This window comes from Schistocerca americana, chromosome 1 (genome assembly GCF_021461395.2).
Source record: "Schistocerca americana isolate TAMUIC-IGC-003095 chromosome 1, iqSchAmer2.1, whole genome shotgun sequence".
In the NCBI taxonomy this organism is placed as follows: domain Eukaryota; kingdom Metazoa; phylum Arthropoda; class Insecta; order Orthoptera; family Acrididae; genus Schistocerca; species Schistocerca americana.
In genome coordinates this window covers 453864461-454008639 of record NC_060119.1, presented here as the reverse complement: position 1 = coordinate 454008639, position 144179 = coordinate 453864461, and the positions used below count along the sequence as shown (strand labels likewise).

Sequence of the window (144179 nt, the reverse complement as noted above, 5' to 3'; positions counted from 1 at the left end):
TGCAACTGTCGTCGAGGAAAAGCTAAAAAGGAGCAGAAATGGTTAGTGAATAAGTTAATGAGATAAATAGAAGATAACTCGCGTTTCTCCAAGGGTACGAAGATTGATTACAAATAATGTAGAAAGAGACAGAGTCCAGCTGATACAATTGCAACAAGGGTGAGGCTCTTTGAAGCACAATTGATAGTGTTGGAGGCATGACTACGCAGCGTCTGTGTAGCGTCACGTAGCGAAGAGGCGCCAAGCACGAGTGGCTCTGAAGTTGCCGCTGGCCGCCCTATATCGTGGCAGCAGAAGGCTGCTCCACTAGGTCCGCAGATGTCACACGACCATTGTCGAATATTGACGGAAACTTATAGTTCCGTTGTCAACAATGACGCTGGTGGGCTCGTATCGATACATGATAATACAATCTTGTACTTTTAATGAGATCTGACATTCATCAGACAAGATAGACATTTTCTGCAAGTCTTCGTTATTATAATTTTCTTCTTTTGTAGATGAACCTGTGAAATACATTGGTTTTTTACCTTGCACTCACTTCATCACATATATGTCTACATGTAGAACGGTTGTCAAGCCAAGAAAGTGCTCTGAGAGCCCTATCAATTGTCGGGATTAATTTAAAGAAAACATCTAAAACGGTGATCCAGCTTCATGCGTCATTTATCAGTCCCAAACAAATATCGTTAAAATTTTAAATATTTTTATTGTCTGAGATACAGCAACTGTACTTTATTTAATTACAGAAAGGATGTATAGCCTCCTCGGTTGGACAAAACTATTGTCAGGCTGACCATGGTTTCGACTGCACTAAGGCCGTCTTCATGAAAATGACAGATTAGAGACGTTTTTCACCCGTGCTGTGATTACATGTAATCCTTTGACTATTTTTATTTCTATGAAGACTGCCTTAGTGCAGTCGAAACCATGATCAATTTGACAATAATTTTGTGCAACAGAGGTGGCTGTACATCCATCCTGTACAAATACTTTTATTTAACAACAATTCTATCTTGAGCCTACTGCCAGTTACCAAAATTATTGCGAAATTATGTCTGTTAAGTCTGAAAATGACTAACTGAAAATTTACCAGTTTCAGAACTTACAGAATTAATGGGGCTGAGTCCACTCCAAGACCAGAGAGTTATCTTCTATGCTGAAGAAAGTTTAAAGTCCAAATTTTCACTCGTAAAGTCAATGACTAGCCCGGTCTACAGAATAAAATTGCAGACGAAAAATAAGGTGTCCGCCCAGTCCTTACATATGAGTAGTCCGACTGGCAATCAGAAGTTACAAACGGATGAACTACCACTACAGGAGACAGTTTACACAAGACTCAATAGCTTACACACTTCAAATACCACTTTTAAACATGTAAGGTGATCGAACTGTCAGAGTCTAATAACGCGCAAACTGGTTCCTGTCCAACACGGACACAAACGTAAGGAGGGGAAGATCTTTCCATAGCACGTGTACGCCTACAACCATCAGGCCTTGGGCTTCCCAAAACAGGGCACTCACGCACAAGGTGATGACTCATACCCTTACGAAAACAACTCTTTGCAATCGGACCATTCAGATTCGGACCGTGGTTTGTTACCCTGCGGAACACAAGGCGTCGATGGTACATTTCCATTTGACCCGCGCTGCTCGTCAGAAAAGATTTGTGCCTCTGTCGACTCTAGAAATTCCTCAAATTCCTCAAAATTAGTTGGGCGGTCCGCAAACACCAAGCGAGGCTGATCCTCTGGCCGTTTGTCATCTAAAATACTGGAGATACTGTCAGATTCGATGATTCCCATGTCGAGTGTTGACCCAGCGTTCGAGCTCATGGAGCACACGCACCGACAGCTTTCTGTCTGTAATTCGAGCCCTGAGCTGTCCTGTGAAACCCTTGTGTCTCAATGGTTCAGAGACGAAGATACTCAGTGTCCCTTTTGTCAATAGATACAGCAACAAAACGATCACTTGGAAGGTATGCGCAGGGCATCAGCTTCATACTCAAACCTGTCAGGCAGCTACAGCACTTGTTGTACTTGATGCAAATCATAAATATACAACTCAGATATAACGGTAATGGGACATATAATAGGGATGGGCTCTTTGGCGAAATTATCAGAAGGCAAACTACCAAGACGTGAGGAACCGGACCGCTTATCGTCCAGGAGCCGATTTAGACGTAAAACTTCCTGCTCCAACCCCATTTCGTCGCTCTCTAAACTCAGGGATGCAGCCCTAACCTACATATCCCACACCCGACTAAGTAACTATGTAACCCCTTGCTCTCGGAATCCTTAAGTTCAATATAACTGAAATATATTAAGCAGTTCCCCCAACTTGCTAGGTGCGCCTAGATCATACAAGACTGCTTGTAGGTGGGTTGGATGCCCTCTAAGATAGGCCCAGTACGTTAGACAACATCTTATATGTCTCAAATGATAGGAAAAGAGGCACCCACCTCCCCACTGGAGTCCGAAGAAAGGCAAACATGACTATCAGCCCCCGCGCGCAACCTGGCTGTCAGTTCTGGGACACTAACTTCCATAGGCAGACCATGAATCCTTAATTGGTACTGCAGGTGCTCCCTCTTAATATGCGAAATCCCAGGCTCCCCTTGGAATCCATAATAGGTATTGTCCTCCTGAAAACAATCTAATGAATGACAAATGCATTAGCACAGTAACTGAAAGGAGCGACAAGTGACTTCAAAGATTAGACAGCTCTAACTCCCCCGACCCCCACCTCCTCTGCCAGACAGAACGTAACCACACTCTGCGGCTGCCAATTGAGACCCAGAACAAGCATCGGGATTAATGAAAGGAAAACACTCTGAAGGGTGGTCCAACTTGATACGTCATTTATCATTCCCAAAAATATATTTGTATCTAATAACAGTTCTATCATGGGTAAACTGACAGCTGCCAAAATTATTGCGAAAGAAAATTTTTAAATTAAATTCGTAATGTATAAGAATATTTGAATTAAACATAAAACTACGAATAATACTCCAAAATGTAACTGTGCAACTCAGTGGTGGCCCAATTACAAAGACTTTATTAATTAAATAAACCTGCGGTGGCACTCTGTTCCCAAAACTAGGCCACAGATGAGAGCTAATTCCACAACAGGCCTTGAATATAAGTTCAGAAAACACAACATAAAAAATATTAATAAGCATACGTATCCACTAGTTAATTAGCTGTCATATAGATAAGATACTGTCAGGCTGCCCAAAGACTACCCACATGTAAGCCCAAAGCAATAGTAGTACTTCACTGATTGGCGGCAAGCCTGTTCAACATAAATCAATTTATGCACTTAAATAAACTACCTGGCTCCTACAACACAATTACACTGATAATGACACATAAACGCTTATTTTTTGAAAGAAAATGGTTGCTAAAAGACCCTCGTCAAGCGCCCAAAAAGGCCTTACAATATCAAAAAAACTGAGTCAAGTAGCTCTAATCCGGCAATATCCCCGCCGTCGCACGATAACAAGACAATAATAACAAAATATTCCCCCTGTCGCAAGAACGGAAGATTCGCAGAATCGTATGTGACCTGCCAACACTTAGGCATCCTGCGATGACGGGAGAGCTGCCGAAGCAGAAGAAACCGCGTCGCTGCCCCAGATCAGCAGAACAGCACCGCGTCAACCGTTGCCGATACAAGGCTGTCAACATATACTAAATACAAACGGCAAAACAAGTTTTGTAAAATTAAGATACACAGCAATACTTGAATGTGCAATTCAAGATTCAACTATTAAATTTTCATTGTGGGAGTGGCCTGATCGTAACATTGTAAGTTAACTTTCCCAGCAATAACAAGAAGCAATGTACAAGATCACTTAAAAGAGTAAATATATAACAGTTCAAACAAGATTTAAAAGGCAAAGGGGCACCTTTACGGGGTCTTATACAGGGCTAATAGTCACTGTAATTGGGATACGCACCAAATGGCACATGACCAGTTAAACTGTGCTCCAGTAATCCGAATAGCTCCTCAACACACAGTAAGAGAGTTCACAAATACAAAATGCACACGCACATTCCAACACACGTGCCTACCTTTAGTTACAGGCCCAATCCAACAACTCAACCCTGGAAGGTCCACGATATCTGCAATAAACAGAAATTACAATCGGAGCTATTAAATACTCAGTAATAACAAACTACTATTTCAAGCACAATATTAACATTGCAAAATACTAGCTTGGTGGATACAGAAACCACCAGATGGAAACTCACAGCTGAAAAGTGATCACCGAAAGGTATAAAGAAACTGGATTTCTGCCCTGTTCACACCAGGCAGAATTAACAGTCTTTGAGTACAGTACTTACTGAACATTCTTCATATATAAATTCCAACAAATTGCAAAGAGTCCAGTAGCTTCAGGACTCCAGGTACGAACGAGATAGTACTGCCCTGCTGCTCATGACAGCCAACAAGCTGTTCAACGCATCTTGCCCACTAAACTCGCCGGTAGCAATGGTCAACGGTGCTAACTCGCTGCAGTCGCAAGGAATCCGAGTAGTGAGGCATACCCTTGAAGCTCCGTGTCCGTCATACCACTCGCTACCATATAGCCTCAGAGGCAAAGATTATATGTGGAGGGCCAGAGTCATTGGAACGCGCTCACAAGTGGCGCCATTAGGATCGCGCACGCCCTCACAGAAGCTCCCAAGGCTCAACAACTCTTACAATGATAAGGCATCTAATTATAATTTATTATTTAAGTTTCACAGATTCATAAAAAGGACCATAAAAAATTCTAGCGTTTCACCTTACAAATTCGTATTTTAACTTTCTATTTTCCTTCCTTTCCTATTTTTTATTGTTATAGTCATCGTTAGACCAATTCTGTCGGCACGTTAACACGCCACATGACACATTTTTAACTAAAAGGAGATTAAAGCCACCAGGTCATTGCTGTAGGAGAGGACGAGGCTATGAGAGACGAATGGGACGAAAATGGGCAAAAACCGGTCGCCGGCGCTTGAAGCGAGTCATAGAAAAAGCAAGGAGAAAGGCCGCAAAGTATTGCAGAAGATGAAACCCCAGTTTGCTGAAAATTACAAGAGCCTAAAATTACTTCGCGTTAAATTCGATTCGCCTTACTATTTCCAAATAATGAACTAAAATAGTCGCATTACTGTATCAGCAAAAGTTTCAAACAAGATAAGTAGAAGTGGGAACAGTAGCTCGGCCGAAAACGGGATCCCTAAAAGCAACAGACTCGTGATGCATCACGTGTTCTGTTGTGCTCCTACAGTTAAAACATGGTACAATTTGACAGAAAAAGGAGATTAGGAAAGGACTGTTAGCAATGAACAACGTGCCGTTTCTGTCTATCGCTCTGAAAATTAATCCAGTGAGCACCGCCATATTCCCGATATTTCATGCAATACGGCAGTGCACACAGCTTCCAAGCGTATGGATAATTAGTATTAATGCATCCGGTGGTCTCTTACCGTGGCACTCCATCTGTTTGTTTCCAGTCCGCTGCTAGAAGATGTAATTACCTTTAGAGCTTGTGTTCGCCCTGTCGAAGTGCCTGGTATTCAGGCAACCCGCGGTGCGCACCACTCTCGTCGGCTAACCACGCTCTGCATCTGAGACATGGAGCATTAAGCCGGCCACCAGCCATTAACGGTGAATCGGACAGTTCCCTAATGAAGCAGGTCAATTTTCTGTGGTACCAGCCCGTGCACCGTTGCTTCCCTAGGGGCTCTTGCACTGTTATAGAGCAAATCGTCGCTAGATGAGGTCAGGCAATAAACTCTTCTGAACACGATTAGCTGAAACGTCATCCTCATCATTTCAGGTTGGCTTACCAATACGGTCTCAAGTTATGAAGTACAAGATAAAATGGCACGAGAACATCAAGATGATTAAAGAAATTTGTTTTAGACTGGGATACTCTTCAAAGGTTTTGCAACGGGTCAGTAAATATTTTGACACTTTGCGATACGCTGCTGAGTCTACGCTATAATGTGTCGGACCGCTCTCAGGGCACCGATTCGTACCTTCCGCCGGTAGTGCTCAGACCGACTGAGATAAACGCTACAATGCCTCTCTCCATCTATCTTTAGTTTTCATAAATGTTGAGAGCTTTGCATATGTGGGAAGTTGGGGAGAATTACTGTGGGCTGGTTAGTGTGTCGTGATTCGATAAACTGGTCGGCTACAGTCACACTAGTTTAAGAAAAAGTTTCTGTCTACGACGAAGTTTCGGTCATAAAGTTAGTGATACAAAATAATACGAGAAGGGAACTTGTTGCCCTCAAATATTCTGGAATAAAATATCACAATAACAGTATGAAAAATGGAGTGCAGGCTCAGGTTGCCAAGTTTGGTTGAACAGATATTTATGAAGTATTAAACGAGATGATGAACGGAATCTCTTAGAGGCAGATAGCATATAGTCGCTGCTGCCATTTATTTCATAGCTCTACGCATGTCTCGTTCGAAGGCACTGCAAACCTCGTTTGCTAATTCCACGTTTGAGTCCCTCATGACTTTCTCGTAATAGACATCAGGAAACAGAAATATTTGTGAGATATTGTCAGGAGCGAAAAAGTATCAAATGCTCGAATCCTTGTTCCACAGCAATTCTTAGACCGAGGGAGCGTCTGTGAATTAACGAGCATATAGCTCTCATATAAGTATATAGGGGAAAGAGTCAGCCTACAGGATTTGTGAAACGCACCCTGTCTTCCAGGACCGCCTGTCACAAAGGGTGCAGATTTACCACGAGGTGGGAAAACTCACAGGTGTCTGTTGTCTCTTGAGGCCTAAGCGCTGTAGTGTGTGACAGACGAGAACCTACGTCATAGGGAAACAAGTAGAAGCCTTTCGTGGCCAAGGAGACGTAGCAGTGTTAAATATGGTGGACCTAATATCGGCCATAGAGAGAAACATTTATGAAAACTATTTAATTCTATAAGATTGCAGGGAATCAAGCCACAGTAATTTTAACCTGCCATCCTCCTTAAATTTTCATGGTGATCCTAATAAAACTTGGCTATAGATCATATCTATAATAGTTCAGGAATTACTGTTAAAGTGAAATTGACTAGTCTTGTAAAATCTGAATGCTTTGGTCGACCTTAACGATCGACATTTCATATAGAAGCGCATCATTAAAATGACAAACGTTGTAAATATCAACTCTGTAACTGTATTTGTTTAAAAGATATGGGAAATTTAAATTACAAGTATTTTCTATTAAGCATCAGATCAGTATTTCCTCGACACAAAACACACTGAACGAAGACAGAATGACACCTTATTGAATCATTGGATAATGGAATATCACAATACAGTTTAGTGCATAATAGTTACTTTTTTTCTTTATTTATTTATCACAAAGCACATTGGTGCAAGGCTACTGGCCGTGACATTCAAAATTAAGAAGGAAACTGTATTGGTTTTATGTAAAAGAACTTAAAATTTATTACGTAATGGATATTATTGTTACTTTATTTAGAAGGTGAAAGTGGTCAGTAAATAAGCTGTAGTGAATCAGATGGACGGCTTCAGGAAAGGAACTGCGCTAGTCAGTTGAGCGATGATGTTTGTCCCGCGGGAAACGTGGTCGGAGACAGGCAGAGGGCAGTTCGGCGGGAGACACAAAAGGGTACAGGTGGTTGGTCGGTATTTAGGTAGCTAGGAAGTGAAACGACTTAGAAAATTTCGTGTTGTGTGGTATCACGGGACACAGTCTCAGAGAGGCGAGCAGCCGCGCGCCTGGTGTAAACTCTAACTTTTCGTGTAGATAATTTGTATTTTGCTATGACATTGTGAATTATGGATCTGTGTCAAATGGATATGCACTCGAGTGCAATAGTAAATCTAAATACGATCACTTTCGCTATTTGTTTTCTTTCTGAATAAACATTATTCTAACCAAGTCGCAAATGTGTGGCGTACTTCATTTATGGTACGTTAATTTAGATCCCGATATCATTATTACTGCTATTATATGTTATGTTAACTTTGTATTTCACAAACTTGCCATCAGCGAGACAATTTAACCAAAAACTCAACCGAGCGAGGTGGCGCAGTGGTTAGACACTGGACTCGCATTCGGAAGGACGACGGTTCAATCCCGCGTCCGGCCATCCTGATTTAGGTTTTCCGTGATTTCCCTAAATCACTCCAGGCAAATGCCGGGATAGTTCCTCTGAAAGGGCACGGCCGACCTCCTTCCCCATCCGTCCCTAATCCGATGAGACCGATGACCACGCTGTCTGGTCTCCTTCCCCAAACCAACCAACCAAAAACTCACAAGTGTCTAATTTAGGGCGTGTAATGTGACACTGTGGGGCGGCGGGTGGAATGAATGTAGTTAAATAATGTATGGTTCGTAATGTAGGAAAGATTGCATGTCCTGACAGATTAACAATATGTGGGGCGGCGGGTGGAATTAATTGTGGTTTAAATATAAATGGAATGTTATGTGGAAAAGAAAAGATGCATTTCCCGTCCGATTAGCCAAGTGTGGGGCGGCGGGTGGAATTAATTGTTATATAAATGTTCCTATTAATTAAGTTGTTTTGCGGTTCTCAACACTGGCTCTCTAACTACAATTTTGGCCACCAGAAAGTGATTAGCAAAACGTGAAACCTGTAATTAGAATTCCTAGTGCCCACTTCATCTGAGAAATACACTTATAGCTACAGCTTATAGCTCTGAGGAATTAGGAGATTGTCTGGGATTCATAATCAAAAATGAAAAACGATCCTGTAAAAACGTTCGCTACATTCTGAAAGTCACAGATAAAAAAAAAAAAAAAGTATCCATACAATCCAACTACCGGAGCAGTTCAGAGTCTAATGTACTGATGAAACTATAACTGTCCAAATGAAATGTTTAAGTGAATGCTCGCCATAATTTGATGATAATGTTCATCAAACGCCACGCTAAATAATGGTAGAATGTTGGTCCCGCGGCGGCACGTGAAAATACGACATACGCAAACTGAAGACAGATCATTAAAGTCATCCCAGAATTAACACTTCACTCGAAAACGATTTCATGGTTACTCATATCCCGAGTAACTTATTACGACATCCGAGGCTGTTTATAGCAATGATACAGACGCGACGCGGCTCCCGACACAGATGGTGCGCTAATTAGCGCCTGGAGAGAGAACTGGGGCTTACTTCCTCGCGCAGCGTTCTTACATATAAAGCCGCGGTGCGGACGGCTAAGGGAACGCCTGATGAAATCGGCTCTCCCAACTAGCCTCTGGGCTAGTAATGCACCACTTTCAGTTATTGAATAAATCATCGCTCCCTTTGCTGATGGCCGATGAAGCTCTCAATTTAAATGTGCAATCAGCACACAGGTAAGTAATCATAATAAAAGTCTAACGTGGCTAAGTCAATTATTTTAGGCGAGAGAATTAATTTAATTACACTACACGCAGTAGACGAGCTCTGAACTTGCCCTTTCGAGATACGCTATCACTATAGTTATATAGTTATTGAGTTGAAACTTCTCACATCTTTATGATTATAGCGGATCTCCATTCTACTTAAATTTAAACATCCTAGCCTTATTTATTCGCATACTTAATCTATCTTGCTTCCTTAATTTTTAAGACAAATATCAGAAAATCATGAATTTCAACTAAAATTCTAATTTGTGAGCTCCAGAATACTGTTTCTACTAAATTATTATGAAAAAGGAATACAAATATAAATTTTTAAGTTTCTTGCACTTTTCTGTTGCGCCAATGATTTTTACAGAAAAACGTCCAAATTTCGAATATGGTTAAGTTATTGAACTGACATTCAACACATATTGATTTAGTATTACTCCTGACATGCTAGACCCGTTTCAGGTTATTTACTTGATTTTTAAAGTATTACACAACATTTATGACGTCGGAGCTAGGCTGGCACACAATGGAAAGACTGATGTGAATTTTATACAGTGTGAGTAGGCTGCTTCCCTACATCACTCTCTACTTAATTTTTTTTAAAATGTTAATGAACGAAAAGAAAAACTATTATTTACAAAAAGGGAAGCAAGAGTACAGCTTAATTCCCCATGAAAATTTAAAATTGAAATGGAAACATATAGAAATATTAAAGTAAAACTGATTACCTACTTCAATTATTTAAATTGCTGCATGTTCACTGCGTCTTAAGCAACATTATCACTCAAAATTTGGGCAAAATCAATGAAACACTTTGGTATACATATTGCCTTAGACAAACAAACACATAAAAATATGTAAAACCATGAAAATCTTAAATTCATTAAATACATTTTTGCATACACAAATTCAAAGAAAATAACACAGTTATTTATGATACACAAACAGATGATTTTATCTTAGCAGTATTTTCGAAACCTGAAAGATAATTTCACAAATCATGACAATTTCATTTTTACACACGTGTTTGTAGCTGCTTTAGCTTGCGTTCTACACTTCCATTCACATGGGTTGAGGAGGGGAAGTTGCTATGGTGTACGTCCTTTACGTTCACTCTAAATTACAAGGGGAAATGGGAGGGGTCACTGTGAGTTGTGTCCAAGTCACTCCACGCTTTCACGCAGCTACCAGGCTGCCATTTTCTGGTTTGTCCTGTAGAACAAACAAAAAGAGTGCCTCAGACTCTGTTCACTTAATATCTAAGGCTGGGTCACAATGAAATGGGGATATATACATTTTATCTTTCAATATGTTGCTGGAACAAAGTTAACACAACTTTTTCAATTTTACCCTCGCGGTTACTTAACTGTCATAAAATCGGCAAACAAATGGCTCAAAACGCCGTTAGTCACGTACTAGAGAACATTTATGCTCAAGGCATACAATCATAAATCCTATTTAATTTCAGTTTATTATTTCTGGGCCGGAACACTGAACCAATGCTCGGTACACTTCTGATACAATTGTATTTTATTTACTTAGCTGACTCATCTTCGATTACCTTATTCTTAGAGGTAGTATGAGTATATTTGATTAGTAGTTGTCTTCTCAGATTCTTTGTACATGTGAATAACTTGTGGTAATAGTACAGTCCTGAGTGTTCAAAACACACTACATATAGTTGACTACTAAATCCACTTATTGGTCCTTTGCTACTGTGTCAGTTCCACATCTGAAATTATGTACTTACTTCATCAAAGTGTATTTATGCTGAGCTATAAATAATGTTTCACGTCTGCCATTATGTTGCTCAATTATGTTGCTAGTGTATGTACTTATTTAACACTCACTCTATTAACATTTAACGCATAGGATAGCACATTTCATATCTATAGTGTATTGCAGCTGGTCAGTTTGCTCACGTGGCAATCCATTTCCACTCGATCGGACGCTGAAACCACAGGTAGTCTCTCTCGACCTACCACTAAAATGCATTAAGTAATTATGACCGAGCGTAATGCTAAATTCCTTAAACCTATACGACACCATGAGCTACTCTGTCTCGTCTAACATAAGGGTACCTATGGTCGCATTCACACCTCCAACTCATAACCTCAATACGTGTAGGTGTGTCCTGTCACACACTACACAAAATAACGGCCAGCTCCAACCTTATAAATATTTCAAGGACGTGTCCTTCACGTCTCAACCACAAACACTGTTCAATTCTATTATACTGCCATTCCTTGCTACACAAGGTGAGTTCATTTTTACAACTTATCTGCATATTTTTCATAACACTAAGCAATCTCATTTACTATTAATTAGTTAGATCTACAGCATACAATAGGTTTTACTGCTACTTCAGATCCTGCTTGTACACGAATTCGTATATCTTTTTAAAATTACTGTTGGTGGACCATTTCCAATAAAACAGCTACTTTGTACTTATAATATTACCAGGGTTCTATACATACTTGTTACTCAAATACCTTTGTATCTTAATTACATCATACTTCTCTGCTGTTTACGTCACTGTTAGGTTTGTCACATTAGGTTTTTTTTTTCTTCACTAATCGGTGGATAGATTGGTTACAGAACTCATGGCGTGATAGCCATGACGGAAAATGTTTGTATTGCAAAGAAGGAGTCGAAAGTTTGGTGGATAGGAAAGATGAAGAATGAGTGAGACCTGAAGAGGAAAGAAGATCTCACACAGCTGGGACTGCACAGCTGCCACACTGTATAGAGGTTACAGAACAACCTCCTCCCTACAGAATTCATTAGTTTATTATTGGCTTGATAACCATAACGGAAAATTTAATGTGTTTGAAAGAAGAGGTCGAAATTTTAGGTGGGTAGGAAAGTTGAAGAATGAGTGAGACCTGAAAAGGAAAGAAGATCTCACACAGCTGGGACTGCACAGCTGCCACACTGTGTAGAGGTTACAGGACAACCTCCTCCCTACAGAAATCATTCACTACCTATGAACTTCTTTAGGTCGATCACATTCCTGAGACCGATTAGCTTTTTACTCTTACGGTACTCTAGCCTATATGCATTGGCATGTGGTTTTCCTATGATCCTGGAAGGTCCTTGGTTTCTGAATTTATTTTCTTTGATTTTTCCTTGGTTTTGACAAGGACTAACTGACCTATTTCAAAACTGGTGGGTACAGCTTTTCCGTCATGACGCTTCTTCCTTTCCAATGCTCTTTTATTATTCAGAACTCGGATAGGCAGCTCCCAAGTTTCATCATTAGTTACTACATGTTTATCACTGAAAGGTACTGTAATTACTCCGGTTATCAGCAAGACCAATTTTAACTGGCTTCTTTCAAAGTCAACAACACTCTGATATTTCGACAAGAAATCTGTGCCAATTAAAACCTCAATACTGAGATTATTTACAATTAAGCATGGATGATGAATTAAATTACCATTAATGTCAAAGGACAGCAAAGCTTCTTGTTTTACCGTTTTTGACACCTTGCCACTAGCACCAATTATTCTTAGTCCTGATACCCTCATTACTGCAAGCTTGTCTTTACCAGGTAACGCATCAAAGAAGGACTGAGATATCGCACTCACCTCACTTCCACTGTCTAAGAGACAACGTACATCGATACCCAACATATTCACTATAATTATAGGGTGGCTTATTCTAGGTTGTACAGGTGGTTCCTCAAATACATCCAATAGTTCCTTTTGGATTTGTCTCCAACTAAAGTGATCGACATCTGTCTTCATTACATTTAGGCCAAAGTGTGTAGGGGTTTCCTGAATTACATTTTCAGCTGCCTTTTCCAGTCGGTCTATTAATTTCAAATCGAAACACCGCACGACTTCATTACATTTAGTTTGCTGAATATGACCCTAATTACTGTAGCCTGAGCGATTCTGCGCCTCCAGACCGGGCATAACACTAGTTACAGCTAAACCACTTTCATTATTATCGTCGGGTTCCTTCTCAAGTGACAACTGGTCACAGCTACTGGGTTCATCGACTCCCAACAGGCTACACTCTCACTTACCTCCTGTCCTAAATCTATTAGTACAGTATCAACATCCTGCACAGGCACTTTAGATAAGAGCACATCATCCTCATCGTAAATATATGCATGAATTTCTTCTGCTTCTTCACCTGACAATTCAGTATTTTGTAGCTCTTCCCTACCGTTACACTGCTGCGCCTTCTCTTTCTCTTCCCACTTAGAAAGCGTCTCCAACACGGGATCTGTCAAATACTGTGAGTGATGTAATATTTCTCCTGTATCCTTAGATGCTACCGACCCCTCATCCACATGTTCAGTCTGAGTATTCTGATCTGTCTTACCAATTACTGTAACTACTGGCTTAGGAAAAATAACCGCCTGGTGAGCGCCAGGTCCTCATAGACGGGACCTAGTTTTCCTGCCTCGGCCTACTACTGTTTCCTTTATTTCCATTATAATTAACTGGCACAGCATTGCTTTCCGCACTGTTGTTTACCTGTATAATTTTGTTATGAACAAAATTACTATCATTTGGATGCCATTGTTAGTTCTGATAATTATTTCTCCAATTACTACCTCTCTTAGGATGGCGAACACCTACTGTTCTGATGTTTACATTGCCCTTCTGCTCGTTCTTAAAATTACTACTAGTGTTATTAGCATTTCTGTTATTACGTGCTTGCTCCTCATTGGCAGCCACACACTCTACACGTTCCAAATATTCAATGAAACGATCCAGATTGTCTCTAGGGGCAGATATAATTCTAGTTTGCCAATACCATGGCAGTTTGGCTTCAAGACCTAGTATTATCATTTCAGGTTTTAGCTTTTCGGCCAAATGTGACAAACGTGAGATCCATGACCGAGAAAAATCTTTGATAGATTCCTTGCCTACATTGAAGCGTTTTCCACTCCAAAATTCTCTTAACACTTCATTTTGCTTATTACTAGACCAATACTCATTAATGAAAGCCGTTTTAAATTCCGCTAATGTTTTACACTTCAACATAACATCAGCTGACCAACCATGGCGTCACCTGCTAAATGGCTTCCAATAAATGAGATTTTCTCTCGTCCAGACCAAGTTGGTGGAATCACATCTTCAAAATCGTTCCAGAATTCTAGCGGGTGGATATTTTTATCTGGATCGAACCGCAAGAACTGCCGACACCCGATAAAAGAGACGTTTGCAGCTACAACTTGTTGTATACTACCATTACCAGAAGTTACTGAAGCTACTTTATTCTCAATGTTAGGAATGTTAGTGCTAATATTTTCTACTCTCGTTTCAACATTATCTACTCTTTGCACAATATGAGTTGTGTCAGTTTTGATTGCATTTACTTCTGCTTGACATATGTTTACTTTTATATTAACATCTTTAAACCTATCTGAGCACAGTTCAAATTCCGCCTCGATCTTTTCTGTTAACTTGTGCTCCAGCTTCGCATCTTCCATTTGGAAGTCTTTGCGAACCTCAGCAACTTCGAATTTTACTGTTTTATACATTTCAGAAAATTGTTGAGCAACCTTTTTCTTAGTATCCTCATGATTGTAATCAATTTTATAATTCAAACTGTCCAGATCCTCTTTCGACTTATTGCAACCAGCCTTGAAGGTATTGTCCATCACCTCCAATCGTTTATTAAAATTAGTTTGGCTGGCCGCAATCTCAACTTTAATTCAGCATTATTGGATTCTAATTTATTGTCCATTGCCTCAAACCGTTTATTAAAATTGGTTTGGCTGGCCACAATCCTGTTATTTACCTCAATTATATCAGATTTTAATTCAGCATTACTGCTTTTGACCTGTTCACTTATTTCAGACTTTAATTCAGCTGTCATTCTAGCATTGCTTGTAATATTACATTTAAATTCATATCCCCAGTATCTTTGGGTTGCTCACTAGCTGGCTTTTTATCGCACTCAGGTGAGGAAAAACTAGCTCCAACAACAGAATCATCAAAACTAAATGAAACATCTGATTGATCAGTCATATGTAACTTCTCCTTCTTAAACTCTAACACCTCTGATGACTATTTCGTTTTTAACCCCATCAGTTAAACTATAATCCAATAAATTAACAATTTCTAATTTTTGCTTTACTACAGGGGTCTCTATTATTGAATCATTGCCCCTTTTCACACTACTGCCAGGAGACAATACTTCATATTTCACCTTAACATTACTATTTTCATGCATATTTACACTTGAACCGTTGTCTGGATTTACAGTTCCCTCAACAGACATAGATTCTGATTTAAGTTTAACCTCGGTTTCTTCTGGCAGCTCCATCGCCGACAGTTTTTTAGTTCAGGTTAGTAAAATTTTTAACAGCTTTTCACTTAACTTAGTTCCTTCTGCACGACGTATGCGTTGCCGGCGCGGCGTACCAGGATTACTGATGCGACGTGGCGCGTTGAACTGCAGACGGCACTCCGACGGCTGCTGTGTGTTTGCGTGGCCCGCAACTGCAGGCTCCGGTTGCTCCGGCGGACGACTGCGGTGAGGCGAAACTGGCTTCTCGCGATGCTGGCAGCGCCGCTAGACTCAGTGCCAGCTCCATCAATCCAGATGCCCTGTTAATGCAATTGCGTCGTCCACATGCACACGTAACATTATCACTGTTCTATTACTCAGTTGCGTGTCGCATCTCACTCTCGAATCCGAATTTTTAAAAATCACTTTCACTTTTACTCAGTTTCTTTCCCGGCCGATGCACCATATGTGGGGTGGTGGGTGGAATGAATGTAGTTATATAATGTTTGGTTTGTAATGTAGAAAAGATTGCATTTCCCGGCCGATTAACCATATGTGAGGCGGCGGGTGGAATTAATAGTTGTTTAAATATAAATAGAATGTTAAGTAGAAAAGAAAAGATGCATTTCCCGGCCGATTAGCCATATTTGGGGCGGCGGGTGGAATTAATTGTTATATAAATGTTCCTATTATTTAAGTTATTGTTTTGCTGTTCTCAACACTGGCTCTCTAACTACAATTTTGGCAACCAGAAAGTGATTAGCAAAACGTGAAGCCTGTAATTAGAATTCCTAGTGCCCACTTCATCTGATAAATACACTTAGAGCTACAGCTTATAGCTCTGAGGAATTAGGAGATTATCTGGGGTTCATAATCAAAAACGATCCTGTAAAAACGTTCGGTACATTCTGAAAGTCACAGATCAAAAAAGAAGAATCCACACAATGAAACTACCAGATCAGCTCAGAGTCTAATGCGCTGATACAACTATAACTGTCCAAATTAAATGTTCAAGTGAATGCTCGCCATAATTTGATGATCAGGTTCATCAAACGCCACGCTAAATTATGGTAGAATGTTGGTCCCGCAGCGGCACGTGAAAATACGACATACGCAAACTGAAGACAGATCATTAAAGTCATCCCAGAATTAACGCTTCACTCGAAACCGATTTCATGGTTACTCATATCCCGAGTAACTTATTATGCCATCCAAGGCTGTTCAAAGCAATGATACAGACGCGACGCGACTCCCGACACAGATGGTGCGCTAATCAGCGCCTGGAGAGAACTGGGGCCTTCCTTCCTCGCGCAGCGTTCGTATATATAAAGCCGTGGTGTGGACGGATAAGGGAACGCCTGATCAAATCGGCTCTCCCAACTAGCTGCTGGGCTAGTAATGCACCACTTTCAGTTATTGAATAAATCATCGCTACCTTTGCTGATGGCCGATGAAGCTCTCCATTTAAATGTGCAATCAGCACACAGGTAAGTAATCATAATAAAAGTCTGATGTGGCTAAGTTAATTATTTTAGGCGAGAGAATTAATTTAATTACACTACACGCAGTAGACGAGCTCTGAACTTGCCCTTTGGAGATACGCTATCGCTATAGTTATATAGTTATTGAGGTGAAACTTCTCACATCTTTATGATTATAGCGGATCTCCATTCTACTTAAATTTAAACATCCTAGCCTTATTTATTCGCCTACTTAATCTATCTTGATTCCTTAATTTTTAAGACAAAAACCAGAAAATCATGAATTTCAACTAAAATTCTAATTTGTGAGCTCCAGAATACTGTTTCTACTAAATTATTATGAAAAAGGAATACAAATATAAATTTTTAAGTTTCTTGCACTTTTCTGTTGCGCCAATGATTTTTACAGAAAAACGTCCAAATTTCGAAAATGGTTAAGTTATTGAACTGACATTCAACACATATTGATTTAGTATTACTCCTGACATGCTAGACCCGTTTCAGGTTATTTACTTGATTTTTAAAGTATTGCGCAATATTTATGACGTCGGAGCTAGGCTGGCACACAATGGAAACACTGGTGTGAATTTTATACAGCGTGAGTAGGCTGTTTCCCTACAACACGTGCGGTTCAGTCCCTAGATGAGTTTCAGCCAAGACATTTCGACTAAGAATAACCGCATGTGAGTCCGAACCTGTCTATTCTTTTGAATGGATTGTACAACAAAGGTCGAGAAGTATTCAGTGGAAAGTAAAGCCTTCCTCGGAAAACGCATCACGTACCCGATGGAACAGTTTAGATTACCTCCTCTGAATGTGGCCTGATGTTGTCGAGTTACAATAGGAAGGCTGATACATACACTATGTGATCAAAAGTATCCGGATACCCCCAAAACGTACCTTTCCCATATTAGGTGCATTGTGCTGCCACTTTCTGCAGGGAATCCCTACCAGCGACTACAGTACTCATTAGACATCGTGAGAGAGCAGAATGGGGCAGTCCGAGGAACTCACGGACTTCGAACGTGGTCAGGTCACTTGTATCATATGTCTGTACGCGAGATTTCCACACTCCTAAACATCCCTAGGTCGACTGTTTCCGATGTGATAGTGAAGTGGAAACCTGAAAGGACACAAAAACATACAAGCAGGCCACGACTGTTGACTTACAGAGAGCGCCAACAGTTGAAGAGAGTCGTAATGTGTGCTAGGCTGACACCTATCCAGACCATCACACAGGAATTCCAAACTGCATCAGGATCCACTGCAAGTACTATGAAAGTTAGGAAGGAGGTGAGAAAACTTGGATTTCATGGTCGAGTGGCTGCTCATAAGCCGCACATCACGTCGGTAATCGCCAACGACTACTCGCTTGGTGTAAGGAGCGTAAACTTTGGACGATTGAGCAATGGTAAAACGTTGTTTGGTGTGACGAATCAACCTGTGCTCTTTTCCAATCATTTGGAACCTTCCGTTCCTCTAGAGACTTGCGGTACACGGCTGTTACGAGGGGTGCAAGTTCTTTTGCGTACTCTGTATAGAATCGAATTGGTATCCCGTCAGCTCCAGTGGAATTTCCTATGTTGAGTGATTTCAGTTGCTTTTCTATTCCTTGGACACTTATTACGATGTCAGCCATTTCCAAGTTGCGAGGATTTAGAGAAGGAACTGCAGTGCGATCTCCCTCTGTGAATCAGCTTTGGAAAAAGGTATTTAGTATTTCAGCTTTATGCGTGTCATCCTAGGTTTCAATGCCATTATCATCCCAGAGTTTCTGGGTATGCTGTTTCCATCCACTTACTGATGTAACGTAAGACCAGAACTTCCTAGGATTTTCTGTCAAGTCGGTACGTAGAATTTTACATTCGAATTCACTGAACGCTTCACGCAGAGCCCTCCTGAAGCTAACTTTGACATCGTTTAGCTTCTGTTTGTCTGAGAGGTTTTGGCTGCGTTTAAATTTGCAGTGAAGCTCTCTTTGCTTTCGCAGTAGTTTCCTAACTTTGTTGTTGGACCACGGTGGGTTTTTCCCGTCCCTCACAGTTTTACTCGGCACGTACCTGTCGAAAACGCATTTTACGATTGCCTTGAACTTTTTCCATAAACACTCAACATTCCGTTGATTTAATGAGATTTATTACAGGTGCTTTCGGCAATGCTCGACGCATGTCACGGACTGCGCGGCCCCTCCCGCTGGAGTTTCAAGTCCTCCCTCCGGCACGGGTGTATGTGTTGTTCTTAGCATAAGCTAGTTTAAGTTAGTTTAAGAAGTGTGTAGGTCTAGAGACCGATGAACTCGGCAGTTTGGTCCCTTAGGAATTCGCACACATTAATGCTGTATGGTCCGTGTCTGGCAGTGCATAAGAAGGTCCTGGTCTTCCTTTAGCTGTGGCTTTTCTTTCGAGTTTCCGCTTCACAATCACATCACAAATAATCGTCTTGGGTAGCGTGAAGGGATTTAATGTCCCTCATGGAGCATTGAGATAACATCCAATACGTAGTGCCCATTCGAAGGCATTTACCACTCATACATCTACATCTACATCTGCGTGAAAACTTTTCAAATCACATATAAGTGCCTAACAGAGGATTCATCGAAACATTTTCACGGTTATTATCTTAATCTCGTACAGCGCGCGAAAAAAACGAACTCCTATCTCTTTGCGTGCGAGCTCTGAGTTCCCCAATTTTATTATGATGATCTTATCTCCCTACGTAGGTCGATGTCAACAAAACATTTTCGCATTCGGAGGAGAATATTGGACATTCTCTCTCCTCTATTTCGAGATAATACAAAACGTGCTGCTCTTCTTTGAACTTTCTCGGTGTACTTCGTCTGTTCTACACCACTGGCCATTAAAATTGCTACACCAAGAAGAAATACAGATGATAAACGGGTATTCATTGGACAAATATATTATACTAGAACTGATATGTGATTACATTTTCACGCAATTTGGGTGCATAGATTCTGAGAAATCAGTACGCAGAATAACCACCTCTGGCCGTAATAATGGCCTTGATACGCCCAGGCATTGAGTCATATAGAGCTTGGATGGCGTGTACAGGTACAGCTGCCCATGCAGCTTTAACGCGGTACTACAGTTCGTCAAGAGTAGTATTGTGACGAGCCAGTTGCTCAGCCACTATTGACCAGACGTTTTCAATTGGTGAGAGAGCTGGAGAATGTGCTGGCCAGGGCAGCAGTCGAACATTTTCTGTATCCAGAAAGGCTCGTACAGGACCTGCAACATGCGGTCGTGCAACAAAAAAAAAAAAAATTTGGGAAATCTTATGGGACTTCAGTGCTTAGGCCTTAGGTCATCTGTCCCTAAGTTTACACACTACTTAACCTCAATTATCTTAAGGACCAACACACACACCCATGCCCAAGAGAGGACTCGAAACTCTGTCGGGACCAGCTGCACAGTCCATGACTGCAGCGCCTTAGACCGCTCGTGCGGTCGTGCATTATCTTGCTGAAATGTAGGGTTTCGCAGGGATCGAAGGAAAGGTGGAGCCACGGGTCGTAACACATCTGAAATCTAACGTCCACTGTTCAAAGTAGCCCTCCTGTCTGTGATGCAGCGTCAAGGGTAAACGCAGCCATGGCCTCCGAGCTGATAGTCCATGCTGCTGCAAATGTCGTCGAACTGTTCGTGCAAATGGTTATTGTCTTGTAAACGTCCCCATCTGTTGACTGAGGGATCGAGACGTGGCTGCACGATCCGTTACAGAAATGCGGATAAGATGCCTGCTAGTGATACGAGGCCGTTGGGATCCAGCAAGGATTTCCGTACTACTCTCCTGAATCCACCGATTCCATATTCTGCTAACAGTCATTGGATCCCGACCAACGCGAGCAGCAATGTCGCAATACGATTAACCGCAATCGCGATAGGCTACAATCCCACCTTTATCAAAGTCAGGAAGGTGATGGGACGCATTTCTGATCCTTACACGAGGCATCAGAACATCGTTTCACCAGGAAACGCCGGTCAACTGCTGTTTGTGTATGAGAAATCGGTTGGAAACTTTCCTCATGTCAGTACGTTGTAGGTGTCGCCACCGGCGCCAACCTTGTGTGAATGCTCTGAAAAGCTAATCATTTGCATATCACAGCATTTTCTTCCTGTCGGTTAAATTTCGCGTCTGTAGCACGACATCTTGGTGGTGTAGCAATTTTAATGGCCATTAATGTATCTTGTAAGGATCTCACACCATGAAGCTGTATTCTAAAACAGGATGGACAAGTGTAGGCTGCCTCTTTGTTAGATCTGTTACATATTCTAAGAGTCCTGCCAACAAAACGTGGTCTTTGGTTACCTTCACCATTTTCTATATGTTCTTTCCAATTATGTTGTTCGTAATTGCAATCCCTAGGTACTTAGTCGAATTCACGGCTTTTAGAATTGACCGATTTTGCATGTAACCGAAGTTCAACGGATTCCTATTAGCAGTCATATGGATGACCCACACTTTTTATTATTTAATGTCAACTGCCAATTTTCGAACCATACAGATATCTTTCGATATCATTTTGCAATTGTTTTGATGTTGTGATGACTTTACTAGTCAATAAACTGAGTAGGACATGATCTAATTGGCATTTCTTTACTAGCTCCCTATCCCCTCTCCTACATTGTCTGTAATGGTAACGGAACGTGATTCTTGGTGGATGGCATTAACCCGCTCTTCCTGGACTGGTTCGGTCGTCCCTATGGAGGGACGAGCTGTGGCTGCTCATAGTACAAGGGTCACTCCGGAGAACTGCACACTATTTTTTTAAAAGAATTACAGTTCTCGTTCTGCATGTGTGAAAGTTTTACAGTGTGTAGATACATTCTCCCTGCTTGTTTTCAAACTTAGGTCAACCTGTTCCCTTGAGTGGCGCCGTCACACCATGTCTTTAAGATGGCTGCTACACTTGACGTTCGTCAGAAGCAACGTGCCGTCACACCATGCCTTCAAGATGGCTGCTACACTTGACGTTCGTCAGAAGCAACGTGCTGTCATAGAATTCGTGTGCTGTGAAAACGAGACAGTGGGAGACATCCACAAGAGGTTGAAAAAGGTGTATGGAGATGCTGCTGTCGATCGCAGTACAGTTAGTCGGTAGGCAAGCAAGTTACGTGATGAAAGCGGGTACGGCAGTATTGAGGATTGTCCTCGCAGCGGCAGGCATCGTACTGTACACACTTCAGACAATGTGCAGTGAGTTAACGAATTGGTGACTGCTGACAGACGCATCACAGTGAACGAATTGTCACGCTACGTTGGGATAGGGGAAGGACGTGTTTGCAGAATACTGAAAGTGTTGGCGTTAAAAAAGATTTGTGCGAGATGGGTTCCCAGGATGTTGACAGTGGCTCACAAAGAAACAAGAAAATCTGTATGCAGCGAACTTTTGGAACAGTACGACAATGGTGGAGATGAATTTCTTGGAAAAATTGTGACAGCTGATGGAACATGGCTGCATCATTTTTCACCAGAGACGACGAAGCAATCAATGGAGTGGATCATGCAAATTCACCTGAGAAAAAAAAAAAAAAATTAAAAACCACACATTCTGTTGGAAAAGTTATGGGTACGGTGTTTTTCGATTCCGAAGGACTCTTGCTTATGGACATTATGCCAAGTGGTACCACCATAGATTCTGATGCATATGTGACGACACTGAAGAAACTTGAAGCTCGACTGAGTCGTCTTCGACCATATCGGCAAAAGCAGGATGTTTTGCTGTTGCACGGCAATGAACGGCCACATGTCAGTCAAAAACCTTGGAAGCTATCACAAAACTCGGATGGACAACACTGAAACACCCACCTTACAGTCCTGACCTGGCTCCATGTGACTGTCATCTCTTTGGGAAACTGAAAGACTCTCTTCGTGGAACAAGTTTTGAAGAGGATGACTTCCTTGTGCACGCGTGCAAACAGTGACACCAGCAGGTTGGTCCAGAATTTTACCGTGATGGTATACAGGCGCTGGTTCCAGGATGGCGTAAGGCAATTGAGAGGGATGGAAATTATTTGGAGAAATGAAAATATTGTTCCTAAAGGATGTGTCTACACACTGTAAATCGTTCAGACATGTAGAATAAAAGATGGATTTAAAAATAAAATAGTGTGTGTTTCTTTTGGAGTGGAGTGTGCTCCCTGCCGTCGTTGGATAAGCAACTGCAGCAGCAAGTCGTATACCCTTAGCTTACTTATTTGTTACATAGTTTAATTCTTAAATTCTTTGCGTGTTTTTGGGTACTTGCATTGTTTAATTCATAAATTTCGGGCGTATTATAGTATTTGCGAGTTGTAGCACCGCGCTTTAGTGTTTACTTCGTAGATTCTTACTTAAATTGCGTGTGAGTTTCGTATAGGAGGTGTAATTTAGAGTTTTAGTTACTGTAATCCGAAATTCAGGCAGATTGTAGCGCAGTCGTTAGGCATTTGTACAGGTTAGTTCATACATTCTTTGCATGTTTCCCTTGCGTTATCTAGGAACGGACTCGTCTTTCAGTAACTGTTGTTCAACATCGATTAGGATGGACAGGGACTGCGATTGCTGTGTTCGGATGAGGGCTGAGTTGGCATCCCTTCGCTCACAGCTGCAAGCGGCGCTGACTTCGGTCGCGCAGCTTGAGGCTGTTGCCAATGGGCACCTCTATGGGGAGCCAGACTTGGGTATCACGGGGATGTCAACCTCGTCCCGTCTGTCCCCAGATCCGTCTGCCGCTGTGGTTGCCCCGTTGCTGCCCGCAGTGGGGCTGAGACCTCGCCTGTGGTTGATTGGGAGGTGGTTGCAAGGCGTGGCAGGCATCGAAAGACGTCCCCGGAGGTTGATCAGAAAACCTCCCCGGTGCGTCTGACAAACAGGTTTCAGGCACTGTCTCTGGCTGAGCCAGATGCAGCTGCCTGCCCTGTTCCAGAGGATGATTCTCAGCCTTCAAGGTCCAGGCAATCGCAGAGGTTGGGCTTATTGGTAGTTGGGAGCTCCAATGTTAGGCGCGTAATGGGGCCCCTTAGGGATATGGCGGCTAAGGAGGGGAAGAAATCCAGTGTGCACTCCGTGTGCATTCCGGGTGGAGTCATTCCTGATGTGGAAAGGGTCCTTCTGGATGCCATGAAGAGCACAGGGTGCAGCCAGCTGCAGGTGGTGGCACATGTCGGCACTAATGACGTGTGTCGCTTTTGATCTGAGGATATTCTCTCTGGATTCCAGCGGCTATCTGATTTGATGAAGGCTGCCGGTCTTGCTTACGAGATGAAGGCAGATCTCACCATCTGCAGCATCGTTGACAGAACCGACTGCGGACCTTTGGTGCAGAGCTGGATGGAGTGTCTGAATCAGAGGCTCAGACGGTTTTGCGACCGTGTTGGCTGTAGATTCCTTGACTTGCGCCATAGGGTGGTGGGGATTCGGGTTCCGCTGAATAGGTCAGGAGTTCACTACACTCAGCTGGTGGCTACACGGGTAGCGGAGGCTGTGTGGCGTGGACTGGGCGGATTTTTAGGTTAGAAGGCCTCGGGAAATTACGGGGTGGGCTGCAATCTCAAAGGGTGCATGGAAAATACAGGACGTGCTTGGATAAAGGAACAGTCGGAATTGTAGTTGTAAATTGTTGTAGTTGTGCTGGGAAAGCCCCTGTGCTACAAACGCTAATAGAAAGCACTCAAGCTGAAATCGTTATAGGTACAGAAAGCTGGCTAAAGCCTGAAACAAGTTCTGCAGAAATTATTACGAAGTCTCAGACGGTGTTAAGGAAAGATAGATTAGGCAGAATTGGTGGTAGAGTATTTGTGTCTGTCAGCAGTGGTTTATCTTGTAGTGAAATGGAAGTAGATACTCCGTGCGAATTGGTATGGGTGGAGGTTATACTTAACAGCCGAACTAAGTTAATAATTGGGTCCTTCTACCGACCCCCAGACTCCGATGATATAGTTGCTGAACAGTTCAGAAAAAATTTGAGTCTCGTAACAAATAAATAACCCACTCATACGGTTATAGTTGGTGGGGACTTCAACCTTCCCTCTATATGTTGGCAAAAATACTTGTTCAAAACCGGTGGTAGGCAGAAAACATCCCCCGAGATTGTCCTAAGTGCTTTCTCCGAAAATTATTTCGAGCAGTTAGTCCACGAACCCACACGAATTGTAAATGGTTGCGAAAACACACTTGACCTCTTAGCCACAAACAATCCAGAGCTAATAGAGAGCATCATGACTGATACAGGGATTAGTGATCACAGGGTCGTTGTACCTAGGCTCAATACCGTTTCTTCCAAATCCACCAAAAACAAACGCAAAATAATTTTATTTAAAAAAGCGGATAAAGTGTCACCAGAAGCCTTCCTAAGAGACAATCTCCATTCCTTCCGAACTGACTATTCAAATGTAGACGAGATGTGGCTCAAATTCGAAGATATAGTAGCAACAGCAATTGAGAGATTCATACCTCATAAATTGGTAAGAGATGGAACTGATCCCCCATGGTACACAAATCAGGTCCGAACGCTGTTGCAGAGGCAACGGAAAAAGCATGTGAGGTTCTGAGGAACGCGAAATCCCGAAGATTGGCTAAAATTTACAGACGCGCGAAATTTTGCACGGAGTTCAATGCGAGATGCCTTTAATAGGTTCCACAACGAAACATTGTCTCGAAATTTGGTAGAAAATCCGAAGAAATTCTGGTCGTATGTAAAGTACACAAGCGGCAAGACGCAGTCAAAACCTTCGCTGCGCAGTGCCGGTGGTACTGTTACCAACGACTGTGCCGCTAAAGCGGAGTTATTGAACGCAGTTTTCCGAAATTCCTTCACCAGGGAAGACGAATGGAATATTCCAGAATTTGAAACACGAACAGCTGCTAGCATGAGTTTCTTAGAAGTAGATAGCTTAGGGGTTGCGAAGCAACTCAAATCGTTTGATACGGGCAAGTCTTCAGGTCCAGATTGTATACCGATTAGGTTCCTTTCAGATTACGCTGATACAATAGCTCCCTACTTAGCAATTATATACAACCGCTCGCTCACCGATAGATCTGTGCCTACAGATTGGAAAATTGGGCGGGTCGCACCAGTGTTTAAGAAGGGCAGTAGGAGTAATCCATCGAACTACAGACCTATATCATTGACGACGGTTTGCGGTAGGGTTTTGGAGCATATACTGTATTCAAACATTATGAATCACCTCGAAGGGAACGATCTATTGATACGTAATCAGCATGGTTTCAGAAAGCATCGTTCTTGTGCAACGCAGCTAGCTCTTTATTCGGACGAAGTAATGGCCGCTAATGACAGGGGATCTCAGGTTGATCCCGTATTTCTGAATTTCCGGAAAGCTTTTGACACCGCTCCTCACAAGCGATTTCTAGTCAAGCTGCGGGCCTATGGGGTATCGTCTCAGTTGTGCGACTGGATTTGTGATTTCCTGTCAGGAAGGTCACAGTTTGTAGTAATAGACGGCAAATCATCGAGCAAAACTGAAGTGATATCAGGTGTTCCCCAGGGAAGCGTCCTAGGACCTCTGCTGTTCCTGATCTATACAAATGACATGGGTGACAATCTGAGCAGTTCTCTTAGGTTGTTCGCAGATGATGCTGTAATTTACCGTCTAGTAAGGTCAACCGAAGACCAGTATCAGTTGCAAAGCGATTTAGAAAAGTTTGGTGTATGGTGTGGCAGGTGGCAGTGGACGCTAAATAACGAAAAGTGTGAGGTGATCCACATGAATTCCAAAAAATATCCATTGGAATTCGATTACTTGATGAATAGTGCAATTCTCAAGGCTGTCAATTCAACCAAGTACCTGGGTGTTAAAATTACGAACAACTTCAGTCGGAAAGACCACATAGATAATATTGTGGGGAAGGCGAGCCAAAGGTAGTGTTTCATTGGCAGGACACTTAGAAGATGCAACAACTCCTTTAAAGAGACAGCTTACACTACACTCGTTTGTCCTCTGCTAGAATATTGCTGCGCGGTGTGGGATCCTTACCAGGTGGGATTGACAGAGGACATCGAAAGGGTGCAAAAAAATGCAGCTCGTTTTGTATTATCGCGTAATAGGGGAGAGAGTGTGGCAGATATGATACGCGAGTTGGGATGGAAGTTATTAAAGCAAAGACGGTTTCCGTCGCGGCGAGATCTATTTACGAAATTACAGTCACCAACTTTCTCTTCCGAATGCGAAAATATTTTGTTGAGCCCAACCTACAGGCCGGCCGAAGTGGCCGTGCGGTTAAAGGCGCTGCAGTCTGGAACCGCAAGACCGCTACGGTCGCAGGTTCGAATCCTGCCTCGGGCATGGATGTTTGTGATGTCCTTAGGTTAGTTAGGTTTAACTAGTTCTAAGTTCTAGGGGACTAATGACCTCAGCAGTTGAGTCCCATAGTGCTCAGAGCCATTTGAACCATTTGAACCCAACCTACATTGGTAGGAATGATAATCATAATAAGATAAGAGAAATCAAAGCTCGAACGGAAAGGTTTAGGTGTTCGTCTTTCCCGCGCACTGTTCGGGAGTGGAATGGTAGAGAGATAGTATGATTGTGGTTCGATGAATCCTCTGCCAAGCACTTAATTGTGAATTGCAGGGTAGTCATGTAGATGTAGATGTAGATGTAGATCCCTTTATGTAGCTGAAACTGCACAAACCGAAGTCAGTGTACAATAAAATGGAACGACACAAAGGAACTGCCAATGTCAGTATTTATTATTTTTATTTCGTTGTGATTGCCTACGAACGCCAAATATCATGTTGTTACAACTCTCAGTTCTATCTTTTATCTCGTTTTTTGTATCACTTTACATAAACAACACCTCTTAAACCTATTCTTTAGTCGTCTCTTCAAGTACTAATTTTATTGTATTAGGACTGTTTCCTTAGTTTGAGTTTTTATACAGGCGCTGCTCCTCGGGTTTGGTGTTAATGTTTATTCCTGGTTTACTCCCTTTATTTGTTGTTCAACTGTCTACCTTTAAATTGAATTTCCACTGCACTGTCCGAGATTTCACTAAATATTATTATATGACAGCCAATCTCTGATCTGTCACTGTGAGAGAATAGCTATGCGCTCTGTGTCGCGCAGCGATTCTCTCTGGACTTTGCAAATATTGGAATTGGTTATTGAAAGTCACTCATTTTGCGAAATTTAGAAATTCTAAAACACAATGAAAGGAGGAAGTCGATATAAGTTAAATACTAATGCTAATTACTGATAATTAATACTGCTTGAGAAGAGTGTGGAAAAATACATCCTTGTTAAATATAAAAACATTACGAAATTTTAAAGTGATTCTATGTGTATGATTCCCCTATGTTGCACACCGCAATAGAAGTTCTGACGGATGGACTTTGGTAGTACTGTGCAGGGAATAATTTTTCTCACCACAAAATTGTTTTCTTACTTTTCGAGGTTTACCTCGCACGGATAACGGATAATACCACCAAATTCCAATTTCGTGTCTTGCGATTGCATAGACAAATTCCGAATTTTCTCTTACAGGAAATGTAATTTGTTTTGGCGACCGCGACGAACTTCACAGCGTTACGTCGGATAGCAGAAGAGTAATTTCGCAGAGTATGAGAGAGGAAGGGCCCCTTAGTAAGCAAACTGAGAACTACACGAACATTACCTGAATTCTAGGAGATTACCCTTGATATTTCCAATAATTTAAAGATAACATCAAAGAATAGGATAAACGAGAAATAGTTTTCTTATACAGGGTGGAGAAAAATTGTGTCACGAAATTTTATCCCAGGATAGCTGATGCCAGTAGGCATCAAAATAATTAATATTATATAGATCGAAAAATCACAATTTTAAACCACGGAAACTTGGCACCACGCGCTCCCGTTGGCCACGGGATTGCCACATTGCCGGCTGTTCTGGACAACGCATAGCCGCAAATGCTTTGCCCGCCGGAGAAAGCGATGTATCTAAGGCGGCCCGCACGCTCGGAGGTAGCGCGCCAGCCATCCAAGCTGGGGTCCTGGGGGCGAATCCGCCACGTTCCCGACGTATCCATTGTAGTTTCACGATAAGACGTACCAGGAACAAACCCATCAACAGCTGTTATTTCACATACAGAAATTCTTTTACAAATTGTATCGGCCCTGAGAAGGGCCTTTTTTGTAGCTAGCACATGGCTTACTTAAAGCAGGTGTTCGAACTGGCTACTCTGTGACGCGACATTAGCCTGGTAACGTCGAACGGTGTTTTGCCGAACTCTTTCAAAGATTCCTGGCGTTGCCCAGATGTGACTGGCGGCTTGTGTGAACCGTCAACCATAGCGGTGGCAGTCAACCGACGAACGGCAAGAGGGCAAGCCCACGGCTAATAGGAGTGACTGACGCCAAGTTTCCGTACATTGAAAATGGTGCGTTGTGGACCAACACAGCATTACTAATTTTGGTTCGTACTGGTATCAGATATGCAGGGTTAAAATTTCGTGCTACAGTTTTTCTTCACCGCGTATATTAGAAAACCTCAGTCTAGACGAGGAAAATTTTGCATTACAAATATTGTAACTTCTTTGACGACAATATTCGGTTACATTGTGATGCCTTGAAAGCATAGAACCTATTAGATAAGTAAACTTATCCTGTAGAACATATGCAATATCCTGCTTTTCATTGTCACGTGTTAATCGTCGCGGATAGCTTCCGCCGTACTGGAGAGAGCTGTAGAGGGCAGAAACTGCAGAGGAAGAACGAGACGGAAACACGTCCGTCAGACAATTGACGACGTTAGGTATGAGTGATTTTCTGAGATGGAAGTAGTTGAAATGGAGAGAATTCTGTGGTGGCTGGCCGCATTAAATTAAAATCACAGAAGGATGATGACTCAAAAATACGTAAATAAATTGTGACTTTGGGAGTTGGGAACGGTAAAAAACACTTGCAGTGGTGGGTATGAGTTCCCCCTCCCTCCTCCATCAACTGGTTTATTTAGTAGCATATTGTGACTCGCTTAGCTGGCTGATGTTGCTGAAGAGCGCTGACGACGTGGTGCGCCATTTGGAAGCGTTGTAGTACAGTTAGGGGCACTTTAGCCAGGGATAACCTGCGCGCTGTTTTGTAGGCAGCATTTGGAAGTACAGTAGTTGTCGCGAGAGCGGAGTGGCAGGTGGCGCGTGGCTCAGCGGCGGGCTACTGCGGAGCAAACAGCCCGCTAATCCCTCTGTTTGCTCAGGGGACTCCCGGCCCCAGAGCACAAACATCCTCCGCACTCGTTTGCAAACGCCCTTCTGTTTACTCTTTCGTTGATCTGGCTTTGTAAAACTTCCCTTTCCCAACAGCCTGTACGTGCCCCTACGTAAGTTAATTGCATGCAATCAAAAAATAAATAACTAATAAATGCCCGAGTAGATGTAGTCATCAGAGGTATGTCAAAGTAATACTTTGATTCCTCATGTTTTTCTTCGAAGCATCAAACAGTATTTGTTAAGTGGTTTGGTATCTCAGTTGCTCCCTGTAAAGTCCTTTTATTTGCTGAAGATTAGCTAATCGCATCGAAGTATCTGCAGAATACCATCTCACTGTAAAGAGTAGCTCCAGCGACAGTTTTGGCAAAATGCAGTACTAATCGCCAGGGTACCCGTCCTAATGTTTCACACTTTTACAGTGTTGAATAATGACAGTATGTGGAAAAAGTGTAGTCGCTTCAGTCGGCATGTATACATCATAAATACTGGGACCAGAATAGGGCTCTGGGACCATCTAGTTTCATTAATTACAGCGTCTATGAATGGCTTTAGGGAGGATCCCTCGTTTCGAACAATGCTGACTTGCTGTTCCGATATACACTACTGGCCATTAAAATTGTTACACCACAAAGATGACGTGGTACAGACGCGAAATTTAATCGACAGGAAGAACATGCTATAATATGCAAATAATTAGCATTTCAGAGCATTCACACAAGGTTGGCGCCGGCCGGAGAGGCCGTGCGGTTCTAGGCGCTACAGTCTGGAACCGAGGGACCGCTATGCTCGCAGGTTCGAATCCTGGAATCCTGCCTCGGGCATGGATGTGTGTGATGTCCTTAGGTTAGTTAGGTTTAATTAGTTCTAAGATCTAGGCGACTGATGACCTCAGAAGTTAAGTCGCATAGTGCTCAGAGCCATTTGTGAACAAGATTGGCGCCGGTGGTGACATCTACAACGTGCTGACATCAGGACGACGACGTTTGCAGCAGCACGGACTACCAGTTCGGAGACCATGGCTGCAGTTATCCTTGACGCTGCATCACAAACAGGAGCGCTTGCGGTGGTGTACCCAACGACGGACCTGGGTACACGAATGGCAAAACGTCATTTTTTCGGATGAATCCAGGTTCTGTTTATAGCATCGTGATGGTCGCATCCGTGTTTGCCTACATCGCGGTGAACGCACATTGGAAGCGTGTATTCGTCATCGCCGTACTGGCGTATCACCCGGCTTGATGGTATAGGGTGCCATTGGTTACACGTCTCGGTCGCCTCTTGTTCGCACTGACGGCACATTGAGCAGTGGACGTTACATTACAGATGTACACTCCTGGAAATGGAAAAAAGAACACATTGACACCGGTGTGTCAGACCCACCATACCTGCTCCGGACACTGCGAGAGGGCTGTACAAGCAATGATCACACGCACGGCACAGCGGACACACCAGGAACCGCGGTGTTGGCCGTCGAATGGCGCTAGCTGCGCAGCATTTGTGCACCGCCGCCGTCAGTGTCAGCCAGTTTGCCGTGGCATACGGAGCTCCATCGCAGTCTTTAACACTGGTAGCATGCCGCCACAGCGTGGACGTGAACCGTATGTGCAGTTGACGGACTTTGAGCGAGGGCGTATAGTGGGCATGCGGGAGGCCGGGTGGACGTACCGCCGAATTGCTCAACACGTGGGGCGTGAGGTCTCCACAGTACATCGATGTTGTCGCCAGTGGTCGGTGGAAGGTGCACGTGCCCGTCGACCTGGGACCAGACCGCAGCGACGCACGGATGCACGCCAAGACCGTAGGATCCTACGCAGTGCCGTAGGGGACCGCACCGCCACTTCCCAGCAAATTAGGGACACTGTTGCTCCTGGGGTATCGGCGAGGACCATTCGCAACCGTCTCCATGAAGCTGGGCTACGGTCCCGCACACCGTTAGGCCGTCTTCCGCTCACGCCCCAACATCGTGCAGCCCGCCTCCAGTGGTGTCGCGACAGGCGTGAATGGAGGGACGAATGGAGACGTGTCGTCTTCAGCGATGAGAGTCGCTTCTGCCTTGGTGCCAATGATGGTCGTATGCGTGTTTGGCGCCGTTCAGGTGAGCGCCACAATCAGGACTGCATACGACCGAGGCACACAGGGCCAACACCCGGCATCATGGTGTGGGGAGCGATCTCCTACACTGGCCGTACACCACTGGTGATCGTCGAGGGGACACTGAATAGTGCACGGTACATCCAAACCGTCATCGAACCCATCGTTCTACCATTCCTAGACCGGCAAGGGAACTTGCTGTTCCAACAGGACAATGCACGTCTGCATGTATCCCGTGCCACCCAACGTGCACTAGAAGGTGTAAGTCAACTACCCTGGCCAGCAAGATCTCCGGATCTGTCCCCCATTGAGCATGTTTGGAACTGGATGAAGCGTCGTCTCACGCGGTCTGCACGTCCAGCACGAACGCTGGGCCAACTGAGGCGCCAGGTGGAAATGGCATGGCAAGCCGTTCCACAGGACTACATCCAGCATCTCTACGATCGTCTCCATGGGAGAATAGCAGCCTGCATTGCTGCTAAAGGTGGATATACACTGTACTAGTGCCGACATTGTGCATGCTCTGTTGCCTGTATCTATGTGCCTGTGGTTCTGTCAGTGTGATCATGTGATGTATCTGACCCCAGGAATGTGTCAATAAAGTTTCCCCTTCCTGGGACAATGAATTCACGGTGTTCTTATTTCAATTTCCAGGAGTGTATTACGACCCTCAGCTCTACCCTTCATTCGATCCCTGCGAATCACTACATTTCAGCAGGATACTGCACGACCGCATGTAGCAGGTCCTGTACGGGCCTTTCTGGATACAGAAAATATTTGAATGCTGCCCTCGCCAGCACAGTCTCCAGATCTCTCACCAATTGAAAACGTCTGGCCAATGGCGGCCGAGCAACTGGCTCGTCACAATACGCCAATCACTACTCTTGATGAACTGTGGTATCGTGTTGAAGCTGCATGGGCAGTTGTACCTGTACACGCCATCCAAGCTCTGTTTGACTCAATGCCCTGGCGTATCAAGGCCGTTATTATAGCCAGAGGTGGTTGTTCTGGGTACTGATTTCTCAAGATCTGTGCACCCAAATTGCGTGAAAGTGTAATCACATGTCAGTTCTAGAATAAATTATTTGTCCAATGAATACCCGTTTATTATCTGGATTTCTTCTTGGTGTAGCAATTTTAATGGCCAGTAGTGTAGTTGGAGAGACTCTACAGTGCTTTTCAAGTCTATAGAGAACACGAAATAGGCTGAGGCGTGAATGGGAATATGGACTGAGATGGGAAGTCTGTGCTAGTCCGTGCAGTTGTGCAAAGCCGCTGTGCCAGGGTGTCTTACTGATGCTCGCTCCTGCTCAGTAAGCAGGAGACACGGATCCGAATCTTGGTCTTATTAGAGATTGTCAAATGTCGTTTCAGTTTGCACTTGTGTCTGAGACTTGAAGAGGTCTCTTGAACTGCATAGTAACTTTGATAAATGTAATCGTTGTGACAAGCATATGTGTGCGACTGAAGAGAACACATCTTGTGAAAGAACCGAGCGACGTGAAATGTTTATCATGGATTTATGATATATCCTTGCGTATGTGTTTCCATGTACCTAAAAATGTGCTTTGCATTCGGAATGTTTTCCCTGGCTTGTACCACGGGCAGAGGGCCACATAACTTATAAATCTAAATCGACAACATTTTAACTACAGTAAGCATGTTATGGCATAATAGAAATAGGTAAATCAGAAATACTGGTGACAATGACAAACATGTTGTCGTTCCGGGAGGACATTCGTTTAGAAAAGTCTACCAACACGAGGGTCAGAGATAATCGATTACAGCAGTGGGCAAGGTTATTATCTGTGACAATTCTGTATACAAATAATATAGTTAATAAGTTAATGAAATGGTGTTTTTAATAAGATAATGTGATAAAGGAGTCTCTTAATCGTGACTGACAGCTTATCTTCCTTTTTGCTAAAATATTCGATTACGAGTAAGCTTTAGCGCAAAATCGGTATTCCGTGTCAGAATCCGGTTAAAAAACGTTTCTAACGATACCTCGTTCATCCCTGTGCGATTGCAATGTGTTGAAAAAGAAAATGAGATGTCGACTCAAGAAATAATACATATGATCACTTGGAATTTCAAACTTGCGAGAGCAAATTGATCGAAACGAAAATAATTATTAGTAAGTACCAGTTCTCATAATTATTGGAGTATGCTGAACCATTCTAAATCATAAGCATATTAATAACATAGCTTAGAAAATAGACTGCATAAAGACAAATGTCCGTTTGTTGCATTTTTACGAGGAGACTTCATGTGTCGTTCCAAACTAAGAAGAGGTTGAAAATACCGCTTCAGTTGTAAATTTCTGTATTTTGACGTGACCGGACTTTTTTAAGCCATAGTCAGGTGTCGTAACAGTGCTGTGGTCCCCAAGCGCCGCGTGCACAAGGCGCGGTGTGCTGCCTATGAGCGCTGAACAGGTGTTCTAAAAAATTGCATTCCTTCTGACTGCATATCATTTTTGTTTCTTTTTCTCACAGTACACGATTCGCTGCTATAAATTAGCAGAGGCACCGCCTTTGTTTTATACAGTTTTAATATTGTGCTTTGCTAATTTCATTTCTCAAGATTTTGTTTTTAGTTCCAAATGTTGAAATTTAATGGTTTTGTCTACGTCTTTGTCTACGTCCAAACTTAAGTCGCTGTTTAAATAACTTTTACTGGAGACTTGCTCAAGTGTGTTGTTTTCGAAGACCGACTTTTTCGATAACAGTCTTAGATCGAATAGGAATTTTTCATTGAGGGCCGTAACTTTGGTTTAGTAGCAAGTATTTCTAGACTGTAGTGTTTTCTTCCCAGCTCATATAAGTTATACGCAGAGTGTTGTAAGTGTACCTGTGTATTTTATAATACAATAAGATCATTTTCATACATCACAGCATTTATATGATAGTCCATTTTCAGGTTTATACTTTCACGGCCTTCCTTCTACCAGTTTCTTTTGGGATCTTCGATGTAGATGTTAATTTTGTAATTGTAATGCATCTTCGTTGGGAGGAGTCGATAGAAAGTGATACACGTATTCTAATTCTCTGGATTTATTTCCGTACCAAAAGTCAGAAAATTAATTATAAGGTAAATTGATATTCTTATGACAATTAGTGCTTCATACACAGTAAAGGCAGCCTGTGGCAACTTCTTAATAAACGTTTAATAGTGGTAATGTGTGTTAGTGCTGGTATGATTACTCCATCATCTTCGAAGCTCCAACTAGACAGAATGGTCCTTGAAGATAATGACTATGTTTTACTTGGTTAGCGAATGATATCTATTCTATCATTCATTTCTGATAAAGATATTCTTCACTATTTCTCGACTTCACTATACTCGTCCAATGTGGCAGCACTCCTTCGTCACTGTTAATACTTCTCTGTGTCTCTGGAAACAGTTCCGATGAAGGAAAGCCAATGTGTCTTAGGTCTTTCAGAAGCTTTTTTTTTTTTTTTTTTTTTTTTTTTGGAAAAGATAAGTCTCCGGCAGTTTCGCTCGGTTTTCAGACGCCTGTCTTGGGGTTCTCATTCCACGGATGAAAGATAGCGACCTCCAATATCCATCAGAAATGCCGGCTTTCTGCCTTCAACCGACAGTAGTGCCTTTCGGTAAAAATTCATCCTCTCTCCACCCTCAAGAAATTTTTCTCCCAGAGGTCGCTACAGGATGCTCTAACTGTTGTCCATCTGCATGGCAGTACCCTGGGGAATCACAAAGATGCATGCAGGGCACGTCTGTGGGAACTGCCGCCTCCCGTCTAAGAAGAGCTCAGCAGGGTTCCTGACTGTTCTGGCGTTTGGCTCTGCACTTACATCTGGCAGTGTTCCTCCAAAACTTTCCATTATTTCAATATTTTGAACTAGCATGCAGTTCTGTTTTAGATTACGATGGAAGCTGACAGTCACACTGGGAAGGGTTGCCGCGCGGTCTCAGGGGGCTTGCCACAGTTCGCGCGGCTGCCCCCGTCGGAGGTTCGAGTCCTCCCTCGGGCATGGATGTGTGTGTTGTTCTTAGAATAAGTTAGTTTGATTCAGATTAAGTAGTGTGTAAGCCTGGGGAGCGATGACCTCAGTAGTTTGGTCCAATAGGACAATATTTTCAAATATATGTGTGCTTTTCTCCAGAAGAGGCGTGGTCTACCCTTGCTTATCCATTATTAACCACAGTCTGTAATATATATATATATATATATATATATATATATATATATATATATATATATATATATGTATGTATATAAGGTCAGATGTGATAGTCTGACCTCGCAACTGAGAAGTAAGATCATCAACTACCTTCATTCCCTGATTTTTTTCTGTTGCTGCTCCGCTTTCCTTACTATATAAATTTGGGCTTTCAGTGTGTATCAAGTTTTGGTGGTGCAAAAATTTTATGATACTGTTTCTTGTTGTTTCACTTGTGATACGCTGACTGAATATATAGCAGCCTCTAATCGCTGCTTATTTCTAGACAGTAACAGTTAAGGACTTCCACCAGCTACCAAATACTATGAAGTGCAACAAGTATGTCGTCCTTCATTTCTAATGGAGTTTTTATCAAATCTCAAGTTGCATAGTGTCTTACATGACTATCTTACATGATTGCTCAAAATACGTTCTAGACACTAGCCTTATGTCACAAACTGCTTTTAGATTTCCCATGTGATCGATATAAGCTCGCTAGAAATAAGCAATCTAAGGAAGAATGAAGGACAGAAACATCAATTTTTGTCCATTATTGACGATGAACTGCTCTTCAATATCTTATATCTCTGTTATTTCATTTTCAGACACAGTGTAAAATACCACATCCGATTAACTTCTTACGTCACTTATGCTGCTGGCTGAAAACCTGGTAACTCCTGGTGTACTCGTGATGACAATAGAAGCTGACAGGTGGCCACGCTAGGCTATTGGGTTCATCTGCCATTCAGTATTCCCATTTTTAGAAAGAGAAGGCTGTACGTTATTTTGAAGAGACTGCGAGCTGTCGTTGCTGTGATCAGACCACTTGCTAGATACATTAATGAAAATTTTTCTTCATCTGTTGAGGTGATTGTTAATTCTCGCAACTCGACATCAGTCAGTGGTCTAACTGCCATGTGTCACAATTGAAACTGAGAAGAAACTGTACAGATTGAACCATCTGAGAAATGCTGAAAAATTTCTAGAAAAAAATCGAGTGAGTAGGTAATTTTTGCAAACACAGAGGTTTGGTTGATGGTTCAAACTAAGGTGGAGCGATAAAAATAATTATTACCATAAAGTACAACAGAAAACTAAAAGATATGTCACAGTAGAGTAATGAAATTTATGCTAGGTCATTAGCATCCCAATTTTATACATGTCACAATTAAGGTTGTTGACAAAAGTGCTTAAAATATTTTAAAGTATCTGTGTGCCTGTATCGCTCATGCACTTGCAGACAAAATACCTACATTCGTAAAGTTACCTGGGTATTTAAATAACGAGAAACGAAATTTACAACCGTTTTGGATCATTTAGATCTCAACTGAACAGCAGGGTTAAGGAAAAGTCATTACTTAATGAAATAGCGCCAGGGATGTGCTGCCATCATCAAGAGATCGAATGTCGTGTTAACGTAGAGGAAATAAAATACAAATGTTGTTTGGCGAAAAAGAAAAAATACTTCAGACTGCACAGATATGTTCATTTTATTATACAATCATCGATTTCGAGGCTTCTAGAGCCATGAGGAGGTGCACCTTTTCGCAGTAAAAATATACGATACACCAGTGCGTTATGTAGTCTCCTCCATTTCGTTGATTAGACAGTCTTGCCTGCTTCACAGTCGTCTTCAATGTGTCCTGGGTCGTCCTCGATCACTTAATCCTTTCGGCATGTAATCCAGTTCTGACTTGGAAATCTGATATTTTCCAGGCTTTGTGAGTGGTCGGTCCAATTCTGTTATTTAATATTTTAATTTGAACCAATTCTACATTTAGTTTTCCGCCAATATCTTCCTTCAGTATCCAATCCACCCTGTCGCATTCTGTAATACTTCTTAAAAATCTCATTTCTGCCTATTTTACTCATATGTTTTGAGTGGGCATCAGGGCATCGCCGGCAATGAGAAATATAAATAAAGCTATTAGTTCACAAAAACTTATTTTCGTTTCCTTGCTAACTTTATTTTTAAAAGGACCTTGATGCTCCCACATAAAGCTTTATATTTGCCTAATTTCTTTAGAATGTCCTTGTTTCTATAGAAACTTTGTCGCAGGAAAGATATTTAAAATTCTATAGTTACTCTAAAGTGATGTGTCCTATGACAGTCTACCTGACTGGATCCATTCCTCTAACAGCTGGAGTTTTCAATAATAATATTCACATTAATTCTGCAAACTATTTCGATTTCTGTAACTGTGTTTCATTTACTTGAATTGTTATATAGTTGTCTGAAAATAGGAGAGTATTTCAGCGGACATTGCTTTATAATACAGAGGGGTCCAAAAAAATATATCCACAGTTTAAAAGTCCCTAACTGGCAAACTAATTGACGGAGTTGTCTCATCTTTGGTAGTGTAACAGTTTGTAGTTCCGGCAATCGCCACAAAAGCGTTGTATTGCAATGTTTTGTTTTGTCAGATGACAGTCGCCAGATGTTTTGTTCTTAGTAGCACTTAGTTACTCGAGTAAACATGGCTGGCGTATGGCTTACATTCGATGAAAGGGAGTCAGTTTTGAAGTGGTATTTTAAGTACGAAAACATTAATGAGGGTCAATGGCAATGGCGAAGTGAGTATCAAACAGAGCCACCGACATGTTTTTCGACTTGTCGCATTCGAGACAAATTTGAAGCCGAAGGCTGTGTTAACGATGTACACAAACAACTATCTGGAGGACCTGTAACAGTAACAAGTCGAGCTAACTCCCGTCTTGTGTTACATCAATTCACCCGCTCACCACAGAAGTCTGTGAGACAGTGTGCCCGTGAAACTGGAGTTAGTCGCTCAAGTGTTCGGCGAATTTTGAATACAGCAAAGTGGAAGTGCTACATCCCACGATTGCTACACGCAATGAACGAGGGCAACCCAGATCGTAAAATGGAGTACTGCGAGTTGTTTACTAACATGGTGTGCAAAGATGAAGAGTTTGCAGAGACGATTGTGTGGTCTGATGAGGCACAGTTCAAACTCAATGGTACAGTAAATCCCCAAAATTGCATCTACTGGGCCGCCGAAAATCCGAATGTCCATGTAGACAAAGCCGTGGATCTGCCAGGAGTAAATATGTGGTGTGAGTTGTCTTACCGGGGTTTTATTGGGCTATTCTTCTTTGACGGCACAGTTACCACTGAGGTGTACCTTCACAAGCTTCAGATATCCATTTTACCTGCCATCCGAGACTTATATGGAGACGGAAGAGTTTACTTGAAACTAGATGGCTCCCCAGCCCACTACCAAAATCGTGTTAGGGTGTATCTCGACGAAAATCTGCCAGGAAGGTGAATAGGCCGTAGAGGTGCTGTGGAGTATCCACCACGTTCCCCAGACCTAACTCCTCTGGACTTTTACCTGTAGGGACCCCAAAAGACTTCGTTTATCGACAAAAGCCACGCAAATTGGATGAACGCCGAGATTCCATCGTACATTCATGTGTAAATATCCAACTGAACGCGTTGGAGTCAGTAGTTCGTGCTGCAGTTCAGCGACATCGTTTGTGTGTGGATATTAATGGTGACCTACAGTGATATCTTTAAGCTGGACTCAAAAATGAGACAACTCCGTCAATTAGTTTGCAAGTCATGGACTTCTAAACAGTGGACACCTCTGTATAATTCTTGGATCCAAGAGATATTTTCATTTCTTTAAAATATCATCGTATGCATATGATAAAGGCTGGATAATAAGACACACCCTTGTCTAAGTCTTGTATTTGCTAGAATTCGTTCACATTCCTTAATTCCCGTGTCTGTGAACCATGGACCTTGCCGCTGTTGAGGAGGCTTGCGTACCTCACTGATACGGATGGGCGCACCATACATGCGACCACAATGGAAGAGTGTCTTTTGAGAGGCCAGACAAGCGTATGGCTCCTGAAGGGGGGCAGCAGACTTTTCAGCAGTTGCAGGGGCAACAGTCAGGATGATTGATTGATCTGGCCTTGTAACATTAACCAAAAGGACCGTGCTGTGCTGGTACGGCGAAAGGCTGAAAACAAGAGGAAACCACAGCTGTAATTTTTCCCGAGGGCATGCACCTCTACTGTATGGGTAAATAATGGTGACATCCTCTTGAGTAAAATATTCCGGAGGTAAAATATTACCCCATTCGGATATCCGAACAAGGACTACTCAGGAGGATGTAGTCGTCACGAGATACAAAACTGACGTTCTACAGATCGGAGCATGGAATATTAGATCCTTTAATCCGGGAGGTAGGCTAGGAAATTTAAAAGGGTATATGGAGAGGCTACAGTTACTTATTCTGGGAATTAGTGAAGTTCGGTGACAGGTATAAAAGGACTTCCGGTCAGCTGAATACAGGGTTGAAAATTAAATGGGGTAATGAAGGAGCTGGTGTAATGAAAGAGAAAGCGACGTGGTAGAATTTTGCACACAGCATATGTTAATCATCTTTAACACTTGGTTTACGAATCAGGAAAAAAGCTTCTGTTCGTGGAAGAGATCTGGCACTTAAAGGTTTCATATTGATTGTATAATGGTAGGACAGAGATTTAGGAACTAGATTATTCATTGTTTCCAAGGGCAGATGTAGACTCTGATCACAATTTATTGATTTTGGTCTGCTGGCCAAAACTGATGAAAGTGCAAAGAGGTACGAAATTAAGGAGATAGAATCTGGGTAAGTTGAAGGAACTAGAGGTTGTTGAGAGTTTCAGAGGGAGCATTAGGCAACGTTTGGCAAGATCAGTGGAAAGGAATGTGATTGGGTAGCTTTGAGAGGTGAAGTAGTGAGGGCAGCAGACGATGAAATAGGTTAAAAGGGAGGCCCATGTAGAAATCCTTGGGTAACACAGGGGATATTTCATTTAATTGATTAATGGGTAAAATATAAAAATGCAGTAAATGAAGCAGGTGAAAGACGCTTCAAGCAGGAATGACAAGATGGCAGGAATGGTTAGAGGACAAATGTAAGGATTTAGAAGCGTGTTACACTAGGGGAAAGATAAATATCACCTACAGTAAAATTAAAGAAGTGATTTGATAAAAGATAAGCGGCTGTATGACCATCAGGAGCGCAGACGGAAAACCAGTCTTAACCAAAGAATGGAAAACTAGAATTTTGAGAGGGTATACAGAGTGTCCATACGTCGAGCATGAACTGGTAGGCAATGTTATAGAGGCAGAAGAGAACATAAACAAAAGTGAGATGATACTGTGAGAAGAATTTGACAGACCATTGAAATACTTAAATCTAAACGAGGCCCAGAAGTAGGTCATATTCCATCACAACTACTGAAAGCCTTGGGAGAACTGGCCATGACAAAACTCATCTGCTGTGCAAGATGTATGAGACAGATGAGGTAACCTTAAACTTCAAGAATAATTTCATAATTCCAGTTACAAAGAGAACAGGTCCTGACAGGTCTGGATATTACCGATCTATCAGTTTAATAAGTCATGGTTGCAAAACACGAATTCATAGCAGGATAATGGAAAAACTGGTAGAAGCCGACCTCACGGAGGATCAATTTGGATTCCGGAAATGCATAGGAACATGTGAGGCAATACTGACTCTAGGACTTCTCGTAGAAGATAAGTTAAGGTAAAGCAAATCTACGTTAGTAGCAGTTCTAGAGTTAGGGAAAACTTTTGAAAATCTTGTCTAGAATGTTTTCTTTGAATTTCTGAAGATAGCAGGGAAAAAGTACAGGGAGCGAAAGTCTATTTACAAGTTGAACAGAAACAAATTGTCACTTGTAAGAATTGAAGGGCATGAAAGGGAAGCGGTGGTTGAGAATGAAGTGAGGCAGTGCTCTAGACTGTCTCCAACGTCATTCAATCAATATACTGAACAAGCAGTAACGAAAACAAAAGAATAATTTGAAGTAGAAATTGAAGTCCAAGGAGAAGAAACAGAAACTTTGACGTTTGCCGACGACATTGTAATTTTGTCAGAGAGAGCAAAGGTCTTGGAAAGTCAGTTGAACAGTTTGGACAATATCTTGAAACGAGGATATAATATGAATATTAACGAAAGCAAAACAATGATAATGAAATGTAGGCAAATTAAATCAAGTGATACTAAGGGAATTAGATTAAGAAACGACACACTTGTTAGATGGTTTAGCTATTTCAGCACCAAAGTAACTAATGATAGCTGAAACAGAGATGATGTATATGAAGTGTAGCCATGCGTGGAAGTGAAATACGGACGATAAACAGTATAGACAAGAAGATAACAGAAGTTTTCTAAATGTGGCGCAACAGAAGAATATTGATGATTAAATGGGTGGATCACGTAAATAATGAGGAGGTAGTAAACAGAATTGAGAAGACAGGAAATTTGTGGCACTACTTGATAAAAAGAAGGGATTGGTTGATAGCATACGTTTTGTGACATCAAGGCATCGCCAGTTTACTATTAGAGGCAAGTGTGTGTGCGCGCGCGCGCGCGCGCGCGCGTTTGTGTGTGTGTGTGTGTGTGTGTGTGTGTGTGAAGTGGGTGGGGAGGGTGGTGTAAAAATCGCGTAGGGAGACCTAGGCTTGCCCAGGACTGAATTGCGTGGAGAGTTACATCAAACCAGTCTTCAAACTAAATAGCAAAACAATGCAAGATGAAATTAATATTTCTATACAGAATCCTTGTTACCAAACTTTTGTAGTGACGCCATTTTGTACAGTTCACCACAGTTTCATTCAATTTACCCTCTTCTCTGTTCTTTGTTCTATTAACTGTCTAAAGTTGCACGTTCTTTCTTTTAGAAATCCACTTTTCTTTTCTCCCAGCATACAATCTTCAAGAGTCTTCAACGTTATTTATTATTTGGGAATAGATTTTATATCCTGTATTCTATAATTTTCACAATCTCTGTGCTCTGTTCTTTTGTACAGATTTTTAACTACTGCTGTTTACTAACAGAAAGATGTTTGGCAATTATCCAAGCATTTGTTGAAGAGACGTACAATACTTAATATGCATATTATTCCACTTTATTTGATATGTTTCACATAGCATCAATGTAGTCCAGGTGGCTCCCCATTTTTGAAGCACATAATACTATATCAAAGTCCTATGCGGTCGCAGGGACTACCAGAACTTTATTTCCATGGGAGCTATTAATTTCTGTTTTACTCACTTAGTCGTCATGTCACTGTTTTTGTAATGTTTTATCCATTGTCTTTCACTTGTTAGGTTTAATCTTGAAGCATATTACTCATGACTTAATTCATATCGAAGGAGCTGCCACTTATATCCAAATAGCGGCCTCCCATGTGCTTCACTTATTAAGTTATTCCATGCTTTTTCGTGACCCCATCTGGTTATATTCTTGGCACCTGTTCTTTTCTCGTTATACAGTTTGTATGGTATTTTATTTTTTAAATATTTTTCGCATGCTTTCCATTTTTCGTCAACTGCTTGGTTTACTTCTGCTTTCCATATTCTCGAACCCTTTTCATTTCCTGTCTTCATTAATTTTATTAAACTTCATTTATAGTTTCATCGCTTGTATTATATTATCCCAGTTTTGTTTACACCTTCATCAGTGTTTATTTACATTAGATACATTGTAATTCTACTTTCATTAAAGGTTCTTATTCATCTTACAGGACGCACACCATATACACTTCTTCATTTTCTTGTTTAAATTTTGGGTTTCTTTTCCTCCCTTTTCGACTATCCTATTTTTTCATATTACAGTGTAGTGGCCTGATGAATTCTCACTGCCTCTGTTTACTGTAACACCTGTAGTATGGAACTAAACTTATTATTGACTATTACCTAATCGATTAATTGTATTCGTTAATTTCAATAGGTTGAAAGCTGCAAATCGGCTAAGTTCTGGGCCATTTCATTTACTGTCGCTTCTTAGAATGTTCCCATAACACGTGGAATATGTATTTCGCCTTCTCGAGCATCTAAATCTCCACTAATAATAGTTTGGACAATTTTGTTACATTTGTCTATTACATATTGTAGTATTTTATAAAACAGTTTTGTTTCGTCTTTTCCCCTTCCCCAACAGCGTATATCGCTATCATCGTCGTATGTCATCTCTCCATTTTAATATTTGCTGTTCCCATTCTTTAATTTATGTAGGTAGTACTTTCTAATTTCTTCTTGCCGTTTTGATGTATTAACATGGTTAATCTGCACCGAAGTCTTTCTTTCTATATGTCACTGAGTATTGGTCAGATCTCTCTTTCCTTTCAACTTCCCTTTTGTCTCAGTTGTGGCAGCTATATTTATATATTACTTCTTCAGTTCTCCTAACACTTGTTCTTTCGTATTTATGTCCTCCACATTCCATGTGTCACCCTTTAAAATATATTTCATCCCAGGTCCAGGTCTAGTGCTTTCAACATATCCAGATCGATTTCCTTTACACCCATTTAGCTGTATACTGTTACGCGTCTGAAGGAAATTAGATTTACGTTAGGGAGATATCGTCACTCTGAACAACACCCTGCTGGAAGAACAGGATTAGATTTTGGGGCTCCTTCTTTTATAATGGTTACCTTCACTACTGTTCACGAGCGTGTTCCACTCGGGCTTTTTATCGGCAACCACGTATACATCCACAGTGCCCTTCTCTGTTAATTAGACCCCTGTGGTAAGAGTTGCTGTTTCCGGTCTTTATGGCGTTGGGGGAAGCACTTGGTCCCACGTTCCCTCGTCGATTGTTGCAGTCTTCAGTTTAATCTCTGAAAGGAACACTCACAGTTTGCTATCACTAGTTTTTTATATTTTTAGACAACATAGTTGTATGGAGATAAACTGCAATTAATTTACTTATAGTCGATTATTCAAAATGACAGTCACAATCGCACTATAGTTACCAACCGTGCACAGGCAGAGTGACGACTCCAGCGAGCGACCAAATGGTGTAAATTGCCCTGAAGATTACCCCATCGCGGGATGAAACCGGTTGGCGGCAAAATATATAATGCAATTGTGACTTTCATTTTGAATAAAGGACTATCACTAGTGCAGGTGAACCAAGGATTTTTAAGGAACAATAATTTTTTTTTTCTCAACTGGTGTTGAATCGGCTACGGCGGAGTCGCGATACGTATTACAGTGTGTTATCTATGGAACAAATGCCATAGATATATTACCAGCCCATACACTAATACGAAGAGTGTACATACTACATATATAACACATGTTGTAATAATGACATACCATATCTATAGAGTGATATTTTCTAAGTTACATATTTAAGAGTAAAATGGTCCTTCCTTTACACGAGGAGACCGAAGAGTCATTTGTGACTGACTTATGAAGTCGTTATTAAAATATGCGAGATTTCTACTAATAACCGCCCCACTGCCTTCCGTTCTGAACTGCGGACAGCCCTCTACAGCAAGTAGTATTACACATGCTCCAAAGGTAGCGTCTTTTATTAGTAATCAAAACGTCCTCCATCCTGGGTTCGAAATCCTCCACCACTTAAATTTAGATTAACAACCAGCATTAGGAGGCCGTAGACTTTCGGCGTAAGATGTCACCCTTATTTTTCCAACGGCCTTGTCAAATAGAACTGAGGAGCGGTCAGAGGTTCATGGCACTCTGTTATCATTGGGGTAGGAAACTGCCCCTAAAGACGGAAGAATCAGCAATGACCAACGGTATGAGGATGCAGAAGTAAATGGAAACCATTGCATTAAAGACACATAACGTGTATTCACAGGATATGTGACCTGGTATTGAAGATCATGATGACCTCTCTAATGGCAAAAGATTCCTGAATAGTCCTCCGTTCACATCTCCTGGAGAGGAATGCCAAGGGGGAGGTGACCACGAGAAAAGGAGTCAATAACCAACGAAAGAATAGCGTTCTACGGGTCAAGGCGTAGAATTTCAAAATGACTGAAATGGTTCAAATGGCTCTGAGCACTATGGTACTTAACTGCTGTGGTCATCAGTCCCCTAGAAGTTAGAACCACTTAAACCTAACTAACCTAAGGACATCATACACATCAATGCCCGAGGCAGGATTCGAACCTGCGACCGTAGCTGTCGCGCGGTTCCAGACTGTAGCGCCTACAACCGCTCGGCTACTCCGGCCGGCGTAGAGTTTCGGAAGCTTAAATATGGTAGGGACACTAGAAAATCTGAAGGGAGAAATTCAAAGGCTCAGTCTAAACATATTAGGGATCAATGAAGATGAATGGAAATATGACAATTATTTCTGGTCAGAAGAGTATAGAGTAAAATCAACAGCAGCAGAAAATGTTGTAACGGGTGTGGGACGCGTTATGAATAGGAACGTAGGGTAGAGAGCATGTTACAGTGAACAGTTCAGTGATAGGTTTATTCTTGTCAAAGTCGACAGCAAACCAACACCGACAACGAGAGTTCACGTATACTTGCTGACGACGCAAGGTGAATATGAAGAGACAGAGAAAGTATATGAGGATATTGAAAAGGTAATACAGTACTTATAGGGAGATTAAAATGTAATAGTCATGGTGGATTGGAATGTAGTTGTAGGGGAAGGAGTAGAAAAAAAGTTTACGTGAGATTATGGGTTTGGGAGAAGTGATGAGAGAGGAGAAAGACTAATTGATTTCTATAACAAATTTCAGTTATTAATTGCGAATACCCTGTTCAAGAATCACAAGAGGAGGAGGGGTACTTGGAAAAGATCGGGTGATACGTGAAGATTTCAGCTAAATTACATCGTGGACAGACAGAGAGTCCGAAATAAGGTACTGGACAGTAACGCGTACACAGGAGCAGATATTGATTCAGATTACACTGTAGTAGCTGCGGTAGTGATGACGAGTAGGCTGAATTCAAGAGATTAGTAGGGAAGTGTCGGTATGCAAAGAAATGGGATACAGAAGTACTTAGGGATGACGAGACACGCTTGAAGTTTTCTAAGATTATAGATACAGCAATGAAGAATAACTCAGTTGCTAGTATAGTTGTAGAGGAATGGACATCTCTTAAAAGTGCAATCACAGATTTTGTAGGGAAAAATATTGGTACAATGAATTAACCGCGGAGAATCCATGCGTAGCAAAAGAAATACTTCAGTGGATCTATGAAAGAAGGAAGTAGAAAAAGTTGAACAGAAGTTCAGGGATACGGAAATACAAGTCGGTGAGGAATGAAGCAAACAGGAAGTGCTAAAAAGCAAAGAGGAAATGGCTCCATTAAAAGTGTGAAGAAATGGAAAAAGAAATGACAGTCGGAAGGATTGATTCAGCACATAGGAAAGTCAAAACAACCTTCCGTGAAATTAAATGAAAGGGTGGTAACATTAGGAGAAAAATGGTTCAAATGGCTCTGAGCACTATGGGACTCAACTGCTGTGGTCATCAGTCCCCTAGAACTTAGAACTACTTAAACCTAACTAACCTAAGGACATCACACACATCCATGCCCGAGGTAGGATTCGAACCTGCGACCGTAGCAGTAGCACGGTTCCGGACTGCGCGCCTAGAACCACGAGACCACCGCGGCCTAACATTAGGAGAACAACGGGAAAAGCCGTCTATGCGGCAGAGGATTTGTCAGATGTTATAGAAGAAGAAATAGGATTCGATTTAGAAGAGATAGGGGATACAGTATAAGAACCAGAATTTAAGCAAGCTCTGGAAGAAGGGATAGATAACATTCCATCAGAAGTGTTAAAATCATTGGGGGAAGTGGCAACAAAACGACTATTCACGTTGGTGCGCACAATGTATGGATCTGGGGAAATACCATCTGACTTTTGAAAAGATATCATTAACACAATTTCGAAAACTGTAAGAGTTGACAAGTGCTAAAATCATGGCTTAATCAGCTTAACAGCTCATGCATCCAAGTCGCTGACAACGAAAATAAAACTGAAGATGCGCTAGATGACGATCAGGTTGACTTTAGGAAAGGTAAAGACACCAGCGAGGCAATTCCGACGTTGAGGTTGATAATGGAAGCTCAAAAACGGTTCAAATGGCTCTGAGCACTATGGGACTTAACATCTGAGGTCATCGATCCCCTAGAACTTGGAAATACTTAAACCTAACTAATATAAGGACATCACACACATCTATGGCGGTGGCAGGATTCTAACCTGCGATCGCAGCGGTCGCGCGGTTCCAGAATGAAGAGCCTAGAATCACTCGGTCACAACGGCCGATGATAATGGAAGCAAGACTAAAGAAAAATCAAGACACATTCATAGGATATGTCGACCCGGAAAAAGCGTTCGATAGTGTACTTGTAAAATAATGCAAGATGTTCAAAATTCTGAGAAAACTAGGGATAAGCTATAGGGAGAGACCAGTAATGTACAGTATGTACAAGAGCCATGAAGGAATAATAAGAGTGGACTACCATGGACGAAGTGCTAGGAATAAAAACGGTGTAAGACAGGGATGTAATCTTTCGCCTCTACTGTTCAATCTGTACATCAAGGCATCAAGGAAGCAATAATGTAAACGAAGGAAAGCTTCTGAAACTGAATTAAAATTTAAAGTAGAAGGATATCAGAGATGCGATTTGGTGATGACACTGCTATTCTGAGAGGAGGTGAAGAGAATTATGTGATACGTTGAATGGAATGAGCAATCTACTGGGAAAAGGATATTGATTGAGAGTAAATCGAAGAAAGGTGAAAGTAATAAGAAGTAGCAGGAATGAGAACAGAGGTAAACTAACATTAGGACTGATTGTGCGGTTAGTAGATGAAGTTAAGGAATTCTCCTGCCTGGGCAACAAAAGAACCAATGAAGGTCGGAACGAGGAGGACATCAAAAGGAGACTAGCCCTGGCAAAAAGGGCATTTCTGACAAACTGAATCTACTAGTATCTAACATGTGTCTTAATTTGAGCATGAAATTCCTAACACTATACCTCTGTGAAATGCGGTACGGAGCTGGTGTTGAGTGGAAAGGTACTGAGATATAACGAATTTATTAACGTTTCTAAAGAAACTAAATTTATTATTAAAAGGCAAAATCCAATAATAAAATTAACAATTTGCCTCCAGAACTGAAAAGCCTTAATTTCATTAACACAACTGATGCAAACACCTCAAAACGGAAACAGTACAAAATCACTTCCTTTTAGTAAACAATATAAAATGAAGCAAAAATACATTTGCATTCCAGATAGCAAAACATATGATCAAATGAATATCAAATGATCTAATATCAATCATCGTCTATTGCCAGTAATTATCAATAAGCCATTGTCTTCGCAGTAGCCAAAATGACTGACAAATGTGGTTCAAATTTATGATGTTAGAGGCGATGGCATAGGCAACGCCAGTAGCAATAATTCCTCCTTCTCTACTAACATAAGACGGCAGTTGTCTCTACCACAGTACTAGAAACCTCAGTTAAATATTTCAATCATGTTACACAGCATATTTAACTGTCACAGTTAACAAAGGTACAATTCGTAAATTATTTAGTAAAAATTAAACATAATAAAAATGTAGAAATGTACAAACGTTACGCAGGAAACTCTGAACTGACTGCTGAGGCATAAAATTTTCCTCTATTTTTTTTAAAGGTACAAACAGTTTAGTTAACAGCTCGAGCTTGTGACACTAGCAAAAGGCAGCTATAGACATGCCTCAGAAATAAGGTAGATAGATTAAACAATTTTGACTGACTATAAAGTACAATTCGTAAATCAGAAGAATTACTTGTGCATTCTATACCCTTAGACTCTACAATCAGTTTTTAATAATGACAGCCACTAGCCAACACACTCTGACAGAACTGAACTCCAGTAATACCAGGGAAAACCTTCACAAATAATACGTTTATATAAATAGATATTCACGTACATATTTATATACGTACATATATAACAACGGGCAACCAGGATACCGAGTCAAAATAACCACCACGCAACTTTAAGTGACGTTCACACTAACCCCCATTGACTATCGGTTGGTTAGAGAGCTCCGAGAGAAGGATGTAACGAAGATTATCCGTAGTCGGAAACCCACAGGTATCGACCAGCAGACGCCACCGCATCCAGTACTTGCGAAGGTCAGACCGGACTCCAACCCGGCGCCACAATAGACACAAACTGCTTGCAACTTCAGTAGCAGAGGACACGCCAAATACTGTGCGTCCTGCCGAAGTAGCTTTTAACGAGCAATGTTCACGGCGGCGACCAACACTCGGCCCCGGCCAAATCCGCACTGAGCAACGAACCATGGCAGACGCTTGGGCACAACAACGCGCCGCCTCACTTGCGCTACTCGCCGCCCTTGTCACATTCTCCCTTTCTCCGGGTCGCCACAGCCCTTAACTACCATCTCTTCCAACCTGCCCGCTATCGCCGACAGTAACGCTCCATGCGCTCTTGCGGCCAGAGGAAGTCCACGGGAATCACGCGAAATTAAACGCGGGCGCAGGGCAGAATCTGAGGCAAAGCATTGTATGGTAGTGAAACATGGACGGTGGGAAAACCGGAACGGAAGAGAACTGAAGCATTTGAGTTGTGGCTCTACATGCGAATGTTGAAAATTCTATGGACTGATAAGGTAAGGAATTAGGAGGTTCGGCGCAGAATTGGAGAGCAAAAGAATATGTGGAAAGCACTGACAAAGTGGAGAGACAGGATGATAGGGCATCTGTTAAGACATCAAGGAACGACTTCCATGGTACTCGAGGTAGCTGTAGAATGCAAAAACTATGGAGGAACACAGAGATTGGAATACAACCAGCAAATATTTGAGGACGTAGGTGGCAAGTGATACTCTAGAATGAAGGGGTTGGCGTAAGAAATGAATTCGTAGCGGGCCCCATCAAACCAGACAGAAGACTGGCGACATAAAAAAAAAAAAAAAAGCTGTGCGGTATATAAAGCCACGGAGATTGTAGGTCGCTACGTCTAGTGAGATATGCGTGACGGGGCAAACGGCACTACTGTCTTATACTAAATGACCTGAACACAAGTTGCAATTGAATGTGTTGCTCTACTGTGAGAAAATTTATAGTTTGTTGCAAGCAGGGACTAAAACTAACAGAGATCTGCTACGTTTTTCTAAGTGACATATTATCCTGTGCTCACATGTTTCTTAAATCAATTTGTTACAGGTACTGCACTCGTACTGAATACAGTCCCAACACAGAGTTATAGCGTCAGCTACGGAAAAACAGTTAACAAACAGGAATTCCTGTGGGGCACTAACGGTTTCAATACCGTGAAGTATCCAGTTTCTTAATATGATGGAAGTAAATTTTTAAGGATACACACTTTAACTAATTTCCTACATAATCGTCACTCAAGTTGAGACACTTATCATATTGTGGCACAGGTTATTCAGTACCGTCTCTGTAAAAATCTTCTGCCTGACGTTGCAACCATTGGTTTATACCGCCACGCAGTTGGGTGTCAGCATCAAAGCGTTGTGTAGCGGGCCATGTCTTCACTTCCAGGAAGTGGTGACAGTCAGTCGGAGCCAGTTCCGAATTGTATTATGGACGATCAAACACCTCCCATCGAAAACTCCGATCTGGATCTGTGCTACGATTGGCCATGAGTGGACATGTGTTGTCATGAAGATGCAAAAAAAAAAAAAATGGCTCTGAGCACTATGGGACTTAACATCTGAGGTCATCAGTCCCCTAGAACTTAGAACTACGTAAACCTTACTAACCTAAGGACATCAAACACAACCATGCCCGAGGCAGGATTCGAACCTGCGACCGTAGCGGTCGCGCGGTTCCAGACTGAAGTGCCTAGAACCGCTCGACCACACCGGCCGGCTGCAAAACATTTGCCCAAAGTTTTCCCCAATGCTTGTTTTGTGTCGCTAGGATTAACTGTGTCAGCGTTTGGCAATACCTCCCTGAGTTAAGCGCTGTCCGACGTTCAAGGAAATCAATGACAATTACACTGTTAGAGTCCCAAACATCAGTAGCTCTGAATTTTCTTGCTGATATCTTTTGCAAATACTTCTTTGGTTTCTTGGGAGGATGTGTGTGTCTGCATTCTATCTACTACCATTTTGTTTCACAATTGGCATCCTTCATGTAGGTCTCGTCTCCAGTTAAAATACAATCGATTATTTCGTTACTATTTTTCTCGTTATCTTCGACGAAGGTCATTGCTGAAGCAGTCTCTGTTTTTTGTGGTCTTCCGTTATGATTTTCGGAATATTCTTAGCACAAAATTAGTTGTACCAAGCTTCTCCACCACAGTTTCATGCATCAAGCTCCGTGCAATTTGCGGAAAGTTTTGTGAAGGTTCCGTGAGAGCGAAACGACGATTTTCACGGTTTAAGTCTGGAGAACACCAAAAGAAACATACAGTCGTGATTGCTTGATTCCAACCGTTAAACATGGAGGTGGAAGTGTGATGGTATGGGCAACCATATCATAGTATTCTGCTGGTACCATCATTACTCCCAAAGGCCGAGGTACAACCAACGATTACGTGAACATTTTAGGTGACCAGATGCACTAAATGATTCAAATGTTGTTCCCCAACATGGACTCCATCTTTTGGAACGATAAACCACCCATTAAAACAGCCGGGAAAGTACAATTGCGGTATGAGGAGCATGCAACTGAACTGCAGCGCCTTCCCTGGCCAGCACGGTTCCCGGAACTGAATATTATCAAAGCCTTGTGCGCGATATTGGAGCGCAGACTCGGAGCAGATTTCCGCCCCTCTCTTCAGTACAGGAGTTAGAAGATGTTCTAACTGAAGAGCGCATAACATTTCACTGGAGACTATACAATGCTTATATGCCAGAATTCCAAAGAGGATCGCAGCTGTATTACCGGCAAATGAGGGTCCAGCCGTTTAGTAATAAACCATTCCCAAGTAAGTACAGGTATTCACATTATTTTGCCCATCCCCTGTATATTGGTATAAAAACCCAGCCATCCTGGATGATTTGCTAAAATTACGCTAAATATCATTTTTCTCATCATACGCACAAACCGATATTCTGTGAAATATCTTTGCTAATAATAACTCATGTTTAGCTACGCCTTCATCCTGTTCATTTGAAAATGAAGGCTTCCTGCCTAAGATGACTTTAGAACAGTCTCTTTCATTTAACCTGTCTCTTAAAGTAGAAAAAAAATCTTCCGCACATTGTTGCAGCTTACTCTTTAGCTTTCCGTTTTGTTGTGTCATGGAATCCACAATTCATTTCATGTTCCGTCCACCCTTTTTCTCTGTCGTTATGATACTTTTTCTCAGCATCTAAGAAAAATGAACTATTAAGTTTTCAAACATTTTCAGAAATGCTATTCACCGCAATCGCTAAACGAAATTACGGTATCGGAAATAGCGATCACCCTGGAGGAATTGGTTCACCTTGCACGGCACTGGCCTTTGAAGACATGACTAAATTTATAATCGTAAACTAACAGCCACGATGTTTAATTGCTAATGCTTGATCTTCAAAACGAGTTCCAGGAAGGGTGTAATTAAACAGAGTTGTTTAGCATATTGTTACTGTTAACTTATTCATTTATTTCTACTTTTCAGATCACTAACTTTATAGCAAAAGCAGCTGAAATAAAAAAATGAGGTACTAGGAACAACATCGTGCCGCTCGAAGCTGACAACAGTTCTGGATTTGAGATGTTCCTTCCGCTGTGTCGCAGCAGTATGCGGCTCTCCATACACCGGCTGCACAACTAAGGTGAATAGCTGTGAGCGGCGGTGCGCGAGCACCGTAGCCACACTACCGGCACAGGGCGGAGAAGGGAGAGCCGAATGGAGAGTCAAGTGGAGGATGGAGAATAGGACAGTTGCTGTCGCAACATCTTTTTTCCCCTTAACAATCTCTTCTCTCTCTTTCATAATGATGGAGAACAGCAATCACTTGTCCTTTTTTTCTGGATTTATTGAAGCAAATGGAGATTTCGTCTGGTAACTAGCTGTTATCAATGCAGGATTCAGAGTTTTAATACATGCCCCAGAACGCCATTTCTGTGCTGTGCATGGGTAATCAAGGCCCAACGATACAGACTGGCCACAGGCGTCACTGGATGAGGATATGGAGTGGCATGTGGTCAGCATACCGCTCTCCCGTCTGTCTTGTCAGTTTACCAGACCAGAACTGCTACTTCTCTCTCAAGTAGCTCCTCAGTTTGCCTCACAAGGGCTGAGTGCACCTCGCTTGCCAACAACGCTCTGCAGACCGGATGGTTAATGATCCAAGTGTTAGCCCCCCCTCCCCTCTTCCCCACTCCCCGCCAGAGCTTAACTTCGGTCATCTGGCGGGAACCGTAGTTACCACTATGGCAAGGCCGTTGGTGGCTGCTCAAGACTACTTACTAGCCGAAGTCTAGATTTGCTTTAATAAAGCCTGAAACGAAAGGACTCCTGATTGGTGTTCTCATCGTTTTGAAAGTAATATCAAAGTCACTCAGTGCATTCCACATTTCTAATGGATAGTAGGTCATACATCGCTTCTCTGTTCAGAGTAATTGTTCTTGGGTGTTGTAGACGCTGTGTGCAGTCTACATTACTATCAGTCAGGTGATTTCTCACTGCAAAGAACGATTGTTCAGAAACATCCGTGTTACCGAACATTAATGTTATTGTAGCTTCCTATTTGGTGGAAACATGGAAGTCTGTCCTCAGACAAGTGTCCATAGTATTCCAAGATGTTTTTATTGTACTTGCATTATTTTGTCTTTCTATCCTTTGCGACGCTGCAGGTCAATAGCTTCCAGTTTCAGTTCAGAATGAACCTGTTCAGTATTCTCTAAATATGGAGAGGAGAATAGACCAAAATCATTTTGTAATGCCGTTATATCTTGGAAACGTTGCTCAAATCCTTTCCCAAGGGGTATAAGGCAGGTGACTAACGTTTAGTGTGCTTTTTAACTGCAACATCTTGCACGGACGATAATTTTTGATGATGTGCTTCATTTCAGTTTTCCTGCTGCCATTTTGCGTATCCATCGTTTTCTATTGAAAGATAATGTTCCTCGCAGGCAGAGTTGAGATGCGAGGTAATTGTCGGTGTTGCACACGACTGACTCTCCGTTGCTGCTGTTAGATGACAGCGCTGTCACAACTGACTCTCCCGTGTTTCACAGTCGGCATCTCTCCCATGTTGTCGTGACTGAATGGTGTGAGCGCATTTCCCTCACTCCCTACCACGTCGAACTTTCTCTGCTCACAAGTAATAACGTCAGCATGCGCTAGGATTCAAGCTTAAAATCTGCGAGTTAAGCTGTGCGTTAGCATAATAGAAACAGCAGTGCACCTCATTATCCCATTGCATCGTATTACCCCACTCACCCCTACATCTGATGATATTCTTGAAGCCTTCAAATCGACCACAACATAATAAAATGAAAAAAAAAATGGCGACGAGTTAATTCAGGTCAACCACAATTCCTCTTTTCCTGATGAAGTATACAATTGCGCTCCCTGTAGCTCCGTAAACAACGATCTGACATAAATGTTGTTCTATCGATAACAGTGCCGTGTCTTTTGCCACGGGCGTTCCTCTTTCTTTCGGGGTCGACTCTCTCACAACTTCCGCCCGCATTTACAAGTTCGCCGGCCGCCTGCGACCGGGCAGGTGCGGGTTATTCAATTCCGGACAGAGGCGGTGAAACGGCGCTCGCGGTGCTAATGAACGAGCGGGCGCGCCACTTTGCCGACGCTGCCGGCTGGCGGCGCGCCTGGCACGCTGTGGGCCGTTCTACGTACTCGAGGCGGCTGAGCCCGCCTGCCTGCCTGGCCGGCGTGTAAACACGGCACCGCCTTGTCTCGCGTTATTTCCCCGGGGAGCCGGCCGGCAGCGCCGCAGCTCCGTGGCGCGCCGAAAGCCACTTGTCCTGCCGTCCCCAGGAATCTGCCGGGCCAGGAAAAAGAGGCGTCCCTCACAACGGCTCCTCCAAGTACCGAGTCTGGGGCGCGCTTCCTACCTGTTTTAGTAAATCAGTGTGTCCTCACTCGGCGTAACATCAACATGTATGTATTTTTTGTTCGATTTGAAGATCTCAAAAATACGAGGGGCGTTCAGTAACTAATGTAACACGTTCTTTCCTCAGCCACTTTCGGTTGAAAAAATGTTGAATATGTTACGGGACATTGTGGAACATTTCCGCTTCAGCCCTTATAGTTTAATAAAGTTCATGTACACTACTGGCCATTAAAATTGCTACACCATGAAGATGACGTGCTACAGACGCGAAACTTAACCGACAGGAAGAACATGCTGGGATATGCAAATGATTAGCTTATCAGAGCATTCACACAAGGTTGTCGCCGGTGGCGACACCTACAGCCTGCTGACATGAGGAAAGTTTCCAACCGATTTCTCATACACAAGCAGAAGTTGAACGGCGTTGCATGGTGAAACGTTGTTGTGATGCCTCGTGTAAGAAGGACAAATGTGTACCATCACGTTTCCGACTTTGATAGAGGTCGGACTGTAGCCTATCGCGATTGCGGTTTATCGTATCGCGTCATTGCTGCTCGCGTTGGTCGAGATCCAATGACTGTTAGCAGAATAGGGAATCGGTGGGTTCAGGAGGGTAACACGGAACGCTATGCTGTATCTCAACGGGCTCGTATCACTAGCAGTCGAGATTACAGGCGTCTTATCCGCATGGCTGTAACGGATCGTGCAGCCACGTCTCGATCGCTGAGTCCACAGATGGGGACGTTTGCAAGACAACAATCATCTGCACTATCACCTCGGAGACCATGACTGCGGTTACTCTTGACGCTGCATCACAGACACGAGCGCCTGCGATGGTGTACTCAACGACAAACCTGGGTGCACGAATGGCAAAACGTCATTTTTTCTGATGAATCCGGGTTCTGTTTGCAGCATCATGATGGTCGCATCCGTGTTTGGCGATGTCGCCGAGAAGGACATCGGAAGCGTGTATTCGTCATCGCTATAATAGCGTATCACCCGGCGTGATGATATGCTGTGCCATCGGCTACTCGCATTGACGGCAGTCTGAACAGTCGACGTTACATTTCAGATGTGTTACGATCCGTGGCTCTACCGTTAATTCGATACCTATGAAACCCTAAATTTCAGCAGGATAATGCACGATCTCATGTTGCAGGTCCTGAGCGGGCCTCTCTGGATACAGAAAATGTTCGACTGCTGCCCTGGCCAGCACATTCTCCAGATTTCTCACCAATTGAAAACGTTTGGTCAATGGTTGCCGAGCAACTGGCTCGTCACAATACGCCAGTCACTACCCTTGATGAATTGTGGTGGCGTGTTGAAGCTGCATGGGCAGCTGTACCTGTACACGCCACCCAAGTTCTGTTTGGCTCAATGCCCAGGCCGTTATTACGGCCAGAGGTGGTTGTTCTGGGTGCTTATTTCTCAGGATCTATGCACCTAAATTGCGTGAAAATGTAATCACATGTCAGTTCTTGTTTAATATATTTGTCCAATGAATACCATTTTGTCATCTGAATTTTTCGTGGTGTAGCAATTTTAATGGCCAGTAGTGTAGTTGGCGGCCTGTACGCAGCCTTCAAAGTCGCTTCTGTGTTCCGAAGAGACAGCTGAGTTTCTCCTGGGGGAAAATCAGAGCATCGCAGATATTCATGGGCACTTGCAGAATGTCTTTGGCGACCTTCCAGTGAACAAATCACGGAGACTTGTTTGGAGAGGCGTCCGTAATATCACAACACTGTCGCGCATACCCGTCCTATCTCCCGCGTGCCTGCCCGCCGCATACATCTGTTATTCCTGTAATGTTGCAGTGTGCGGACACTTTCATTCGAGGTAGTCGACAGAACGCGAACAAACACCTCGCTGCACAAACGCACGGCTCTGTTTGGTAGCACTGCCACACTCGTCCAACAGTTGGGGGTACTCAAAAGCTTTGAATGAGTGGTACTTCAACGCCTTACAGCAGAAAACAAGAGTAACGAAGGACCAACTGTATGAAACTCTTTGTGTGTTACGAGGCTGATTAAGTCGGAACCTCAGTAAGTAAAGTAATGGCGACGGTCTCCTGGGACTCTGAAAGGGTTAATCTGCTTGATGTGATCTCTCATAGTGTAACGGTCAACACTAAAGTCTATTGTGCTCTCCTCAGGAAACTGAAGATACGACTTCAGCTCGTGCGTCGCCATAAAAACGCAAACGAACGTCTCCTTCTCCATAACAAAGCAGCACCCCCCCCCTTACACACACACAAGTCTGTGCACTTGAGAGGAGCTCAGAAAACTTCATTGGACTGTTCTTCGTCATCCACCGTCCAGTCCGGTTCCCTCACCTTCCGGCTTTTGTCTGTTTGGCCCTATGAGTAGTGGTGCACTCCGTAGGAAGCTGTACTTGCATGATTGGGAGGCTACTAATGCAGCAAGACCTAGGCTCCAGCGTAGACCAATAGGTGTGGTACCGTGCGGGCATACAGAACGTTCCATAAACGTGGCGTAAAGCCGTTGCACATTAACGGAGATTATGATGGGAAAAAAGGGGGTTTTGCAACCAAAGTATGGTGTACTGGAGTCCTGAGTAAAACCAACCTGCTTTCAGAAAAAAATATGTTACTTATAATCCGTCTTGATAGCAAAAATGTTTATTCACATGACGGGTTTCGGTTCCTCTAGAACCACCTTCAGATCTGCAATTTCGGTTATAGGAGTAACCCCTCCACACAACAGCAACCTTCACACGCGGCGTCACATGCTGGAGATCTGAAGATGGTTCTAGAGGAAACGAAACCGGTCATGTCAATAAGCATTTTTGCAATCAAGACGGATTATAAGTAACATTGTATAGCCAATGATTCCCGTGTCCCATCAGACATTATGTCTATTTTTGCAAAGAAAGAGAATTGTTGATTTCTTGCTGAACACCTCTCGAACTTACAAATCTTATTACCGCCGTCACACACCGTCTCGAAATGTATCAGAATCAGAAGAGATTATAATCGTAAGCAAAGTTCACCATCAGAAAGACACACGCTGCTCGATATCAACGGCAAAGTTTCCGACGACAGTGGCATAAAAGTGGAGTTACTCCAATGCCGATGGTGTAGAGTTAGACACTTACAAAAGGGTGACACGTAAGTTCATTTACACTATGTAAACTGAGCTACTCCCGTATTTGAAGGGTATAGGTTCTACTGTGGCACTGAGTTATATACGAAGAGAATAAACTTGAGCACTGTTACACACTGATAGTCTCTCAATAATGATGATTAGTATCACGCTACGTTGATGTAATATCCTCAAGGTAATCTGTCACAAAAATATTGATAGGTCTGTAGGTGCAATCAACCCGGGGGTGAAGCTGTGAGTGCAACTGCTTAAGATCGTACACTAGCCTGTCAGAGTCGGGTCAATGAAGTGACTTCAATTTAGCGTCCTCTGGTGACGTGCATGCTTTGCACACCCCATTAGAGACCAACACCGATAGTGGTGTGTTAGTGAAACATTAAGAAGTGCGATCTTTCTCCTAGCTTTGTGTGGTCCGTGGCGGGTAGATGCGATCGTTACCGCAGTTATTAAATACGTTGTCACCAAAGAAGACTTAGTAGATATTTCAAAAATCTAACGGACTACAGCTACCGAGTAACGTAGAAACTTATGGTTGGAGTATCGAAGGAACAGAAATCACTTAATGAAAGTAAGTCTTCAAGTTCAGATTGTTTATCAGTTAGGTTCCTTTTAGAGTATGTTCGTATAATAACTCCATACCTAGCTATTTTATACAACTGCTCGCTCGAAGAAACATCCTGATCTAAACACGTAGTCAAAAACGGTACATCACACGTGTGCTAAGCAACTAGCTCTTCATTCTCATGAAGTAATGTTATTGGCAAGGGGGGATCTCAAATTGGTTACATATTTCTTGATTTCATAAGGCTTTTGATCCTATTCGTCACAAATACTTCTAATCTAAATGCATGCCTATGGAATATGTCTCAGGGCTGCTACTAGAATCGTGACTTGTTAGAAAGGTCACAGTTCATAGCAGTTTACGGAAAGTCACCGAGTAAGACAGAAGGGAGGTTTCACTTTCCTCAAGGAAGAGGTACGGTCGCTCTGCTGTTCCTGATCTACATAAATGATTTAGGGGCCAATCTCAGGATTGTCTGCAGATGATGCGGTCATTTGCCATCTAGTAGCGACATCACAAGATCAAAACCAATTGCAAAATGAGTTTTTAAAGGTGTCTGTATCATGGAAAAACTGACCATTGTATCAAAATAATAAAAAAAAATGTGACGTCATCTACTTCACTACTAAAAGGAATCCGTTAAATTTCGGTTAGACGAGAAACTGCACACCTTTTAAGTCCTTCAATTAAACTAAGTATCTAGAAATTACAGTTACGAATATCTTAAATTGGAACCATCACACAAATAACATTGTGGTTAAGGTGAACCAAACACTGTGTTTTCTTGGCAGGACTCTAAGAAGATGCAACAAATCGACTAAAGAGAATGCCCACACAACTCGTTTCCGTCCTATGATGTGATTATTTTTTAACCTGTGTTGGGTGCGTTCATTTTTCAAAGTGGAAAGATTTCTATGTCGCTCAGAGCAGCAAAGTTACTTCGCGTAGTTAGCACGGAGCCTTTAGTGTACTTCTTGAGCGTCGGTGTCTGTGACGATTGCTGCTAGAATTTAGTAGAGATTTTGGGTGAACAGTGAAGGGAAATGGTAAAATCTGATGGTGCGATTAACCTACATCTCTCGAATGACACCAATGGCGTAAGTGACTTGGCTGTTATGAAACTGTGAGTACATGTAGACATGTCTACAGAAAATTAGCCTGATCAAAAATGCACGCTTACAAAGCGTGAACAGTGACTAATGGAAGTTTTATTTTAAACTATCTGAATTCATTCAAGAAGAAATTAGCACAGGGATCTCGTACTAAGCGCAACTGTTAATCAATGGGCTTAAATGAATAATGACCCTTGTTCTTGCCAGTGAAATGACCAGTTGACGCATGAAATGGATTGAGTCTCTACCTTACACATGAAGCATAACCCATGAGCTTGGCTCAGAATTGTAGCTTAATTAATTATCCACATAAAGACTGAAGATGTTGAGTAACGGAATAAACACTGAAACACACAATGAAATTGTTTCCTGCGTTGAAGATCTTGTAGTAAATTTGCCTTCTGAAATCTGGAAGAACCATACGAAAATGATGATAGCGGTTTTTTTCTGAGTAGATGGGCACCCACTGCGCAAGAAACACTTATTGAATGAATGGATTTGCTGACTGCTACCCGTCATGATAAAATTCCCACTATCGTTTAATTTATAAAGTGCATGAGCAAGTAAGAATCAGACAGTAGTCTTCAAGGAATGCTGTCAGTTTAACAACGGCAAGGAGCGTGATAAAAATTCGTTCCCCCACTAATGCATTAAAATATGTACCACGTTGGGGTAGATACGATAACTACAGCTGAAATCGGACCTATGTGAGTATCTGCATTTTAACTATAAGCGCTCGAAATAACACGCCAAACTGCGCCTTCCAAGGTGTTACCTTATAATTCTTAGCTCATCCATAAAATACAGGAAGCAAATCTCACTGTTAGTTTTCGCGTACAACCCAAAGTTGCAACCGCCACCAATTGTTTCTATATACATCGGACCATCCACAACTAAAAACCAGACAGGACTAATTTTGTCCCATTTACATACCAGACACATTGCACTCACTCAGTCACAGACAGGCTGATTTGTAATCGGACGAAACATACAGCTCGCGAAAGAGCGTTGTTAGGCTCCCTCTCCCAACTCTATACATTCCTCCTGGCAGTATGATGATGATAAAAATTTCTTTTCCAACAAGATTTGAAGTGATGTACTGACAACTCAGCCGTCACTACACTTTAATGGCCACATCTCCAGAAGAAGATAATTGCTAGCTGGCGTTATACTTCGCACGATGACATCGATTCGGCTTAAGAAATGAAGAGCCGATCGTAAGACCTTTTCCTGGCGAACTAGGAATGCTCCTATAATGGACGATATTTTGTATATTTGTGTCTGACATGCTGTTTCTATGAGCATCTTGTTTTTGTTTTTTCTTATGTTGTTGTATTAAATATTTTCTATGTTGATATAAAATCGTCAACAATCTGTATTCTGTATATTGTCCGCAATTGTGTAAATCTCTGTTATGTTTCTATGCAACGTAGGATGAATGAGATCTACTCTGTATTAAATATAATGGAATAACCATTTGGGCAGATTAAAACAAACATTTGCTTAATATTTCTAACTGGAGATTACTATTCTAAAACAAGAGACTGTTGGTAGCCGTGCTGCCGTGTCGGCGCAGGAATGAAACGGGGGTGGTCTAATTTGACAAACTATTCCGGTTGTTCGGGAATTTGAAGACTTAATATGAAGTGGAATCTATTTTGAAAGACATAGAAGAGAGGAGTTGGCATGTGGTTTGCTGAATCAGTCGGTTTGGACAAGTTGAAACACGATTCACTGTGATGCATCATTAAGCAGCTGTCAGACTGTTCCGTTAGTAACGAGTTCCCACTTCGATAACTTTGATTTCCACTCTGGAGTGAGTGTCTCCTCAGACACCATGAAATTAGTGGACAGCGTGACAGATTATAAGCCAAAGTAATTCCTTGAAAAACTGAATTGGTGCTTCAGTTACACGTAAAACTAAAAATTATTATGCCTGATAACAAAACACCTCGTACCGACAATATTTAATACCTGTTATTTTCTTGCTTTAGCCAACTACTAAAGACAAAAAGGTTGGTAGGCTATCTCTCATACTTTTAATGCTATTTGGAAAATGAGCAAAGACTTTTGTCACTAAATAATTTACCCCTTTCTGTGTCGAAGTCAGATTTATCTCAGAATAGTGAAGTTCATTCTTTCTTCTAACGTTATTGCTGTGCACTTTGCTGTTATTTTTGAACAGGGATTGGGTATTAAGAACAAATTTCATAAGTGAACATATGTAATGAGAAAGTAGTGTGAATATCCAGAGTCCCTTAAATAAACATGTGGAAGGTTACCTTCGGTGGGCTCCAGCTGCTATTCTGATCATACGCTTTTGTGCAATGAAAACTCTTCCTTTTAATGATGAATTACCCCAAAATATGTTGCCAAATGACTGCAGTGTATGAAAATAGTCGCATTAGGCTAATTTACTGATATGTTTATCACCAAAATTTGCAATAATCCTAATAGCATAAGGAGCTGAACATAATCAGTTCAGCATATCATCACTGTGTTTCTTTCAATTCCATTTCTCATCAATGCACACACTGGGAAATTTTGAATATTCTGCTCCAACAATAGACTTATCTTCAAAGTCTTTATCTATCAATGAAGTAATTCCATTTACTGTACAGAACTGTATAAACTCTCAAAATTCTGTGCGCATCGATTTGCAGAGAATGGTTCAATGATTTTGTGAAAGACATTATTTATAATTTACTGATCAAATTCTTCTTTGTTGGGTGTGATTACTGTACTTGCATCATCAGCATAAAGGACTAGCCTCGCAACTTAAATAATGTATAGTGGCAAGCCGTTTATATATATTAAGAACAATAAGAGGCCTAGGAATGAATCCTGTAGCATACCATTGTTGATACCTCCCTAGCTAGAGGACACTGTTGATTTTTTTCAGACTATCTGTACTGTAAACATAAAACTTATGCATCCTTCCTGTTGAATAAGAATTAAACCATTTGTGCACTGTCCCACTCATACCACAATACTTAAGCTAATATAGAAGAATCTCATGATTCACATAGTCACAAGCCTTTGAGAGATCACAAAATATACCAATGAGTGATGTATGATTATTCACAGCATTTGATATTTGATCAGGGAAAACATATATAACAAGTTCTCTTAAAAGGCTTTCTGAAAAAAAGAGTTGCATTTTGCTAGTACTTCCTTTTTATGAATATGCGTAGCTACTCAGGAATTTATTACTTTTTCAACAATTTTGGATAAAGCCGTCAGAAGTGAGATTTGGTGGTAGTTGTTAGCATCGGATATATCACTTTATTATGCAATGGTTTAACTATAGCGTATTTCAGTCAACCTGGATAAATTCTGTGTTTCAGTGAGATACTACCCATGTGCCTGAGAACCCGACTTAAATGTTACAGACAAGATTTTAATACTCTGTTGGAAATGCCACCAACTCCATGCAAGCTTCTACTTTTGAATGAACTTATTATTTTCCTGATTTCAGTAGGAGAGGTGTGACGAATTTCAATTTTATCAAATTTCGTAGATATTATCCCATCCATTACAGCCTTGCCTTTTCTAATGCGTAGCTGGATCCTACGTTCCCTACAAGACTTAAAAATGACTATTACTCATTTCTACTTATGAATTTTCGTTGAAGAATTTTGCACTGAGTTCGACATAAGTATAGTATCTCTGTGTTCTTGGTTGCTGTGTTTTCCTTTTAACAATTTTCCCAATTCTTTCAATTTTACTATGAGATGCAAATCTCAGACATAATGGACATTCTGCGGGATACTTAAATATTTTCTCTTAATATAATGCGATGGTAACATAAGGATTTAGGAACCAGGTTTTAAATTGTAAGACATTTCCAGAGGCAGATGTGGACTCTGACCACAATCTATTGGTTATGAACTGTAGATTAAAACTGAAGAAACTGCAAAAAGGTGGGAATTTAAGGAGATGGGACCTGGATAAACTGACTAAACCGGAGGTTGTACAGAATTTCAGGGAGAGCATAAGGGAACAATTAACAAGAATGGGGGAAAGAAATGCAGTAGAACAAGAATCGGTAGCTTTGAGGGATGAAGTGGTGAAGGCAGCAGAAGATCAAGTAGGTAAAAAGACAAGGGCTAGTAGAAATCCTTGGGTAACAGAAGAAATATTAAATTTAATTGATGAAAGGAGAAAATATAAAAAATGCGGTAAAAGAAGCAGGAAAAATTGAATACAAACGTCTCAAAAATGAGATCGACAGAAAGTGCAAAATGGCTAAGCAGGGATTGCTAGAGGACAAATGTGAGGATGTAGAGGCTTATCTCACTAGGGGTAAGATAGATACTGCCTACAGGAAAATTAAAGACACCTTTGGAGAAAAGAGAACCACTTGTATGAATATCAAGAGCTCAGATGGAAACCCAGTTCTAAGCAAAGAAGGGAGAGCAGAAAGATGCAAGGAGTATATAGAGGGTCTAAACAAGGGCGATGTACATGAGGACAATATTATGGAAAAGGAAGAGGATGTGGATCCAGATGAAAAGCGAGATACGATACTGCGTGAAGAGTTTGACAGAGCACTGACAGACCTGAGTCGAAACAAGACCCAGGAGTAGGCAACATTCCATTAGAACTACTGACACGCTTGGGAGAGCACGTCCGGGCAAAACTCAACCATCTGGTGAGCAATATGTATGAGACAGGCGAAATACCCTCAGACTTCAAGAGGAATATAATAATTCAAATCCCAAAGTATCAGGTGTTGACAGATGTGAAAATTATCGAACTATAAGATTGATAAGTCACAGTTGCAAAATACTAACACGAATTCTTTACAGACGAATGGAAAAACTGGTAGAAACTGACCTAGGGGAAGAGCAGTTTGGATTCCGTAGAAATATTGGAACACGTGAGGCAATACTGACCCTACGACTTATCTTAGAAGCTACATTAAGGAAAGGCAAACCTACGTTTCTAGCATTTGTGGACTTAGAAAAAGCTTTTGACAATGTTGACTGGAATACTCTCCTTCAAATTCTGAAGGTGGCAGGGGTAAAATACAGGGGGCGAAAGGCTATATACAATTTGTACAGAAACCATATGGCAGTTATAAAAGTCGAGGGACATGAAAGGGAAGCAGTGGTTGCGAAGGGAGTGAGACAGGTTTGTAGCCTCTCCACGATGTTATTCAATCTGTATATCGAGCAAGCAACAAAGGAAACAAAAGAAAAATTCGGAGTAGGTATTAAAATCCATGGATAAGAAATAAAAGCTTTGAGGTTCTCCGATGACATTGCAATTCTGTCAGACAGCGAAGGACTTAGAAGCGCAGTTGAACGGAATGGATAGTGTCTTGAAAGCCGGATATAAGATGAACAAAGCCGGATATAAGATGAAAATGTAGACTGGCAATGGCAAGGAAAGCGTTCTGAAGGAGACAAATTTGTTAACATCGAGTATAGATGTGTCAGGAAGTCGTTTCTGAAAGTATTTGTATGGAGCGTAGCCATGTATGGAAGTGAAACATGGACGGTAAATAGTTTGGACAAGAAGAGAATAGAAGCTTTCGAAATGTGGTGCTACAGAAGAATGCTGAAGATTAGATTGGTAGATCATATAACTAATGAGTAGGTATTGAATAGGATCGGGGAGAAGTTTGTGGCACAACTTGGATTGAAGAAGGGATCGGTTGGTAGAGCATGTTCTGAGGCATCAAGGGATCACCAATTTAGTATTGGAGGGAAGCGTAGAGGGTAAAAATCGTAGAGGGAGACCAAGAGATGAATACACTAAACAGATTCAGAAGGATGTAGGTTGCAGTAGGTACTGGGAGATGAAGCTTGCACAGGATAGAGTAGCATGGAGAGCTGCACCAAACCAGTCTCAGGACTGGAGACCACAACAACAACAGTGAGATAGTTTTTATGGTGTTTAAAAGTTTCTCGATCATTTCTCCTCCTAGCTGTAAGAACCATTTACCTTCTCCGTTTAAAAGGTATCTTTATATCTTTAGTAATCCAGTGCTATTCAGATAATTTGTTACAATTAGGTTTCACTTCTGTCTTAGGGAAACTGTTTTCAAATACACTCACGAATATATCATTAAATACGTAAATTAAATTTAAATCAGCAGTGAGTTCTCTTGGACCTCATCCCATCTATCTGTTTCAAGGGTTCCCTAAAATGTGCCATTGTTAATTCGATCGTTGAACACATTATTTTGCATTACTGTATGGATCTATGTCATATACTGTAAGCAGCTATGTATCATGATCAAACAGACGATTCTTAACAGGAAGAATTCTGATTTGTTTCAATTAAACCTGGACTTCAAAAAACATTCATTAAAAAAATTATGAAAACAAGCGCATTGCTTCAATAGAAAGAGATGCATACTATCACTAAAAACATTTTAACAAGACAGCATAACTGCTATTAAACAAACTAGCTATTGTGTGTAAGGCTATGTAAACATTTAAGATGCAGGTGCATTAGGTAACAACACATACTATCAACTACAAGATACCGCACAAGCAGCTTTTTTTCACAATACAGGCTTATATCATACTCACACATATTCACTGAATCCAAATCAACACTATAACATTCCAAGTTCAAATTAGTCACAGTTCTTCAAGCTTTTTCTGACATAGTATCTGGAGCATGGAAACAATGCAACAAATGCTTTATGTGATAATTAGAATTTCAGAATATATTACTTTGACAATGTTACACAGAACAACAAATTGCTTACAAGAATTACGGTTAATTTATCCATGTCTCAATCAACTGTTTAAATTTTGCAAGAAGTGCTATTTACTTCTCTGTTTACTATTACTTACAGTGTGCACAATTGTGATCCCCCTCCCCCTCCCCCTCCCCCTCTCTCTCTCTTTCTCTCCCCCCCCCCCTCTCTCTCTCTCTCTCTCTCTCTCTCTCTCTCTCTATATATATATATATATATATATATATATATATATATATATATATACACACACAGAGCGTGCATATGTACATGTGTGTTTGTTTATCAGTTTGTGTGTGTTCGTGTATGTGTTTGGAAGACAATCTGTTATACGAAGTGTCTACCACTGTACTGACGTCAATCAAATTCGCTTAAAGGCATACGCATGTGTAGAAAAAATATGTAACAACTTTCGATACAACAAGTAATTACTAACATTTGAGTTCTCAATAAGAATAGTAATGCTTTTTTTAAAGAAAATAAATGTTATGTATATTAAAACATTTACCACACTTCCCCACTACAACAAATCTGTTAGAATGGATTATCTGCAAAACACAAATGTACCAATATGTGTTCCTCAGCAGTTACTTACTGTGTTCAGTACACTTAAGTGAATCAGAGAAATGAGTTTCCGTCTACAGCATATCACGTGAAACGTATTCCTTACGGGAAAAGAGATCTGCTATATATCCAATTCATTGTGCAAGCAATAGGAGTTATTCGTTTCCATGTATCAGGGAATATTCTGATCTCCTATCTGAGAGCAAACAGTAAGAGAAATGAGATTTTCCTATAATAGATATGGATGAAACTTTGTGAAACAGTCAAGTAAGGTAATTTTTTTTTTCAACGTGTAGCTTTGTGATGGTAGTTTGTCTGTAGGGCAGTTTCCCATCCCAAGGACAAGGAGTGCCCTGAAACTCTGTCCGCTCCTCCGCCCTTATGACAAGGCCGTTGGCAGAATGCAGGTGACCCCCTACGGCGGAAACCTTTGGAAGCCAATGTTGATTTTTAATCAAAATTTAAGCGGTGGCGGGTCTCGAACCCAGTACTAAGAACGTTTTGATTCCTAATGGGATATGCTATCCCCAGACTGCTGATGTATTGCGAAAAAAGATTGATTTCGTAATGCCTCTCGTTAACACAGGAATCTGCATCTGGTCATCTGTGGAAAACTGGTACCATTCAGCCACGGTAATCAATTCTGGCAAATTCGATTCGAGGAAACTTTTTTTATTATGTTGCTATTTATTGTTTTGAGGTTTTTATAACTATGCTAAAAATTATATTCACCTTCAATACACTTTGAGTACCTTTCTTACGAGACTCAATCGTCTAGGCGGAATACCTACTGTTCTGATTGATTAGGATTCATATCACTGTGTACGAGCAACGGAAGTTGTTTAACAGTTGACGGCTTCAGCACAATAACACACATTAATCGTTTAAGTCATTCTTTTTCATTTCTGGTATGAAAGATATGTGATTTAGTATCGAAGCAGAACTTACTTCTAGAAAGTTTTTCGTGCGCCAAACTGGACTACCCAGATCCCGGTTATGAATCTTACACTACAGAGGTGAATGTGACAAAGATATAGATTGTCATATCGAGAATTTTTTTGTGTCTTTTAAACGGTATACTTATGACGTCTGATTTTAAATGGATGGAAAATTTAAATAATGCTCCTGTAATGTAGTTATCAAAATTTATTAGGAAGCTTAACAAAAGAAGTGCAGTTGCGACCTATTGTTGTACAAAGATGGAGCTGAAATTTGGCACACTGCATGTACGTTTTAGCTTTCCCCCGGGATTTTTACATCTACATAGCATTTATTGCTGATCAAAGAATGATAAATGGTTCAGAGAATCATATCTAATGTCCTCTGCCTGTTTCATTCTACGCTTTGCAGGTACGTACACTGTGGAATCTTATTTTGAAGGACTGCTCCTCTTCTCTATAATCCGTTTTCGTGTCATTATCCACGATTCTGCAATATCCTGTTTTCGAGAAGGAAAAGACTTTTGCCTCATGCACATACTCAAGTCACGACTTGGTTACAGTTACAGCCACATGAACTGCCCGAGTTTAGATGCGCTGTGCCCACTTTCATAAATGAATAAATAATCAGTAAATTAAAATCAAAAGTTATACTTGTCAGCATCTCCTATGCCGTTGTTGTACTGTTTCACAAACTAGCTTTCAGAACATTAAAGTACAATTTGTTGTTCTTATCCCAACATCTTAAGGTATCCTTGCTTCCAACACTTTTGAAGTTTCAGCCGGCAGTCAGAGACCTGTTGTCAAACCAATTTGTGAGGATTACAACATCATCATTGCTGATAACCCGCATAAATCCATGTGGTTCATTTTTCTTTATACCTGCGTCAGTATGCCAGCCGGAGTGGCCGTGCGGTTCTAGGCGCTACAGTCTGTAACCGAGCGACCGCTACGGTCGCAGGTTCGAATCCTGCCTCGGGCATGTGTGTGTGTGTGATGTCCCTAGGTTAGTTAGGTTTAATTAGTTCTAAGTTCTAGGCGACTGATGACCTCTGAAGGTAAGTCGCATAGTGCTCAGAGCCACCTGCCTCAGTATATCAAAATCAGGCTCTTTGCTGGCAGTCAGTGAGAAAAAATGTCAGCACTTTCCAGTTCTTACTATTTTCCTGAATTTCTAAAATCTCTTCCGAACTTTGCTTTTCTTTACAGTTTCCGGTAAAGGCTGAAGTGGTTCCAAGTAATTAGTAACACCAAAGTATTTTAAAAATGATAGCCAACACTTAGAACTAGCACAAAAACAAATCGTGAACTGTCGTAGGAAACCAAAGGTGAGGGTGGTTATAGAAACTTTGTCCTATGTCAATGACTTTTTTTTCTGTGACAACTGTAATTCCACTAACGTATGACTGTGGTACCTTAAGTTCACTGAACACTTGAAATAAAATGTATACAATTCTGGAAGCTGAGTAGTTACACTTAGCCAGAAACTTTGCACTGTTGACAGTTTGTGCATGTTGTGAAAGTTGAAAGATGGGTCAACAGATGCTGAATTGAAGAGACCCTCCAGAATTAAATACGCCATGCCCAGTGACTTACAAGGCTTTTAGAATATATGTATTGACTGAAAATAAAATCATCGCCTACGATGGACGTATGCATCAAAAAGTTTAAGAAGAAAACAACGTATGCTCCTTTGAAAACGGTTCTGTTTATCAACTGTTGATTAAAAATAATATCGACCACGCAACAATTTTGTAATGAATATGTTATCAGAGGAGTTAGGAACGTGCGTTCTCAGATATGACGAACAGCTTACCCATCGAGTTTAATGTGGCGATTTAAACAATCTGTAGCTCTATTTTTCTTAAGGACTAGGCATTATTAAAAACTGAAGTCATTTTAACTGCAAAGAAAACAACTGGCTTGAATTCTTTAAATAATATAATCTGTTTTCTGATTATTGTCTACACAGCTACTAACTCATCAATTTCATTACCACAGAAAACAATGTGGGTTAACAGAAATCCTATTAAATTTGGCCTATAGTACCCTCTATCTGAAGTTAAATACTTTTTATATAAAATTAAATGTGTACAATACTAAGACGAATTTAGAAATGACAGCAAATTTGAAACTTTATACTCTTATTAGTCTCATAAAAAGAACAAATTTTGAAATAGGGAGCAGCAAATAAAATACATAGCATTCTTTCTCGGTTAAAATTGTAGTTTTGTGATGGTAATGCAAGTAGCTACGGTCTGTTTCCCAAACACAAATGGGATTTATCACAGCAGGACAGAATTATATACTAATAAACAATCGTATCAAACATTCTGGAAAATTTTGTAAGTTCACAGTTTCATCTACCGGCCTAGTCTGCTGAGGCAGTACTTGATACTTAACCATCATCCGTCACAGTTAATCACCTTACTTTGCGTCTGATATACTCCATCTCTCTATTGCTGATCATTATGGAGCACCACGTGGCCTTGTGCGCTCCTTCTCTGTCACTTTTTGCCTCTGGGATAGGAGTGTAGGGAGTTGTCCTCAGACTCCTGGATTGCAAATCACTTTAGTGTAACAGTGATGGCTGTTGTGGTGGTTTTTCAAGCGTCCTCAGTGACCAGAAGGCCAGACTTATCGACAGCCTTCCTCCGGTGACGGCGCACGGTGAAGAAGGCGCCAACGGCAGCTATGGTGCAGCAGGTGACCACCAAGGCCACCACGACGATGGTGCCTACGTTTGTGCCGGTTGTAGCTGGAGGGTGGCCGCGGTGTGGCTCGCGGACTGCAGGTGGCATGGTACTGTTTTGGGGCGCGCAGTCCAGCCCCGAGACCACGTGCACCACATGCCGCTCCCGCACTGCTCGCGGGCCATCGCAAGTCAGCTGCTGGTCCAGGGAGTCGTGCGTCTGCAGTAGCTGCAAGGTACCAGCAAACTGTTAGCTAAATATCTGGTTGTACGACACACACAGAGCGACTGCTAGAAGACAGAAGGAACGTATCTGTTACACGTGGTGACCACTCTCATACAGTGTCATCGATCCGGCGGGGGGGGGGGGGGGGGGGGCATATCTCGGATGAAGTTGAAGATAAGTGATACTGCCGCACCTAATTATACAAGCGAATGAAACTTCCTGACAGATCAGAACGGTGTGCCTGACCGAGACTCGAACTCTACCTCGGAACCTTAACCTTTCACTGGCAAGTGGTAGAACACTTGCCCGCGAAAAGCGAAGGTCCCAAGATCGAGTCTCGGTTCGGTACATAGTTCTGATCTGCCAGGTAGTTTCTTACCAGCGCACACTCCACTGCAGAAAGAAAATTTCATTCTGTATACATTCGAATGTTCGCTGTGTATATCAACGTGAATAAGGCGAGTTTGAAGGGCCTATGCGGTCAAATCTCTATCTCCATCTCTGGACCAATCAAGATAGCAATTTGAAATTTTTTCAGGAAACTTAACCTTTCTATTTCTGTCGACTGAAGCAGAATTAACAAAGAAGATACAAAAGAACCATATATATTTTAAATTTTGCCATTTTTATACTGAATATTTCTTCATCCAACCCACTGAGTTCACACTTATTCAAGTCAACACAATGATTGTGCTTTAGCAGGTAGAGTATGTGATTGTAAAACAGGTCACAATGTTTTACGTAGCTGTCGAAAGTAGTTATCGATATACAGGTACATAAAATATAAAAAACATGCTTGAGAAAATCAAGATGAAAGTTTAAAGTGATAAATATCCACTCATATACTTAAATACAGGCTCAAAGGCACCCTGCATCATGGTTAGCATCATCATCTTTGTCATCCACCATGTGTAAAATATTCTTCCTTTGGGTCAACTTGCTTCTTTCGTCCTTCATTCGACTGCACGCTACGCGCATTCAAATCTTGACTTTTCTAATAACTTCAACCACTTTACAGTATTATAGCCGGGGGTTATGTTAAGTTCTTCTAGAACTCTATACCGCCATGTTTCCGTCATTAAATATTAATACAGGTTCACTAACTGCCAGTTTCATTGCACGTAACCCCAAAGTAGGAATGGTCTTATCTTAAAAGGGCAATCACAGAAGTAGGTACGTGTAACAGAAGGAATACTTCAATTAATCAGTGAAAAAAAGAAGTACAAAAATTTCCATGGAAATTCAGGAACACAGAAATACAAGTCACTCAGGAATGAAATAGATAGAAAGTGCAAGAAGCTAAGGTGAAATGGCTACATGAAAAACGTGAAAAATTAAAAAAAGTAATGACTGACCGAAGCGTATATAAAAGTCAAAACAATCTTCGGTAAAATTAAAAGGGAAGGTGGTAACATTAGTAACTCAATGGGAATTCCACAGTTAAATTCAAAGCAGATAGCAGATAGTACACTGAGGCTCTTTATGAAGGGGGGGGGGGGGGGATTTGCCTGATGACGTGATAGAATAAGAAACGGGAGTCCCTAGGAAAGAGACAGGGGATACAGTATTAGAATCAGAATATAATAGAGCTTTGGAAGACTGAAAATGAAATAAGGCAGTTGGAATAGAAACCATTACATTAGAAATTAAAAAATCACTGAGGGTAGTGGTAACAAGAGGATTATTCACTTTGCTGCGTAGAATGTATGTGACTGGTGGAGAAACATCATCCACACATTTTCCGATGATTTCAAGAGCCGACAAGTGCGAGAACTGTCGCACAGTCAGCTTAACTGCTCATGCATCCAAGTTTTGATAAGAATGATGTACAGAAGAATGAAAAAGGAAATTGAAGATGTGTTGGATGTTAGACGTCGAGCAGCTTAGTTTTAGGACAGGTAAAATCATCAGAGGTGTTGTTCTGATGTTTAGACTGATAACGGAAGCAAGACTGAAGAAAAATCATGTCACATTCACAGGGTTTGTCGACCTGGAAAAAGCGTTGGACATTGTAAAATGGTGCAAGACGCTCGAAATCTTGAGGACAATAGGGGTAAACTGTAGGGATAAACGAATAATAAAGGTTACCGGGGGATCAAAAAGTCAGTATAAATTTGAAAACCGAATAAATCACGGAATAATGTAGATAGAGAGGTACAAAGTGACACACATGCTTGGAATGACGTGGGGTTTTATTATAACAAAAAAAATACAAAAGTTCAGAAAATGTCCGACAGATGGTGCTTCATCTGATCAGAATAACAATAATTAGCATAACAAAGTAAGACAAAGCAAAGACGAAGTTCTGTCCAGGAAATGCTCAATATGCCCACCATCATTCCTCAACAATAGCTGTAGTTGAGGAATAATGTTGTGAACAGCACTCTAAAGAATGTCCGGAGTTATGGTGTGGCATTGGCGTCGGATGTTGTCTTTCAGCATCCCTAGAGATGTCGGTCGATCACGATACACTTGCGACTTCAGGTAACCGCAAAGCCAATAATCGCACGGACTGAGGTCTGGGGAACTGGCAGGCCTAGCATGACGAAAGTGGTGGCTGAGCACACGATCCTCACCAAACGACGCGCGCAAGAGATCTTTCACGCGTCTAGCAATATGGGGTGGAGCGCCATCCTGCATAAACATCGTACGTTCCAGCAGGTGTTTATCAGCCAGGCTGGAGATGATGCGACACTGTAACATATCGGTGTACCTCTCAACCATCACGGTAGCAGTTACAAAAATGGAATCGAGCATTTGCTCTCAAAAAAAGGGCCCGATAACGGTAGATGTGGAAAATCCAACCCACACCGTGACTTTCTCGTCGTGCAATGGAGTTTCCGCGACAGTTCTAGGATTTTCGGTAGCCCAAATTCAGCAGTTGTGGGCGTTGACAGACCCTCGGAGCGTGAAATGAGCTTCCTCGGTCCACAACACGTTACTCAACCAATCGTCATCTTCCGCCATCTTTTGAAACGCCCACACCGCTATTGCCCTCCGCTTCACTAAATCGCCTCAGTCCCAACGAAACAGTAGTGTATGGAATGCCGGTGCGACGTGCGACTGGACGAGCGCTGACTTCCCCGTGCATAGACGAGTCTCCATTTCTTCCTGAACTGGCCGGCCGCGGTGGTCTCGCGGTTCTAGGCGCGCAGTCCGGAACCGTGCGACTGCTCCGGTCGCAGGTTCGAATCCTGCCTCGGGCATGGCTGTGTGTGATGTCCTTAGGTTAGTTAGGTTTAAGTAGTTCTAAGTTCTAGGGGACTGATGACCACAGCAGTTGAGTCCCATAGTGCTCAGAGCCCTCTTCCTGAACTGTCTCAGCAGCATTACGCCTTGTGCTCGGTCGGCCACTACGGGGTCTACCGTCTAAAGAACCCGTGGCTTCGAACTTTGAAATAATTCTCGCCACAGCGACCTTTACCCGTTCGAATCCCCTTCCTATGGCGATAGGATCTTAACGCTCAACTAGCACATTCCCCATTCTGATAATACAGCTTCACTAAACGCGTCTTTTCAAGTAAACGTCAACATGCTGCGACTGCTGGCGCATCTGATTCTCTGTCTCATTACAGCTCCTTTTATACAAGATTGTCATGCGCAGTCACTGACGTTGTGCTGTCCATTGCCATCTGTCGGACATTTTGTGAACTTTTTTTTTTTTTTGTTCTAATAAAACTTCATGTCATTCCAAGCGTGTGTGTCAATTTTTACCTCTCTATCTACATTACTCCGTGGTTTATTAAGTTTTCAAATTTATACTGACTTTTTGATCACCAGGTATGTACAAGAGCCAAGAAGGAATAATTTTAGAATGCCACGGGTTGACCGCGAACGGCCACCAAAATTTGGCGCAAAGTAACGGCACTGCCGTGCACCCGAACGGTCCAAGAGCGCTAACTGTCTGAAATTTTGCGTCAGGTGTTATCCAAGGTTGAATGATCGCTGCAGAATTTTGCTGGAAATTGGCGAAAGAAAAATTAGTCAAGAATCGGCCACGTACGCGGCCGTTTCCTTTTTTCGACCCATTGTAGAGGATGTAGGTCAGGATCACTGCGTAGTGCTAATGCTAGCTTACTGCTTACGGATGTGGCACCAGTTATGTTTTCATTAAGTTTCCGTAGATCTACGCTAACTGAGCTTGCTCTGAAGTCAGTGTATTGTAATCCCCAGTAACACAAGTCGACGTATTATGTCGACAGAATACATCTTCAGTTATAGTAAAGCATTTGCCATCTATTTCTTTGATCAGTCATGTCACTTCAGGGTAATATTAAGTAAGCACGTCTATAATGTCTAAGGTGGGTAACATGGCCATTTAGTTTTATTGTCCTGGAGACTGCTACGCCTAGTGGTGAACATTTGAGACTATTTTTTGGTTTTGTCAGTGAACTTCACGACTGTAGTTGCGCGCGCTCCTCTACAGTGAAAGTTTTAGGGTTTTTTCTACGTCTGATGTAATGCCAGTGAGAAATTCATTTGCATGTATATTAGAAACATACGCATTATGTCAGTTAATTGCTGAAGTTCCAACAAAAAGTTACGTTTTAGCCTTCGAAACCACGTGTTTACGAGTTGTCTAGGTTATTTCAATTTCTTATTCAGACAACATTTAGCATAATGGAGCCCAGTCGGGCATAGTGGCCAGTTTCCTGATTGTATTTTATTCATAGTTTGAACACAAATTAAGTCCCAAAAAGGCAAGAGCATTTCATAAAATACACAAGCCAAGACATCATTGTATTAACAAATTGGTGAAAAGCCATGTCCTGTTATTACGGATGTACGCTAAGGTGCCTTCAAATGCTTAAGGAAATCAGTGCAACAATAATGTGGCTCTGTAAGAAAAGACAAAAAAAAGAGAGACGCTACAGATGACAAGAAAATTCTTGCGAACTTCAGAGGCATATTCAACCAAGAGCGAGAGGAAAAGCTCCTTTAACATATTTTTGACAGGGAACGAAATCATTGTGACATTTCAGCTTGCTGAGCCGACTGATCTATTACACTCATGCAACAAAGAGGAAAAGATAGGACGAGGTTTGGGAGGACAGACTGGGAAGAAAAACCCAAACATAAGCATTAAACAAACAGATTCAGTCTTACAGAATTGTTAAGGCTTTCGTGGCCACTTGTTGACAAACTGCCTATTGGCTTCTGTCTCGGGTTCTTCGGCCGACATTCATCTAATGATTTTACTGACCTTTCGTTAGCACGAGTGGCTGGCATTGTCAAAGCTTCACCCTCCTATACTAGTGGTGGAGCCGAGCTCGCGGCCGCAGACTATATGTACCTGGCGCGCCAACGTCCGTGGCCGTCTCCACGGTCATTTCCAGTGCAGTTCTCCTCTTGCTACCTGCGACGGCCGTTCGCTGCAGTACGGGAAGCCAGGATCCCTTAACCTTAATTCTTTCCTCTTTCTTATTGAAGCTGTTCGCGTGTTTTAGTATTTCTACAGCTTCTCTGAATGAGCGCGTGTGATATTGCTTCTCTACAGCCAGAGCTTCCGTGTCGGCGTATTTTATACGTGGTCGACTTCACACAGTGCTTGCTCTGCCACGGACGATTTCTCCACCTGCCACAACCTGCAATGTCGCTTATGTTCTTTGATCCTGGAGTTTATTGATCGCCCAGTCATTTCGCGGAAAAGTTTATGTCGAAATAACGGATGTTGACTGATACTATATTTTTATTGTATCGGTCTAGCTTGCTATATTCGTTTGGAAGTATACTTCATCACCATCTTTGGAATATACACTGGGCTGTAAGAGTGATATATTGTGTTTTATCTTTGAATTTAACTGCTAGTACCTCATCTGAATTTAACAAATGCGTGCATCCCATGAACGAAATGTAATATGAGCATGTTATTAGGTGGCACTGATTGACTATGAGCGAGTGGGATATTAGTCAAATAAAGGAGAGCTCTCGGGGTAGTTTTAGCAGAGTTAATGTATATTTTATTTAGTAACTTATGAACTGAAGTGGTTTTACTTGATAAGTCATTAATGTGCAAGTCACGTAAGTTGCGTCCGTTGCAAGTTGCTTTCTGTGAGGGTTAGTATTATTATTGTGCCATGCTATCTAATTTTAATCAGCTTTGTCTTGTTTAGTGCTGGATTAAGTTGAGCTGCAGCTTGGACAACGCTTTGAATCTGTTCAAATTGGTTCATGTCGAGCCCACGCTTGAGACCCACATCCATGCCGAGAGCCATTCTTGTTATAAATGTTTTTGTAACCTGTAAGATTGAAAAATTTTTCTTAATTTTTTCGTAAAGAAACAATAATAAGTTTCAACAAAAACTACCTTTGGTCTCATTTGGTCAAGAATTTATTTTTCTCGGAAATCTTTGACACGTAAAATGTTAAATCTTCTGACAGGTTTGATGCGGCCCACGGCCCGCCACGATTCCTTCCTCTGTACTAACCTTTTTACCTCAGAGAAGCACGTCCTCAATTATTTGCTGGATCTATTCCAATTACTGCCTTCTTCTACAGTTTTTGCCCTTTACAGCTCCCTCTAGCACCATGGAAATCATTCCCTCATGTCTTAACATATGTCCTATCATCCTGTCCCTTTCCCATATAAGTGTTTTCCACACGTTCCTTTCCTCTCCGAATCTGCGCAGAACCTCCTCATTCCGTACCTTATCACCCACCTAATTTTCAACATTCGTCTGTAGCACCACATCTCAAATGCTTCGATTCTGTTCTGTTCCGGTTTCCCCACAGTCCATGTTTCACTACCATACAATGAGGTACTCCAGACGTACGTTCTCAAAAATTTCTTCCTTAAATTAAGGCTGATACTTGATATTAGTAGACTTTTCTTGGCCAGGAATCCAGTTTTTGTCATTGCTAGTCTGCTTTCGACGTCCTCTTTGCTCCGTCCGTCATTGGTTATTTTACTGTCTAGGTAGCAGGATTTCTTAACTTCAACTACTTCGTGAACATCAATCCTGATGTTAAGTTTCTCGCTGTTCTCATTTCTACAATTTCTCATTCCCTTCGTTTTTTTTTCGATTTACTCTCAATCCCTACTCTATACTCATTAGACTGTTCACTCCGTTCAGTAGATCATGCAATTGTTGTTCACTGTCACTCAAGCACCCAATTCCAAATGCTTAGAATTTTTTTTTAAATCACGTGTTTTATTGCATCAGGTATTAGAAGAAAACATCCGATTTAAGATAATGAGTATACGCTGTCAAAGGACGTCATGAAATACATAGAGCGAGTCAAGAAAGAGAGGTAAAGTTGTTGGCCCACCTCTGCCAATGGAGATAGAGTGCAGTCACACTGCCAAGGGTTGTCGTGTAGCCGCAAAGTGTCGAGATGAGATAGTTGGCCGATGGCCGCCACCACGTCCACTGGGAGAACCCTCATCTCATTAGAAGAGGCGTCCAGTTCCACCATTGAGGAGCAGGAGCTGATCAGAGGAGCCGGCAGTGTGGTGAGATGGTTCGTACCGACGCGCAGGACGGCTTGTTGCCCGCAGCCGGCCAGTAGGTCGTCGGGCAGAGTGGACAGGTAGTTGGAGTTGAGCTCCAGTCTTCTCAGATGCGGAACTTTCTTGAACAGGCCGCGCGGCAAACTGTACAGCATGTTTCCTGATAGGACCACTACCTGAGAAAGGCAATGAAAATTCATTGTAATTCTCTGCATTGACTTAGTGTTAATACTGCTACAAGATAAACATGAGAAACTCGCTTGGGTATAGGTGAATATGGGATTAGCGACTAGTGAAGAATACCTTTAGCTACACAATACGGGGAATTTTTTCTGTTGCACGTAGCACACTATGGAGCTACATGCACGAAACACCGATCCAATCGGACAGAAATTTACACAACTTCAACAGCAATGTAATCACCAGAAAAGTTACCTTCCAATTACGGTAATTCTAATTAGGGAAATAACTACAGACTTTAAGAACGGAGTGACGGTCAATACCTTTCATTAAGGACATGATTCAATAGTGTCACGACACAGACAAACCACTCTGAAACACTTTTCGCGCAAAACAAAATGACAACTTAAAATTTTATTCCTAATGTTTAGTTACAGTGGAGAGTTCGGACCTAATGAATGAGTCCAGTTTCGTAGCCAAATTTTCTCTCTCTGTGGGAAATTTGTGGCTGTATAGTAACAGTGGCGAGCTAGAGGCAGAGAAATGTAGCGAGTTCCCCTACTTTGCTCACCCTGTCTCAACGTCATATTGAGAGCTTCTTAGCCGTTTATCGGCAGACAAGGCATTGCAAATACGTACAGGGTGAGCAGAAACAGTCTGGAAAGCTTATAATGTTGTTGCAAGGTACTTTTTGCTGAGAAATAATAGTTCAGCAAAAAATTCGATATATTTCGCCTTTTTCGAGTTAATTAGCATTGAACATAGGTCTTCGCGAGCGCAAATTCAAGATGCTCACTGAAGACGGTGTTTCCAAAAGTGTTCTTCGTTTGATTTTCTAGAACCGAACATGGGAGCGATACAAAAATTGGACATGAGACGGACCGTAAGAATCGAACGCAAGCCAGACGCTGAGCCGTCTCGTGCGCTACCATGTACTTTGTGAAAACAACGGCCTGATTGGCTAAATTCAGTGCTAATTAACTCGGAAAATGGTCAACTATCGAGTTTTTTCTTAACAATTGCGTCTCACCACAACCAAGCTTGCAACACCCTTACAAGCTTTTCATATTGTTTCTGGCCACCTGTATAGTTTAGCGATGCCTTGAGTGCCAATACACGGCTAAAGAACCGAATTTAAATATTGTTATAATTATTCGTCCATAGAACTGTGTAGAATAATGAATATTTAAGAAATACGAAGCTGGAGATAAAATGAATAAGCACTTTCCACAAACATCGATGTCTTTCGTAATTTTTAGAGGTGGCAGGGAAAAAAGACAAGAAGACTAAATTTGGAGGACATGCAGGTACATACTGTGACATAATTTTTTAATGTAGAGTGTTTGGTGGAATTTTCTTTAATACTTCTCCACATTTTACAATAAATGTAAATGTTGACCTAAAAGCTAGTAAAACGCGGTAGACTATCATGTATCTAGACATAAGAGAAGGGAGAAAATAATGCACCGTATCCAACATAATAATTAATTACGATGTACCAAATTACAGTGTTAATCGAATTTTCAAAAATACATGAATAGTACCGGGGGTACTTCGGAGGTTAAATCCTAATCAAGGTTCCATGGAAAAAAATCATAGCGATCATGATTAACGAGAAACGTATGTGAAATAAGATGAGATGTTATTCTAACATATATTTATGACAGAAAAAAATATAGAAGCCCTATGAAACCAACAGAAGTCTCAAAAAACTAAGATAGCTCGTTTATAGAACTGGCAAAAGTGAACTTCAGCGTGAACTGCAATATTTGAATAGCCCCTTTCGGTTGAGTCTAATATAATTTGCGTGCTGCCTGCCGTGTCAGAAATGAGCGCGGCGAACAGAGTATACAAATTTACCACCTAAAGGCGAGCAACAAACGTTACTTACATGTTTATTTTCGAAACAGTAATTTACGTAAACTTAAATGTTAAGTCGATTTAGGCTCTGAACGGTGCCTAGTACCGATCAGCGAATTACAGGTTGACATGATTTACAAAAATACGTGTGCAAGTGAAACTAAAGATTTAATTGTGAACTTTACAGTTTAATACAGTGGACCTTATAATTTACCACCATTGTGTCTTTATTCCAAGCAACATAGAGAGTATGTCTTTTTCGGTACAGGAGAGCTGAAACGAGGGCAGGTAGAATGTAGGTTACGATCACGAGGATTTAATTTACTTCCTGGATATTCATCAAAGTAATCTACAAGCCCTTGAAATGGTAGGTAAAAATCTCTCTTTCTCACACTCGCCACATTGCTAAGTATTCCAGCATATATTAGCCACTTCGAGGTACCATCACTACTTGCTTAAGTGCAATTCTGCGGTCTGGCGAAGACAACTACAAGCTCTGCTAGTGCCCAACATACCTGATCGAAAAGCTTCAAGAAGACATCGTCGTAGAGAGGTTTCTTCAGCCAGAGATATTATCATGTGACATTACACGACATTGAGGATACTTCGTGTGTTTCAGAGAGAGAGAGAGAGAGAGAGAGAGAGAGAGAGAGAGAGAGAGAGAGAACAATCTGTCTCAAATGAAGATGGTAAAAGGACCCCAGTAGACTCCATTCAGTCGTTTACAAACAATATATCATGAGAAATTCCAGAAATCGTGTGTTATTGATAATTACTTCGACTTGGTCGTAATATATATTGATGGATGTGACATATTTTGGTGTAAACATGCATTTAGACCAAGTGTGAAAATAAACAATGCATGGAACATCAGTATTGGTAATTAGTATAATGCTTACACGACTATCATATTAAATGTTGCACAATGATTTCCAGTCAGCTTCAAGTGCTATGATCTGTATATCAGTATATTTAGATCAGTGCAGTAGAGCTACATGTACTTTCATTAAACATACTGTAATATAATATCCTTGTAGCATGTTATAGGAACTAATATCGCTGATAACTGAAGAATGCTATATGAACATTAAAGGATTTAACAGTGCAAGATTAAATGTGAACTTCATAGTCATGATAACCACTTAAATAGTAAAGGTTTGTTCAGTAGCTTATGTTTCTTCAAAATGAATAGCTATCTGTTAGTGAATGCCGTGTTTCACGGACAATTAATCTCAGTTTTATAGAAATGGTGTCAAACAAATAAGTTTACAAGCCACCTGTATATGATGTGATAACATATATTACGTGGATGGTAATTTACAGCTTTGTAAAAAGCCTAATAGCTTACATAAAAAAGGTTATATTAATCTTTGACATCACTCATGTTACTGATGACATATATCTAAACCTGATAACAAAAGTAAACAACTTTTTCTACTACACTACACATGCAGCTCGTTGTTAGTTATAAAAATGATATCTATGGTACAAACAGTTGCCTCGAAAGAGCTATAATCACTCTGGTTCAACATTTTCTGTTAGAAAATTTAGAGCAAAGGATCACACGTTCACACTCAGGTACAGAAAACGTCACCTACGCACCCCTATGTGTAAACGATCTCGGGCTGGGTATGATATTCTGTGGTGAATTAATTACAGTGAATGTTTTCTCAAAAATTTGCGAACTTTATTACCGATCATAAAGTCTTTTTAAGCAGAGGTGTTCTTTAACTAATTCGGCATATAATCGTCACGTCACAGGTAAGGACCATTTGCACATAGTGAGTGTTAAACTGAAGGTTTCTGTGTCTGTGGAAATCTGTTTCTGCTCTACAATCATAAGCAAATAAAGCGATACTTAGAAGCAGTCCATGTTTCCAATAAGGCTTTCTCTGAGAGAGAATAATTACCACTTTAGTAATTTCCTGTTTTCACTATCACTATTTCATTACTAATAAACTGGCAGTTTGTCATTTGTGTTGTTAAATAGTGTATTCTGTGAATTTGCTGAGCTACAGTTAGTACAATGTCTACAAAAAATTGCCGGCCGCAGTGGCCGTGTGGTTCTTGGCGCTACAGTCTGGAACAGAGTGACCGCTACGGTCGCAGGTTCGAATCCTGCCTCGGGCATGGATGTGTGTGATGTCCTTGGGTTAGATAGGTTTAAGTAGTTCTAAGTTCTAGGAGACTGATGACCTCAGAAGTTAAGTCGTATAGTGCTCAGAGCCATTTGAACCATTTGTACCAAAAATTTACACCATGCTATGAAGTTATATGCCTGTACTTCGTGATCTCCAGTAGCTTTATTTGTTGATACTAGCCCTAAATTTAAATAAATACACAACAATTTTTGTGAGCCACTGAGGATGCCTAACAAAATATCCTCAGATCGGGCACCAATGACCGGAAACCGACGTTTCACTGGGTGTGAGGTACTGAATGAGCAATTTTCGAGTGAAAAGTGTCTGTCGACTGCTAATGGCTCGTAACAAACGACTGATTACCACATTGACGTTTGTGAGACCAAACCTGGAAAACCATAAATAATCTCCTCTCTTGTCTGGAGGTTGGGGATTAACACTGATTACTGTTCACGACTGACTGTCTAAGATAAAAAATACTCGTTATAGTACGTTGCAGAGATGTATGTAATGTATTATGCAGCAGGATATCCTGCTCAGGAAGCCAAACGAATTTAAAGGAGTACCATTTTTTATTTTTAAATTTCTGTTTTTTTCAAATGAAATATGTTTTCAAAAAATCGTCCGTTTCATACATGCTTTACCTTTTAACTAGAATAGCCCAAGCAAACTTAGAAAATTGTAGATAACATTTAATATATATTTATATCAATTTTTATTTTCGATTATCTTTTGAAATTACCAGAATCCATTTAAACTAAATCAGGTTACCATAAATTATTAGTTCCAAAAGAACCAATGTTTCTTGGTTTAATATTTTTTCTCATCAGTTTATGTAATTCATTAATAACTTCTTTCCAAAACTACTTTACTTTTTTAAATTGAATAAACACCTTAAATTTTTTCGTTGTTACTGTTTGAAGATTATTTGTATCAGTACCTTTTATACTTCAAACAGTATATGTGATAATCATGAACGACCCAGTAACAGTCAATTTATATTTACAAAAACTAAATCATTTCATAAATATGATTAAGTTTGCATCTACTGGAACAGTTTTAACTGTGTCTTACTGATACAAAATTTGATTTATCAGTTATTATTGATTGATTACTATCATTCACTTCATATAACTAAAAAAAATACATTTACTGTGATATTAAAATAATCAAATTACAAATCTCTGTTTATATCCTTCTAACAGTAATAATATTTGTAGACCTACAATTCTTTTCGAATTGTAAATTTTTTGTTCATCTAATTATAAACTAAAATTCAATCCTTTTTCCGTCATGTAATATATTTACTTGTCTATACCACCTGCCTAAAGTAAATGTAATAGTAATGTTTATCACCTTTTCATCAAGTTGCATTGTAGATGATAATGATGCAGAACTGTTTCATTAACCTGATTTTTAATGACGTTGACTTTTTGGGAACCCCGAAATTTTCTCCCACTCTGAAACATAAGATTGAAATTGGCCTCAAAGGCCACCCTCGGGCTCGACAGTGCCGCTAACAGCTCGGTGTCAGCACATGCGGTAGAAAGGCCAGAACTCAGAACTTCATGTGACGTAAAAGCAGGTTAAGGATTTCAAATTGGCATCCTATTTCACCACAACAGTCCCCAACGCCACCGTGAATGTGTCACATGACAGGAACAGCCCATCTTACCCATATTTCACACCTTCCTTTGATGCATCTGCGATGGAAGTCGTAACCGCGACGCCCAGCGTTGAAATCACGCCGGTTTCCTATGAGTGGCTGAGGTAAACATTTCAAGCACACCGCCGCTCAGAACCAGAATGAAATGGCTTCAGGGAGTGTCATACAGGGCATCAACGAAACCACCCCGTTCCTTGAAACGTTGATAAAATGCCGTGTGGCTAGGGCCTCCCGTCGGGTAGACCGTTCGCCTGGTACAAGCCTTTCGAGTTGACGCCACTTCTGCGACTTACGTTTCTATGGGGATGAAAGGATGATAATAAGGACAACACAACACCCAGGCCCTGAGCGGAAAACTCTCCGACCCGTCGGGGAATGGAATCCGGGCCCTTAGGTACCACATTCCGTCGCGCTGACCATTCAGCTACCAGGGGCGAACGGAACGTTGATTAGCACACGTTTCACGATCGAAGACGACATTTCGCAATTCGATGAGCAAAAGGGCAACGCTCTTCATAACCTTTAGAACTGTTGACACCTCTTCGGAGATTCAAGCTTCGTCAACGGACATTACGGGGCAGCATCCCCATTGGACGTGATCTCTCCGCTTTGGTGTGCAGTGCAATCGCAATTATTGAGCTGGTGTATAGGGCGGAACCACTAGGGACCGACGAAAAACGTTCCTTATGCTGCTTCACTGCGTCTGTTACATGACCTCCTGTGGTGTGATCGCAGAGGGTGCAATATTGACACATATGTGAATAAAGTGGCAATGAGTCTGGGACTATGTAGTTCGGAAAACCTCTGGTGCCACACATCCACATTTATTGGGTATTTTAAAAATGTGCCTTCAAGAGAAAACCTGGGAAGTAGCTCAAGATGCCAGCAGGTAGACAACCACATGACACACCTCTGATGCTAATAGCCCGCTTGCAGTCACCTAGGAGTATTTTTCAGGTTTCCTCTGTAAAGGTGCACTTTTAATAGTCTTAATAAACGTGGGCGGGTGCCAGTGAGGGTCTTGCCGAAATAGTGGTGAAAGAGAAGGGGGGGGGCGTTCACAGGGCGACACTTTGCCGTTTTATTCACCGCTGTGTGATCACATCACAGGAGGACACGAAACTGGGGCACCGAAAATTCATAAGCACCTTTTGCTGCTTCATATCAGGTTCAAATTTCGTTGAATGGTTTTGAGCTGTCCCTAGCGGGTCCAACTATACCAGAGCAAAAACTGCGATTCAGCTGAGATCCAAAGAGCTAAGTTCACATTCAATGAGGTTGTAGTCCCAAGACGGGCATCGAGAAGGGTTGAATCGCCCAGTACGTCGTTCCTTTGCTCATCGCACTGCGAACTGTTGTTTTCGATAGCGAAATGTGTGGAAATCAACGTCCCAATGTAAATGGTGGTTTCACTGACGGCCTTAATCCCACCATGAGTCCTTTAGACTCTGTAGATTATTGCCGAGGTCACTCATGAGAAAACCGTGTTATTTCAACGCTCGGCGTCGTGGTTCTGACCTCCACGGCAGAGGCGCCAAAAGAAGGGGTGAAACTTGTGTAAGACGGGTTGTGGCGACCTTCCTAAAGCTTGACGCGTCCACGGTGGTGTTGGGTGGACTTGTGGAGGCATTTTGTGCCAATGTGACATCACTAGCATATTTTACACGTAACACGTTCTGAGCTCTATTCTGTTTCCTGGACACCTCGCTACTTGAAGCGTCATCGAGCCCGAGTGCGTTGGAATGGGTGACAATTGAGCGGTTTCGAAATAGTGATCCTTTGATTCTGTTATTCATTGTATGCATAAGTTAACATTATCTGTATTCTACTTGTAAGGCAACATTACGCAATGGCATCTCAGTGTTGGTACATTTTTAAAATTCTTAATAAACGTGGACGGTTGCCAATAAGGGTCATGCGTTATTCATCGGTTGCGGGTTGAGGGAACGTCTACCAGCACATGTCGGAATTACACAGCGATAGGATATGGAGACAGCAGTATAACGTTTAGAGATATTGCTGCTCGTGTTGGTCGAGATGGAACGACTGTAATTCGATTATGGAATGCCAAACTCAACGCCACTGGCCCCGAGAGCACAGATGTTATTCGTTCAGCCACGTCGCCTTCCTTCAGTCAGGAGTGGGGTTTATTATCAACAAGCCAGTTATCGACAAGGACAGTGCGATGACTTTTTTAAGACCCGGTCACTCAACTCAGCAACAGTTGTTGCTGGTGTTTTTTGACGTGGTAGGCAAAACAAGTGCGCCGACAAGAGTGCGAAAGTGGACGCACGAGTAATACCAAGATTTCTTCATCAGATTTGTCCCGATTCATCGTACAGCACCACAATGGACGTCCGTAATAGTGTGTGGAAGCTCCGAGGCGAACGAATGTTTCAGACTGCAACCTCCATCCTCATTTAGACCGAGGACCTGGTGCCACGGTAAGGTACCATTTGACACACAACACGATTACCTCCCGCTCGTACACACAATTTTGAAGTGTTAATATGGTCGATACCGCCTGTCTTTGAGACACCGATGACTCTTTCAACGAGGTGACTCAAGACGGCACGTTGGCCCATGTACAGACGAGTCTCGAGTCTCGATAAGTGCAAGTACGAGAACTGTCGCATTGCCAGGTTAAAAACTCATTTATCCAAGTTGCTGACAAGAATAACAAACAGAAATGGAAGAAAAACCGAGAACCTGTTAGACAAGGGATTACATTTAGGGAAGGTAAGGGTGCCAGAGAGACAACTATGACGTCGCGGTTGATACTGGAGGGAATACTAGAGAAATCGGGACACTTTCACGTAGGAAAAGCGTTCTCAAAGTAAAATTTTCAATATGTTTGAAATTCTGAGAAAAGTAGTAGTAAGCTATAGGAAAAGACGGGTAATCCACACACCGTTGGGTGGCTTGCGGAGTATCAATGTAGATGTAATCCTCATAGCACGGAAGCATGAAAAGGACACACATAAAAACACTGTTCGTTGGCGGGGCAGGAGGGGGAGGGGTTGTGGGGAGAAACGACATGGCCATGGGGGTTCTTGGTGCTCGTTTCCAACTTGAGCTAAGAACAACGGGTAAAAAGGTTTTGGTTTAGCTTGGACCAGCAGCCATTTGTATAGCCATCCGAACATTTGTCTTACTATAGCTATGTAACTGTATTTTAAGGAGGGTTTGAAAGAAAACTTAGGCCCTGGCAAACTATGCTGCTCGATTTGTTCCTTTTGCGAAAGATTTTAATTGGGCTGAAATTAATACTCAACTTATGACTTCAATTATACGTGCACTCTTCCGATTTTACGTGCAAACAGAACCAACCCTAAATAACTCAGAACTGGAGCGACTCTGATGGTTTAATATTGGTCCACGGATGTATCTGACCTTGCGCTAAGAACAATTTCAACCGTTTGAAAAAATCTTGCATCGTCTGGATTTTCCGAGAACAAAACACATTTTTCTCGGAGGTTTATGAAGCGCCTCACGTCTATGTTTTAAACTCATATGAATCGATTCAAACTTAGCGCGAAGGTAGATAAAAGCATAAAGCAAAACAGAATTTTTTTCATTCGTAAATCTTTATCCGTTGCCGATGTAAAATGTCTAAATTCCGGCTGAATGCAGCACTTAAAATTCGTTCTTACTTGAACTTAATGAACGGCAACAGTTTAAACTGGATGAGCTCAGTAAGAAATGCAGGCGCGACAGCAACGTATCCTTTTTAACAATATCCGCTCCCTTCCCGCCAACAAGAACCTCTTCCTGCACACCCTTGCCACCCACCGCGTGGATGCCTTCCTCCTCAATGAAACCTTCCTCCAACCCCACCACTCCATCCACACCTCACCCTATGTCCTCCACCGCTCCGATAATCCCCTCCCGACTGCGCGTGGCGGAGCTGCCATTGGTCACCACCGCCAGATCCCCGTTCGGCTCCAACCTCTCCTTCCCGACCCCACCGAACACCTGATCCTTAGTCTCTTCTTCCCTGGCCTTACCATTACCTGCGCCACCATCTATGTCCGCCCCAAAGCCCCTATTCCTTTCGAATTCCTCTCCCACATCGACCGTACCTTCTCCTCCTACGTGATCGCCACCGACCTCAACATCCATAGTCGTTCCGCTGCCCAGTTACGGCAGTGGCATCGGTTCCTCTCCTCCTTTCAAGGCGACCTCATCCCCATCCCCCAGCACACCCGTCCTGAATCTAACTCCACTCCTGATGTTATCCTCTCCTCCCCCAACCTCCTTGGCCACGTAACGCTGGATGTCCTGGAGCCTATTGGTAGCGACCATCTCCCTGTCCTCCTCACCGTTTCAGCCAGTCGTCGCCCCCGCCCCGACCCTCGTAATGACCCTCCCCCTAAGTACGTCCATGACTTTTCCCATGCCGACTGGAATGCCTACCGGGATACCCTTTCCACCCAGGTCGATAGCCACCCCTTCACCTACCACCACCCTGACGATGTCACCCAGGCCGCCTCCTTTCTCCAGCAGACCTTGTCTGAGGCCGTGGAGGCCCACGTCCCTACTGTCCTACCTTACCCCCACAGGCCATCCTCCTCCTCCGTGAATCCCGTCATCCCTACCGTGCCTTCCTCCACACGCATGACCCGGATACACTACGACGCCACCGGCAACTCCAGCGACACATTCGTAATTTGCTCACGGCTAAGAAACGCCGGGACTGGCGACAGACATGCACCCATTTAAATGCTACCCTACCAATCAACTCGTCCAAGTTTTGGTCGGCCTTCCGTCGCCTTACCGGAACTACACCCTCCCCCTATTATCCTCTTCTCCATGATGATCGCCCTTTCCCTGACGCCCTTAGGAAGGCCAATCACTTTGCTTCCTACCTCTCTGATGTATTTTCCATCCCCGATGATCCCCAGTTCGATTACTCCCTCTTCCCGGATATCCGCGATCGAACTGACACCTCTGTCCCTCCCCTCGCTCCTGGTTTCCTGTACTTAGACAACATTGCACACACAGATCTCAATGCCCCTATCACTACACAGGATCTCATTGATACACTCCGCACAAAACGCAACACCTCTCCTGGTCACGATCATGTCACCTACCGTCACGTTCGTGAAGCTCCTGTCTCTTTCCTCTCCACCCTGGCCAGGCTCTACAATGTAGTCCTGTCCACCAGTTACTACCCCGACCTGTGGAAAACCTCCCGTATCCTCATGTTCCTTAAACCTGGCAAACCACCGTCCGCCGTCTCCTCCTACCATCCCATCAGCCTTACCTCGGTCTTCAGCAAGGTCCTGGAATCTATCCTCAACCAACGCATCTTCCAGCATCTCCGCCAGCACCGCCTCCTTCCCGTTACCCAGTGTGGCTTTCGGCCGTCCTCCTCTTCCGACGACCTTCTCCTTCACCTCACTCATCTCTTTTCCGAACAGCTTAATTCCCGTCGCTCCGCAATCTTCCTCTCCCTGGACCTTGAACGTGCTTATGACCGTGTATGGCATTCCGGTCTCCTCTTCAAGCTCCAAACCTTCGCCCTTCCCATTAACTACGTCCGTCTGATTGGCTCCTTTCTCTCCCGCCGTCCTTCCTCTGTCACCACCCATAACACAGATTCCTACACCTTTTTCCCCTCTGCTGGTGTGCCCCAAGGCTCCGTCCTCTCCAACCTTCTGTACCTTTTGTACACGGCGGACATGCCGCCGCCGTCAGCCCCCGTCCACCTTCTCCAGTTTGCCGATGACACCGCCTTCCTTGCCCTTGCCCCCACCCTACAGCGCTCCCAACACCTTCTCCAATCCCATCTTGATTGGTTCACCGCTTTGTGCAACCAGTGGTTGCTCAAGGTCAATCCCTCCAAAACCCAGGCGATCATTGTAGGCAAAACCACCCCTTCCTTCCGCCTCCTTGATTTCTATCTCACCATCTATGGCCGTCCTATCGCCCTCACTCCCACCCTTAAGTACCTTGGCGCCACCCTCGACCGTCGCCTCTCCTGGACTCCCCCCCTCTGGACAATCCAAGCCAAGGCATGCTCCCGACTCAGTCTCCTCAAGCTCCTCTCTGGCCGTACGTGGGGTCTGGACCCCTCCAACATCCTCCACACCTATCAATCCCTCATCCGCCCTATCCTTTGTTATGCCCATCTGGCTTGGATCTCCGCCCCCCTACCTTTTATAAATCCCTCCAAATCCTGGAACGCCATGCTCTCCGCCTCGCCTATCACATCCGTCTCCCCTCCCCTATGCAGATCCTGTACGATCTCATCCCCTTCCCCCACCTCCTCCTTTTCCTTGAAAGGATACGGATCCTGTACACCTCCCGTAAACTCGATCCTCCTCACCTGCTCGTCTCCCCGATCCTCTCCCACCCCTGCCCGCTGCCGCGCCTGTATTCGCACGTCCCACCCTGTCTCCATCTCTCCACCCTCCTTACCTTCTCCCAAGGTGGCTTCCGCCAGCTCCCCCTCCCTGATGATATCCTCCTCCCCACCATCTACCCCTCCTACCAACTTTGATCCTTCCTCCCTCTTCCTGTATTCCTTTGGGCACCCTCCATCCCTCACCCCCTTCTCCCCACTCCTCCCCCGGGCCTCCCCACCCCTGTCCTTCTACTCCTCCTCCCCTCTCCTCAGCCATTGGCATCTCTGTTCTCCCTCTCCACCCGCCCTCACCCTTCTTCCCCTCTTGGCAGGTCCCCAGACTCGCACACGCTACGTGGACTTTCGCGCGCCAGAGATCATCGCCATCTGTGTCTCGTGTGTGTGACGTCGTTTTGTGTTTTTAGTGTCCACCGTCACGCTTCTCCGTTCACTTGTGCCATCGGATTCATCAGTGTTATGTGCGCCGTGTCAACGTGTTTTCTGTGTCTTTCTCGTCGAATGTGAACGGCTCCGTGTTTTTTGTGTGTCTGTGACCACTATTTTTTGCCCGTCACTATGTTCATTTTAATTCTCCATTATTGTACTGTGTTTGTCAACTCTATGGCTGAAGAGCGGCGTAGCATGCCGCTGCCAGCCTACCTGATTGTTCAGGTGTTAAAATAACAATAAAGTAAAAAAAGGAAGAAATGCATTCTTGCAACATAATTGAAAACTCGCTCTCATAAAATCTGGGTTCGTTAAGGTGTTACTTGCAAAAAATGCGATTTCTTCCAGTTTTCTTACGCGCATAATATCCGTTTCAAACTAGTACCAATCGGTTGAAATTGTGAAAGAAGTTACACAAAAACATGTAATTAACGGTCGTCCAGTTTTGTAAAAACTTTATTCATTGTTTCGACAGACAATAAGAAAACTCCTCTCATAACAGAAAAAGACGAATATGTCCTGGGCAGAGTTAGGCACGTGAAAGGGTGAACTATCTGGCAGCTTTGAAGACATTGAAATCAAAACATCTTGACATATTCGCGATTTTTTACGGTTTAACCCTACTTCCCACGCGGAAAGTAGGCAGTCCTGCGTGTTGTAATTCATGGACTTAAGTCCCTGATCCTGTGGCCAAACTCCAGAATATTCACCAGACATAATGGACGACATACAATAACGTATGAATGAAGAAAATACATCTAATAGCAAAAAATCGTTTTTCGGGGAATATAAAAGTTCAGGGGGTGATTTGTTCCTGGGAGGATGATAAAACTCTTTTTTATTGTTTGGCACTTGGGGGGGGGAGGGGGGGGGGAGTACATTTACTTCCCCAAACCTACACTGTTTCATGTGTTGTGGGGAATGTAAGAATAAACAAGCAAATCTAAGCGCTTATAGAAAGTGGGATGTTACTATAACAGTAAGTGCCCGAGAGTGGTTGTGCATATACAGGGTGGTCCATTGATAGTGACCGGGCCAAAATGTCTCGAAATAAGAGCCAAACAAAAAAACTACAAAGAACGAAACTCGTCTCGCTTGAAGGGGAAAACCAGGTGGCGCTATGGTTGGCCAGCTAGATGGTGCTGCCATAGGTCAAACGAATATCGTCTGCGTTTCTTTAAATAGGAACCCCCATATTTGTTACATATTCTTGTAGTACGTAAAGAAATATGAATGTTTTAGCTGGATAACTTTTTTCGCTTTGTGGTAGATGGCGCTGTAATAGTCACAAACGTATAAGTACGTGATATCACGTAACATTCCGCCAGTGCGGACGGTATTTGCTTCGTGATACATTCCCGTGTTAAAGTGGACCGTTTACCAATTGCGGGAATGGTCGATATCGTTTTGATGTGGTGCTATTGTGATCAAAATGTCCGACGGGCGTGTGCTATGTATGCTGCTCTGTATCCTGGACGAAATCATTCAAGTGTCCCGCCGTTCGCCGGATAGTTACGTTATTTAAGGAAACAGGAAGTGTTCAGCCACATGTGAAACGTCAACCACGACCTGCCACAAATGATGATGCCCAAGTAGGTGTTTTGGGTTCTGTCGCGGCTGATCTTCATATCAGTAACAGACAAATGGGGCGAGAATCGGGAATCTCACAAACGTCGGTGTTGAGAATGCTACATCAACATCGATTGCACCCGTACCATATTTCTGTGCACCAGGAATTGCATGGCGACGACTTTGAACGTCGTGTACTGTTCTGCCACCGGGCACAAGAGAAAATACGGAACGATGACACATTTTTGCACGCGTTCTATTCAGCGACGAAGCGTCATTCGCCAACAGCGCTAACGTAAACGGGCATAATATGCACTATTGGGCAACGGAAAATCCACGAAGGCTGCGACAAGTGGAACTCAGCGACCTTGGCCGATAAATGTATGGTGCCGCATTATGGGTGGAAGCATAATTGGCCCCCATTTTATAGATGGCAATCTAAATTGTGCAATGTGTGTTGATTTCCTACGTAATGGTTCTAATGGCTCTAAGCAGTATGGGACTTAACATCTGAGGTCATCAGTCCCCTAGACTTAGAACTATCTAAACCTAGCTAACTTAAGGACATCACACACATCCATGCCCGAGGCAGGATTCGAACGACCGCAGCATCAGCACGGTTCCGGATTGAAGCGCCTAGAACCTCTCGGCCTATGTAATGTTTTACCGATGTTACTACAAGACGTTTCACTGCATGACAGAATGACGATGTACTTCCAACATGCTGGATATCCGGCACATAGCTCGCGTGCAGTTGAAGCGGTATTGAAGAGCATTTTTCATGACAGGTGGATTGGTCAACGAAGCACCATATCATGGCCAACACGTCACCGGATCTGACGTCCCCGGATTTCTTTCTGTGGTGAAAGTTGAAGGATATTTGCTATCGTGATCCACCGACAACGCCTGACAACATGCGTCAGCGCATTGTCAATGCATGTGGGAACATTACGGAAGGCGAACTACTCCCTGTTGAGAGGAATGTCAATAGACGTATTGCCAAATGCATCGAGGTTGACGGACATCATCTTGGGCATTTATTGCATTAGTGTATTATTTACAGGTAATCACGCTGTAACAGCATGCGTTCTCAGAAATGATACGTTTATAAAGGTACATGTATCGCATTGGAACAACCGAAATAAAATGTTCAATCGTACCTACTTCTGTATTTTAACTTAAAAAACCTACCTGTTTCCAACTGTTCGTCTACAATTGTTAGCCATATGTTTGTGACTATTACAGCGCCATCTATCACAAAGCAGTAAAAGTGGTCAAACTAAAACATTCATATTCGTTTACGTACTACACGAATATGTAATAAAAATTGGGGGTTCCTATTTTAAAAATGCAGTTCATATCCGTTTGACTTATGGCAGCGCCATCTAGCGGGCCAACCATAGCGCCATCTTGTTTCCCCCTTCAAGCTAGACAAGTTTCGTTGTATGTAGTTTTCTCGTTTGACGCTTATTCCGTGAGCTATTTTTCCCGGTCACGATCAATGGACCACCCTGTATAATAAGTATCCAAGGATAGGGATGCATGCTTTTGTGTCATATTGCACAACATAGGAAGTGTCATGTTGGATGAGATTATGGATGTGTGATGTTATACAACATGATATTGTGTACCATGTTACTTAGCGCGAAGCATTATATTACATACCAACACGTAAAATAGCACGAAGATGAAAAATTGTTCTAATTTAACTGTCTTTGAAGTTACCAGATGTCTAGAAGCTAGTTCTTTTCTTTTACATCGCTAACTCTGTGCAGGTCATATTCGCCTTTCTTGTCGTATGTCGGGAGAATTTTTCATTCTGACATACAACATGCACAACACCGAAGAGGGCAAAATAATGCTGGAGCACAAGAACGAAGTGCTCCGAATAAAACGAGTTTAAGACAGATGTTGCCTTTAGCTCCTACTGTTCAGTCTATACGATTAAAATTCAAGATAAGAGAACGTCAGTACTGAGATTTTCTGATGACACAGCTATCCTCAGTGAAAGTGTAGAAGTATTACAGGATATGTTGAATGAAACGAACAGAGCAAGGAGTGCAGAATATCACATGATTCTAACTCGGAAAAGCAGAAAGGTAATGAGCAGTCGCAGAAACGTGAACAGCGAAAAAATTCACATCAAAGTTGGTGGTTACAAAGTGGACGAAATTAAGGAATTCTGTTATCATGGAAGCCAAATAATACATGATGGACGGAGCAAGGAGGACATCAAAAGTAGACTAGTACTGGCAAAGAGAGCATTCCTTGCCGAGAGAAGCCCACTGGTACCAAACTTTAGCTTAACTCTGAGGAAGAAATTTCTGTCAATGTACGTTTGGAGCGCAGAAATGTATGTTGGTGAAACGTGGACTGTGCGAAAACCGTAACAGAAGAGAGTCGAAGCATTCGAGATGTGGCACTACAGACGAATGTTAAAAAGTAGGTGGACTGAAAAGGTAAGGAATAAGGAGGTTCTGCACGGAATATGTGAGAAAAGAAACATTTGGAAAATACTGACAATGAGAAGGGACAGGATGATAGGAGACCTGTTAAGCTGTCAGGGAATAACTTCCATGTACCAGAGGGAGCTCTAGAGCTTAAAATCTTTAAAGGAAGACAAAGATGGGAATACACCACGCAGATGACTGAGGACGTAGATTTATAAGTGCTACTCTGAGACGAAGAGATTATAGCACGGGAGACGGGCCGTATTACACCAGTCAGAAAACTAATGACAAGATAGCATGTTCTCGAGATATCCATTAAAAACTGTTGGTCACTACTCAAGTGTTGCCAAGAGACTGGCATGCCACCATTCAGTAGCCATTATGCCTGTTGAACTTCGGTACCGAGCTGGAAGAGCATGGAATCGCCTACCCTGATCTGTTGTCCAAACGCAGGTCCCCTCGACGCCCAGACGGGTTAGAGCCTTGCTTGCTGCCAGAGGAGACAAATCTGTCTAGTACATTTTGTGCGCTGTGTACTCCCAAAGCAACTACAAATATAATTATGTATATTTACTGCTGCGCTATATATGCATAGTAAGTAAAATTAATTGCTGTCCTTCTTTGTGTTTAAATTTAAAGGCCAGCATCGTAACACAAGAGGGCTCAGGCAAAAGTTGTGCTCTGTAGTAAGAATGTATATGCTAGGAAACGATAAAACCTAATACTGAATATACCTAAAAGGGCAGTCACAGTAGAATACATTACAATTAAACAGTTTTGAATGTGGAACATTTTAGGTCGAATTTGACAGGTCCATAAAAGGAACCACATTGTACGGAGGATTCAATGAATTTTAAAAGTCAGTTTACTAATGAAAATGTGAGCAGAATGCACCTTTGGTTTTCTTTTTTGTTACAATATGGATGCCATGAAATTTGTCATGAACTCGTAGACATGTCTTTCACTCACCATATTCTACAACTACATCTAGATCTACATGGACACTCTGCAATTCATGCTTAAGTGCCTGGCAGAGGGTTCATCGGAACACCTTCACAATAATTTCCTTTTATTCCCCCGTCAAACACCTATACCTTTAACATCGCAGCGCGTCAGCAATCGTTGGTTAATATATTAAAAAACTAAAAACCCGCCTCGATTGCGAAAAAAGCACCTAGTGTTAAGTGTTAACCCAGGTTTCGGCGTAGATAACTACACCTTCTTCAGAACAACAATAAAATCCATAAATTTATAGCTATGGTGTTTTTTAATCATTGACAAAGGTCTTCTTAGGCACTTGTGGGTTTTATAGTTGTTCTGAAGAGGGTGTAGTTATTTACGCCGAAGCCTGGGTTAACACTTAACACTAGGTGCTTTTTTCGCAATCGAGGCGGGTTTTTAGTTTTTTAATATACCTATATCTTTCCGTGCAAGCTCTGATTTGATCGTTTCTACCTATGTAGTTCGGGTTCAGCAAAAAATTTTCGCATCCGGAGGAGGAAGTTGGTGGGTGAAATTTCGTGAGAAGAGCCTGCCGAAACGAGAAACGAGAATTGTCCACCCAAAATTCTATATCATGTCCGTGCCACTCCCTCACCCATTTCTCAATAATACAAAACGTGTGGCTCTTCTTTGAACTCTCGATGTAAAACGCGCAGCAGCACTTCAGAAGAGGACGGACAAGCATATTGTAGGGCGTATTTTTAATAGATCCGTTCCATCTTCTAAGTGTTCTGTCAGTTAATCACATTCTTCGCTTTCCCGACAATATCTTCTAAGCTAACATATCTGAAAATGACATGAAGTTTTAACATTAAGTGATATGTTTATATTAAAACTTCATGATATTTTCAGCTTGTAACTACTATACCTGTAACCTATTTCTGTGCGTTACGCCTGCATTCATTGACTGCTTATTTCGAACGTATTTTGGTGTGTCTCCCCATCGTATTTAAATAATTTAATCATAATATCAAAGATACATTTAACTCTGCAACCCTCGTATTGAGTTAGATGGCTTTCCAAAGGTGATTACTATGTGTGGCAATGAGAAGCAATTGTTGCCTGACCATGGAGTTTCACAGTCTTGTTCACAATTCCCTAATTGTTCAACGAAGATATTTCGTTAATGAGATAGGAGAGTTACCAACTAACCTCGAGGAGTGGTGTTGCATCGAAGAGGCCGGCTGGTATTTGACGTATGTTGTTGTGGGAGAGTTGAACCTTACGCAGCTCCGGCGTCGCAGTGAAAGCAGTGACCGAAACGCTGGTGATGTGGCTGCGGTCGGCATCCAGGTGCCGCAACTGCGGCATGTGCACCACGACGTTGGTATCCAGTTCGGGTACGTTGTTACCGGAAAATTCCAAGATTGTCGTATCATTCGGCACGCACGATGGAACTTCCAATAGGTCCAAGTTGGCACAGTCTGCAATGGTCCGATCATCGACCGCACTTAACTTGCACGGGCACGTCAGTGTTGATGACGTAGCTGTCGTCATCATCAGCACTAGGCAGACGAGCGCCTTCTGCAACCAACAAATAACATGAAAATTTATTGTACAGAATGCGCAAAATGATCATGACAGGTCAACGTAGGCGGAATGGACAAAATATCTGTCACCGGACGTGTCGTGTAACTACACTCCTGTCCTTGACAATGGCTTCAGTTTGGGAAGGAGGACCAAAGTTCCTAAAAGTATGACGTATATATCTTAAAGCACCAACTATTGATTAGATCCCGTGGAGATATCAGATCGCGGGGATGTTGACTCACATACATCTACATCATACTCCGCATGGAGCGTGGGAAAAATGATTGTCGCTAAGCTTGTGTATTTGCTGTAATTTCTGGAATTTTCTCGTCGTGGTTGTTATGTGAGACGCATGTGGGAGGAAGTAGTATGCTTTCCGACTCTTCCCGGAAAATTCCAATTGTAAACCTCTCAGTGATGCACAGCACCTGTCTTATAACGTCTGCTAATGCAGTTTGTGGAGTAACTTGATAACGCTGTCGCGCCGACTAAACGATGCAGTAATGAAACGCGCTGCTCTTCGATAAATCTTCTCTATCTCTTACATAGTATTACCTGTTAAGGATCCGATATTGGCGGGCACTACTCAAGAATCGTTCTTAAACGGCATCATGTTCGCCGTTACTGTAAGAACTATTTGTATCACTATTGCAATTTTCGGCCTTTGTGCAATTTTCAAGTGGTGCTGCACAAGATTTTTCTTCAGCACATGTCAGATTTTAAAATCCTCCAACATCTATAGGCCTACATATCGTTGTCGAAACCAGGTCTTTTCACTGTAGAAATACAGTAGATGTCTTTCGTGGAGGACTTACATTTCCTTGAAATTCTTCCTTTGAATCTCAGTCTGAGATCTGCTTCCCCTAATGTTTTTCATGTGGTCGTACCGCTTAAGGTCGCTGAAGATAGTTACTCCTAGATATTTTACAGTAGGTGCAGATTCCAGCAGTTTCTCATCAGTAGTGTAACTGTACGATAATGGCTTTCTTTTCATGTGTGTGCACAATAAGTTACATTTATTTACGTTCAGGACCAACCGCCAAAGGCCGGGCCATTGATCAGTCCGCAGTAGATCATTCAGCAAACCGATACTGTCTTGTCTCATTGCTACTACCGAATCATCTGCGAGCAGTTTAACCCTTTACCCACCATTAGGCCTCAGGGGCCTGTCCGTGATGTTTAATATTTTCTCTGTTAGTAACTACATTTCGTTTTAATGAAATCGTATGACTTTCCTTAAAATGTCACGTTAGTCATAATTTTGAAAACAAAATTATAAGAATTTACCTATGCCTTTGTATTAAAGTGCTTGTGTGAGCCTCGCAGTCCCAACCGATTAAAAGCAATTTTTCAACAACAAAATGTCTATGTATGCAGTGTGTGTTCGTCTTTGCCGTTGTAGACTTGCGCAGTTATTCTTTCAGCGTTCAACAGTATTCCTTGTGATAGCAAAAGTTTATTTTGGTGCATTATTTCATAAGAGTTGTCTGTACTTAAAGCTGAAAATGTTACTGAGAAGAGAACTATCAGAAGAGGAGATAGGGGAATTGTTGCAGCAGTCTTTTGATTCTGAAAACCCACATAGTGAATGTGAATCTTCCAGTGATGATAATGAGATAGATGTCGCTGAAAACTCAGAACTACGGGAAGATGATGATCATGAACAATTACTTTACGAAGGTGTAGAATAGTAGTTAGTGCAAATTCCGTTGACTGTGGCTTATTGTTTCCTCGTGATGGGAATGAAATACGGGCTAGACGTCCTGAAGGTATAATTTCTGGTAGGCTGAGCAAAAATGATGTATTGAAAGAAGAGCTGAGACCTTCAAATTATTAGATAAGGAACGGTAATAATGAAGAACCTTGTTTTACATTGTTCGGTAGTGTACCCCTCATTGACCAAATGAATATGTGGACCATCAAGGATGGTCGATCGTTTACGAGGACTGGGTGCATATACATATGCAAGAAATAAAAATGTTTCTTAGTGTTGTCATCCTGAAGGGGTTTACAAGTGAAGAAACGAAGATATTGGTCAGCTTTGGAGTGATTGGAATGGCCGACCACTGTTCACTGAAATTATGTCTCGGAATCGTTTCCATGCTATTCTGAGAGTGCTGCGATTGACAGCGCAGCAGCCCGACATGAACACAGGTCAAGTGACAGATTACAACCAATCGTAGAAGAGTTTCAGATGTGGGATATTGCTCTTAGACATGTCTATATTCTAGGGCGGTGCATGACTGTGGATGAACGTTGATCACATTTTGAGGTCCCTGTCCATTTCGACAATACAGCCCATCAAAACGGTAGATACGGAATAAAGCTGTGCAGTTTGCGGCAGTGCAACAGGCTATGGTGAAAGATGAGATGTGTATTTTGGGACTGCAGAAGAAACCAGAAACGTGCGACTTGGAGAGAATGATGGTAAAACCTTGGCGACTGAACCAGAATAGTCGGGATTTAATATCTCCTGTGATTAATTTCTTTTTCCATGTCTCGTTTAAGCTCATTGTTTGTTTTCAAAAGATCTTATACTAGAAGGCAATATCCGGGCAATAAGGGTGAAATGCTTATTTTTATACTACAAGGGTCTGCCGTATGCTCTTCGTTATTTGATTTTCAGCTATTTTTGGTGATAACCTCTTATGTTCCTAAGAAAAACATCATTGTTACCGTCCTTAGCTCTTTTCATGATTAACCAATGGTGTCATCATTAGAAATAAAGAATTTACGATCCAACAAAGGGCGGCATTGACACCATGGACCAGACGACGCGACGCTACAGTGTGACGATAAAATCAATGCGGTGCCCATTGTTGATTTTCTTCAACATGATCGATGCAATTGTAATGAATGCATACGTAATTTGTTTGATGCTGGCTACCAATAAGTAAATGAGGCGTCCGGCTTTCATAATTAGTTTGGGAAAGCAGCTAGGAGGTGTGAATGAATCAATGATTTCACTAGTGGCACCGAATCCAGAGAGGACAATGAAATCACTATCTAAGAGAAGGAGAGCATATGCATATTGTATAGAGAAGAAAGTTAGAAAAAGTCATATTACATGCTGTAACTGCACGAAACCTGTACACTAAGAACAGTCTGCTATTGTTGTAGATCCAGCACAAATTCGCAAAGTATTTTATAGTGTAAACATTAAACAAATAAAATTATTTTACAAGTATTTCCACCTTTAAAATCGTTTGCGCCATAAGTAGTCAAAAAAGAGGCAGTTAACGTCAATGTAAACGTAACGGGCCTGGGAGTCCCGACTTGTAGTCCACGCTGTACATACGAGGGTTATTCGGAAAGTAACGAACGATCGGTCTCGAAATGGAAAATACAGTGAAAGTTTGATGAAGCATTGCACAGATGCGTTGGGCACTGTGTCTAGTATGCATGTCGATCGCATCGTGTCGCTCTTTTCAGTTCTGAGATCGCAGTGAGAACGTAAAGATGGCTATAAATTAGCGTCTCCCGCCAAGTATGAGGGCCTGGCGAAAGATTTCGCCTGAAGCTATGCAATCCACATAACATAACTGTCATGCAGTTCGTTTTACGCGACAATTCTCGGCCGAACTCTGAAGGGGCAATGAAGATGCACCTGCAGCGTTTCCGATGGGAAGTGTCTGATCACCCACAACACAACCCGTAATTGGGTACCCCTGAGATTCATCTCTGCTCAAATGAACCGCTGGCTATGAAGGCAATATTTTGACACAGACAACGAGCTGTAGTCCAGAGTAGAAAGTCGTCAACCAGCATTGGCGGCTGTCTCATATAACGACGGAATTGAAAAGTTAGCACAACGGTACGATGTATGTCTAAGTCTGAGTGGTGACTGTGTAGAGAAGTAGTTGGAAGGCGTAGCTCACCGTTGCTAATAAAACAGTTTTGATTTTCACTGTGATGTCCTTAGGTTAGGTAGGTTGAAGTAGTCCTAAGTTCTAGGGGACTGATGACCATAGCTGTTAAGGCCCATAGTGCTCAGAGCCATTTAAACCATTTGATTTTCACTGTGGTTTCCATTTCGCGACCGATCGTTCCTTACTTTCCGAACAGCCCTCGTATTTTCTGGTAAGCAAAGGGTGAAAGAGCATCCGACGCTTTCTACTGTAGATAAATCATTCATACACACTGAAAACAGTTATGGTCCTATCACACTTCTTTGGGGTACACTGGAAATTACCTACACATCTATCGATCTTGTTCCGTTAAGCGAAACGAGTTGAGTTCCACGTCTCATCCGCTGTTCCACATGACCGCAGAAACATTCAAAGGATCGGATGATTTAGCAGGCCAGTCGATCTGCTATGGAGTGACCGAGTGATTGTGAAACCAGGAACGTATTTGGTTGTTACCAACTTGGAAGACGAGACGGACGTGTTACTGTATACTTATCATGAAGATGTAGAAAAAAAAAATAGGTCTCTATGACTTCCCTTTTCACAATCACTCCACTTTAATTTTTAATTAGAATTTTCAGTTATTAATACCGCGCATGTACACTACTGGCCACTAAAATTGCTACACCACGAAGATGACGTGCTACAGACGCGAAATTTAACCGAAAGGAAGATGATGCTGTGATATTCAAATGATTAGCTTTTCAGAGCATTCACACAAGGTTGGCGCCAGTGGCGACAAGTACAGCGTGTCTCCGCAGCTCTTGGTCGTGCGGTAGCGTTCTCGCTTCCCACGCATGGGTTCCCGGGTTCGATTCCCGGCGGGGTCAGGGATTTTCTCTGCCTCGTGATGACTGGGTGTTGTGTGCTGTCCTTAGGTTAGTTAGGTTTAAGTATAAGCGTAGGCTTCCGCGGCCGTTGTCTTCTTCAATATAATTCTTCAGGGTATCAGACCGCATCGTCATAATTTAAAAAGCGCCAACGTTTCGGCCAGCGTTGCAGCTAGCCTTCATCAGAGCCTTACGTAAGGCCCTGATGAAGGCTAGCTGCAACGCTGGCCGAAACGTTGGCGCATTTTAAATTATGACGATGCGGTCTGATACCCTGAAGAATTTTATTGAAGTACGTTTAAGTAGTTCTAAGTTCTAGGGGACTGATGACCATAGATGTTAAGTCCCATAGTACTCAGAGCCATTTGAACCATTTGAAGTACAGCGTGCTGTCATGAGGAAAGTTTCCAACCTATTTCTCATACACAAACAGCAGTTGACCAGCGTTGCCTGGTGAAAAGTTGTTGTGATGCCTCATGTAAGGAGGAGAAATGCGTACCTTCACGTTTCCGACTTTGATAAAGGTAGGATTGTAGCCTATCGCGATTGTGGTTTATCGTATCGCGACATTGTTGCTCGCGTTGGTCGAAATCCAATGACTGTTAGCAGAATCGGAGGGCTCAGGAAGGTAATACGGAACGAAGTGCTGGATCCCAACGGCCTGGTATCACTAGCAGTCGAGATGACGGGCATCTCATCCGCATGGCTGTAACGGATCGAGCAGCCACCTCTAGATCCCTGAGTCAACAGATGGGGACGTTTGCAAGACAACAACCATCTGCACGAACAGTTGCAGCAGCATGGACTATCAGTTCGGAGATCATGGCTGCGGTTACCCTTGAAGCTGCACCACAGACAGGAGCGCCTGCGATGGTGTACTCAACGACAAACCTGGGTGCATGACTGGCAAAAACTCATTTTCCGGATGAATCCAGGTTCTGTTTACAGCATCATGATGGTCGCGTCCGTCTTTGGCGACATCGCGGTGAACGCCCATTGGAAGCGTATTTCGTCATCGCCATACTGACGTATCACCCGGCGAGTAGGTATGGGGTGCCATTGGTTACACGTCTCGGTCACCTCTTGTTCGCATTGACGGCACTTTGAACAGTGGACGCTACATTTCAGATGTGTTACGACCCGTGGCTCTACTCTTCATTCGATCCCTGCGAAACCTTACATTTCAGCGGATAATGCGCGACCTGCAGGTCCTGTACGGGCCTTTCTGGATACAGAAAATGTTCGACTGCTGCCGTGGCCAGAACATTGTCCAGATCTCTCACCAACTGAAAACGTCTAGTCAATGGTGGCCGAGCAACTGGCTCGTCACAGTACGCCAGTCACTACTCTTGATGAACTATGGTATCGTCTTGAAGCTGCATGGGCAGCTGTACCTGTACACTCCATCCACAGTCTGTTTGACTCAATGCCCAGGAGTATCAAGGCCGTTATTACGGCCAGAGGTGGTTGTTCTAGGTACTGATATCTCAGGATCTATGCACCCAAATTACGTGAAAATGTAATCACATGTCAGTTCTAGAATTAAATATTTTTCCAATGAATACCTGTTTATCATCTGCATTTGTTCTTGGTGTAGTAATTTTAATGGCCAGTAGTGTATTATGTCACTGGATCGTTCTGAGAGAACTACAGTATCGTAACGGCAGGCTGCTGTCAACGCTGGAGGTAACTTGAAAAGCACATATGACACGACGCACGGTGCTCACCGAAGTTCTTTGGGGCCAAAAATAAAAACGTGATTTTACGATGTGGGCAGCCAAATCTTAACTGATACATTTTAAAGATACCTATAAATATTCTTTTTTAAAATCTTCTAAAATAGCTTCTGCAAGCCGCTTTAGCTGTTGATAATACTTTATTCCATGATCATGTAGGACGAGTTTTCGTGATACTGCACTTGTATCTTCTAGTGAAAAAATATAGAAACAATAGTCTCGGAGGGACTTCCGCAACTGAGCATTATATCGGAGTTACCGCTTCAGTTATAAGGTTCTTTTTCATTTGAAACATGGTCGGTTTCGGTCTCTTACATGTCCATCATATGTTATAGCTTTGTGCTGCTACCGAGAGCGCCGCAGTGCAACTCTACAAGATGCGGTGCCTCACCAGCGAGAGCAAAGCACGAACTCCGAGTCCTGTACTGGTCCCATGCGGCGCTTTGGGTCACAGCACAGAGATATAACACCTGATGATGGTCAGATAAGAGCTCGAAATCGGTCTTATTTTAAATAAAAGGAACTTTACAACTGTAGCGATATTTTCAAACTCTGTGAAAAAATGTAGCTCGTTTAGATCACTGAGACAGTACGGGGGTCTAATGTTAAATTAGCTATATTTTTTCATCTAAAACTGCGACTACAGTATCGTGAAACGGTACTGTGTAATCTTAGAATAAAGGATCATCAACAGTTAACACAGTTTCCAGAAATTTGTACAGGGTTTTAACCAAAATAAATTTACAGAAATCTTTAATGTTAAAAATGAATAACTTATATCAAATCAGTTTCTGGAATTGTGACTACTTAGAAAAATGAACTGTATATTATTCATATTGGTCATGGTCGATAAAACGGCTACACAGTTTTCTTAAACTTTCGATGCCGTATAATGCATATAAACATGTGTTTTGACGTAGTTTGTTCGAGTTTAAATGTTTAAAATCGACAGGAGAACTGAAACTGCAGTAACATAAAAAATGATACAAGTTGAGCAAGCTGTGAAACCAAGTTGTCATTTAGAAAATTCTTAGTGGGTGACTGTATCTACAATTTTCTAAATCTTTCGTTGACGGATTGTAAATAATATCGTACAATATAAAATTACGTACGCCAGGCAAATAATTCCTGCATTGTAACACTGCGATGGAGAAACATCATAAATGTAGTCTCACGGAGCACATTGTTTTATGCAGAATTTTATTTTCCGAGATGACATATTGGACACTGTGTGATTTATACTCGGGAAACGGATGTGAGATAAGGATATAATCTGTTCCATTGTTCGGCAACACTGGGTCAGGCAGTTACACAGCTGCAACTTCCTCATTTCTAGAGACACTGTATCCCAGCCCGAGGGGTATTATGGAAGGAAAGTCATACTTCCTGATGATAGCTACAGTCCAACTGTCAGTTCACAAAATGATATTGCACCTCAAACAGCAGCTCGCACTGAAGGCGCAGGCACTGAGTAGATACTAAAAGGAAAGAAGAAAGAAACAGAACTAAGATTTAACTGGGGAGAGGTAAGCAAGTTCTTCTACATGTTGTATTCCCTATCTCCTAATTATGAGTAGAAACCTTTCCCTCAGCCCGCAGCTGTAAAAACACATCCCAGTATCATTTCTACAAAGTGATTTCCTCCAAGCAGCATCATAAAGAAACGGGTATCGTCCAACATACGCCTATCGCTAACACGATTTGTGCATACACGGTGAGCTTCGATCACACACAGCTCCCACCTCGCTCCTGTTCAACAGTTATGTTCTTGCTGCTGGTTCGCCAAGGCACCGTAAACAGTTATAATCGATGCTGAAACAGATGTGCTACCTGACCGAAGACTTGTAATTTATGACAATTTCTACCGACTCACAGGCAAACGAACACTTATAGAAGTCAAAACTGTCGTGAGGAGGGCTATGCGTGAACCGTTCAATGAGTGTGAAAGTAAAACTTTATCGACCTACTCGACAAAAAAAACATTAGAACTTCTGGTCTCAAGCTCAATCAGAGAACGGATATGAGCCATTTGTCCAGGTACTCTATGGGCGTAATGGCATTAAAACAAAGAATGGCATAGAAAAGCTGTTTCGCAGAGGAAGACCGCACTGAAGTGCCTCTTTTAAATCGTCTCACCAATGACGAAAGGTCAGATACGAAATACGCGACAAAAGGATAGAGAAGCAACTGAAATCATTCAAATAATGTAAAGGCCACTGGATATGACGAGATACCCGCTCGATTCTATACAGAGTACACGGAAGAACTTGCCCCTTTTCTAGTGGCAATGTACCGTAGGTCTCTAGAGGAGTGATTCGCTCCTAAGGATTGCTAAAAACCACACTTCTTTCCCGTTTTGAAGAAGGGACGTCGAATAGTCGCACACAGCTGTAGGCCTCTGTATCTGACTGGTCTGTTGTAGAATTATGGAATATGTTGTAAGCTCGCCTATTGTGACCTTCCTGTAGTCCGAAAATTTCCTCTGGATCCACCGAAAACAACGATCGAAGAAACCACAATCGCTCTGTTCGTCCACTAGATGCAGTTGCAACACCTAGGTAGATACCGTGTTCTTTAACGCCGGAAGACATTCAACACAGTTCCACACAGCAACCTAACGAACAAAATACTAGCGTGAAGAATATCAGATCAACCGTGAGAGTGGATTTAAGAGATAAGGTTTCACTTTAAACGGGGCTTGGGTCCGGCACTCAGTTAACGTATTACGTTCTTGCCAGCCACCACATCCACCAGGGATGGGAAACTTCATACTCCACTTGGAGTCCAGTACTTGTAGCACTTGTAGATGACGACTGGGTAGGTTGGAGAAATATTGTGCATAAAATGCAAACAACAGCTCTGCTGAACACCCGGAAGCACACCATTGTCGCTAACATGAAAGAAGAAAAATGGTGTCTCTTCGACAGAGAGACGAAAGATTGGTGTGCACCACCTAGGAACCAAGTGTATTGTGAGTTGTGACAAATACCGAAATGGCACACAGCAGATGGAACACAAAATTTCTTGAGAATTGTTGCTACCTGGGATTTGTCACGGGATCTACTAGGTGCAGGTTCACAACATAATTACCAGTCCATCAGTATTTCTTAAAATGAGAGCACTAGCTGCGTATTTCTTTCTCCTGTGGAGAATGTGGTGTGACAGGAGAGGAAATGGACGGGGGTGGGGAGGGGCGAGGATCGAGGGACGCAAAGGAGACTGGACAGTGAAGAGGGTGACTCACACTGACTTCTCACTAATAATTCCAGTACCTTTATGGCCAGAAAACCTGCCGCCCTATCTCTTGGGATATACAATGAGGTGACAAAAGTATTGAGATACCTCGCAATATGGCGTTAACACTCCTTTCCCCCGGCGTAGTGCAGAAACTCGACTTAGTATAGCCTCAACAAGTCGTTCGAAGTCCCCGGCAAAAATATTGAGCCATGTTGTCCCTGTGGCCATCCATAGCTGTGACAGTGTTGCCGGTGCAGGATTCTGTGAATGAGCTGCTCTCTCGATTACGCCTCATAAATGACCGATGGGATTCATGTCGGGAAATCTGTGGTCAGGTATATCGCTCGAATTGTCCAGAATGTTCCTCAAACAAAACCGGGAACAATTGTGACAGGGGACCGGTGCATTGTCACCCAAAAAAATTCCTTTGTATTTTGGGAACATGAAATCCGTGAATCGCTGCTTATGTCTCCGAGTAGCCGAATTTAACTATTTCGACATAATGATTTGTTCAGTTGGATCAGAGGGCCCAGTGCATTCCATGCGTACATAGTCCACACAGTTGGATCCACCATCAACTTGAACAGTGCCTTAATTTATAACTTTGGTCCATGACTGTGACGTATGCGCCACACTCGAACATTACCATCAGCTGTTACCAACTGAAATCGGTACTTACCTGACCAGGTCACGGTTTCCCAAGCGTAACGGGTCCAGCCGATATGGTCACGAGCCCAGGAGCGGTCCTACAGGTGGTAACTCACGAAACCACAGACGTTTGTGCGTTACCACATGTTAGCGGGTTCAAGTGACTGAATTCGCACGTGCAACGATCTGATCGGCTACCATCAATGCTAATTTAATCGGAAATGGCGCAACTTATCTAATCTTTTTCCTTCAAAATTACTTCTCAGCACACCTTATCCTGCAACACCTTTACAAATTACTCAGACATTTTATCACCAACCTCTAAATTCTTCAGAATTCTCTGCTCTTTTCCAAAATCGAATCTCAATTTATACATCTATTCCCAATCGAATGCTTCAGACGAAGGGCCTTTTTTTTTTCAACATAACCTAGATTTCCGTGTAACGAAGTTTGGTTCTGGAGTGACATAACAGTGACTGATGGTGACTAATGTTATAGCTTGAAGCTATCTTTCTCATTCACTTTTCTTTCTGGACCACCGTCATTCCTCTGCCTGGTTTGATGGACCCGCCTATTCCACTCCAGTGCCAAACTGTTCATCTCAGAGTAGCCCTTAGACCCAACGTCTTCGATTACTTTTAGGGCGTATTCCAATCTCGGTCTTTCCTTCACAGCTCCCCCGGTCCAATAGAAAATATTCCTTGATGTCACATCTCAAACGCTTCGATTCTCCTCAGAGTCCCCCCACAGACCCTGATTCAATGCCATACAGTGCTGTACTACAGAGTTACATCCTCAAAGAAATGTTCCTGAAATTAAGGCCAGGGTTACTGTCTGTCCGTGTTAGTCTGCTTTTATGCCCTGCTTGCTTCGTCCGTCGTACATTATTTCCTTTCGAAGGTCTACATCAGATTCCTAGTTTTGATGTTAATTTTATGGCTAAACTTGTTTCTGCTACTCCTTATTAGTTTTGACGTTGTTATGTTTACTGTCACAGCATATTCTGTATTCAGTAGACCGTTGTCCACGTTCAGTACGTCATGTAATTCTTTCTCGATGAATGTAGCAATATTAACAGCGAATCTTAGCGTTGGCATTCTTGCACCCTGAATTTTAATCTCCCTACACGACGAATCTTTTATTTTCGTCATTGCTTCCTAGAGGAACAGACTGATGACTAGGGGATAAAGAATGCAGTCCTGTCTGGTACGTTTTCTAGTCGGAGCGCTTGCTGTGCCTCCTTATTTCTTTTACATGCTGCATACTACCAGTCTTTCCGTATAGGTTTCTCATATTTTTCTCTGACTTTCGATTACCTTGAATCATTTTACATTGTCAAACGCTTTGTCTAAGTCGAAAAATGGCTTCGAACCTCAATTTTCTGTTCCATGCTTCTATACATTACTCTTGTCATTAACTATGATGCTTCGGTTGTTGTGCTGACTGTCCGGTAGTTTTCGCATTTATCTGCCGTTATTTTCTTCGGGACTATTTTTCTGAGAGTCGGGTAGTACGTCTCCACTCTCATTTATGCTACAAACCAACTTGAATTGTCATTTGGTTCACACTTCCCGCATGGTTTCTGAAATTGCGAAGGAATGTAATCGACTTCTATGCTTTCCGCCTTATTTGATCGCAAGTTTTTAAAGGTCGGTTTAACTTTGATACTGTATCCTCTAGGTCTGCCATATTGACTGCAACTTCTTCTTGCATCACGTCGGCACGTAAGAGCTCTCCCTCATAGACGTATTCACGTATCCCATCTCTCCTCTGCGTTTAGTAACAATTCCTCTTGCACTATTAACGTTGACCTTCTTGCTTTTGATTTTTCGAAGGTTCTTTTTACTTAATAATATGCTGAAAGTTCTTTCAGACGATCGTTTCTTTCTGTTTTTTTAATTTTCTCCCGCTGCTATTTGGCCTTAGCTTCCCTGCATTTACGGTTGCTTTCATTCCTAAGTGAGTTATATTGCTGTATTCCTTTCTTTTCCTGTGCATTTTTTTAGTTCCTTATTTTGTCTATTAATTTAAGTATTTCTTCTGTTAGCCAAGGTTTCTTTGCAGTTATTTTCCCTGCATTTATCTCAGTCTTCCCTAATTCTGTGATTACACTCTTTAGAGACGTCTTACTCCGTGTTGGTCTTGTTACCTGTACTTGTTTTATCAGGTTTATTGAAGTCTTACAGCTGGTTTATCTTTCAGAAATGATCCATAGCTGTACCAGAACGTATTGCAAATGAGAACATCTCTTATCCACTATGAGGTAATAGATTTTTTGGGTTATATCTTCCATGAATTAACCATATAAGGCCTGATTTGAGAGAACTGCTCAACTTACTATTCAGTATTTTTTTATATATGTATATATTAACACGTAACTGAAGTATCACAGACGTTGTGGAATTACTTCGTTACAGGTAATTTGTTTCATCCGAATGACAACGTCGTAATTAAAATCAATTAATTGAGACACTCATAAATGCAGCGATACCTTACGAATACTTCGTCCTGGAACAATCCAAGTATAGATGTCTTATCTGATTAAAATGCATTATTTTGTACAATAAATTTAAAAAATTCTGTGTAGTTTTATCTTCGACATTTTTGTAGTGAACTTCAATTTTTTATGTTTTTACGTGTTGTATGCCAACGTCAACACATTTCAATCAACATACTACAAACATCGTCTGACTGCAAACAAAAGGGAAATGTAAGAGTCTCTCAACACTCGTTTGATCCAATAAATCATAGGAAAATTTATCCTCAGCGCCATCGGCAGCAGCAGATATATTCATTGGTTCATGAGATATTAATCTTGACGAAGAGAGTGTAATGCCTCAGGAATGACGGGAGGCGGCTGGGAGTGGCACCATAATAAAAGAAACTCTCCGAGCTAAACGCAGGCATTGTCAGAAAAAGTCCAAAGGAGGACAGCTCGTTTTGTATCATGGCGAAAGGGGAGAGCGTCGCGCATGTAATAAGCGAGTTAGGATGACAATCATTGAGGCAAAGGCGATATCCTTGGCGGCAAGATCTTCTAGCGCAATTTCTAGCATACTTAGGGGGAAAACATCAACGTAAAGAAATAAGATAAACTGAAACTCGTACAGAAAGAAGTGTTCATTTTTCCCATGTACTTTTAGAGAATGGAATGATTGAGAAATAGTATAAAGGTAGTTCGAATAACCCTCTGCCAAGCTCATTATTGTGAATTGTAGATTAATCATGCAAATGTAGATGTAGAAGACCATTTAACTTGCAGAACGATTTTGATGATTCGGTTCTATAAAATACGTAGTAGTAACACCGACTATGCCAGGTGAAAGTGGACTAACATTATGTTTTAAGGAACGATAAAAAACAAACACTGCTCTAAGTTTCTGTTTCTTGCTTGTGAATATAGAGTTAAGGCGTGGACCTACAATCTTAAACAAACTAGTGACCACAAGTATATCCTCGGGAGTTGTGGATCTGAGAATGTTGTGATGAGGGCTCGCCATTAATTAAAAAAAACCAACGAAGTTTACTAATCACACACTTCAAGTTGGCAGCTATGCAGAGGACGCTGGGAGCGTAAACTCGCAACTGGCTAGTACCTGCTACAGCAAGCCCTGCTTCCCTCTTCAACGCCAGCCAACTTAACTGCGAAGGTGTAATATTTTAACGTGTCTCTAGAAGGACCAGGTACAGCCTCTTCGCTCACTTTTGTAAAATCACTAAGCGTAAGGCCGCAGACGACTCAGTACTGCGCTCACAATGGCTGCTTGCTGAAACATCGCACAGAGCTGTTACGTTAGCTAAGGTTAGGAACGAGCGTAACCTTTCAGATGCTGCACGAAGTCATTCGATTTTAAATTATCAGAGAGGATGCAAGTAAAGTGCGCGGTTTTTAGGTAGACCTCTCACCTATGGTCTAATATAAATGAAAATACGTGAATCAACAATAAATCGATGGAGATAAATGTGACGAACTCACTATAATATGAAACCCATCACTCCACGAACATGTACAGACCTCAAATATAGTGTTCGGTCCAAATACGTAAAGCTATACCGTAACATTAGGCAGTGCCTCGAGCAGATCCAATTAACATATTTGGAGAACACTGTGATAAAGCTGTCCAGCCAAACATTCCGCGGTGAGGAGAACATTTACTGTCACTACCGTACGGTGAAGTCAGCTTCATTTCGGAAATGTGATAAGCAGCTGATGAATATAGAAGAGGTATTCGTTGAGAGACATGGTGGGCAAAGGGGAGGAGTGAGGGGAACACATCTTAATAACCTCACAACATTTGGAAAAAATTTACTAGGGACTGATATCATCATCATGTCGCTTTGATATTGCCACTGTTGGAACTGAAATCTGCTAGAAGAAGTCTATTGCCACGAATGCAGCTCTGCAAAATTGTGAAACAAAATGGCTCTGAGCACTATGGGACTTAACATATGAGGTCATCAGTCCCCTAGAACTTAGAACTACTTAAAACTAACTAAACTAAGGGCATCACACACATCCATACCCGAGGCAGGATTCGAACCTGCGAACGTAACGGTCGCGCGGTGCCAGACTGAAGCGCCTATAGCCGCTCGGCCACACTGGCCGGCAATTGTGGAACATCAAAATGTTTAAAGCTAGTGAACATTTCGAAAAACAGCATTTATGAGGTTCGAAACAATTTCCTCTCAGGTCAGTACCGTAAGATCAAGTGGTTCGAGCAAGGAAGAAACATCTGAAATACATCTCCTAGATCAACCATAGAGAAAGAGGAAAATTCTTAAAGTTTCCGTTCCTTTTAGTAACGTACGTGGGATATTTACGCCGTTTTGAAATTTATTCGCTATATTGCGTTCTTGGAGGGACGCGTTCGGTAGTATCAGGAGCGAATTACTCGTTTCATATATCGAATACACTCACTAAGAAGATTCTGTCGTGTCAACCAGAGAGAGGCCCATATTCGGTTTTGCGTTCATTGGGAATGAAGTCAGTTGCAGAGGCCCACCCCAGTGAGTGAGAATATGAATATCACTTCAGTAACAGCAAGTTTACTGAACAGCCTACTACGGCATCTCTGCTACACTCAAACATTTCAGGGTCCTGCAACACGAACCGCTCTGACACATGCTTCACAGTCACTTGGACAAATTCTATTTAGCTCAGGGGCCCCCGTACGATTCACGCCATAGTGTACTCCGTTCTACCACTACTCGCAAATCCAGTGAGGGAAATGTAACTGTCTACATGCGTCGGTACTGGCCGCGATTTCTTCGCGGGCGTTGCGCTAGTTGTACGTTGATGGAAGTAGCATTGTTCTGAAGGCTGCCATAAATACCGGTTCTCTAAAGTTACTGGGATAAGTTTCCTCAAAGGAACATCTTCTTCCATCTATGGAATCACATTTGAGTTCATAGAGAATTTCCGTAATACTGGCGTCTTGGTAGAACCTACAGGTAACGAATCTAGCAGCACGCTTTAAATTACTTTGATGTCCTCTTTTAATCAAAATTGGTGGGAGCAGAACTCAGAAGTTATGTCGATAAACCGAATTCAACCATTCGCCTTCCGTACAACGGACCTTACGTGCTGGTCCCATTCTATTCGCTTTGCGACATTACGCATAGATAGACAACCTGATCAAAAGTACACTACTGGCCATTTAAATTGCTACACCACGAAGATGAGGTGCTACTGACGCGAAATTTAACCGACAGGAAGAAGATGCTGTGATATGCAAATTATTAGCTTTTCAGAGAATTGACACAAGGTTGGCGCCGGTGGCGACACCTACAACGTGCTGACATGAGGAAGGTTTCCAAACGATTACTCATACACGAACAGCAGTTCACCGGCTTTGCCTGGTGAAACGTTGTTGTGATGCCTCGTGTAAGGAGGAGAAATGCGTACCATCACGTTTCCGACTTTGATAAAGGCCGGATTGTAACCTATCGCGATTGCGGTTTAACGTATCGTGACATTGCTGCTCGTGTTGGTCGAGATCCAATGACTGTTAGCAGACTGTGGGATGGTTGGGTTCAGGAGGGTAATACGGAACGCTGTGCTGGATCCCAACGGCCTTGTATCACTAGCAGTCGAGATGACAGGCATCTTATCCCCATGGCTGTAACGGATCGTGCAGCCACGTCTCGATCCCCGAGTCAACAGATGGGGTCGTTTGCAAGACAACAACCATCTGCACGAACAGTTCGACGACGTTTGCAGCAGCATGGACTGTCAGCTTGGAGACCATGGCTGCGGTTACCCTTGACGCTGCATCACACACAGGAGCGCCTGCGATGGTGTACTCAACAACAAACCTGGTTGCACGAATGGCAAAACGTAATTTTTTCGGATGAATCCAGGTTCTGTTTACAGCATCATGATGCTCGCATCCGTGTTCGGCGACATCGCGGTGAACACAAATTGGAAGCGTGTATTCGCCATTGCCATACTGGCGTATCACCCGGCGTGATGGTATGGGGTGCCATTGGTTACTCGTTTGTCACCTCCTGTTCTCATTGACTGCACTTTAATCAGTGGACGTTACATTTCAGATGTGTTACGACCCGTAGCTCTACCCTTCATTCGATCCCTGCGAAACCCTACATTTCAGCGGGATAATGCACGACCACAGGTTGTAGGTCCTGTACGGGCCTTTCTGGACACAGAAAATGTTCGACTGCTGCCCTGGCCAGCACATTCTTCAGATCTCTCACCAACTGAAAATGTCTGGTCAATGGTGGCCGAGCATCTGGCTCGTCACAATACGCCAGTCACTACTCTTGAAGAACTGTGGTATCGTGTTCAAGTTGCATGGGAAACTGGACCTGTGCACGCCATCCAAGCTCTTTTTGACTCAATGCCCAGGCGTATGAAGGCCGTTATTACGGCCAGAGGTGGTTGTTTTGGGTACTGATTTCTCAGGAAGTGTGCACCCAAATTGCGTGAAAATGTAATCACATGTCAGTTCTAGCATAATATATTTGTCCAATGAATACCTATTTATCATCTGCATTTCTTCTTGGTGCCGCAATTTTAATGGCCAGTACTGTAATCAGACGCGCCTGCTTAACGCAGAAGTAACACTAGGTATCACGAGAGGCCGACGCGTCATTATAAATTCATTGCGTTGTCAGTAGAGACACGGTAATGGCGGGACCTCCAGGTCAGAGCTCCTGAGTGACCTCGAACACAGAATAGTTATTCCATGGCACCTGGGTACCAAGCGCATCAGGAAAATTTCAACTCCTCTAAAGATGCCCCCTCCAAAGCTGTCCAACTCGACTGTTGACGATGCGATTGTGAAGTGCAAGCGCGAAGGAACAACAGTACTTAAAGACCAAGTAGACCTCATTTAAAGGACATCAGGGACCGTCGGACATTGTGAATGGTTATTGTAAGAAATCGTATGAAATTTACGGAAAGAATCACTCGTGATTTCCAAAGTGCTACCGATAGTACAGCTAGCACAATAACTTTGTGTTGAGTGTTATAAGGAATGTAGTATAACGATCTAGCAGCGCCTCATAAGCCAGAGATCTTTCCTTGTAGTCAATAATAAGTGACGCTTGAGGTGGTGTAACAAAAATGGTTCAAATGGCTCTGAGCACTATGGGACTCAACTGCTGAGGTCATTAGTCCCCTAGAACTTAGAACTAGTTAAACCTATCTAACCTAAAGACATCACAAACATCCATGCCCGAGGCAGGATTCGAACCTGCGACCGTAGCGGTCTTGCGGTTCCAGACTGCAGCGCCTTTAACCGCACGGCCACTTCGGCCAGCGGTGGTGTAACAGGCGACGCCAGTACTCAGTGGATGTCTGGAAACGTGTGATTTGGAGAGAAGGCACGTTATCGGGTGCCAATCTGTCTAAAGGGTTTCCGTTCGTCGAACGCCTGGAGGGTCGTTACCTGTCGCCATGTGTAACGCCAACAGTCAAGTACTTGCAAAGAGGAGGAGGTGCTACGATTTGAGGGTGTGTTTCGTGCCTAGTCTGCGGTACACTTATCGCGCTTCAGAAAATGCTAAGTGCAGAAGCATATGAACACATTTTACGGCATTGTGAAACGCGTACTTTGGAGGAACAGTTTGAAGACGGTGATAATATCTGCGTAACAACTTACTCTGTCTCAAATCACCATATTTGGGGCAATTGTTTGTGAACAGTAACATTCCCGAAACTGACTGGCCTCGCCATACTCCCTTATTGAACCAAATGAAATATATTTTGCGCTGAAATTATATGCTATCAGAGACCTTTCCAAATCTCAAAACTTTATGCTGGGAATTGAACCCAGGTTTCCTGCTCACCTGGGTTATGCCCAAACAACTACGACACGCGGGCACATTGGTTTTGCACAACTGCGCGGACTACCCCAGCATGCATCCCTCCTCAGTCAAAATTCCTATTCCATCTTCAGCCTACCGTTCATTCCCCCTAAGCTGGAACAGCACTGGAACAGCACCTCGGCATCAAGTACAACAGCGGATACTTGATGAAACACAGGCATAGGTGTTGTAACGAAATGAAACAGTATAGCACAAGAGACCTTTCCAAGTCTGAAACGTCAATGAAGTATATATGCGGACTGAACCGTCAAACGAAAATTTCTACAAAGGCATTGATTCGAACCCAGGTCTCCTGCTCAGTCGGCATTACACCACCCTGGCGCAGCGGGTTTGCAGAACTGCACGGAATAGCTTAGCGCGCCTTCCTCCTCAGTCCAAATTGCCATCATGCCACAACACCAGCCTTGATACAAATTTTCATTCATCGCTTCAATTGCATAACTAAATACATGTAGGATGAGTTAAAAAGGCGACTGCCCTCCAGACCCCAGCGTTCAATATGACTACATTCTCCGGTTTGCCGGCCACGGTGGCCGTGCGGTTCTAGGCGCTCCAGTCCGGAGCCCCGCTGCTGATACGGTCGCAGGTTCAAATCCTGCCTCGGGCATGGGTGTGTGTGATGTCCTTAGGTTAGTTAGGTTTAAGTAGTTCTAAGTTCTAGGGGACTGATGACCACAGCAGTTGAGTCACATAGTGCTCAGAGCCATTTGAGCCATTTCTCCGGTTTCGGCTCTTGAAGATTCGGCTGCTATTCCTCCACAGGCGGTCAGATATTCATAGATTACAGAAAAGAATTGAAGCTGTGATGAATGCGATGTGTTGACACACCCCATATTAATGTTCCCAGATATACAGGGTGGGGGTCAAATATCTCACGAAATAAGCGTAAAATGAAAAAACTACAATGAACGAAACTTGTACAGCATGAAAGGGAAAACCAGATGGCGCTATGGTTGGTTCGCTAGATGGCGCTGCCATACGTAAAACGGATATCAACTGCGTTGTTTTAAATAGGAACCCCATTTTTATTACATATTCGTGTGGTACCTAAAGAAATATAAACGTTTTAATTGGACCACTTTTTTCGCTTTGTGAAAGATGCCGCTGTAATAGTCACAAACATATGGCTCACAATTTAAACGAACAGTTGGTAACAGGTAGGTTTTTTAAATTAAAATACAGAACATAGGTACGTTTGAACATTTTATTTCGGTTGTTACAATGTGAAACATGTAACTTTGTGAACTTATCATTTCTGGGAACGCATGCTGTTACAGCGTGATTACCTGTAAATACCACATTAACGCAATAAATGCTCAAAATGATGTCCGCCAACCTCAATGCATTTGACAATATGTGTAACGACATTCCTCTCAACTGCGAGTAGTTCGCCTTCCGTGCTGTTCGCACATCCATTGACAATGCGCTGACGAATTTTGTCAGATGTTGTCGGTGCATCACGATAGCAAACATCCTTCAACTGCCCCCCCGGAAAGAAATCCGGGGACGTCAGATCCGGTGAATGTGCTGGCCAATCCACCTGTCATGAAATATACTTGTCAACACCGCTTCAACCGCACGCGAGCTATGTGCCGGACATCCATCATGTTGGAAGTACATCGCCATTTTGTCACGCAGTGAAACATCTTGTAGTAACATCGGTAGAGAATTACGTAGGTCGTCGGCTGATACTCGTATCCGAGTTTTCATTTCTCTGTTGAGATTTCCTTTGTCACGGTTCAGGCGTGGAAGTGTCGTTGATGGTTTAGCAATCCAAACCTAGCGTGGAACAGGCGGCCACAGACATTACAGCTGATGGAAGGTGGAGGACGCGGCTGAGCCTGGAGGAGTTTACGTCTCCATTCTTCGACGTTCCAGCTCAAAGTTTTGAAGAGTATTTGAGGTAACTGAGCGCCAGCGACTTCGGTCTTCTGCTATTGTGGACCAGTTACTCGGATCGGTGTTCAAGTCCTTCAGATTTTACTTGTACTGATCCTTATACGTTTGAGAGGGGCACCTCGTGGCCTTTTACCTGTGCTCACTTCGCTGTACAGCATTTGGCGTGTAAGTGTCATTTTTCATCCGCTGCACATGTCCGACCCATCTGAGTTGATGCCCAGTGATAAGAGCTTCCATGATATGCATGTTGGCTGTCTCAGGAACAGCCGTGTTGGATATGAAGTCATTCCATTCCAGGTTCATGATATATCTTAGCTTCTGTTGGTTGAAGAGTTCTAGTTTCTTCAGATCGCAGCGATATAGCGTCCAGGTTTCGCAACCACATAGCAGGGTGGAAATGACTACAGCTTTGCACACCATCAGTTTGGTGTACAGTGTTAGGTCTTTATTCAGGAAGACACGCTTTGTAAGACGTCCAAATGCTACATGGGCAGCACGTAATCTATTCTCCACATCTTTTCCAGATGAGCAGTTAGATGACAGTATGCTTCCCAGGTAGAGGAAATGGTCCACTTGTTCCAAGGGTGTATCATAAATGGATATGCTGAAGTCAGGAACGAAGGAGCCAGGAGTTGGCTGCGCCATCACCTTTGTCTTTGGATTATTGATGGATAGACCAAATCGTTCGTACGCCCTGCTGAGGGAATCAACTGACAGCTGCAACTCTGCAGGTGAATGAGCTGGAGAAGCATTGTCATCAGCATACTGCAGCTCTGTCACACGAGTGGTACTGGTGAACCTTTTTGAATGGAGTCTCTTTTTTTTGTTTTTTTTTTTTTTTGTTTGTGGTTTTAGGGCGCAAAACTTCTATGGTCATTAGCGCCCAGCCCGTGACGTAGAAAACAGGAAAAAAACGAAATTTAAAATCAGCAGCAATGGGAACAAAGGCATAAACTTTGAGAAACTAAAGGCAGAAGGAATGCTTAAAAATCCACTATAGAAAGGGGTTGGTTGTCCCCCAAAAAAAAGGCTTCAAATGACTGACGTCATTTCACTGTCACTAATAAACTGTAGAACGCGGTCAGCTGAGCGCGTGTCATCTGCTAAAATCGACGAGAGATCAGGCGATAGCTGTAGATGGTAGCGTAACGGATTAAAATAGGGGCATTCAATTAAAAGGTGTCTGACCGTCCACGGCTGAGAGCAGTGGGGACAGAGTGGGGGAGGATCACCGCTTAAAAGATGTCGATGACTAAATAGACAGTGCCCTATCCGGAGTCTAGCTAAAATTACCTCCTCCCGACGACGCGATCGGGAGGAAGAGGTCCATGCGCAAGGAAGGGCTTTCACTTCCCGCAATTTATTATGGGGAAGTGTTGACAAATGCGCATGCCATAAATGAGCAACTTGGCGACATAAACCGCTCCGTAGGTCGGTAAACGGAAGAGACTGAATAGCTGGCCGAGGAAGAGAGACTGCAGCCTTGGCCGCTATATCGGCCGCCTCATTTCCACAGATACCAGCGTGTCCTGGGAGCCAGAGGAACGCCACTGAGACGCCCCCCAGGTGGAGCAAGCGCAGACAGTCCTGAATCCGGTGGACCAGAGGGTGCACAGGGTAAAGAGCTTGGAGACTTAAGAGAGAGCTGAGAGAATCTGAGCAGATTACGTACTGTATCCGCTGATGGCGGCGGATGTAGTGGACAGCCTGGAGAATAGCGTAAAGCTCCGCAGTATAAACCGAACACTGGTCGGGAAGCCGAAAGTGATTTGGGGTGTCGCCAACAATATAGGCACCCCCTACACCTAACGATGTTTTCGAGCCATCGGTGTAAATAAATGTGGCTTCCGTCATTTGTTCACATAGAGCAGCAAATGCCCGACGGTAAACAAGTGTAGGGGTACCATCCTTGGGAAATTGACATAGGCCTCTGAGCAAGTCGATCCGGGGACGGAGCCAAGGCGGTGCTGTACCCCAAGTTGTCAAGAAGGTTTTAGGAAAGCGGAAGGAAAGGGAATGGAGCAGTTGACGGAAGCGGACTCCCGGGGGTAGTAGGGAGGAGGAGCGGCCTGCATACCCGACATCAAGGGAGGCGTCGAAAAAAGGTCATGGGCTGGATTAGCAGGCATGGAAGACAAATGGCTAGCATAACGACTCAGAAGGACTGCCCGCCGATTGGATAGCGGAGGTTCAGGAGTCTCAGCATAAAGGCTTTCCACAGGGCTGGTGTAAAAAGCTCCAGACACTAAACGTAATCCACGGTGGTGGATAGAGTCGAGACGCCGAAGAATAGACGGCCGAGCAGAGGAGTAGACTATGCTTCCATAATCCAATTTCAAGCGCACTAAGGCGCGATAGAGGCGGAGAAGGACCACTCGGTCCGCTCCCCAAGAGGTGCCATTCAGGACACGGAGGGTGTTAAGGGAACGCAGACAGCGAGCCGAAAGATAGGAAACGTGGGAGGACCAGCACAGTTTTCTGTCAAACATAAGACCCAAGAATTTAGCGACGTCGGAAAACGGAAGGTTGACAGGACCTAGATGTAAGGAGGGCGGAAGAAACTCCTTACGTCGCCAAAAATTAACACAAACGGTCTTACTGGGTGAGAAACGGAAGCCGGTATCGATGCTCCACGAGTGGAGGCGATCGAGACATCCTTGAAGACGTCTTTCAAGAAGGCTGGTCCGTTGAGAGCTGTAGTAGATCGCAAAATCGTCCACAAAGAGGGAGCCCGAGACATCAGGAAGGAGACAATCCATAATTGGATTAATGGCAATGGCAAACAGTACAACACTCAGCACGGAGCCCTGGGGTACCCCGTTTTCTTGGGAGAAAGTACGGGATAGAGTAGTGTTCACCCGCACCCTAAATGTGCGCTCTGCCATAAATTCGCGAAGAAAAAGGGGCAGCCGGCCTCGAAAGCCCCAAGAGAACAGTGTGCGGAGGATGCCTGTCCTCCAACAGCTATCGTATGCTCTCTCCAGATCAAAAAATATTGCTACCGTTTGGCGTTTCCGGAGGAAATTGTTCATGATATAAGTGGAGAGAGCAACAAGATGCTCAACGGCAGAACGATGCTGTCGGAATCCGCATTGGGCTGGTGTTAAAAGACTGCGGGATTCCAGCCACCAAGCTAAACGGTAATTCACCATACGCTCCAAAACCTTACAGACACTACTCGTGAGAGAAATGGGGCGATAGCTAGAGGGGAGGTGTTTGTCCTTTCCAGGTTTCGGAACGGGAACGACAATAGCTTCCCGCCATCGCCTGGGAAAGGTACTGTCAGTCCAAATTCGATTATAAAGGCGAAGGAGGTAGCGCAGGCTATGGGTTGATAAATGCAGCAACATTTGGACATGGATACCATCCGGTCCTGGGGCGGAGGAGCGAGAAGAAGAGAGTGCATGTTGGAGTTCGCGCATGGAGAAAACAGTATTGTAGCTTTCGCGATTTTGAGAGGAGAAAGCGAGATGTCGCACTTCCGCTGCACGTTTCTTCGGGAGAAACGCTGGCGGGTAATTTGAAGAGCTCGAAATCTCAGCAAAGTGCTGACCCAATGAGTTAGAAATTGCGACGGGGTCCACTAAGGTATCATGCGCGACAGTGAGCCCAGAGACCGGGGAGAAACTAGGCGCGCCTGAGAACCGTCGAAGCCGACTCCAAACTTCCGAGGAGGGAGTGAAGGTGTTAAATGAGCTAATAAAGAATTGCCAGCTTGCCGTCTTGCTATCGCGGATGACGCGACGGCATCGCGCACGGAGCTGCTTATATCGGATACAGTTGGCCAAAGTTGGATGGTGACGGAAAATGCGAAGAGCACGTCGCCGCTCACGTATTGCGTCACGGCATGCCTCGTTCCACCAAGGAACTGGGGGGCGCCGGGGCAATTCGGAGGTGCGTGGTATTGAACGTTCCGCAGCTGTGAGAATAACGTCGGTAAAATGTGTGACCTCATCGTCGACGCTGGGAAAGCGACGGTCATCGAATGTCGCTAGAGACGAAAAAAGTGTCCAATCGGCTTGGGCAAACTTCCAGCGTCGCGAGCGCATATATGGCAGTTGAGGCTGCAGTCGAAGGACACATGGAAAGTGGTCACGCGAGTGTGTATCATCAAGGGCGAACCATTCGAAGCGCCGGGCTAGCGGAACAGTACCGACCGCAAGGTCCAAATGAGATAAATTTGCCGTGGAGGCAGACAAAAATGTGGGGACCCCAGTGTTGAGGCAGACTAGATCCGCTTGGTGGAAGACGTCTAGCAATAGTGAGCCACGTGGACAAGGATGTGGAGATCCCCAAAGCGGGTGGTGGGCATTGAAGTCCCCAACCAGCAAATAGGGGGGTGGAAGCTGATCAAGAAGATGAAGGAGATCAGCTCGTGCCAGTGGTGTAGACGATGGAATGTATACCGTACATAGAGAGAACGTGTATCCAGAAAGGGAAAGACGGACGGCGACAGCTTGGAAGGAACTGTTTAAGGGGATTGGGTGATAATGGAGAGTATCATGGAGCAGAATCATGAGTCCTCCATGGGCTGGAGTGCCTTCAACAGAGGGGAGGTCATATCGGACGGACTGAAAATGAGGGAGAACAAAGCGGTCATGGGGACGCAGCTTTGTTTCCTGAAGACAGAAGATGACCGGCGAGTAGGATCGTAAGAGGATCGACAATTCATCCCGATTGGCGCGAATGCCGCGGATATTCCAGTGGATAATGGACATAGGGTCAACAGAAAATGGAGAAACGTGACCAAGGGCGCTGTCAACTCAACGACTGCTCAGAGCTTGCGACCGACAGCATGGAATGGCATTCAGTCGAAGGCAGAAGATCCTGATCCATAGGTTGGTCAGGAGCAGCTCCTGCCACCAACGATCGGCCAGTTGACCGGCCACCAGCAGTGCGCCTCGGCGACACGGAAGATGGCCGAGGGCGATTTCCGCCAGGTGGTGCTGTAGTTGGGACACGCCTTGGCGGAGAAGGAGAGGAACTGTGTTTCTTCGTAGCCTTCTTGGAGGTATGATGTTTAGATGAAGGAGGAACCGATGGTTGTGAAGTTGCAGTACGTAAAAACTCTTCACGAGAATGCTCTTTTTTCGAAGACTTGGCGTCTGACTTTTGGGCTCGAGATTTAGCAGAACCCGACGAAGGGTGAGCCATAGAGTGGGCAGGCGGAAGTGGTGAGGTTGAACGGGCGATCTTTGCGCTGGCCGATCTGACGACCGTGGTACTAAATGTGAGGTCGCAAGTCTGCGTGGCCGCCTCCTTTGTTGGCCGAGGAGAAGCAAGGACAGTGCTGTATTTTCCTTTCTGAGGCACGGTGGGCTCTCGGCTGGCGAGTAACTTCCGAGCAGCAAAGGTCGACACCTTTTCCTTCACTCTTATTTCCTGGATGAGCTTTTCATCCTTAAAAACGGGGCAATCTCGAGAGGAAGCAGCGTGGTCACCCATACAGTTGATGCAGTGAGGGGATGGAGGGGGACAAGCACCCTCATGGGCATCCTTGCCACACGTAACACATTTGGCCGGATTGGAACAGGACTGGCTGGTGTGATTGAACCGCTGACATCGATAGCAACGCGTAGGGTTTGGGACATAAGGGCGAACGGAAATTATCTCATAGCCTGCTTTGATTTTTGATGGGAGTTGAACTTTGTCAAATGTCAAGAAGACAGTGCGGGTTGGAATGATGTTCGAGTCAACCCTTTTCATAACCCGATGAACAGCGGTGACGCCCTGGTCAGACAGGTAGTGCTGAATTTCTTCGTCAGATAATCCATCGAGGGAGCGTGTATAAACGACTCCACGCGAGGAATTTAAGGTACGGTGCGGTTCCACCCGGACAGGGAAGGTGTGGAGCAGAGAAGTACGCAGCAATTTTTGAGCCTGGAGGGCACTGTGTGTTTCTAACAACAGGGTACCATTCCGTAATCTGGAACAAGACTTTACAGGACCCGCAATTGCGTCGACACCTTTCTGAATAATGAAAGGGTTGACCATGGAAAAGTCGTGACCTTCGTCAGACCGAGAAACAACAAGGAACTGTGGCAACGATGGAAGAACCGACTGTGGCTGAGACTCAGTGAACTTACGTTTGTGAGCAGACATAGTGGAAGGTGAGGAAACCATTGCAGAAGAATCCCCCATGATTACCGGCGTCTCCGATGGCGCGCTCCTCCCTTGTGGGGGCCCTCACCGAGGGCACACCCGCCTTAGGTGATTGTTCACACCTCAGGTCACACCTCCCGACAAACGGACGGAGGGACCAATCGGCACTTTCGGAAGGTATCAGCTCGGGTAATCACACCTCCCTGGGCCTGGCCTTTACCAGGGGGTACGTACGTGTCCTACCTGTCTACCCGGGGCGGGGAATTACGCGTTACCCCGTCACCGGCTACACATGGAAGTGCGTGGGTCGGCCTTCAGACACGCACAGGGAGGAAGAAAGAGAAAGGGAAAGGAAAGAAGAGGGGGTCTCAAACGCCGCAGCGGAGAAAAGGGCAAAGAGAAGAGGTAAGGAAAAGAGAAGGACAAAGGAAGGAAGAAGACATACAAGCAAGGAAGAAGAAGAATGTGGTACATTTACAAGCGTCCGTCTCCGGACGTAAGCGCAAACCATACTCCCAGAGGGGGAGAAAGTGAAGGAAAGAACCAGAGGTGAGGGGGGGGGGGGGGGTGAAGACAGGGGATGGGGAAGGATGCGGAAAGGGAAGGTATGCAGCCCGGAAAGGAAGGAAGGCCACATTAGCTCGGGGCCCCGTGCTCGCTACGCACGTATCCACAAAAGAGTTGTGGATCCCCTGGGGGGTGAATGGAGTCTGGACTGGTTGAATAATCCTCCATCAAACCTGTACTTTAGTTCTATTCCTGCATTGTTTAAGGATGTCTCGTAGATCATAGCTGCCAGATACAATGCAAATAATGTTGGTGCAAGAACGCATCCTTGTCAAAGACCACTTGTTATTGGTAATTCATCAGTCGTTTCATTCTGGCAGAGGACCTGTCCAGTCATATCATCGTGGAGAGCTTCAATCAGATCAACAAAATGTTCAGGGCAGCCGAAGCGTTTTAAGACCATCCACATGGCTTCTCTGGGAACTGTATCAAAGACCTTTTCTAGATCGTAGAAAACAGGTAGTGAAGGCTTTTGCTGTTCTCTGCACCTCTCCTGTAGTTGTCGTGCACAGAAAATCATGTCAATTGTCCCTCTTAAAGGTCGAAACCCGTATTGAGACTCAGGTAGTATAGTCTCTAAAAGTGTCTGGAGACGATTTAAAAGGATTCTTGCAAAAATTTTGCCAGTGACAGAGAGTAGAGATATTCCCCGGTAGTTACCACAGACGCTTCTGCCGCCCTTCTTGAAGATGGTGACAATTGTGGAGCTCTTCAAGTCAGCTGGTACCTTTCGGGTTTCCCACATTAATAGAATGAGTGAGAAGAGTCTAGTTTTTAGAGGTAAGCCGCCACCCTCAATAAGCTCCATCGGGATGCTGTCAGGTCCAGGAGCCTTCCCAGGTTTCACACTCTTGAGTGCCTTGCAAAATTCTTGAAAAGTTGGAGGATCAGCCATCCAGGGTTTTGGAGGGGGCGGTGGGAAATTTTTGAGAGAATCTCCAGCGGCAGTAGAAGGGCGGTTTAACAGTGAGCTGAAGTGCTCTTTCCAACGATTTAAGATGTTCTGACTTTCAGTAAGAATGGTGAAGTTGTCAGCAGCTTTCAGTGTTCCTGATGAGGAGCGGATAGGTCCATACAGCTCTTTAATACCAGCGTAGAAGCCACGCAGGTTCCTCGCATCGGAAAGATTTTGGAGTTCTGTGGCTTTCTGTTGCCACCATTTGTTCTTGATTACTCGTATTTCACTTTGACATTTCTGCTCGAGTTCTTGAAAGTGTGCTTTCTTTTCTGCGCAGGACGGATCTTGAGCAAGGGATAGGTAAGCATCCCGCTTTGCACTGATGATGGTTCGGATTTCTCCATGGTTGTCATCAAAGCAGTCACTTCTTTTCCGTGCACTAAAACCAACAACATTCTCAGCAGTTTCTTTGACGATGTTCTTTAATGTGGTCCATTCTTGTTCGACGTCATCTGTGGCTCCTGGAGCTTTGTTAAGTTGTTTGACAGTATGTCTTGGAGGTGTGAGCGAACGTTTTTGTTGCTCAGGTTGCTTATGTTGAATTTTCTGCGTGGTGGGTTTTTGTTGTTCAGATTGCTTATGTTGAATTTTCTGCGTGATGGGTTTGAAAAGTGGGATCGTGGCTTGCGATACTTTGGTACTCTCAAACGGCTGACTAAAAGTCTATGGTCAGTCCAGCACTCATCCATGTTTAGTGCTGCTTTTGTGATGAGAATGTCTTTCTTGTCACGCTGTCGCGCAATAACGTAGTCTATAAGATGCCAATGTTTGGAGCGTGGGTGCATCCCTGTGGTCTTATATCGGTTACGCAAACGGTATTGGGTTTTGGAGATGAAAAGCTCGTGCTCAGCACATAGACCAAGAAGTAACAACCCATTTGCATTGCAATTTCCCACCCCTTGTTTACCCAAGACGTCCCTCCAAAAACGGTTGTCCCTTCCCACTCTGGCATTGAAATCACCAAGTAAAATTAATTTATCTTGAATGGGTATTTTAGAGAGAGTCCTGTTCAGTTGGTGGTAGAACTGATTCTTTGTGTCTTCATCACTGTCTAAAGCAGGAGCATATGCAGAGACGAAGGTGACGAATCTGTCTGAACCAATGGGTACTCTAAGAGTCATCAGTCTTTCATTAATCTTTCATTAATTGAGACAGGTGTAAGTCGAAGATCTTTCACTATTTTCGGTTTTACGGCAAATCCTGCACCCTGGATGCTTGGTTCTCCTACGTAGGTAATCAGCATACATTGCACCATTTAGATTGCCTTCGATAAAATGGGGGCCAATTATCCTTCCTCCCATATTGCCGCACCATACATTAACCCCCCAAGTTCGCTGATGTTCCACTTGTCGCAGCCATCGTGGATTTTGCGTTGCCCAATAGTGTATATTATGCCGATTTACGTTACCACTCTTGGTGAATGACGCTTCGTCGCTAAATAGAACGCGTGCAAAAAATCTGTCATCGTCCCGTAATTTTTCTTATTCCCAGTGGCAGAACTGTACACGACGTTCAAATTCGTCGCCATGCAATTCCTGGTGCATAGAAATATAGTACGTGTGCAATCTATGTTGATGCAGCATTCTCTACACCGACGTTTTTGAGATTCCAGATTCTTGCCAAGTTTGTCTGCTACTGATGTGGGGATTAGCCGCGACAGCAGCTAAAACACCTACTTGGGCATCATCATTTTTTGCAGGCCGTGGTTGACGTTTCACATGTGGCTGAACACTTCCTGTTTCCTTAAATAACGCAACTATCCGGCGGACGGTCAGGACACTTTGATAATGCCGTCCAGGATACCGAGCAGTATACATGGCACACGACCGTTGTGCATTTTGATCACAATATCCATACATAAACACGATATCGACCTTTTACGCAATTGGTAAATGGTCCATTTTAACAGGGGTAATGTATCACGAAGCAAATACCGTCCGCACTGGCAGAATGTTACGAGATACCACGTACTTATACGTTTGTGACTATTACAGCGCCATCCATCACAAACTAAAACATTCATATTTCTTTACTTACTACACGAATATGTAACAAAAACGGGGGTTCCTATTTTAAAAAAGGCAGTTGATATCCGTTTGACCTATGGCAGCGCCATCTAGCGGGCCAACTATAGCACCATCTGGTTTCCCCCTTCAAGCTAGACGAGTTTCGTTCTTTGTAGTTTCTTCGTTTGATGCTTACTATCAATGGACCACCCTGTGTGTCCAAATATTGCTGGCGAAATAGTGGCTGTGTCAAGCTAAGCTCCATTAATGCAGTTGCAGATTGCTACTCACCCAGATCTTCAGACCTGATCTAGCTCACATCCCTGGAAAGGAATCTCACCGATTATTTCAAATAAACCGAAAATAGCCATCCGGGAATCGCAAGCACTAATGGAACACGAGGCATCCCGCGCAACTCCGGTGGCGCGGTATACATTAGACCGTGTTAATAATCTAGAGGTGGCTGCTTATTAACTCAATAACTCTGTGTGATGGCTTTGCGTTCGGTAACCACCGCCAGTAACAATGCGGCCGTTAATGACGAGCGCAGTTGGGTACACACGGGCGGCGCGCGCGTTGGCGAGCGGCTGGGGAAACGGGCGGGCCGCGGCGCTGCACCACAGGGTAGCCGAGCGGCGCCGCTGCAGCCGCTGCTGCTGCTGCTGCTGCTGCTGCTGCGGCAAGCTCGCATTTCTCTCTCGCCACTATTGTAGCCACGGGCGAAATTTAATAAGCTTTGACGGCGATGCGCTGCCAGTTAATTACCGTTACACTGAAGTACAGCCGCCAAACTCACTCCACACACCAGTTTTCGTGGATTAGTACATCCAGTATTCCTTTTAGCTATAGCGACTACGTAGACCTGCGTTTTAAACACATTGTAATTTTTGTAGGTAATTTTTTACCTGATAGTTTGATAGCACCATATTACAGAAACTTGTTATTGCGTATGGTACAGCAGTATCAATACAGGGTGATTCAGCTGCCCCTAGCCCTGGGTTTCATGCAACCCGCAAGATGCTTAAATACCACACACAGGATTTTCACAGTCTCTAGCTCGCCACTTGCAAACTATTAGACATACAGAAAAAGCTGACATGGCTTTTTTAGGGAATTTAGTACAGCTAAATTTTGTACTGGAAAGCGTTATTGCTAGAGAATGCACTTTTAGAAGTATTTAAAAAAAGTGTGAAACTGACTTTCTAGCACGTTTTCCCTGAATAACTCAAAAATCGTCGCTTCCAGCGGAGACCTATCCTACTACAAAATATCGTTCCATTACATTTCCTACAGAAATATCTTATGGCTCTTTTTCTGTAGGGGTAATAGTCTGTACATTGGATGCGAGAGAATATGAAAATCTTGTGTGTGGTGTTTCATGGTGGTGTGAAAGGTTAAGTCAGGGCATTGTCCCAGTTGCAGGTTGCCTAACGATTTTCAGGGGAACCAAAAATTTCGTTCCCAGTATTTCATGCAGATATTGTCCTAATTTAGAAATTTAAAATGCTGTTATAATCAACTCATTAAGAGCTGTAACCTATATTAAATGTTTAACACAAGAAGTCAAGTAATATAGGTGGAAAGTGCAAATATATCTTTAGGCAGCATAAAACACAGCATGTAAATTACCCTAGTTACTATCAGGCAGTACCTGCGAACATGAGCAGTTGGCAACTTACAACAAACTTTACACAAGTTGCAAACCTCTACGAAACTTTTTCTTACTGATACCTCCAGCAATATTATGAAATGAAAAAAAAGATTATATTTTCGCTGTTAATGCAGTAAAACAGAGGTATCAGGCATGGGGTTTTAATTTATTGCTTCTTCACTACTAACTCTATTCGCAAAACACTTCGAAGACAGCATCCAAATGTACCACTGTAAGTGCCAGCAAAATTATGTCTCTGTGCGACTTATAGTACAGGAGAAACGACAACAAACATTGAGATGCGCGAAAAAATCCCGATTAAAATTGAACTGAAATTATCCAAGCTATAGTCTTCCAGTGTTTGATAACGAGAGCACTCAGCGACTTCGACAGAACTTTAAACTTATTTTCAAACCTTTTCTACACCCTTGTCTGGTTTTATAACTCATTCACATCTACATTTACACTATGAGCCACATTACGGTGTCTGATGGAGGGTACATTGTGTACTACTGTCACGTCCCGTTTTCCTGTTCCAGTCGCGTATGGTTCGCGGGAATAGCGATTGCTGCTAAGCCACTCTGTGGGTTTGAATCTCTCCAATTTTATCTTTACGGTCTTTCCATGAGGTATACGTAGGTTGAAGCACTACACTGGTTGACTGTTCAGGGAACATACGCACTCGGAATTGTAACAGTATACCGTTCAGTAATGCGGAATTCCTCTCTGTCTCTCACTGGGGCTGACTGATCACCTCCATGACCCTTTTGTGGATACTAAGTGAAACTATGAAGGAACGTGCTGCTTTTCTTCGTATCTTTCCTTTATAAGTCCTACCTGGAAAGCAGACCCACGATCAATATTCAAACTTTTTCATCTGTAAAGTAACCAGACTTTTGAAGCTGTTATATACATGGATTTCAATTCTTTGAACAATTCAGGGTCGGGAGTTCACTGATATGTCACTAACGAATTGTGACTGAGGAAAATCCAGAGGGTAAATACAACAACAAACTTTGTGCTATAGAGGCTTAGCATTTAAGGCAGTTAAGGAAAGTTAGTGGATGACAAGGAAGAGTAGAACGTAGAAACGTAAAAGTGGCGTTTATCGTATTTGATACACTAGAGTGGGTGTTCGAAACTAAATTGCCAACACACGTGTAAAGTGATATTTACAGTCAATAGACTCGGATGAGTAAAATGTAAGGATTAAAGTAATTTTCGCATGGCGTGTCGCTGCCAAGTAACACAGCGCGATGATAGTTAGACCATACGCAGAAAGGTACAGTATAATATAGAAAATAACTAAAAGAAATGTTCAATCACATGAACAGAAATGGCACCTTTCCTCAAATAAATTATTACATTCACGTTAATGAGATTCATGACGCACTGTGGATGCCACAAAAAGAGGGGATTGGTACTTACCAGAGTGCTTGGTCACCACGGTCGGTAATTCATATTCTGCAAAGTGTCCCCATGCTAGCCACGCTGTTGGTAAGTTCTTGTGTTATGTTGTTCCATTACTCCACAAAACACTGCGGCTGACAAATGCTTGATGATCGATAGTGCGAGCGGACATCCTGCAGCAAGTCTCCCCAGCGCACCCTACACGTTGCCGATAGGATTTGAGTCGGGGAAGCGACCAGGCCAGTCCATTTCCAAAATATTCTCTCGTCCCGAGAGCTCCTCCACCTGTGCTACTCGATACGGTCGCGCATTGTCATCCACAAAAATGAAATCAGCGTCTATTCAACCCCTCAAAAGACGCAAATGCGGAAGGGTACAGGGTCATTGACCGGTGAGTGTTACGTGTTCAAAGATTTGGAGGTCAGTACGCTCACATAACATTATACCTCCAACACTAAAACCATCATGTTAGTCCAGATTTGACATACCGTCATACGGTGAGAGGTGGGAACATGTAATGCAACAAGGGTCACTCATGCTGATTAAACAAATTCGCGACGAATCTCAAGGATGTTCATTGTAGCTTTCCCATCCGTTCCGTTACCCCTAGTTGGCATCTAGATATACATCTACATACAGACATCATATAACTAATGAGGAGGTATTGAATAGGATTGGGGAGAAAATAAGTTTGTGGCACAACTTGACTAGAAGAAGGGATCGGTTGTTAGGACATGTTCTGAGGCATCAAGAGATCAATTTAGTATTGGAGGGCAGCGTGGAGAGTAAAAATCGTAGAGGGAGACCAATAGGTGAATACACTAAGCAGATTCAGAAGGATGTAGGTTGCAGTAAGTACTGGGAGATGAAGAAGCTTGCACAGAATAGAGTAGCATGGAGAGCTGCATCAAACCAGTCTCAGGACTGAAGACCACAGCAACAACAGCATACTCCGCAAGCCACCTTATAGTCCGTGGCGGAGGGTACCCTCTACCACTACTAATTTTCACCTTTCCTGTTCCATTCTAAAACAGAGGGAGGAAAAGCGACCGTCTATGTGATTCCGTACGAAGCATAATACCTATTATCTCCGTGGTTCATACACGAAAGATACGTTGACAGCAATAGAATCGTTCTGCAGTCTGCTGCAAATGACGTTTCTGTAAATTTTCTCAGTAGATTTCCTCGAAAAGAACGACGGTTTCCCTCGTGGGATTTGCATTTGAGCCCCGAAGCATCTCTGTAACACTCACGTGTTGATCGAACCCACCGGTAACAAATCTATTAGCCTGCCTCTGCATTGCTTCGTTGTGTTTCTTTAATCCGACCTGGTGCGGATCCGAAACACTAACAGAATGTGTCACACCAGTGTTCTACACCGGTTATCACTTACAGATGAACCACACTTTTCAAAAAGTCTCCCAATAAACCGAAGTCAACCATTAGCTTTGTCTACTAAGGCTACATGCTCGTTTAATTTCCTATCGCTTTTCTACATTATGCCTAGGTATTTAATGCACCTCAATGTGTCAAGCGGCACATTAATAATACTGTATAACGTTTGGATGTTGCTTTTCCTGCTCATTTGAATTAACTTCATTAGTCAAGATCGCAGAACTATTTATAATCATTCGTAAGTAGTTTCGGCTAAAACAGCAAGCCGGCTTTAGATCAAATATGGCAAACATTGCTGTGTCTAAGCACCAACTCTGTTGGAGACACACTGTCAGAAAACTAATATTATTCGGATCCTAACCTTAGGGGTAACAACCTGGATAAATCATATTCACATTTTTACTCTGTAACTAGCCATCGCAGTCCACTGCACCCTGAACCGAAATTCTTAGAAAATATTAAACAGAAGCTCGGAAATTTTGTCGATGGGTTTCTGGTTCACATTGTGTATTGTGTGTATACCTCGAAGTACGCGGGACGCTATCGTGACGTCTGGAGACGCCCACTATTACGAACAACACGTATTTTTGCTCTATTTAGATTCTGCTTGAACAGTGTTACTCGAGTCGCTAACCTGTTTTGGTCTTAATTTTAATTTTAACCGGCTTCAGTATGAATTGGTCTAGTGCCTTATGGCCATGAGATGTCGTGTGCGGCTCTGTAGCGGAACGTGTGAAGCTGGACAGTGTGTCACAGTAGAGTACAGACTAAAGAACGGATGTCCAAGCTCCCAAAAAGGCACAAAAGGTTTTTCAAAATGAGAGACAGAATAGTTAGGTACTTACTTGTAAAATCATTGTAGAAACTGCTGTTAGTTTCCTATTGACAGTGACACACTTTCCACGTTCTATATTTCTTAATATTGACACGGTAACTAAATAAGTAATTACGGTATACGAAGCGTAATACGTTAACGCAAAAGCAAGACAAAAGTGCTACAGCTCTGCTGTACGCTGTGTTGGTACACCCAGTGAGGCGGTCGGTCACCAAGGAAGGTCCACTGCACACAGTAAACAACACACTGTGTGTTCCTCGAACACTGGCGGTGGCTGTCTGGGCTCGCGGAAGCTGCGGCTTCCTGGTGTGGACGAAACTTCCTGCGCAGGAAGCATCGCGGTCAGTTCAGAGTCTTGCAACAGACGCCTTGAGTCCCGAATTATGGACAGATTACGTGTTTGTCCGCTTTGCAGAGTGGTTACAGCTTTTGTAGATGCTTTCATAATCCAAAAAAGTGGCCCAGGTAATGAACAATACACCAGGGCATGACACGATCGTTTGAACCAAACACCATTTTGAGGAGACTGTATGCCCACCTGGTTGGTTGGATGTTTCGGGGAAGGAGACCAGACAGCGAGGTCATCGAGCTCATCGGATTAGGGAAGGACGGGGAAAGAAGTCGGCCGTGCCCTTTGAAAGGAACCATCCCGGCGTTTGCCTGGAGCGATTTAGGGAAATCACGGAAAACCTAAATCAGGATGGCCGGACGCGGGATTGAACCGCCGTCCTCCCGAATGCGAGTCCAGTGTCTAACCACTGCGCCACCTCGCTCAATATGCCCACCTGGGAAATAGTTTGCATACACATAGAGAAGATTATTCTCCGCGGTACTGCAAACGGCTACGACGTACAGTAGCGGTTGGCACATTTAACAGGAGGGTGATCCAGGGGCTTGATAGTGAAGAATGTTGTGTGCAGTATTTGCGCAGTATCAGTAATGCATTCCAAGACATATACTCAAAGCTTGTGGAAAAAAAAAATTACTGGTAAATCAGAGTAAGACTCAGCTCGTACAGTTTATAACGCACAGTTCAACAAAAACTGACCTTTCGATTATACAGAATTGCGTATGATTGGTGAGACGGATAAGTTAAAATTCCCAGGGGATAAGATAGTAAGCTGTCGTAGAACACCTATAACCAGGTTCAAAATGGTTCAAATGGCTCTGAGCACTATGGCACTTACGTTCTGAGGTCATCAGTCCCCTAGAACTTAGAACTACTTAAACCTAACTAACCTAAGGACATTACACACATTACACACGAGGGAGGACTCGAACCTGCGGCCGTAGCGGTCGCGCGGTTTCAGACTGTAGCGCCTAGAATCGCTAGCCCAATCCAGCCGGCCCTATAATCAGGATATGCTTTCTTTAAGATTAGACCAGAGTCTGAAATAAGTGGTAGATCAACACGAAAAGAAGTCTACTTCGTATATTTTCGTTGGCTTATTTGTTAAGTTTAGGATTGGTAAGCAGGGAACATGGGCTGCTGGAGCGGAATGCTGACACCATTTGAGGATGCCAAAATTTATTTGCACCACGTTAATTAAAACACAGCAGTGGTAACAACACGCTGATAAATTGCAATGATCTACACCGATTATTCAATTATCTAAAAGTAATGAGAATAATTCAGAAATTTTGAAAGGGAAACAACCTTATGGCTCCAACTTTAAATTAATTAAATATTACTCTACACAGATATAATTTTAACATAACCGCAGATCTGAGCTCACTGGTCGTGAAATTGAGTCAATTATCAGGACTTGTGAACATGAAAAATAACAATTTGTAAATGCTGTCAAGTAGGTTTCAAAAATACTCAAATAGCAAGTTCTCACACATACGTGAATTAACTATTGTGGAAAACATTCGGCAATATGATATTATGATAGCCGGAAAGATCCACACAGCAATCAACACATTCTCGACGTTTAGTGTTCACATCGGCCGCGCGTCTGAATTGCGTGCATGAGTGATCGAGTGACAACAACAGGCAAGAGGGCCTGCCCATACCAATTACTGTTTCTAGAACACAAAAACCCAGTATTAATACACAATTCACTAAAATACGAAAACCAAGGCCGACCGGCGCTTTAGTCTGGAACCACGCGTCCAGTACGGTCGCAGGTTCGAATCCTGCCTCGAGCATGGTTGTGTGTGATGTCCTTAGGTTTAAGTAGTTCTAAGTTCTAGGAGACGGATGACCTCAGATATTAAGTCCAATAGTGCTCAGAGCCATTTGAACCATTTTTTTAACCTTTTTTGAACATAGTGCTCATAGCCACTTGAACCATTCCTTAAACAATCCCCAATGACGTGAAATTTCACTTGATAAATCTATAAACCACAAATAGCTCAATGTGATAACGACCAGACAATCCGCACATAATCTTAAATACCAAAGTACCGTTTGACGGCGAAAAACTGTTACTACTATAGTTGCCAACAAGGAAGAAGTTTGCGTTCCCAATTTAAATAAACGGGTGAAGTTTTACACAGAGAATGAACTTTGATTCATAAAATTGACCACTTAACATATTAACAATAACAATAAAAAACGGAATCGCCGAATATCGGCCACATTTATAATTCAAGATTAATGCAACGGAACCAGGACGCAGCGAAGTTACATGGCCTTGCAAACCAAATATCAGCCGGCCGGGGTGGGAAGCGGTGCTAGGCGTTACAGTCTGGAATCACGCGACCGCTACGGTCGCAGGTTCGAGTCCTGCCTCGGGCATGGATGGGTCTGCTGTCCTTAGGTTAGTTATGTTTAAGTAGTTCTAAGTTCTAGGGGACTGATGACCCCAGAAGTCAAGTCACATAGTGCTCAGAGACATTTGAACCACTTTGAAACCAAATAATCCGGACCCACGCGCAAGTGTTTTAAGGAATGACTAGCGAAAATCAAAGTGGCTACAGGGAGCAATCACATCCTTAAGTTCCACCACTAAGTGGCTCATCATTTAAAGTTAGACTAGGAGTTTGCTGTTGTTATATACGTCAGGGTAAACTGCCGCAGTGTCCTCAGAATTCGAGATAGAGGCAACTCTTAAACAGAGCCTATGTTGACCGGTGACTGCTTCCGCACTCCAGTTCTGCTCGCGTCAGACCCCGGCGCTAAGCGCTGACTGACTACTCGCGATGCTCCGTGCGCTGTCTTGCCTCCGTCTCTGACCCAACCAAGTCTCCGTCACTGCGAGTCTCTGTCACTGCCCCGGCCGAGTCTCACCTCGCGAGCCGCTGCCGTACTAATAGATGGCGCTAGCCAACCAGCACGCCGCAAAGCGCGTAACTTTGACGATGAAACTATCCTTCCAACAGCATCGCAGGAAGTCACGGCTCACTTATAACGTATGGTATTGTTTTTTTGGGGCAACTCTTCTGATTCAAAAAGGATATTTTTGACTCAGAAACGGGCGGTTCGAGCAATATGTGATGCAAGTTCCCGACCGCTGTTCAACAGTATGGGAATTCTGACACTGGCCACTCAGTACATATTTTCTTTTATGTCGGTTCGGTATCTACATACTCCCAACATTTTGTAGTTTTCACTCAGTTAGTACTAGGCACAAATCCCACCTGCATTTGGAACGCATATCCTTGCCTCTTGTGCAGAAAGGCGTGCAGTACTCTGCTGGATCCCTTTTCATTAAGCTGCCACAAGAATTCAAATATCTTCATGTTATCTACATATTTCACGTCCAAACTGAAAGGTTTGCTCATCGCTTACTCTTTGTGTTCTGTCGAGAAACTTCTGCAAAAATTAAAAAATTAAGCTAATTCCTGTGTTACGTTCTTGACTATGTTTATTCAGACTTACAGCTTGTCGTCTGCATGAATTCACATACGTGTAATTTTATCCGTTATTACTCTTCTAATACAATTTCACGTACTGAGTCGTTCTATGAATGTGGAGACATTCTCCTAAATTTTGTCGTACGGATCATGACATATAAAACATACAAAAATACAAAAGTAATTGCTTTATATTCGTCTACTGAATCCATCAAGTCGTGGCCAGTGAATATCGACCTCGAAGGCAATGGAAGAAGCGGTACACCTCTCCAGAGCGTGCTCTTATGACTTTTAAGTTCAGAGCAGTTTTTATTGTGGCGGGAAGGACGTCGCTGGCTGGGTTTAGAAATGAATGGACGGTACTCTGCACAGTCTTCGTACACAATGTTTTCTGTGGCTCATATTGGCGACAGAGAGGCATAAAACCTGAACGATGCCGGTAGAGTGGAAGAAAATGAATTTATTTATTGTGGTTAAATATAAAGTTCAGATAATAAACGTGGCACATAGTGCACCGTTACTTGCCATGAGTTTAATACAACCTTCCTTGTTGGAATAAACGATCTCTCATTAAACGATAACTGTACTTTTATCAAGCACAAACTTTTATGAACCATGTTTACTCATAGACCGCCCGGCTAGCCTCGCGGTCTAACGCGCTGCTTCCCGAGCGCGAAGGTGTGCCAGTCACCGGTACGAACCTACCCAGTGGATTAGTGCCGAGGTCCGGTGTGCCAGGCAGGGTGTGGATGGTTTTTAAGGCAGTTTTCCATCTACCTCGGCGAGTGCGTGTTGGTTCCCACTGTGTCGGTGTTTGCTCCGAAACACCGTTACCACGCACGCGTACTCCATAATTATTCTACTGTGCAAACATTTGGGGCTACATTCGTCTGGTATGAGACATTCTGGGTGCCGAACCGCACAATAACCCTGGGTTCGATGTGGGGCGGCGGTGGGGAGGTCGGACTGCTGTGGCCTGTTGTGGGGTTGTGAACCACTGAGGGCTACAGCGGGACAAAACCTCTCTGTCGTTACATACGTACATACATACATGTTCACTTATACTGAGCAGCCAGAACATTATGACCACATGCCTGATAGCTGACGTGTCCACATTTGGCACAGATAACAGCGGCGACGCGCCGCGGCATGGAAACAGTAAGGCCTTGGTAGAGCGCTGGAGAGAGTTGGCACCACATGTGCAGACTCAAGTCATCTAATTCCCGTAAATTCCGGGGAGGGTTGCGATAAGCTCTGACGCCACGTTCAGTCACATTGCAAACGTGTTCGACTGGGTTCAAATCTGGTTAGTTCGGAAACCAGCACATCAATTGGGACTCGCCACTGCGTTCCTCGAACGACTCCATCACACTCGTGGCTTTGTGGCGAATTATCTGGTTGAGAAATGCCATGCCGTCGGTAAACATGATCATCAAGAAGAGGTGTACGTCATGTGCAGCTAGTGTACGATGCTCCTTGGCCGTTCTGCTGCCTTGCACGATCTAACACTGGACCAGTGGATGTTCACTTGAATGTTCCGCAGAGCATAATGGAACCACCGCCAGCTTGTCCCCGTCCTACAGCAGGGGTTTCAAGGAAGACGACAGATTCGAGCCCTCCCATCGGCATGAGGATGAAGGTTTCAGAATTCATCACACCATGCTACGCTCTGCCACGCGCTAACTCCGTTTGCCGATGGCCACGTGCCATTGCAGCTGTAGTTACCGCTGTTGTGGTGTTAACATTTGCACATGCATGGGTCGTCGGTTCCAGACGCCCATCGCTAGGAGTGTTCGTTGCACTGTCTATTCGGACACAGTTGTATTCTGTCCAGCATTAAAATCTGATGTTAGTTTCACCACAGTTCTCATTCTATCCTGTTTTACCAGTTTGCTCAGCCTACGACTTCCGACATCTGTAGTAGGGGGTGGCCGCCCGACCTCAAGTCGTCAGGACGTGGTCTCCCTTTGGTCTCGTTACGTGTTGAGGAACTCACCACAGCACTCCCTGGGCACCCGGCAAGTCGTGCAGTTTCTGAAACGCTCACGACGAGTCTCGAGCCCATCACAATCGGCCCTCGGTGAAAATCAGATAGATCGTGCGCCTACCCCATTCTCTACACGGACAGCACGCTCTCTGATACTACATGGACTATGCGTTTGTCTAACAGTCATTCCTCACCAGGTGACGCTGCTATCACCTGGACGGTTTTTTCTTATATCGACAATAGGTCAGGGGTAATAATGTTCTAGCTGTGGCCGGCCGCAGTGGCCGAGCGCTTATAGGCGCTTCAGTCTGGAACCGTGATGCTGCTACGGTCGCAGGTTCGAATCCTGCCTCGGGCATGGATGTATGTGATGTCCTTAGGTTAGTTAGGTTTAAGTAGTTCTAAGTTCTAGGGGACTGATGACCCCAGATGTTAAGTCCCATAGTGCTTAGAGCCATTTGAACCATTTGATCAGTGTGTTACGCGGTCACGACGAAAAGGAAGAAATCTGAGTGACGAAAACCCAACAATGATTTAGAACTATACTGACGGTCACCAGTAAAAAGTCGAAGTAGTAGAAAGCAATCAAAGTCGACTCTAAATCAGAATATTAGTTATAGGATATCTTACAATGTGACGAGAGATGTGGGACTATGATCGGAGAGGACACTAGTAGGGTAATGTCAAGTATATTGCACCATTTTCTGCATCTTTACGATTTTACCTTAATCTAATAGATACTGTCTGGAATAAATAGTAATAATGTGTACCCCATTATCTCAGATACATATGCCGAAAGTTTTGAAAATAAATTTTCTGCAGTTTAAATGCTATGATACTATAGTTGGAGAGGTGCAAAGTGGTACATGTTACAATCAGGTATCCTAAATTCTACCACTGGGGTTATAAATTGTACTAATAACTCCTTTCTCAAGTACACCAAGAAATACAGAAATTTGATCTGACTAATATTTATTTTAACTTTTAAGACATTAACATATTCTTCATGTAAAACATTAGGCAACATTTGGACTTACACTGAACAGTTACAACATTAGCTGCTCATAGAAATTTGCTGCTATCACAACGATATTCTTTTTCCTTCGCGCTTCCGCACACCGGGTATGGAAACATACACTACATTTAAGGAATGTAATTCTCCCTCCTACCCACCTTCTGAGATGTTGCAGAACCAGTTTGAAGGTGCATTGCCACTTTTGGATCCGTCAGTTTTAGTATTATTAGGACTACATCAGGTAGTGAAGGGAGACGAAAATTTAATAGTCATAGGTGACTGGAATTCAAGAGTAGGAAAAGGGAGAGAAGGAAACATGGTACGTGAATATGGATTGCGGGTAAAAAAAGAAAGAGAAAACCGTCTGGTAGAATTTTGCACAGAGCATAACTTAATCATAGCTAACACTTGGTTCAAGAATCATAAAAGAAGGGTTGTATACATGGAAGAATCCTGGAGATACTAAAAGGTATCAGATATATTATATAATGGTAAGACAGAGACTTAGGAACCAGATTTTAAATTGTAAGACATTTCCAGGGGCAGATGTGGACTCTGACCACAATCTATTGGTTATGAACTGTAGATTAAAACTGAAGAAATTGCAAAAAGGTGGGAATTTAAGGAGATGGGACCTGGACAAACTGACTAAACCAGAGGTTGTACAGAGTTTCAGGGAGAGCATAAGGGAACAATTGACAGGAATGGGGGAAAGAAATACAGTAGAAGAAGAATGGGTAGCACTGAGGGATGAAGTAGTGAAGGCAGCAGAGGATCAAGTAGGTAAAAAGACTAGTAGAAATCCTTGTGTAACAGAAGAAATATTGAATTTAATTGAAGAAAGGAGAAAATATAAAAATGCAGTCAATGAAGCAGGCAAAAAGGAATACAAACGTCTCAAAAATGAGATCGACAGGAAGTGCAAAATGGCTAAGCGGGGATGGCTAGAGGACAAATGTAAGGATGTAGAGGCTTGTCTCTCTAGGGGTAAGATAGATACTGCCTACAGGAAAATTAAAGAGATCTTTGGAGGAAAGAGAGCCACTTGTATGAATATCAAGAGCTCAGATGGAAACCCAGCTCTAAGCAAAGAAGAGAAAGCAGAAAGGTGGAAGGATTATATAGAGGATCTATACAAGGACGATGTACTTGAGGACAATATTATGGAAATGGAGAGGGAGATACGATACTGTGTGAAGAGTTTGACAGAGCACTGAAAGACCTGAGTCGAAACAAGGCCCCGGGAGTAGACAACATTCCATTAGAACTACTGACGGCCATGGGAGAGCCAGTCCTGACTAAACTCTACCATCTGGTGAGCAAGATGTACGAGATAGGCAAAATACCCTCAGACTTTAAGAAGAATATAATAATTCCAATCCCAAAGAAAGCAGGCGTTGACAGATGTGAAAATTACCGAACTATCACTTTAATAAGTCACAGCTGCAAAATACTAACTCGAATTATTGACAGACGAAGGAAAAACTGGTAGAAGCAGGCCTCGGGGAAGACCAGTTGGGATTCTGTAGAAATATTGGAACACATGAGACAAATCTGACCTCACGACTTATCGTATAAGAAAGATTAAGGAAAGGGCAAACTATGTTTCTAGCATTTGTAGACTTAGAGAAAGCTTTTGACAATGTTGGCTGGAATACTCTCTTTCAAATTCTAAAGGTGGCAGGAGTAAAACACAGGGAGCGAAAGGCTATTTACAATTTGTACAGAAACCAGATGGCAGTTCTAAGAGTCGAGGGGCATGAAATGGAAGCAGTGGTTGGGAAGGGAGTGAGACAGGGTTTTAGCCTCACCCCGGTGTTATTCAATCTGTATGTTGAGTAAGCAGTAAAGGAAACGAAAGAAAAATTCGCAGTAGGTATTAAAATCCAGAACAATTAAAAACTTTGAGGTTCGCCGCTGACATTGTAATTCTGTCAGAGACAGCAAAGGACTTGGAAGAGCAGTTGAACGGAATGGACAGTGTCTTGAAAGGAGGATATAAGATGAACATCAACAAAAGCAAAACGGGGATAACGGAATATAGTCGAATTAAGTCGGGTGATGCTGAGGGAATTAGATTAGGAAATGAGACACTTAAAGTAGTAAAGGAGTTTTGCTATTTGGGGAGCAAAATAACTGATGATGGTCGAAGTAGAGAGGATATAAAATGTAGACTGGCAATGGCAAGGAAAGCGTTTCTGAAGAAGAGAAATTTGTTAACATCGACTATAGATTTAAGTGTCAGGAATTCGTTTCTGAAAGTATTTGTATGGAGTGTAGCCATGTATGTAAGTGAAACATGGACAATAAATACTTTGGACAAAAAGAGAACAGAAGCTTTCGAAATGTGGTGCTACAGAAGAATGTTGAAGATTAGGTGGGTAGACCACGTAACAAACGAGGAGGCATTGAATAGGATTGGGGAGAAGGGAAGTTTGTGGCACAACTTGACTAGAAGAAGGGATCGGTTGGTGGGACATGTTCTGAGGCATCAAGGGTTCACAAATTTAGCATTGGAGGGCAGCGTGGAGGGTAAAAATTGTAGAGGGAGACCAAGAGATGAATACACTAAGCCGATTCAGAAGGATGTAGGTTGCGGTAGGTACTGGGAGATGAAGGAGCTTGCACAGGATAGAGTAGCATGGAGAGCTGCATCAAACCAGTCTCAGGACTGAAGACCACAACAACAACAACAACGACATTTCTCTTTCTCAGATTCTTTCGCAAAGAGAAACCACCTGTAAGATCTATCGGTCATCTCGACAGCAGATAGTGTTCCTCTTGGTGTTTTGCTTTTCTTTCCTCTCGCCACCT

General features: G+C 42.9%; 1 protein-coding gene across 1 annotated transcript; it reads right to left on the bottom strand.

Annotated features, from left to right (window-relative positions):
- Window positions 1-71416: 71416 nt before the first annotated feature.
- LOC124623701 (platelet glycoprotein V-like) lies at window positions 71417-134809 on the bottom strand. Its single transcript, XM_047149054.1, has 4 exons — window positions 134573-134809; window positions 98654-99025; window positions 79657-80013; window positions 71417-72390 (listed from the first exon to the last, which is right to left on the bottom strand). Exons 1-4 carry the CDS (start codon window positions 134582-134584, stop codon window positions 72076-72078), a joined length of 1056 nt encoding a protein of 351 aa, XP_047005010.1. The 5' UTR covers window positions 134585-134809; the 3' UTR covers window positions 71417-72075.
- Between the last annotated feature and the right edge of the window lie 9370 nt (window positions 134810-144179).

Excerpts from the sequence above, each read along its gene's own strand:
- LOC124623701 (XM_047149054.1), bottom strand. Across the intron at positions 80,014-98,653 it reads ATGCAACACCACTCCTCGAG|GTAGTGGTCCTATCAGGAAA; the intron begins GTTAGTTGGTAA and ends TGCCTTTCTCAG. Across the intron at positions 72,391-79,656 it reads CTCTATCTCCATTGGCAGAG|CTACTGCAGACGCACGACTC; the intron begins GTGGGCCAACAA and ends GGTACCTTGCAG.